The sequence below is a fragment of the Dermacentor albipictus genome, unplaced genomic scaffold, assembly GCF_038994185.2.
Source record: "Dermacentor albipictus isolate Rhodes 1998 colony unplaced genomic scaffold, USDA_Dalb.pri_finalv2 scaffold_15, whole genome shotgun sequence".
Lineage (NCBI taxonomy): Eukaryota > Metazoa > Arthropoda > Arachnida > Ixodida > Ixodidae > Dermacentor > Dermacentor albipictus.
The window spans coordinates 12,538,263-12,667,372 of NW_027225569.1; the positions used below are offsets into that span (position 1 = coordinate 12,538,263).

Genomic DNA, 129,110 nt, shown 5'->3' on the forward strand with positions numbered 1-129,110 from the left:
ATCATGCCAACAGGAAATCTGTGGCTGAATAATGCACCTTCTACCACTTGGCAGACAGTGCATTTTCGCAAGGCCCTAACTACGGCAGATCATTGTTAAGGAGTTCCTGAATGCACAACTCTATGCCATTTTCCCGCTGACTCTAGGGAAGCACCTCTGCACAGTTGCAAGAAAAAGAGCTAGATGCCCCAAGAGAAATGAGCCCACTCAAGCCATGGAAGTTATGTTTACCTTGTCTTCCTACAACTACTCTAAACCTAGGACTGCTGTTTTGCACAAGGGAACAAACGTCAACATTGGTGCCTCGCCCAACACAAGTGGTCTGCGCCGTAGAAGGTGCCATCAGTCAGCCCACAGATGAGGCCCACACCAGTGCTGTCAGTGTGCTGTACAAATTGCAGAAGCACAGCCTACAAGCTTGTCTGCCTTAGTGTGGTCGCAATAATGAACGAAAACCAACGAATCAAGTTTGTTTCGTGCTGAGAACAGTTGCCTCATGCTGGATTTTCCTACAATTCTTTCTAAGCACAGATAATGCTTCGTTTGTTGTGTAGGCATGTAAATAATGAAAAGGCCTGCATCACTATCTCTGAAAAAAATAATGTAAGAAAGCACGTACAGTACACAGGTGCAGTGTCTATCACATACTATTTCGTGCAGTAGAGGCTACATCGGATAAACCGGCAAATGTATAAATGACTGGCAGCGTGACCAAGAAAACTTGATGTGTGGGTCAGTTAGCAGTGGAAGTGCACTACTCTCGGTGCACATGCACCTATGTTTAAAAGCTGCTTGATCGTGAAAAATAAAAAGACAAAAGCGCTGGAGAGATATCTGAAACTTTTCTTATATGTATGACGAAGAACCTAGCACTAGCTCCCCATGCAGAGAATTACTAGACAGTGAGACTGCTTCTTATCATTGTAAAACAAATGTCACACTCACCATGTGATGCATCCTTTTCGTTTCTGTGCGAACAATATGTATTCAGATCTATTCTCCCCCTTTCACCTTTTGCACAATATTACTGTGCAAGCTATAATACTGAACTGTTAGTAGCACTCTGTCCTGTTGCCTCCTTTCTTTCCTTGTGAATTGTGTGCTAAATACGGCTTTTTTTGGTGAAAGAGTGCTAGTTTAACGCATAAACTAGCGCCGTGGCACTTTGCAATAAAGGACTGTTATAATTCTCTAAAAATATGTCCATGCAGAACAGTGTCAAAAGAACACCTTAAAGAAAGAACATGAGTGTATCTATCATAAAGACCAATCCTTGTCTTTTTCCTTAACATAATTTTCAATACCGATATTGAAGTACAAGCTCACCATATTATATCACCTTGTCAATGAAGCAAGGCACAATGGCGCCCAACTGTCACGGGACCAACTTGGATGTGGAGATCAGCGCAGATCAGCAACATAGCATGGTCTGCTTACACTTCTTCTCCAGGTCCAGCCACACCTATAGCAGCTATAAAACAAGTGAGCTTAGAATAACAAGCGAAACAATATAAAAAGTGGCAGTGAACAAAGCAACTTTCGGTAGGCATAAATAGGATCGCATTGCTGACATTATGCACATAAGTAACTTCATTTTGAGCAACAAAGCATCCAATTTAAGAAACATTATATGTATGAGCTATCTATGTGAGAAAGATTAATCGAACTCCCTCTATTTGCTACACCCCTCCCCTTATGCATGGATGTCTCCCTGACTGAGTGAGCTGATCCCAGGTATACTGTAAGTAAAGGGTGTCACTTGGTGGGCCAATCTCGATACCATTGCATGACTTGTACAATAATTTTAATGTGTATTGTAATGCTGGCCATCCTGCAGGCACTGCAACATTATAGCACCCATAAGGCTAATGGTATTACCTGATAAGGTTAACTAATAAGTGTCCCCAGAAGCATAACTTGGCATGTATACTCGGAGGCCATTATTATAAGAGAAGCAATAGCAGAGGCGAAGCTCTATCCTGTGCCATATGCAAAATGGCCGAGCACGCCCAGCTTTTGGTTACATTCTCACTTGTGACCACTGCAACAGGCTGACTGACATGCGTAACCAGCAGTTTGTAGGACCATATTTTCATAACCTGCATTTTTTTTTATATCTGAAGAGATCAGCCTCAAGCTCCATGCTGCGCTGCACTCGAGAAGCATTATAAACTGGCAACATTTAAATGCTATGCTGCATGGTTTGTTGCATGCTTTAGGAATTTACTTACTTATTGTACACATAGCTCATAGTCTCCAGTTGGAGTATTGCATGAGGTGGCAAGAAAACAAATTCTGAACTAACAAGGAGAACATTAAACAAAACAAGTCAGACCAAAGAAAAAAAATAACATACTCTCATAATGGGACTATGTATCTGGCAGCTAGCTTATAAAAAAGACAATTAGGAATGTTTTACTACTGGTAGCGCTTTAGGGGATGGAATGTAGAATTCCAAGCATCATACACTTTTAAGCCACCTTTCGTGGTTTTTTGTTTTGAAGTCCTATTCTCTGTACTATTATAGAAATGAATAGCCCCTCCAAAATAAAACAAAGAAAACATGTAATGCACAGTAATGTAACACAATAATGTAATGCACAACAGTGAATACTTAGAAAAATGTAATTAAGAACATGGAGTCTATGTGGGCACAGATGTTAGGTGTCTACATGAAAGCATAATAATAAAGGTGGGCAGAGCATTTATGCTATTGTCGGGCAACCTGCTGCAAGACATACAGGTAAAAGGATATGCATGCCTCACAACACAGTCCCTAAAAATATATGTCACAATACAGTGAGTAGGTATATCATGCTTATCTACAATAGCTCCTAATTATATTTATTTCAGAGGGGGCTACCTATGAACCTTGATCAAACTGAAGGTGGGCCAAATTCTAAATATACGATTCAAGTAGACAGAAAAGGGACGTTATGAATATGACATCTACAGCTAAAGTGTTGTACATTATTGTTGCACATTATGTCATACCTGCCAACCTGTGAACATAATATTTTGTAAAAATGCTGCAGACACTAAATTCTTTGTTGGGGACATAGCACACATTATTTTAAAGCTTGCTCTCAGCACCCCCATTGTTGCATACACACACATATTATTAATAAAGGGAAAATCGCACATCCACCCACTCGTAGCAATTGCTACAAAAGAAACCTGTACGGATTCCTCGAAAGGAAAGCCTCATAGTTGAAAAAAAGAAACCGTCCAGGTCCGGGACTCAAACCCGGGACCTACGTCTTTCCGGGACAGCCGCTTTACAATCTAAGATAACCAGGCGGCTAGCAGATGGCCGGGCGAATTCGAATTTGTCGACAACATGAAGCAAAGGCAAGGGTGTGACGTAATAGTTCTGCGGAAACGTGCAAGGTGTAGAGAGGTAATTAATAAAGGGGAAAAAAATATTACGTCAAACCCTTGCCTTTGCTTCGTGTTGTCAACTAATTCGACTTCGCCCTGCCATGTGCTAGCCACCTGGTTATCTCAGATGGTACAGTGGCTGCCTCGGAAAGGTGGTAGTCCCGGGTTCGAGTCCCGGACCAGGACGAATTTTTCTTCAACTGTGCAGCTTTCCTTTTGAGGAACACATACGGGTTTCCTTTGTAGCAAATGCTACGATGTCTGATTTTCACTTTAATAAAAACTTCTCTCCACCTCGTGTGTTTGCGCAGAACTATTACGTCACACACACATTATCAACCATTATTTACCTTGTCGTGCAGCACAAAAAGCAGCAGTGAACTTGAAACCAGTAACTGACAACTTTGTTTTTTCTTTAGATTACAGAGCTTTTACAGCGTGTATGCTGCTGCCGCTTTACGCTGCTTCATGAATTTATCTGACCAAACTTCCCTAAAGCAAGTGCCCCTCTGATGTTCTCGTTAGAGATATTGCATCGCTAATAATAAACCATTACAAGTACCATTACAATTAATTTTTACGTGCATTTTAACAATGTCATGCCCTTAATCTCTCAACAGCTTTAAAATATCTTAACCAACACAACTTCATTGTCTTTCTAAAGTGACATCCATAAAATTGTAAAATGAGCCCACATTTGTAAACCCACGGAAAATTCAGGAGAGTTTCCAAACATGGATGATACCAACAAAATCTGCAGTTCGTGTACGTGGCAGCAACTGCTTTGCACACACCTTGTCACAGTATGCACATCAGGTACTTTGCCGTGCTGTTGAGGCTGCAGAAGTGCCGCATGTGCATATCTGGAGGTGCCTCTGGTTCACAAAATCTTGCCATCCCTAAACAATAATAAATGCTTAATTTATTGTAATCTCTGCTGAAACTGCAAACTTGTGATATAAAAAGATCACGTCATATTTTGAAAAAAGTCTCATACAACCAGTTACATGAAGCTGCAACTGGTTGTGCAAATATCTGACCGTAACATCACAGGCGGTTAAATAACACGTAAATCGAACTGTAGCAAACATGAATCTACTATGAAAAGGTTCACACAAACGTACAGCTGTATAACGTGAAATGTGAATTGTACTATCAAAAAATTCCTTAGGACATGAAAAGCGTTCCAAAACCTAATTTGTTTATGCGGCGCAACAAAGCACTGCTCCCAAAGGACGATGCGCTCAAAATTTCAACAGACCACCTCTTTTTCTGGAGAGACAATACAGAAAAGAGAGATTTTTCGATTAAAAAGAAACATTGCTTTTGTAATTTCGGCTTCTCTGCAAGATCGGAACCCTTTACAAGTACACGAAAACACACAGGACACTAATACACGTCATCTGACGACACTCTATAAACAGACGAATTTCCATACAAGCTGAAAATCTGGCCATGCGTCGACGAAGAAATCGGGTGCTATCTCGCGCAGCTGTTAGCTGTGAAGACGACACATCGACGTACTACTTCTGGAAATGCCTATACCATTTCTCAATGAAAAATGGCTGTGGCTTAGGTAAGGTTAAGCCCAGGATGCGAAGCATACTAGCCTTTATTTTAGTTGTTGAACCACTGTTTAGCCTGGTGAACTGCTGTTGCTTGGCTATATTTGGTTCGGCTAGACGAAGAAACAACTCATGCATTACTTCTTCGCCTTCAAGAGTGGAACGCGACAGCGTTCCCGTCGACCCGCCAAGGGGTGTAAGACAATGGGCTACAGGGCAGCGACTACGCGTCCCGCATTGGACGCGGTGAGCGTCGAGCAAAGCAGCGTTCGGCGCGGCAACGAAATGTGCGCCTGAGCAAGAGACGCACGCCTTAGAAACAGCGCGTTTCTAAGGCAACACCGCATTCACTAGAGGCGCTTTTGTACCGCTTTGAAGCGTGGCTCAGTGGTAGCGTCTCCGTCCCACACTCCGGAGACCCTGGTTCGATTCCCACCCAGCCCGTCTTGCAAGAGTTGAGCCAAAGCCACTTCTCCTCTGTCGTGACGTCACGGTGTCACGTGATTTCATGGTCACCGCCGCGCCTGAGGAGCTGGGTTGAGCCCTCGTAATATGCTTCGCATAAAAATTATGTACACAAGCAGTAACTTTCTTTGCTTGAATTTTTGTGCCCATTTAGATCAAAGAACCACCCGCGCTAGCGTGCTTCATAGGTGAAAGTAAATAAACCACAGATAGAGCTGTTGGTAACATGAATACGTTTTAGGGCAATTTCCATGGAACTTTTTGCTAAATGTGCACTGCGACATGAAGAACAACCATTTGAAAAGCACATTTATAATTCTTGCTGCTTTACTCATTCGGATTCGGTTGTTGTACGGATCTTGCGATACGTACAAGAACGCACACTTCACGAACCATAGACAAGAAGAATGCGCGCAAGCGCCGGACTTACCTTTCTAGGCGTACTCGGAAAACGCTCCTTGTAGCGTCACAGGTGCCGCGGCATCGACTGCACCAACGGTCCTTCCGGCGCACACACTGTTGAATTGCGGATCAACTACAGGACGTAAGAGCACAATTTTCACCAAATTCTTCCGTACAGTGTGACACGATGCGAGAGTGCCAGAGGAGGAGATCCTTTTCGTGAGCCCGGAACAAAGAAAGTGGCGAAGGCTCATACCTTCGACATCGGCGCACCACACGAAGGATACTGCGGGCTACATTACGCGGTCCCAGGGGTTTTGTGATTCTCAATGAATACAAAATGCACCACAATTACTCTCGGCACAGCGTACATACGATTAAACAGCTGCATCGGACGGCGTCAATGCAGCGCGCACTCACATGTAGCTAAGGCAGAAGACGGCAAAATAATATCACCTGTAACTTTACCGGCGCTACCTGTGCTGCCATCTGTAGGGCGCCACCGAAAGCGACCGTGCTTTCGGTGATCTCATGGATGGTGACGGCGTTGTATTTCGATGTTATGCGAGTCGTACAGCGTCTTGTACGACGTGTTTCAGCAACGTTGCTTTTAATGAAGAGGACGGCAATGTGCGCATACGCCTTATAGACGTCTCACCCACTTGAATAACACAACAGGAAATTTTCAGTCTGTCGTATTTTGGGACGTTGTGACTGTCGTTCTGTTCTCTGTTGTGTGACGTCTTGTAGTCGAAAATTCTGTAGCTTCTGATGAATATATTTGATTAAAAATTGACAGACACCTCTTTAAGGATAAGAAAAATTATTAATACAAAAAAAATGAAAGTAGAAAAAAACAAAGCTTTCGCACGGGATTTGAACTGCGGACCTGACGATTCCGAGACAAGCATCTTACCACCGCACCACGCCGAACACGCCCGCACCTCGACTAGGCCAGCAATATAAATCTTTTTCTGAGTTGCTGTTTACATTTACATTTTAAAAGCCAAGATGCGCTTTCACTTCACCGCGTCAACTGCCGCATCTCTATATGCGCAAAAGTGTTGTTACCATCGACAGGTACATCGTGGAATGCTGGAACATCAATTTTGCTGTACCGATATCCATATTTAATAAGAAATTCAGAAATAGACAACGGTCACCGGGGACACTGCAGGTTGTTACTGCTAATTTCGACAGTTGCCTCTTGCTCTTTACAGTTTTGAGCTCGCATATAATTCGTGCGTTCAATGCAAAATAGCTACATAAACACTCGTGGGTGAGTCTTGATGCGGACAGTATACTGGCTTCTCACGGCAGCGCTGTACCAGATTAATGAGACCCGAGCGAGAAAGCTTTTCACGCAACTTTGTGGAACAATCCAAAACTTCTTTTCCGCTTCGCATAAGCTTGTGCAATATTTCTGGGAAATTAACTAATGTGTCAGTGTAACCGCAAATGTAAGTCCACAGGACTGTGTGCCCCATCTTACCAAATAAAACAAAGCGGATACGCAGCCATTCCCGCAGATGGTATGATTTTGATCAGCGGCCGATTTTGAGGAGGCCGGTAGCGCGTTGCTGGTGCCGCGTCGTCACGGCACAATTATAACAATTGGCCACGTCGACTTTAATACCGGTGTCGGTGCTATCAGTATTGCCGGCTTCAGAGAAGCACGATTGAATACCGCGCAAGAGAAAAGTACAGTGTATACCACCGATGCGAAGCTGACATTTTAAAGGGCCGCGACGGAAAGTGCTTCTGTTGCGACTTCAGAACTCTTGGCCGTCGCGACCGAATGTTTCTGTTGCGACGTCAGAATTGCTGTCGTAACGTCAGAAATGTCTGTCGCAGCTACAGAAACGTTAGGAACTTCTGTCGTACAACAGAAATTTCTGTATTTGCAGCAGGAATTCCTGTTGTCTTTTTCAACTGGGCAGGACCGGGAATCGGTTTGAAATTCGCAGCTAGCATATCGCAGTTTGGTCTGTGAATGTTCCGAGGTGTTCACGCAATTTCTGCAGAGCTTGATAATGGCCCAATTTAGCACTAGGGGTTAAATTGTCAGGATGTCGAACAATAAAAAAGCTCCTCCCCAGTTATATTCAAGCATTAAACTGGTATGCATGATGCCATCCAGTATAGTTGCCAGAAACCTTCAGATTAAACCAGCTTTTGTGACAAACAGGCGACCCTATATGGTGCCACTGCGTCCAGTATAAGCTAGTTTAGTTGCAAACAGGGCCCCTGTTAAGACCCATTTCTGCGTGAACTGGTCATGCCTATACCTGCTTGCATGCCAAACGGGACCCCGTTCAGACCTGTTCGTGTGTGAACTGGTCCTGTTTATACCTCTTTGCGTGCCAAACGGGACCCCGTTCAGACCTGTTCGTGTGTAAACTGGTCCAGTTTATACCTGTTTGCATGCCAAACGGGACCCCGTTCAAACCTGTTCATGTGTAAACTGGTCCAGTTTATACCTGTTTGCATGCCAAACGGGACCCCGTTCAAACCTGTTCATGTGTAAACTGGTCCTGTTTATACCTGTTTGTTGCTGAACAGGTCCCTGTTAGAACCAGTTTAAACCTGTATAACCCAGTTTGAATTTAAATAGGATTTTCCAATAGGGTACTACGTTGACGTCTCTGTGCAAACATAGAGTATCATAGTAAACAATAAAAGTGGCCATTCGAGCCGTTTCGCGGCCGAGCGCGAGGGTGCCCAATTTCGGCAAGAAGCCCTATGTGTTTCCCGATGAGGTAGCTGCGGCCATAGCTAACAGCTCGACAGGCGGCACGACCCAGCACGTGCGAAGCCCAGTCAGACGCCGTTCCCGGGCTCACTACGTCGTTACTTTGTAAAATGCGTCTGAGGATCGTTGTTGGGTTCTTATGGCAGCGTCCGTCACTCTGCTGTGGTGTCGGCGTTGCCGCCTGGATATCAACGCCGAGAGAGAGGAAGGACGGCGCACCAGGACACGTATTCCTATTTACTCCAAGCCCAGTGCTCGACCGCTGAGCCACGATGCGCCGCTCGCGTGTACCACGTTTCCAGGTGCTTCTTCCCCGAAGCGCCACGGCGAGCGCTCTAGATCCTTGCAGGTACTTGGTGGGACTAGGGACATGTCATGCCTGGACACAATCTGCTCACCCAGCTGTCGCTAAGAGAAAATAGGTTTTTCAAAAACACGCCGCGTGGGCTATATCGAAATAAGAGTAGCGTGCGGAGGATGATGATGATGATGAAAAACGTTTATTTGCTCTATTTTGCAGTGATTTTTGCGGCTTCAGATGGAGTCCTCCATCTTCTCTCCAGGGTCGGTTCCCATAGTCCAGGGCTCCGCTGAGGGTAGCTGCCCTGCGTGCACGCCTTACTAGTCCTTGGACTTTCAGGATTTCGCTGGATAGCATCCTCTCCCACTGTTCCGCACTCGGGTTTTTTATTATGGCTAGCCCATCTGTTTTCTGGCAAGCCCATGTGGTATGGTATAGGGTTGGTTTGTCTCCACACCATGGGCACTTGCTCTCGTACTGCGTGGGGTAGATCTTCCTTAGCATGTTTAGGCACGGGAATGCTCCCGCTTGTAGCTGTCGCCATGCTACGGTGTCTTCTCTCTTTAGTTGTTTGTGAGGGGGCGGGTATTTTCGTCTGATGCCTCTGTAGTAGTTAAGTATCTCTGAATAGCTTTGGGCTACCGGCTCGGGTTCCTCAGCGGGGTCGCGATTGTTGGATGCTCGGTTTGTTGGATGCCCTCAAGCTATCCTATCGGCCTCCTGATTTCCAGTAATGTCGGTATGTCCCGGCACCCAAACTATCGTGTGTTTGGCCTGGTTGTTGACGGTTTTGCCACTTGAGCGGAGGATGCGGAGCGCGCTGTGGTTGATTCTGCCGTTTAGGTAGTTGCGGTATGCTGCTGGTGAGTCTGTGAGTATGGTTAGGGACCTGTTGGATGGGTAGCCCTCCGCTTCCGCTAGAGCCATGGCTGCCTCTTCGGCCTCAACTACCGCACAGTTCCGAATTGATGTGCTGGTGATTTCTTTTAGGTCCTAGTTGATCACCGTTGCGACTTTGCTTTTCTTGTGGTTTCTGTCCTGAGTGTAGGTAGTGTGCGGAAAATGAAGTAACACTGGACGAAGTTTTTTCACCCTTGATAAGAGGATAATGGGATGTGATAAGAAGTTGGTCGTTGTGTGCGAGGCGCTTCGACCTATAAAAGCTGGGATAATCGTGGGACATGGAGGGTTTCTCGCACCACGAGCCACATCTTCGCTGCGCTCATGCGTTCTCTTCTTGTTGACATCACTATCTCTCTTACAGCTGACATAGCAAGGAGCTGCCGCCACACACGACGCATATTAAACAAACTATCGCGCGACGTCCAGAAACAAATAAATAAATAAATTTCCACGCAGAAACTCCTATGGCAGGTAGACAAAGTATGCATGCGTAAATATTGTGGCACTTGCCCATCTCCACGCAGCCCGGTGTCATTACTAATGTTATGACACTTGATTATATAGGCACGTACAAACGATAGCTCAGTGGTGACACGCACTGGTGCCGACGGCGGCGCAAGGAGCATTGAGACGACGCAAGCAAAGTACTCCAGTAGACGCGCCTGGTGCGCTGATGACGTTCCCATAATTATAAGCCGTTATCGCTCTTTAGCGCCTAACCATCCGCGTCGAACAATTATTGAACCGTGAACGTACTATGCGGCAGCATTTTATGGCACTGCGCATGGGTCGCAGCTTGAAAGTGATCTGCGATGTCCACAAAGAGTGCCCACTGCTGATAGCTTCGCGCGCTCTGTTCTCGCCGCTTACGTGTTGAAGAGGCGCGCGTGCCCGTAACTTGAAAGCGATTTGCGAAAGTGACAGAGGGGGGGGCATTTGCCGAGAGCGCCTTCAGCACTGTGTTTTCGTCACTTCGTTGGCGTTGAAGCGGGAGGCAGCACTAAGGCAAATTCGCTCGCTGCTGCGGGCGCTATCTCGAAAGCAGTCGTCTTATTACGGGACCGATGAAGGGGCGGTTTTCTCGTTGGGTAAGCGTACGAATGCTAAAGCATTTAAAATTGAAACTTACCTACACCGCCTAAACTCTGCTTATGCGGGCTGGCCCCAGCAGACTGCGCGCCCAGGCACAATCAGGGACGCGAAAATAAATACCTAGCAGGATCTAGGACGCATGCCGTGGCACTATGGCGAAAAATAACCTAGAAATGTGGTACGTGTGGGCAGCGCATGGCAGCGCAGCGGTCGAGCACTGGTCTTGGGCGTAAATACAAACACGCCACCGGGACGGCGGCCGTAACGAAGCGACTGAGACACAGCTGGTTACTAAAGTGGAGTGCGTCTCTGCGTGCGCTCGACATCATGACAGCATTCTGGTGGCGAGTTCTTGCTTGCCTGTGCGCGAGCGACACCACGCTCATTAAAGTAATTGATAAACCTATATATCATCGTCATCATCATCAGCCTGGCTACGCCCACTGCAGGGCAAAGGCCTCTCCCATTCTTCTCTGACTACCCCGGTCATGTGCTAATTGTGGCCACGTTGTCCCTGCAAACTTCTTAATCTCATCCACCCACTTAACTTTCTGCAGCCCCCTGTTACGCTGCCCTTCTCTTGGACTTCAGTCCGTAAACCTTAATGACCATTGGTTATCATCCCTCCTGATTACATGCTCATGCCCATTTCTCTTTCGTGATTTCAACTAAGATGTCATTAGCACACGTTTGTTCCCTCGCCCAATCTGCTCTCCTCTTATCCCTTACTGTTACACCAATCATTCTTAATTCCATGGCTCGTTGCGTCGTCCTCAACTTAAGAGGAAGCTTTAGCTCGGGCCCAACTCCGACGCGGCCTATTGAAATACATGTAAAAACGCAAAAACGTTTTTCTGAGATAACCTCTGGACCGATTTTAATTAAATTTGTTGCATTTGAGAGATAAAGTCAAATCCTAGTGACTGTTGGAAGCGGAATTTTGATTTAGGGCTTGAATTCTGTTAAAGAGATTTTCAAAAATTCAGAAATTTGAAAAAAGTAGAAGCACAAATTTTACAAACGAATGGCTCAGCATCAAGAACAGATATCACGGTTCTGTGAACGGCATCCATTAGGTCATTCAAAGCGGGCAAATTTCATATGTCATTTTACATTTTACGTGAATTTGTTACGTTGTTTACAAGGGTTCTGCAAAAGTTGTAATTACATATTAATACAAATTTTTTAGATTCATGTGTAAGATGTCAAATTTGTCCGCTTTAGATGTGCTATTAGGTACAATTCACAGAATCGCGATATCATTTTTCCTTGCTGAGTTACGGAGTTGTAAAGTTGATAGTTTCGTGTTCTGAAAATTTGCGATTTTTGCCAATCTTTAATAAAAATTGAAGCCTTAAATCGAAAATTCGAAACAAACAGACACTAGATTTTAAGTTTTTCTTTTAAATGCAACAAACCTCGTCAAATTTGGTGCAGTAGTTGCCGAGAGAAACGAATTCTCCTTTTACATGTATTTAGATAGGAGCATCGGAGCTAAAGCTTCCTCTTAAGTAGAACCCTTTTCGTAAGTATCCAGGTTTCTGCCCCGTAGGTGGGTACTGGTACGACACAGTTGTTTTATACCTTTATCTTAAGGGATAATGGCAACCTGCTGTTCATGATCTGAGAATGCCTGCCAAACGCATCCCAGCCCATTTTTATTCGTCTGATTATTTCAGCCTCATGATCCCGATCCGCGGTCACTATGTACCATAAGTAGATGTATACTCTTACCACTTCCAGTGCCTCGCTACCTATCGTAAACGGGTAAGCGTAAACAGCTGTTCTCTTCCGAGACAGTTAAACATCACTTTCGTTTTCCGAAGATTAATTTTAGACCGACCGCTCTTCTTTGCCTGTCCAGGTCAGCGAGCATGCATTGGAATTGGTCCCCTGAGCCACTAAGCAAAGCAATATCATCAGCGAGTCGCAAGATATTAAGGTATTCTCCATTAACTCTTATCCTCAATTCTCCGAAATCCAGGTGTCTCAATAGTTCCTGTAAACACGCTGTGAATAGCAATGGAGAGATCGTATCTACCTGCCTGACGCCCTTATTTTTTTGGATTTTGTTGCTTCTTTCTGGAGGACTATGGCGACTTTCGGGCCGCTATATATATATATATCTTTCAGTATTTTTGCATACGGCTCGTCTACACCCTGATTCCGTAATGCCTGCATGACTGCTGAGGTTTCGACTGAATCAAACGCTTTCTCGTATTCAATGAAAGTTATATATAAGGGTTTGTCATATTCCGCACATTTCTCTATCACCTAATTGATAGTGTGAATATGGTCTGTTGTTGAGTAGCCTTTACGGAATCCTGCCTAGTCCTTTGTTTGACAGAAGTCTAAGGTGTTCCTGATTCTATTTTCGATTACCTTAGTAAATACTTTGTATGCAACCGACAGTAAGGTGATTGGTCTAAAATTTTAAAGTCATTCGCGACCCCTTTCTTATGGATTAAGTATATGTTACCGTTCTTCCAAGATTCCGGCACGCTCGAGGTTATGAGGCATAGTGTATATAGGCTTGCCAGTCTTTCTAGAACAATGTTCCCACCATCTTTCAACAAATCTGCTGTTACCCGATCCTCCCCAGCTACCTTCCTCCTTTGCATAGCTCTCAAGGCTTTCTTTACTTCTCCCGGCGTTACTTGTGGGATGTTAAATTCGCCTAGACTGTTCACTCTTCCATTATCATCGTGGGTGCCACTGCTACTCTACAAATCTGTATAGAACTCCTCAGCTACTTGGACTACCTTATCCATATTAGTAATGATATTGCCGGCTTTGTCTCTTAGCGCATACATCGGATTCTTGTCTATTCCTAGTTTATTCTTCACTGCTTTTAGGCTTTCCCCGTTCCTGAGAGCATGCTCAATTCTTTCCATATTATACTTCCTTATGTCAGCTATCTTACGCTTGTTGATTAACTTGGAAAGTTCTGCCAGTTCTATTCTGGTTGTAGGGTTAGAGGCTTTCATACATTCGCGTTTCTTAATCAGATACTTCGTCTCCTGCGAAAGCTTACCGGTATCCTGTGTAACGAAATTACCACCAACTTCTGTTGCGCACTCCTTAATGACGCCCTGAAGAGTGTCGTTCATTGCTTCAACAATAAAGTCTTCTTCCTGAGTTAAAAGCCGTATACCTGTTCTGTAGCTTGATCCAGAATTCCTCTACTTTCCCTCTTACCGCTAGCTCAAAGATCGGCTTCTTACGTGCCAGTTTCTTCCGTTCCCTCCCCAAATCTAGGCTAATTCGAGGTCTTACCATCCTATGGTCACTGCAGCGACCCTTGCCGAGCATGTCCATATCTTGCATGATTCCAGGGTTAGCGCAGAGTATGAGGCCTATTTCGTTTCTAGTCTCGCCATCCGGGCTCCTCCGCGTCCACTTTCGGTTATCCCGCTTGCGGAAAAAGGTGTTTATTATCCGCAAGTTATTCCGTTCTGCAACCTCTACTAGTATCTCTCCCCTGCTATTCCTATAACCTATAGCATATTGCCCCACTGATTCGTCTCCAGCCTGCTTCTTGCCTGCCCTGACATTGAGGTCGTCCATCAGTATAGTATATTTTGTTTTGGCCTTAACCGTCGCCGATTCCACGCCTTCATAGAAGCTTTCGACTTGCTGGTCATCATGACTGGATGTAGGCACGTAGACCTGTACGACCTTCAATTTGTACCTCTTATTAAGGTGAAACAAGATGGTGGCGATGTATTCTGAGCGTAGCCATTAGATAGAAGTGCTTTAAGCGCAACATAAGACACTACTAAGAATAGATATTAACAAGCGCACAATCGCAACTGATTTTCAGGACGAAAGCCTTTCTAGGGTCATGGTGAAGTTGTGTCAGCAGAGCCGACCGCTGGAGTGTCCGCCGAAGCGTCATCACGCCATATGAAGACAGATTAAAGACAGATTAAAGAATGAAAAATTACTGATCGTCACAGTTAGTGAATGATAACGTTACAATAGGGATTGGTAGAGATTAATAATGGTAGTAATGATAAATAACTACTAATGACGTGTAATGATTACTAACGACTTCGAAATGACCAATATGTCTAACGACGGCTTGAAATGACCACAACTGATTAGGAATGTCTAGCAATGAGTAGTAATTACTAAAATGACTACTAATGACTTGCAACGACTACTAATGACTACGAATGAAGTAAAATGTATAACGACGTCTTGTAGTGACCACAATCGATTACCAATGACCAGAAATGATTACTTGTGAGCAGTAATGAGTAGTAATGACTGAAATGACTTGTAATTACTAGTAATGACTAATAATGACTGAAATGACTTGTAATTACTAATGACTACGCAGTCACTAATATGTCTAACAACCAATTGTAACGGCTATAATTGATTAGAATTGGCTAAAAATGCGCGGTAATGACCTGTAATAAATATTAATGACTGAAATGACTTGTAATCACTAAAGTATGAACAACATATCTAACGAGAGCTTGTAATGACCACAATTGATTATAAATGGCGAGAAATGCTTAGTAGTGAGCAGTAATCACTAATAACGACTGAAATGACTTGTAATGAACAGTGATGCTTACGAAATGACCAATATGTCGAACGACAACTTGTAACGACTGCAATTAATTGGCAATGACTAAATATGCTTAGTAATGACCAGTAATGACTAACGATGACTGAAATGACTCGTAATGACTACTAATGACTATGATATGACCAACATGGCTAACGACGGCTTGTAATGACCCCAATTGGTTACAAATGACTAAAAACGCTTAGTAGTGAGCAGTAATGACTACAAGAAAGCAGAGAATGTGAAGAGGCAAAGAGAAAGAGGCGAAATTTAAGATGAGGAGGAGTAGGCTTTCGAAGTTCACCTCTTAAGAGAGATCTTAAGAGACCCTGAAATTTTTATTTTCTGCGAAGTGTCACTACATCTCAGCCGAAAACATGTGCATAAGTGCACAACAAATGACTTAACAGCCGGTGGAGATTCAGGTGGAAAGCTTTTTAACACTTTTGGAATTTCATCTAAGGGGCAACCTTTGTTGCCTTTGTGAATGAGCTTGTAGAGCGCGAAAGGAATAACCAGCGACACGTAAGCTGCCGGCCGCAGGCGACACTGAAGCCTACGCCCCACTACCGCCATCATTTTCTTTGTCGTTCTTGCTGTGAGCGTCTCTTGGCATCGTAGCAGATGCGGGAGCTACAGGGCCCCCCGGCTAGACCGCAAGCGTGAAACGGACGCGACGCTCACGTTCTTGAGGTGGTAAGGGAAGGTAAGTGCAGCGGTGGCGTAGAGGTACAACACCCGCCTCGCGTGCAAGAGGTCCGTGGTTCGAATCCCGGTGCCGGCAATTTTCCACCGGATTAAAAAAAAAGAAAAATCCGCGTGTAAGGTCGCTCTGATTGTTCGTGTTCTTAAGTGTCACGAATCGGCCACGTGCTGTGTGTATAGAGAGGGGGTTCACTTCCCCCCCTCCATGTCAGCGGGGCAACCATTTCTGTGTTATGTGGGGTCACGGACCGCGCGGTGTTGGGTGACGCGTCGCGGCAGGTGCCAGGCGGGGAGTGCCGATTCCGGGAAATCGGTATTGTGCGCATGGTGTTGGCAGTCCGCCGACGGTCACACAGACCAGCCTTGAAACGGACCGCTGTACAAGGTATTGTGGGTCTGGCGCCCGAGTGCCTGACTAATTGGAGGCGCCGCCGAGGTTAAGAAGGACTTAGGCCCAAACAATGAAACGTTCCTTTCCTTCGAGCGCTTCCTAACCTTACGTGAGGCCTCCTTACAGCGAAGGACCGATGGAGGAAGCAAGCGTACTCTGAAAGCTCCCTTCACCCGTCCTCACGTAAGGAGCGGTTGCCGCCATGCCTGGGTTCGAGATTATCTCTTAAAAGCTTTAGGCGAACACCAGAACACCCCTATTCAATAAAAAAGGTTGTATCGTCGCACAATCTCTATGTTGATGAGCTAATATAGAGAAGCGTGGACGCTATTTTTTAGTTTTGTTTACTAAATCTAAAGAAGCAGTGCATTACAGTGCGAAACTTGATGTGCTCCAGCAACGCTGGCACGCCGGCGTCGTGCAACGCCTAGCAACGCTTCCATGCCGCACGCTTGACTGAAACGAACGTGCCTGGCAAAACGTACCGCGCTCGCGCTTCTCCGAAGGTGGGCGACAGCACGCACGCGCAAGCAAACGTCACGTGGTTAAGCAGTGAGGCGAAGTGCTCGTTCAGGGCCAGGAGCGGCGTAAGGACGCATGAAGGTAGCTTGGCCCAAACAATAAAACGTTCCTTTTAGGGGTGTGCGAATATTGAAATTTTTGATTACGAATCGAATACGAATAAGGCGAAGAACTCTCTTCGAATATCGAATCGAATATCGAATACATGTGTAGTATTAAAAAATTGCAAGAGAGGTAACAATAGCTTTATTACCCTTTTAAAAATAACATTGCATTTTACAAGGTTGCTTGAAATTAAAGAGGTACTCAATTATAGATAATGGACTCAGGTAATGCCCTCAGTCAGGTAAAACGCTTGTTACAGATTGTCGTGAAGGAAAATTAACTGCTCAATATGGCCAGAAAGTGAACGCTCTCTATGCACTGTCACATTTCTACCGGTAGAAAAGACTCTTTCACTAGGAACTGAAGTGGCAGGGATCGCCAAGTACTTCCGGGCGAGTGCACTTAAAAGCGGGTACCTGAAGCGGCCAATGGACTGCCACCACTCACAAGGATTCATGCCCCTTTCCAGAAGAGGCTTTTGCGCGTAGTCTGTAACTTCCCTCTCAGGGGCAGATGCCAAATGTGTCTTCTCTTTGTTCATCACTAGATCGTCAAAAGCATTCCATACACTCGATGCCACCAGTGGACACGAAGTCGACGCTGGCACGGCGGTGTTCCGACGGTGTTCCACGACGGCTTCCTGGAGCTCCCTTGTCACAAGGTTTTTCAGCCAGATCATCTGAACAGATGCCTGATGAACTGTGGCCATAAAGCGCGGATCAAGAAACATGCCTAGGCTGGCCACTTCATCAAATTTCCACTCCGCACAAAGAGCCTTGATACATTTTGAATCAATGTTAGCAAACCCTGAGTTGCCTTTGCAACCTTCAAGGCAATGGGGCATTCCAAAAATAATTGGAATTATAAAGCTTGGTGAAAAAGAAACCGAAACTGATCATGTCTCAAATGCCTGAAGCAGGTAGACTGAAACAGAGCATACAGATAATGAGCGGATCATGCGAAGTTCTCAGTTAATAAACATGTTCTTAGGAGAATGCGGAGCAAGCATACAAGTGGTTAATTGCTCAATTATTCGCAGTCTATCTGAATATTCGCCGTTTCCACCGTTATTCAGCCGTCCTCGGATATTCGTGAATTTCCGAACATGCATTTCTCGAATCGAATACACTTCGAATATGGAAAATATTCGATTCGTATTCGAAATTCCGAATATTCGCACACCCCTAGTTCCTTTCCTTCGAGCGCTTCCTAACCTTACGTGAGGCCTCCTTACAGCGAAGGACCGATGGAGGAAGCAAGTGTACTCTGAAAGCTCCCTTCACCCGTCCTCACCTAAGGAGCGATTGCCGCGTGCCTGGGTTCGAGATTATCTCTTCAAATCTTTCCGCGAACACCATTATTCTATTAAAAAATGTTGTATCGTCGCACAATCTTTAAATTGAATAGCTAATATAGAGAAGCGTGGACGCTTTCTTCTAGTTTCGTTTACTAAAGTTTAAAAAAAGTTGCGCATTACAGTGCAAAACTTGATGTGCTCCAGCAACGCTGGCACGCCGGCGTCTTGCAACGCCTAGCAACGCCTAGCAATGCTTGCATGCCGCACGCGTGACTGAAACGAACATGCCTGGCAAGACGTACCGTGCTCGCGCTTCTCCGCAGGTGGGCGACAGTGCGCATGCGCAAGCGAATGCCACGTGGTTAAGCAGTGAGGTGAAGCGCTCGTTCAGGGCCAGGAGCGGCGTAAGGACGCATGAAGGTAGCTTTGGAGCTACCTTATGCTGAGGAAGCACCAAGGAAGCCTTCACCGAGGGCCCCTCAGTAAGGAAGCTTTCAGAGTGACATAAGGTAGCCTCACCCCAATGAAGGCTTCCTTAGTGAGGTAAGGAAGATTTCATTGTTTGGCTTCTTATGCTGAGGAAGTACCAAGGAAGCACCAAGGAAGCCTTCACCGAGGGCGCCTCAGTAAGGAACCTTTCAGAGTGACATAAGGTAGCCTCACTGCAATGAAGGCTTCCTTACTGAGGTAAGGAAGATTTCATTGTCTGGCCCTTAGCAACTCTGACCCCGTGCCGCATGCAGTGAGCATAGACCTAATCCTCTACGCGTCCGGAACGCAATCGCCAGCCTTGTTGTTGGGTGCGACTGCCTGTGTGGTGTCGAAGGCTGTAGGAATGCGGTGCACACGTAAAAAGTCCATTCGGATGACGGCGTCTTGGAAACACGCTCTCGGAGAACTTTGTCTGATAGACAATAAGTTTGAAGGACAAGGAGGGCCATCCGTCTCCCACACGGCCAAACTTTGAGTACAGCGGCACTTTGTGGTGTCGATGCCCCTGCTTCCGAGACCTTTGCGGCCTAGACGCCGTTGGGATTTGAAACGGTTTAGCGATAACTTGTTCGGGCCTGGCGTGTTTTGCTGAGCCCGTTACTAACTACGGAGAAATGAGAGGGCAACGGAGTTTTGGCGAAGAAGGAAAAGAGCTTTGTTTTCCAATATGTTTGTTTTCAAGAGTAAGCCCATCCCTGTGGGTTGTGGCTTAACAAACGGTTGACTCTGATTGGCAACTGAACCTGTGGGACGGGCCAACAGCCCTACCGCCCTTTTTTCTTTGTATATTTGGGCTATAAAAATTGGGACGACATGCTGTCCCTCAGACTTGGCTGAAATCAGGATTGCTGATAGATCAGTGAGCCTCCGTACTATGTACGTTAAAACGAGTCTGGGCTCTAACAGTCATTGAGACAGTCGAAGAGTGAGACTTTGTTTCTCAATTGTTCAAGTTGGTAATGTATTTGTTTTACCTGCTATGTATATAGAAAAGTTTACCTATAAATATTTCTTGTACATCTGACCTCATCGTTTCCTGCCTGCGTTTGATCAACAACTGCCGATCATCGTCCGAGAAGCTTCAAGTTCCAACGGTGAAGCGAGGACGGAGAACGAACGAAACTTTACTCCGCGTGTTGATAAAATTGCACAAACAGGCCTGGAGTGTGGCCAGATCCCGGTGACCATAACCGGTAACGCACTCCCTCACCAGAGCAGGATTGGCCACCCTTGTGCAGTACTTGGCCACAACCTCCTATATGAACATAACAATCAAACCCCGGCCCTCAGTCCACAGCAGCTGCGCAGCAACTGACCACGGCGGTGGTCAGACCTGCGACGCAGCAGAGGGTGCTAAAAATCACTGGCTCTGGACAGGCCGCCATTGGAATATGAACCTGGCAACGTTTAACGCTAGAACGTTATCTAGTGAAGCGAGTCTGGCAGTGCTATTGGAGGAATTAGAGGGCAGTAAATGGGATATAATAGGGCTCAGTGAAGTTAGGAGGCCAAAAGAAGCATATACAGTGCTAAATAGTGGGCACGTCCTGTGCTACCGGGGCTTACCGGAGAAAAGAGAACTAGGAGTCGGATTCCTGATTAATAAGAATATAGCTGGTAACATACAGGAATTCTATAGCATTACCGAGAGGGTGGCAGGTCTTGTTGTGAAACTTAATAAGAGGTACAAATTGAAGGTGGTACAAGTCTATGCCCCTACATGCAGTCATGATGACCAGGAAGTCGAAAGCTTCTATGAAGAAGTGGAATCGGCGATGGGTAGAGTGAAAACAAAATACACTATACTAATGGGCGACTTTAATGCCAAGGTAAGCAAGAAGCAGGTTGGAGACAAAGCAGTGGGGGAATACGGCATAGGCACTAGGAATGGCAGGGGAGAGTTATTAGTAGAGTTTGCGGAACAGAATAATATGAGGATAATGAATACCTTCTTCTGCAAGCGGGATAGCCCAAAGTGGACATGGAGGAGCCCGAACGGCGAGACTAGAAATAAAATAGACCTCATACTCTGCGCTAACCCTGGCATCATACAAGATGTGGACGTGCTCGGCAAGGTGCGCTGCAGTGACCACAGGATGGTAAGAACTCGAATTAGCCTAGACCTGAGAAGGGAACGGAAGAAACTGGTACATAAGAAGCCGATCAATGAGTTAGCGGTAAGAGGGAAAATAGAGGAATTCCAGATCAAGCTACAGAACAGGTACTCGGCTTTAACTCAGGAAGAGGACCTTAGTGTTGAAGCAATGAACGACAATTTTGTGGGCATCATTAAGGAGTGTGCAATGGAAATCGGTGGCAACTCCGTTAGGCAGGATACCAGTAAACTACCACAGGAGACGAAAGATCTGATTAAGAAACGCCAATGTATGATAGCCTCTAACCCTACAGCTAGAATGGAACTGGCAGAACTTTCGAAGTTAATCAACAAGCGTAAGACAGCTGACATCAGGAAGTATAATATGGATACAATTGAACATACTCTCAGGAATGGAGGAAGCCTAAAAACAGTGAAGAAAAAACTAGGAATTGGCAAGAATCAGATGCATGCGTTAAGAGACAAAGCCGGCAATATCATAACTAATATGGATGAGATAGTTCAAGTGGCTGATGAGTTCTATAGAGATTTATTGAGTACCAGTGGCACGCAGGACGATAATGGAAGAGAAAATAGTCTAGAGGAATCCGAAATCCCAAACGTAACGCCGGAAGAAGTAAAGAAAGCCTTAGGAGATATGCAAAAGGGGAAGGCAGCTGGGGAGGATCAGGTAACAGCAGATTTGTTGAAGGATGGTGGGCAGATTGTTCTAGAGAAACTGGCCACCCTGTATACGCAACGCCTCATGACCTCGAGCGTACCGGAATCATGGAAGAACGCTAACATAATCCTAATCCATAAGAAAGGGGACGCGAAAGACTTGAAAAATTATAGACCGATCAGCTTACTGTCCGTTTCCTACAAACTATTCACTAAGGTAATCGCAAATAGAATCAGGAACACCTTAGACTTCTGTCAAGCAAAGTACCAGGCAGGATTCCGTAAAGGCTACTCAACAATAGATCATATTCACACTATCAATCAGGTGATAGAGAAATGTGCGGAATATAACCAACCCTTATATATAGCTTTCATTCATTACGAGGAAGCGTTTGATTCTGTCGAAACCTCAGCAGTCATGGAGGCATTACGGAATCAGGGTTTAGTCGAGCCGTATGTAAATATACTGAAAGATATCGGCTCCACAGCCACCGTAGTCCTCCATAAAGAAAGCAACAAAATCCCAATAAAGAAAGGCGTCAGACAGGGAAATACGATCTCTCCAATGCTATTCACAGCGTGCTTACAGGAAGTGTTCAGAGACCTGGATTGGGAAGAATTGGGGATAATAGTTAATGGAGAATACCTTAGTAACTTGCGATTCGCTTATGATATTGCCTTGCTTAGTAACTCAGGGGACCAATTGCAATGCATGCTCACTGACCTGGAGAGGCAAAGCAGAAGAGAGGGTTTAAAAATTAATCTGCAGTCAACTAAAGTAATGTTTAACAGTCTCGGAAGAGAAGAGCAATTTACAATAGGCAGCGAGGCACTGGAAGTAGTAAGGGAATACATCTACTTAAGGCAGGTAGTGACGGCAGATCCGGATCATGAGACAGAAATAATCAGAAGAATAAGAATGGGCTGGGGTGCGTTTGGCAGGCATTCTCAGATCATGAACAGCAGGTTGTCATTATCCCTCAAGAGGAAAGTGTATAAAAGCTGCGTCTTACCAGTACTCACCTACGGTGCAGAAACCTGGAGGCTTACGAAAAGGGTTCTACTCAAATTGAGGACGACGCAACGAGCTATGGAAATAAGAATGATAGGTGTAACGTTAAGCGATAAGAAAAGAGCAGATTGGGTGAGGGAACAAACGCGAGTTAATGACATCTTAGTTGAAATCAAGAAAAAGAAATTGGCATGGGCAGGACAAGTAATGAGGAGGGAGGATAACCGATGGTCATTAAAGGTTATGCACTGGACCCCAAGTGAAGGGAAGCGTAGCAGGGGGCGGCAGAAAGTTAGGTGGGCGGATGTGATTAAGAAGTTTGCTGGGACGGCATGGCCACAATTAGTACATGACCGGGGTTGTGGAGAAGTATGGGAGAGGCCTTTGCCCTGCAGTGGGCGTAACCAGGCTGATGATGAAGGGAAGGTAAAGCTCTGAGGAATGCGTGTTCTGGAGTTGTAGATGGGCGATTGGTATATCCTCGCAGGCCTGCTTGACGCAGTCCACAGACAGTGTCTCCTCATGTCCCTGTAGCGCAATGACAAAAGTGTTGGTGGAACAGCGCAGAACCGGAAAGGGCCCGTCGTAGGCCGGCGGTATAGGTGCCTGGATACCATTTCGCCTAAGAAAAACATCTGTGGTGGTCGCGAGGTCCGGGTGCTCGAATACGTGTTGCCTGGATTACCTAGGCTGGACGGGCTGGAGGTTGCGGAAGTAGTCGCGGATGCGTTGAAAATAAGGTTCGTGTTGAGGAGTTGTCTTCTCTGTGATGAAGCGAGGAAGGAAATCAACTTTATTCAAGGTCCTGCAGGCCACGAGAGCTTTGGCCTCTCATGGAGTGGGCGTCTCCCACGACGGAACCGGAAGGTTGAGTTTCCTGGCGGCGTCGTGGACGTGCTGGATGGCCCAGAGTTGGGGAGCGAGTTCTTCGCTCCAGATTTCTTTTCAAAGCTTGCGCTTGTCCGGTTCGGAGTTTATCTGAGCTTGCGAGCACGGCCAGAGTAAATGGTAGACGTTAAGGTATGTATTGCAATTTGTGCAATAAGACTTGTAGAGCTGAGACATGTAATCGTGTAGTCTGTTTTGCGTGGGGTGTGTCTGTTTGCAGCATTCTGAGTGTAACCGCTTGAGCTCGAGTGAGCGTGCGGTGTGGCGTGCTATACTCTCTGCGTTGTAGGTAGTGATGGAGAGGTCGCGGCGATGACGTAGAGGGGCGCCATAAACCAGTTCTGTCTTAGAGCACCAAATGTCGTTGTGGAGGACAGCCCGAAGTCCAAGCATTAAGAACGAAAAGTGGTCGGTCCAGTGCTCACGATGCCGGCATGCTGCAAGGGCCATCTTGAGCTGCCGATGAAGACCGTCGAGCATGCCGTTGGCGGACGGATTTTAAGCAACAGTGTGGCAATGCTTCACATCCGGAATGCGGTCAAGTGCAGCAAATAGTGAAGAATAAAACTGCCCTCCCCAGTCTGTCGTTACAATGGCTGGGCATCCGAAACGTGAAATCAATAGAAAAAGAAATCGCGTGCCACTGTCTCTGCGGTGATGACAACGATGGGGACCACCTCGGGGCACCGTGTCAAACAGTCCGCTATAGCCAAAATCTATGAGTAGCCGCGAGGATGAGGAAACGGACCAACTATGTCTATATGGTCCAAGCGCTGGTCGGAAGGTAGGAACGTGGTGTGGCGAAATAGTGTGACGGGTCACCTTGCTTGTTTGACACTCAATACAGGAACATGACCACGCAGGAATATCTGCATTGACACGAGGTCACGCATAGCGCTGCGTGATGGGATGTTGAGTGGAAGACGGTGCCCCAGTAGCTCAATTAGCACAGCATCGCACGCGTAATGCGAAGACGTGGGATTGTTCCCCACCTGCGGCAAGTTGTCTTTTGCATAAACCTTGAATTCCATTAAGTTAAAATTTCCTCATTTCAATTGGTAAGTACGAGTGATTCCCCTTGTGTTGTCCTTGGTGTCTTTGTTTGTTGGCTTCTTATGATATGATTAAAAAAGTCGGGCCCCTTGGCTAACGCTCTTCTCGCTCATTACATAACGAGGGCCTCGAATCCGGCAACACTGATGCCTTCAGGTAGTACGTGTAGGTTTATTCATCAGCTGCCTTCACCCAAGAAGGTCACGTACTCGTGACGCCTGCGGCGGAAAAGGATGTTCCACATCCGCCGTTATGGTTTGTGAGTGGTGGCACTGGCTAACACTCCCAGAGTTAGCTCTTGTAGTAACACATAAATATCCCAGAAAGTGGATGGGAAGACGGCGCCGGCGGTAGATAAATTGGTAGGGCATCGCACGCGTAATGCAAAGACGTCGGATCGTTCCCCACCTTCGGCAAGTTTTTTGATCCACTTTGAATTGAATTATTTACAATTTCTTTAATTCAATTAGTAAGTACAAATAATTTCTCGGGTTGTCCTTTGTGTCTGTCTGTTGGTTTCTTATGATATGCGCATATCTGCAGCTCATATGAACTGAAGCGTCGGTTAACTAAATCAGTTACGATCACAACTACGCTTAGTGTCTTATTTTCCGCCTCAAACCCAGCCTAGTCTAGCCCGACAGCGAGCGGTAGCCTTAAGTGCGTCCAGCTCTACGCTCTTCCTACTTCGGGACACGTCCTCCTTCTCCACTGCCTTTACGTGCCTTCGCCTATATACCGGATACTTTCGATTATTACTCCCTACGCCGATGACCCTTCAATTATCCATATGAGTACAGTCTTTGCATTCCCTCGCGCCACTTATCCTCAACCAAGATGGCCGACCTGCGGCCTTTAATTCTATCGAAATCGAGATACGTGCTCGGAAAATTTGGATCATTCGACGAACGGAGAGCGGCAGGGGTAGTGGCACCAGTCTGCGTCTTGTCGCCTCTTTAGTTCGAGGTCCGGCGTCATGATTGGGTCGAACGAGATCCGTGGAAGCGCACACTTACGGAATTTCTCGCTTCTTTTGTGCCTTGTTTTTTTATTATTAAATAAAACAAAGTGGGGGTTATCCCTTAAGGGCCGCCATCCCGAAAAGCTCGAGTTCACTTCAATATAAAGCTTGTGACGGCATTATTACAAATACAAAGTAGTCAACACCCTAGTTTTAGAGCCGCCACAATTCATTTGTACTCGATACTACTGCCTGCCAAAGTTGTGCGACAGTCTGGCGGCGTTTCGAGAACTTGCCGCAGACAATTTATGTGTGCCATTGTCACTTGTGTAGAGACCTTGGCTGTGCATTCCCTTGTAACGTTAAAACATGCGGTCGCTGGCAGCGAGTGTTCGACCCGCACACACAAGAAGCCCTTCAGACAAGACACTCGCACCCCGCTTCCCCTGGGGACAACGCAAGCTAGAACATTTTATTAGGTGAAATGACCCTGCCACCACTTTGTGCGGCCTGAAATGCGTATTATTTTTTTCATTTCGAGAACGTTCCTTGAGGTGTTAAAGGCATAAAATGCTCTTCTGCAGGGAAAGCATCTGGGGCATAACGCGTGCGCATGACATTCCAGCTCCAAGTCCAAGTCCCGGTCATGTACTTCCATGCCTCACCGTCACGTAGGATAAGTTCTGCAAGTCCCTTCGCCGACAAAAAAAAATTGAAGCGCACGTATTGTCATCATGAAATATATATGCGCGCGCTAAAGATCCAGTTCTCACCGCACTCTGTACTTTAACGTGGACTGTGCCGTAATACACAGTTTACCCCAGCTGCAATCCCACACATCGGTAGTCCATGCTAGTCGCATAGGTGTCTCGCGTAGCAATATATAGCTACCATGCTGCGGTGACGAGGCCTCTTGCACCTGGTAACATTGTCTTCACCGCTGCTGCATCGCAGGAAGTCGCATGATTCGCTTCGTTAAAGCGATAGAGCAAGTTGGCTTGCAACATCCGACTCCCTCGTTGAGCAGACTCGCAGCAAGGTGGTCCGGGTCGACAGTCCCGGTGCGCAGGGTGTGGTGATGCGCGGAGTACTCATGATGAGCGGATGGCTATATTCACTATGTGCAGTAACAAAGAATAAATAATAAACGAGGTCCAGAAAACATCGATTCTCATTAAAAAGATACCAAAGGTCCAACTGAACCAAAATAAAGAAAGAAAGAAAGAAGAAAAGGAGAGAATGCCAAGGAGACAGAAACACACTGGTTAACAGCACTGGGTGAAAGACTAACATAAAACGCATATAAACGAGCATATTGAGGAGGGGTGTGGGCGCTTATGCATTATCAGCGAGTGTCCCAAAAAGGCTAGTTGCGAAGTTGCCACAGTAACAAAGAAAACAAAGTTAAAGTTGTGTACAGTTCACGCGCTAAAATCTGCGTTCCTCAATACGATGTAGCAAATGGCAGTTGAGTGCGAAAACGAAATATATGACTCCGTAAAAGGTAGGGGCTCATTCCGCAGTCGTTTGGGCGCTGAGAATGCCGCACTTGTCCGCCACGTTGACCATCACGATGACCATGCTCAGGACGATGGTCTTCGCGAGCAAGCCCAACAGAAGCTGAAAAAGAAAAGGAGGAGGAGGATTGATCAGTATATATATATATATATATGTATATATATATATATATATATGTATATATATTGTAGCGGGTAATATGCATGTGGCACTGTGCGGACTGCCACCGCTGCGGCGCGAGACACGAGCGCGGGTTGTTGGTGCGAAGCGCTAGGACTCGTATCTAGAGCTACCTGCGATCCCTCGAACGAGCTACATAAACCCCACTTCATTTGGTGGAGGTGCGGGGTAACCTCAAAAACTGGAACTCCGAAGCAGGACGCTACCGACTGCTGCGACCATGCCTGACGAAACCACCCAGGAAGATGCACCCCAGCCTCCGACGGTCATCGTTTCCGGTGCATTGCGCCAGCGTGATCCTGCCATCTTTAGCGGCACCGATGATCATGACGTGGAGGATTGGTTGTCATCTTACGAAAGGGTGAGCCAGCATAACAAGTGGGACGACGTCACAAAGTTGCACAATGTGCTGTTTTACTTAACCGGCGTCGCGAACCTCTGGTTCCGAAACCACGAACACGATTTCACAACGTGGAGCAGATTCAAGACAAGTTTCACAGAAGTGTTCGGGCGCCCCGCTGTGCGCAAGCTTCGCGCAGAACAACGCTTACGGGGGCGCGCGCAACATCACGGTGAAACGTTCACAAGTTACATCGAAGATGTCATTGACCTGTGTAAGCGCGTGAATCCGTCAATGGCGGAACAGGACAAGATAAAACACATTATGAAAGGCATTGATGAGGACGCATTTCAAATGTTGCTAGCGAAGGATCCGCGTACGGTGGCCGAAGTTATCAACTTGTGCCAAAGTTTTGACGAGCTACGGAAACAACGCATCTTAGCTCGGCGCCCACCGCCTACGGAAGATTCGTTAGCAGCATTGGTTATTGGCGACAACCACGCAACTTTGCTGACGCAAATAAAAGAATTTGTGCGCGAGGAGGTCGCGCGACAGCTCTCGATTTTGCCGACCACGGAGAAGCCTTCTCAATATTTGGCTCCAGCGATCCGACAGGTAATTCAAGAGCAAGTGACCGAAGCTCTTCCACCTCCGTGTCAGCCGGCTCCCGTGGCCGCGCCTCTGACGTATGCTGAAGCCGCTGCACGGGCGCCTCGTCTGCCGGGATTCTCTCCTCCGCCTGCAGCGCCTCTCCAGCCGGTGTTCTCTCATCCGCCCTCGCCTCGCCAACAGGTCGCTCCCTTTTTCAGCGCACAGCAGCAGGGCACAAATCCTTGGCGTACTCCTGACAACCGCCCAATATGCTATGCCTGCGGTACACCGGGGCATGTAGCGCGCTTCTGCCGCCGGCGCTTGCCGGCCTTCGTGGGCACCGCGCGACCACCCAGCTCCGGATTCCGACCATACCGTATGCCTCAGCGACCACCATCGGAAGTCTACGCTGCTGATGACATACCAGCACCGCAGTCACAGCTCTACAATACTCGTCGCTCGCCTTCCCCACGTCGGCGCTCACTCTCACCCATGCGTCGTAGGCCCAGTGCCAGTACTACTGAGGCGGAAAACTGATTTCCGCAGTTCCTGAGGCACGAACTGCGTCATCGTCGGAACATCAAAGTCCTCGTTTTTCCCCCGCTAACGTTATTGAAGTGTCTGTTGATAGCATCAAATGTCTTGCCCTCGTCGATACAGGTGCTGCTGTATCTGTGATTAGTGAGAAACTTTGCCGTAAATTACGGAAAGTGACCATGATGCCTTCGGTATTATTGCTTAGAACAGCCAGTGCACAGCAAGTTCAGCCAGTCGCTATGTGCACTGCCAGGGTGTTGATTCGAGACATTTTGTATCCGATTGATTTCTTTGTGCTAACTTGTTGCTCCCACGATGTGATTCTCGGTTGGGATTTTCTGTCGCGCCATCACGCCGTCATTGACTGTGCACGTGCTGAGGTTCAGTTCTCCGTTCTGTGCGATATGCCATCTCACGACGTTAAAGTTCATGATGTTACCAGGATCTGTGTAGCTTCCGATACTGACCTTCCCCCTCACAGCACGGTATTTGTCCCTCTTTCATGCGCATCGCTTGCCGAAGCGACGGTCATGTTTTCACCCGCTGCCGTCTTCATTCGCCGCCAGCCTATATTGTTGCCTTTCGCTCTCCTCACGGTGCACCATGGGGCTGCAGAAATACTGATTTCTAACCCAAATTCGTACACTTTGGCTTTGCACTGTGGCGAGACTATTGGTACCATCCAGACTGTGGACGCTGACGTTATTGTGCATTTCCCTGTTCCCGACGACGTGGATACTGCCACCGTAACAGCACTGGCACCCCATGTGCCATCTAACCGAGTACCACCGGATGTTTTTTGTCGCTCTATTGCCGCTGACCTCGAGCCGACACAACGTGAGCGGCTTATTACTCTTTTAAATGATTTTCACGCCTCTTTTGACTGCAACCAAGCATCATTAGGCCGCACAAGTACCGTCTCTCACCACATTGATACGGGACATCACGCACCATTACGCCAGCGTCCGTACCGCGTGTCATCCACCGAACGTCGTGTCATCGCCGAGCAAGTTGAAGACGTGCTTGAACGTGGTGTTATCAAGCCATCCTGCAGCCCTTGGTCATCTCCTGTAGTACTCATTAAGAAAAAAGATGGCTCGATTCGTTTCTGTGTGGACTATCGTCGCCTCAACAAGATTACACGAAAAGATGTCTATCCTCTACCGCGCATAGATGACGCCTTAGATTGTCTTCATGGTGCCGAATTCTTTTCTTCTTTGGACTTGCGATCGGGCTATTGGCAAGTGCCAGTGGATGAATCCGACCGCTCCAAGACAGCTTTTATTACGCCTGATGGCCTGTATGAGTTTACCGTAATGCCATTCGGCCTCTGCAATGCACCCGCGACATTCGAAAGGATGATGGACAATCTTCTACGAGGCCTCAAATGGAAGACATGCTTATGTTATTTAGACGACGTGGTAGTTTTCTCCCCTGATTTCACCACTCACCTCTCTCGTCTACGCGAAGTCCTTACTTGCCTTACCACCGCCGGCCTTCAACTTACCTTGAAAAAGTGCCGCTTCGGAGCCCGCCAGCTGACCATACTTGGCCATGTCGTGTCCAAAGACGGCGTCCTTCCCGACCCTGACAAACTTCGTGCTGTCGCAGAATTTCCGCGGCCGAATACAGTGAAAGAGCTCCGCAGTTTCGTCGGTCTTTGCTCTTATTTTCGCCGCTTTGTGCGCAATTTTGCCTGCATCATCGCTCCCCTGATGAAGCTCCTGGCTGGCTCTGGTGACCTTCGCGACTGGACTCCGGCGTGTGACCAAGCCTTCACCACTTTGCGTCGTCGGCTTACCTCACCGCCTGTTCTACGCCACTACGACCCGAGTGCACCGACTGAAGTTCATACCGACGCCAGCGGCGTTGGTCTTGGGGCCGTCCTTGCACAACGGAAGCCTGGCTTTGCAGAATATGTGGTTGCATATGCGAGTCGTGCTCTCACGAAGGCAGAATCCAATTATTCTGTCACGGAAAAAGAATGTTTAGCTATTGTTTGGGCCTTAAACAAATTTCGCCCTTACTTGTATGGCCGTCCGTTCGACGTTGTGACAGACCACCACGCGCTCTGCTGGCTTGCGTCACTGAAAGACCCGTCGGGGCGTCTTGGACGTTGGGCTCTTCGGATCCAAGAATTTGACATTCGCGTCATTTATCGATCCGGGCGCCAACATTCTGATGCAGATGCGCTCTCCCGTGCGCCCATGCGATCCGACGAAAGGCCACCTTCATCCACAGAGTGCCCGGTTGCTACGCTTGCTGTTACTGACATGCCGTCTGAACAGAGAAAAGATCCGTGGATTGTTTCTCTTATTGACATTCTTAGCAGTTCTTCAACGTCTACATGCCCTCGAGCCATTCGTCGCCAAGCCACCCACTTCGTGCTACGGGACGCCATCTTGTACCGCCGAAACTATCAGCCCGACGGTCGCAAATGGCTACTAGTCATCCCTCGCCATTTGCGTTCCGACGTATGCACGTATTTCCATGCAGACCCACAACAAGCTCATGCTGGCGTCCTGAAAACCTACGAGCGGCTCCGCCAGCGGTACTACTGGCGCGGCATGTATTCTTATGTCCGCAAATACATTCGGTCATGTGCAGCCTGTCAGCGACGCAAGACATCTTCTCATACGACAGGCCCTCTGCAACCTTTACCGTGTCCTGCACGTCCTTTTGATCGGGTTGGCATCGACCTTTATGGGCCTCTTCCATGCAGCGCTACCGGAAATCGTTGGATAATTGTCGCAGTAGACCACCTGACAAGATATGCTGAGACTGCTGCACTTGCTTCGGCTGCTGCTCGCGACGTCGCCGCATTCATTTTACGGCATTTCGTCTTACGGCACGGCGCACCGCGAGAACTGCTCAGTGACCGAGGCCGTGTCTTCTTGTCCGAAGTTATTAATGAGCTACTCGCCGCGTGCGGCACTATTCACCGCACCACTACGGCGTATCACCCACAAACTAACGGTCTAACGGAACGATTCAACCGCACCCTTGGGGACATGCTCACCATGTATGTTGCGTCGGATCATTCCAATTGGGACGATGTCCTCCCTTTTGTGACGTACGCATACAATACCGCCGTTCAGGCTACCACAGGCTTCTCACCATTTTTCCTTCTTTATGGGCGTGAACCATCCACTACCCTCGACACCGTACTACCATATCACCCGGATGCCTCTGAATTCACCCCTCTTTCCGAAGTTGCTCGCCATGCTGAAGAGTGCCGCCAACTGGCTCGCTCGTTCACGTCGGATACCCAAGGAATCCGCAAAGATCGCCACGACAACGATCAGCCCACACAGTCCTTCGCCGTGGACTCTCACGTCTGGCTTCGGCTGCCCTTCCAAGCTCCAGGCCTTAGCCCAAAGCTTGCCCCGAAATATCAAGGTCCGTACCGGATCGTCGCGTGTACTTCGCCTGTGAATTATGTGGTCGAACCGGTGACGCCATCTTCGGACAAACGCCGCCGTGGCCGCGAGACTGTTCACGTCAGCCGCCTGAAGCCGTACCACGACCCCCTTATCGTATCATCGCCTTAGGTCGCCAGGATGGCTCCTCTTCGCCCCGGGGGAAGTTGTAGCGGGTAATATGCATGTGGCACTGTAGTTGTAGTGGGTAATATGCATGTGGCACTGTGCGGACTGCCACCGCTGCGGCGCGAGACACGAGCGCGGGTTGTTGGTGCGAAGCGCTAGGACTCGTATCTAGAGCTACCTGCGATCCCTCGAACGAGCTACATAAACCCCACTTCAATATATATATATATATACGACCAGTTAGGAGGAAGAATTACCCGGCGCTAACTCCCGATTTTCCTATTCAAATGCATGTGGCAGGCAAACATGCTCTCCACGGTCGAAAGACGCACGGTTTGAACGTGAATGAAATTTGCTGCACTATGGCGAAAGCTGGTTTTTACCGACTCTAGGCAGCATAATTTCGATTTAGGGTGTCATATAGTTTTAAAAGCGAAGCTTTTATTTGCAAACCTCGCCGGGTTTTTGCGACCCTGGGGGCTGCGGCGTGGCTGTTAACTGGCCGAATAGGCAAGACCGATCACAGCGGTGGACGCGCACGACATCACCGCCTCTGGATCCCTTTCACCACCACCAGATGGCGCTCGCCTCCGCACATCCGTGACAGTGGCGGCGCCGGCCATGCTGATAAATATGAGGAACCAGAAATCTTGCCTGCGCGCGCCCGCGGCACCGGTGGAGGGATCATCCCATTAGCCTCTACAGAGTGCCTGAGTAAACCTTTCCTTGTCACCTTGTGGGGACAACAGACTCTATTTCGAACCTTTATGCTCTAAAACAAAGCTTCGCTGTATAGAGATTCTAACTCGTTGGATATGCTGCCTTTTCGTTACTATGACTGCCGAATATCGTTAACTTAAAAATACTCAGTGCCCTTCCACTCTGTGAAGTAGGATGGCCAGCGAAGACGTGTATGTGGACCCCTTAATGGCGAACTGCACCTCCGCCGTGGGTCGGCCCCGTATTGCGCTCTCTTGGTTTTTTTTTTTCTACACGCGGACATGACAGTGGGGATAGTAGCCATTAACAGTTTCACTGTTAAAAAAATTGGGGCGGGAACTCTACGCTGCGGGATTCTGACATAGTGCGTAACATTCCTTGTAATAATGAATTATGAAGCCTTTACTGTATCCTTGAAACCAAGGCTGCCGCACTTTAAGGGATAAGCAACTGCAAAGTATACGACGCACACAGCGACGATCTACCCAGGAAATTTTTGTTTACGGCCGTTCTTGTGTTTCTTAGCCCACTGGGGAATAGTCATATAGTGCACAGTGTCGTAGAGATGATGATCTCTGTGACCATTACCGATGGAGATTATACTGTACCTTTGAAACCAACACAGGCGTAATTTAAAAGATAAGCAACTGCAAAAGAATACCTCGCCTACTGTGAGGATCTCCCCAGTACACTCATTTACTGGGAGATCGCGCCGCAATTTGCACGCAGTTTGATCGAAATTTGAAAAATGACGCAGTTAATCGTTGCACTCTCAATAGTGTAATTTACCGGATGTACACGGCTATCCATGCCAAGAAGATACGAAAACAAAACACATTTTTTTTTTGGTAACGCCCAGTACCTGTTAAAGCTAATTGCGGTGAACCATGTGGAAAGTGCAACACGTACCAGCTTCCAGAACGACACCCGCGCCAATTCGTGCAGCAGGGCGAGCGGGGCCGACGCCGGCATAATAACGTTGGACGAGGCGCCCACGATCACCGGAATCGCGTAATACGTAGGGTGCACACGCTGTACCTCTGCCTGCGGAGAGGCCGAGAAAAGAGTCTGCGTCAATGACAGGATCACACAGAGGCACACACATTCTTGATCGGAAAACATTAAGCGTCCACCTGCTTTCTTTTTACCTCTCTATACATGTGTTTGCTTTTGCTTTTGTTGATGTGAACAGCCAATGAACGAACGGCACAAAAAAGTGGACGCCATCAGTCAAACCGCCGTCGTTGTCAATGCGTCGTCGTTTGCTATTACACCGAGTTTCTAACCATCTTTTATTTTTTTGTCTCTTTATTTTTCGCACTGATGCATTGCCGCGTCGCCTTTCGGAGCCGCTAGTATGATCCCGTCAACATGTTTATCGTTTGCTTATTTTATTTTCCATAAACATATAAAAAAATGCGGGTTATCAAGAAAGATGTGTGGCCGACCTGAGCTAATTCCGTCGAGAACGGCATGTTCGCACGTCCTCCGTCAATTGGCTCGATCCTTTTACAATTGGTATTACATCCACTCGAGGAACAAAAGCTCCACCGACATGGCTGACGAATTTCCGAGATATGGTTGTGCCTGAGCAAGACGAAGGCAAGGACATGGATAGAAAGGATGCGAAAGGAGGCTAGAGGACGAGGAGATACGGTCCGTCTAGTTATGCCATGAGGTGCCTCCTTCGTCCGAATTACTCAACATTGCGGCTTTTTTGGTGCGCTTGTTGGGTGACTGCACGGCTCGCGATCTTGCTGATCACCTGGCGCAGTGCTTTCTCATACCGATGGTCTCTTCGTAAATAAATTATTTCACGAAGAGCAGTGGGAGGCATGGTGGGCTATCACTGTCTCTCTCTCGCCCCCTCCTTCTTGTTTTGTTTTTGCGAGGAGCACGCTTTCCTCAACGCGTGCCGCAAATCTCGGAGACCATGGTCTAACTAACACGTGGTCTAACTCACAGCGTGTATTACTCAAATTACTAGGGAAAAGACGGGGAATGCGGGAGATGGAAATTCAAGACGATGAGCAAAAATTGGAAGACGCTTAAGCTTCGCCTTCAAGAGTGGAACGCGACAGCGTTCCCGTCGACCCGCCAAGGGGTGTAAGACAATGGGCTACGGCGCAGCGACTATGCGGCCCGCATCGGACGCGGTGAGCGTCGAGCAACGCAGCGTTCGGCGCGGCAACGGAATGTGCGCCTGAGCAAGCGACGCACGCCTGAGCCTTAGAAACAGCTCGTTTCTAAGGCAACACCTCATTCACTAGAGGCGCTTTTGTACCGCTTTGAAGCATCGTACTCGTGGCTCAGTAGCCGAAGCGAACGGTTGTGCGATGACGAGCTCCGTAGGGGTGGCTACAGCGGCTACTGCCAGCCACCGCAACAGGAACTTTTCATCTGAATAAGGCTACGAGTTGATTTTGCCGAATTTGCCAACAGGCCGTTCTGTTGTTAATACGGTTTTTCTTCACGGAGATGTTCAAGCGCGGCCTTACCGAGTAGAAGATTTTCGCGACGCGTTGTCTGGTTTGTCGCTGCTTCCTAAAGTGATCGCCTTAGGGGCGTATCGGATGAGCCACGTGTGGGCCGTAACTTTCAGTAATGCCGAAGCCGTGAAGAAGTTACTCGCCGCGAGAGAATTGAAGGTCAAGGGCCGGCGCTGCGTCGTCATTGATCCTGGAAACCAAGATGTAAGGATGAAAGTGCACTGGCTGTTGCACAACGTTCCAGATGATGACGTGCGGGTGGCCTTCCTTCCTTATGGAAAAGTGACAGAAATTAGCAGAGAGCGGTGGCGAGTACACGGAATCACTGGCGTCTCAAGGCAGGCGTTAAGCTGGAAGATCTACCACACCAGCTGAACGTCGCAGGTGAACAAGCTTTGGTGGTCGTATCAGGCCGTCCGCCGATGTGCCTGCGCTGTCATGCAACGGGGCACATTCGCTGCGACTGCCGGGTTCCAAAATGCAGTGCCTGCCGTAGATTCGGACATGAAGAAGGTCAATGCCCTAAGACGTACGCCAGCGTCGCTGGGCCTACGAGCGGCGAGGATTCATCCGAACTTCTCATGGATGAAAACGACGCTGAAGAAGCTTCGAAGCCGTCAAAGGACACCACAGTCCGCAAAATGGTAACGCTGGCAGCCAACAAACACTTTTTGGAGGAAAGGCGTCAACCAGCAGAGCGTGAACGGGATACCAAAGACCAGGCCGTGGAAAAAGCCACCACATCGAAGGACGCCTGTCAACCTATCAGCGAGCTTACAAAAGTGGAAGAAACCCAAGAGACCTCCATGGACGTCGTCGAAAGCCTCAGTGGACAGCCCACCAAGCGGCCATTGGAGGAGGGCGTCGAGGAAGCAGACATAGGAGTTGAAGAGACAGAACCACCGCCGAAGGCACTCGGCATAAGACGGTCTTTATTGAAGCAGAGGCCGAATTTTTCCGCTGAGCGGTGGCCGGCGGGAAAAGCTCCGTCTTGACACCGACTCTCCGCGCAGCGCAACCTTTTGGGGTCTTCGGGAAGACGTGGGGACTCTGAGCGAACTCATTTGCAAGTGTCGTGAAGCCTTCCGGTTAGAAGATGCCTATAGCGCACATTGTGCTGCATACGTGATGTGTCTACTAGGTTCATCTTCGCTGTAAGTGTTATACTATGCTCACTAATTTTTCAGATTGTAAAGGGTTACTGTAATGCGATCATTTTGCAGAATATATAAAAAGAAATGGCGTTAAAATCAGGCACAGCACTACGCATACCGACGATATATGTCAGAGGTCTGGCGTCTAGGAGACGTCAGTACCAGCTTAGTCACCTGCTGTTAGAAAATGAGCTGGATATCGTAGCAGTTCAAGAGACAAACGTAGAAATGCAGGAACAAAGTGATCGCATGGTATCACCTTTTATAAATCAGTACAATGTTGCCATAAGTCATGCAGTAGGTTTGTCAGCAGGTTGTGCTCTAGCTCTTCGAAATTCTATTGAGATTGTTGAGGAATCTTTGAGTGTCAGTCAATGTGGTCGTTATATTGTTTGTGATTTCACCTTCGCAATGAAAAATTGGAGGGTGATTAACGTGTACGCACCAAACAAGGAACATGACCGGCGAGTGTTCTTTGAGGAAATGGAAAAACACCTGCTATGGGATAAGCTGGTCATATTACTGGGTGATATCAACTGTGTTTGTGAACCAGAAGATAGAGTGAACAAACGACCTATTCGAGATAAAAGTGCAATATTTTTAAGCGCAATAGTGGATGAACACAATTTAGATGACGTGGGGTCTTTGTTTTCATGTAACTTTCCCCAGTTCACTCATTTTCAAGGAAATAGCCACGCTAGAGTAGATAGAGCTTATATGTCGACAGCTCTTGTACCTTTGTGCAGTAATTACACAGTCAATCATGTTTCTTTCAATGACCACAGCTTAGTGTCTTTCTCGCTTGGAGCAGAAAAAAGAAACAGTACGTTTATTTGGCGGCTCTGGAAACTTAATGACAATCTGTTGGATGACAAACCGTTCGTAGATTACGCAATGGAAAACCTTAACGATTTACTTGAAGATCACCAGAACATAATTGGCAGATGGGAGCGTTTCAAAGAAAACAAACATTAAGGCGATAGAACGGGCTTCTGCACTTAAGCACAGTAAAATAAATCACGAAAAATAACTGCAAGCCCAGTTAGACTTCTTGATCAGCGAAGAAAGTGTTACCCCCGGCCTGCGCAGTAAAGAAATTCCAGACGTCAAGCTACTACTTGAGCTTATCGATGTCGAAAATTATAGAGGAGCAGTGATACGGGCTCGTGCAGAGTATTTGTGGATGGGAGAAACGCCCACCAAACGCGCCCTTAGTGACGAAAAAAGATACGCGACCAAAAAAGAAATAAAAGAAATAAGGTACGAAGGTGCAGTCACAGATAAGAAAAGTGATATAGAAGATGTTTTCGTAGAGCACTTTCGGATATTGTTTGGTGAAAGGAAAGAAGTAAACAACGGATTTGTAAACGCTTTTCTTCCACTTATGCCGCAACTAGATGAAAATGCAAAATCAGTCCTAGAAGCCTCAATTACATTAAAGGAAATTGAAAAATTAATCGATGATTTGAACTCGGGAAAGTCGCCCGGTCCCGATGGGCTGGGTTCAGCGTTTTATAAGAAATTTAAAACTCCTATAGCTAAGGCATTGCATGCGGTAATACAAGAGGCATATGACGTAGAAAAGCTTCCCCTTTCCTTCCATCAATCACATATCATTCTTATTCCTAAAACGGAAGAACGACTTAAGCAATTATTGGTAGGTTCTTACCAGCCAATTACCCTCTCTAACGTAGATTACAAGATATTCATGAAGGTCTTGGCAAGAAGATTACAAGGTTTTATTAAAGATATAGTCGGACCACACCAGACGTACGCAATTCAAGGTAGGAGCATAACGACGAACATTCATATAGCAAGAAATATCACGTGGCAATGTTCCAGATAGATCTGGAAAACGCTTTTGACCTTGTTACGGACGAAATATTGTTTGGCATTATGGAATATGTAAATGAAGGGAAAATAATACTGGAAGGTGTAAAAATGTGGTACACTGGATGCTCTGCCTCAATTATAATTAACAAACTAGTCAGCAAAAGCATCCATGTCGTCTCTTCAGTGAAACAAGGGTGTCTTCTGTCGTCGCTACTTTTTAGCATTTATTTAGAGCCATTTTGTTTAAAGATTATTCAACGTGAGGAAATAAGAGGCTTTCATATTATGGCTTGTGAAGTCAAAATATTATCTTACGCCGACGACATAGCTGTTTTCTGTACCGATAGAGAAAGTGTAACAAACGCGATAAAAGATGCACAGCTTTCTGTCAATACACAGGGAGCAGAATAAACTGAAATAAATGTCAGGGTTTCTGGCATGATGAATGAGATAGTGTGCCAGTCACGTACGCCAACATTCAGTGGACGACTACTCCAAGTAAATACCTTGGCGTACCACTACAATATTACAAGGATACACAAGAATACTGGAAAGAACAGACAGACCAGGCTCGAGAGCAAACACAAAAATGGGGAGGACGAGACCTATCAATTTTTCTCGTGCCACAGTTTGTGACATTTTTATTATTGCTCGAGTATGGTATGTGTTGCAAGCGCTGCACATGTCGCGCATGAGTATTCAACGACTGCATAGAGTGTTGGCTGTTTTTGTATGGAACTCATCATGGGAAAGGGTGAGCCGCACAAATTTGTTCCTTCCAGTGCGATCGGGAGGACTGGGTTTGATTCATTTGTTCGTGAGACAAATTGTCTCTAGGTTCGTATATTATCGCAATCAAAGAAATCCTTTTTTAAGAAGTGTTATGCAAGTGAGATTGGCGAACGCATTGCGAATGTCACTGTGTCATCATGCGCTCATATGCAACGCAATGTCCGCGGATACATGCATGAAATTGTTGCGGCTGTCTAGTTTCTAAAAGTAAGATTTTCAATGGAATATCTCAGCAAGGTCAAGAGAAAACGCCTCTACAAAGACCTACTTGATGTGATGATGCCTGTTCCCTTGTATCGAAGGATGTACAATCCTGGGCCAGGCAGCAATGTGTTAAAAAGGGTTAAAAGTATGACTATCCGATCGTCAGTCAAAACTTTCTTTTTCATGCTCCATAGTGGCACACTTACTACAATACCGTGGCTACAGGAAAAAGGGTTGTTGGTACCATGGTCGGTAGACTGTGTAATATGCAAAAGGCCTGAAATAATCGAGCACGTGTTTCTCGATTGTTGCGATGCCGTATTCTTATGGGACATCTTACAAAGAACCCTGAAATAGGAACTGCCGCTTACACCCTACGGCATTCTATTTCTTCCCGTCGAAAGCGACGGTGTGCCGTACGATATGCTAATGATTCTAGTAATGCACAGTGTTTGGAAAACCAGAATGTCAGTGCGTAATGCGGACGTCGACGCGAGGTCAGCCCGGGACAACTTCAACGAAAGCATCGCATATTTACGAGATGTGTACAAACAGAAGGAAGAGAAGCCAGATTGGTGTGTTTATCTGGACGAACTCCTGATCGTAAAGCGTTTTTTACCCACTTATGCTAGCCAGACACAAGCTAGCATTTTTAATGTGATGTTATGATGTTGTTTTTCACTGTATTGTGCCAAGTTGGCAATAAAGAAAAAAAAAACTCGTGGCACAGTGGTAGCGTCTCCGTCTCACACTCCGGAGACCCTGGTTCGATTCCCACCCAGTCCATCTTGCAAGTTGTTTTTTATTCATGAAGTGCCTGCTGGGATTTATCGCTTACGGCCAATGCCGCCGACACCGACGCTGACGACATCGGCTTTTCTGGGACACGAGCTCCTTAACGCTGTCACGTTAAAACATGAACAAGGTGAATGCAGGAGCCAACGCCTCGAGAAGTGGACTTGTCTTCTTCAAGGCGACATATGCTTTCCTCGCCACAGTATATATAGGTGGGGTTCTTCTTAAGGGGAGAGGGTGTGAGGTGGGAGGACGCGGAAACGAGGGAAATTCTGTTAGCCTGTCGAATTGAGAGCAAAGGAACGCTGTGTGCAAGGTCAAAGCCAGGGCACACCCTCCCCCCCCCCCTCCCGGTCTGTCAACACACGCGCGTTAGCCAGCGTGTCAAGGGCGTCTGACAGGCCGTATTACTAAAAAACCAAAGCAAAAGGGAAAAAAAGGGGGGGGAGGATACGCCAAGAAATCAAACTAAGTGTTGTTGCCTATAGCTTGAAGTTTAGCATAGCGAATAGATTCGAAAGCTCCCTTTGAAACGTTTATGCCTATTGGTTGCAATGTCTTAAACTTATGGATAAGGTATGATTCTCTGTATTTTCTTTCTCGTTCAGAACGGAAATTTGACTGTAAGATATGGAGTTTAAGTTTAGGATGTAGAGTGTAAGATGCAGAGCTTATGATTGGAGAGGCAGTCGGAATAGGCGAAGAGACAGCCCACATTAGAATCTGACAGACCGCAGGCTTTTTATTCCAACCCAGGCCAATCTATTCGCTATGCTAAACTGAAAGCTATAGGCAACAACACTTAGTTTGGTTTCTTGGCGTATCCTCCCCCCTTTCTTTCCCTTTGCTTTCTTTTTTTTCTTTTTAGTAATCCGGCGTGTCAGATGCCCTTGACACGCCGGCTCACGCTCGTGTGTTGAGAGACTGGGGGGTGTGGGGGTGCCCTGGCTTTGACCTTGTACACAGCGTTGCTTTACTCTCAATTCGACACGCTAACAGATTTTCCCTCGTTTCCGCGTCCTCCCGCCTCAAACCCTCTCCCCTTTAGAGAGAGAGTAAAACATCTTTATTAATAATAATTGAATGGCGAGAGCATTGTGGGAGGAGCCCTCAGTCCAGGGTCCCTAAGATGATTCCGGCGATGTTTCGAGCCCATTGTACCACAGCTCAGAGGACCTCGGGAGGTCCGTTGAGGAGGGCATCGTCCCACAGCTCTTTGTTGCGTAGGGGCTAAAGGAGAGTTGGCAAGGGAGGAAAGAGGTTTGCAGTGCACTCAATTGTGACGTGGAAGATTGTGGGCGAGCTACCACAGCCAGGGCAACGATCTGCAGAACAGTGTGGGTAGAATTTATTGAGAGAGACAAGATTTGGAAAAGTCGCCGTTTGTAACTGGCGTAATGCCACTGCTTCCTCCCGCGAGATGGACGGCGGTGGTGCGGTGTGGGTGCGACGAATGCGTATATAATGACGGAGTATTTGTAATAGAGCAAGGGATCCCCCCACTCTGTACTAGTCGCCTCACTACGCCGAGTCGCCCGGAGGGAAATTTTTCGGGCAACCGCATGTGCGCGTTCGTTACCTTGCAGCGAGGTATGACCAGGAGTCCAGAGTAAGTGGATGCGGGGAGGTGTGGTTGGTGTATTTTGCGGGATCTGTTTGAGAATTTGGTGCGCCACTCTCGGGAAGCCATGTCCTGATAGGAAAGTCTGGCGTGCCTGTTGCGAGTCCGTCAATATATACACTTCCTCAGGAACACGGATGGCGTATCGAATTGCAAGAGCAACACCGAGAATTTCTCCGTAAGCGGCATTTGTTCTGCGCATTGCAGCAGAGTCTCTCAGGGATTCGGTGCCACCCAAAACTACCGAGGTATAGCCCTCCTGAGTGTGTGGTGTGTCCGTGCATAAAGTATGTGTTTCCAGGATGTTTGCAAGCATGCGGCCAATGTATCGTACACGGGCTTTGCGCCGCCCTTTGTCATGCTCTGGGTGCATATTTTGTGGCAATGGATGAATACTCAGTGCTTGGTGTGTCGCTGACGACAAGATCGTTGGACGGGTTTCAGACTGAAGGGGTGGGACAGAGTATCCTATTCGTATGAGAAGATGGCGGCCAGTAGGGGTGAATAGGAGGTGCTGGCGAGGGCTGACCCAATGTGCCTCTAGCAGCTCGCCTAGTGTGTTATGTGTCCCTAAGTTAAGGAGACGGTGGGTGGAAGTATAGTTCGGGAGGCCATGGGCCACCTTCGTCGCTTAGCGAATCATTGCGTCTATGCGAAGTTGTTGCGCTTGGGTCAACCGCTGAAATGGGAGATGGTATGTAAGGCGGCTGATCACGCATGCCTCCACCAAGCGCAGCAGGTCCTCTTCTCGAAGGCCCGAGCGCCTGTTGGAGACCCTGCGGATCATGACCAGAATTTGCTCAATCTGTCTGGATAGAAGGGAAACAGTATAGCTTGACCTGCCATCCGCTTGGACGTGTAGGCCGAGGACACGAGCACGATTAACCTGTGGTATCGGTGTGCCTTGCACGTGCACAGTGATAGGGGGTGTAGAGGAACGGCTCCGGGGCGAATGATTATGAGCTCCGACTTTTCCGGAGCACGTCTTAAGCCGCATTTTCTCGCGTACTCGGAAACTGTATCGACTGTTTGCTGCAGTCGGTCCTGGATGGCTCCGTCGGAACCCCGTGTCGACCAGATAGTAATGTCGCCCGCATAAATAGCGTAGGCGACATCAGGGATCTGGTCGAGTAGCCGTGGGAACCCTGCGAGTGCGATATTTACAAGGCGAATCGTACCATAACGATGCGGTCCGATTCCTACGGTGGCTGTGCGATCTCGAAGAAATGCGCGGAAATAGTTGTACATACGAATTCCACAGTGTGAATGCGCAACATTGCGAAGGATGAGGTCATGTTCAACATTATCGAATGCCCCTTTTAGGTCTAAGGCGATGAGTTCTCTCGTTTGGACGGACGGCGGAGGTCCTATGACTTCCTCCCGCAATTGTAAAAACACATCTTTGGCAGTCCGATGAGCCCGATATCCGAATTGAGAGTTAGAAAAGAATGATTTTTCTTCGAGGAAGGGCTGCAGACGCCGCAAGAGTACATGCTCCATGGGCTTACCAATGCAGGATGTTAGGGAGATGGGTCGTAAGTTTTCAACCTTAGCAGGCTTGCCCGGTTTGGGGATCAGTGTGATGTCGGCTTGTCGCCATGCTTGGGGAAGCATGCCGTTGCGCCAGCAATCATTGAAGATATGCGTGAGGTGGTTAATATCCGCGTCACTGAGGTTACGAAGGGTGGCGAATCGGATGGGGTTGGCTCCCGGTGCTTTGTTGCGGCGTAGGTCTTGTAGGACCACCCGCACCTCGTCAGATGTGATGTCTGCATCGAGCAATTTGTTCGCCTCACCTACATAAGGATAGTCAGGGTACTTCGGCGGCGGGCTTGTGGGTATGAAATGCTTCTCTAGCTCTCTGAGGAGTGTCGAGACGTCGTCCCTGTACTCGTGCATTAGGATCTGCAGCTGTTTAAATGTTTTTCCTTTTGTTGTGATGGGATCTGTGAGTCAGCGAAGAATCGAGCACGTTTTTGCTGTGCTCAATGTGCCTCAAAGGCGATTGCAAAATCCTCGCCAGTTATTCCTCGTAAGGATCTCTGCATACTCCTGAGATTCCTGTGTAATTTGATCTATACGCTTCCTAAGTTTGCGGTTGAGGGGTCGTTGTTTCCATCGTCGTGTAAACCCTCTGTGGGCGTTCCAAAGATGAAGTAGATGCGGATCTATGTCTGGTGTTTCGTCTGTGGTGCGCAGTGTGCTCGTGGTGGCCTCTAGATCTGGTACGAGAGAGTCAAGCCAGCGTTCGTACCCTTGGCGCTCAGGTGAGTCCTGGTGACGTTCCCTGAATTTCGCCCAATCCGTTATACGCACATTTCGCTCGGGCCTGCACGCACCCCGTAATGACAAGGTGGTCGCTACAATGTAGTGGTCACTACCAAGGTGCTCCTCTAAAGGCCCGTGAGCAACGACTGGGCCAGTATTGCGCACGAAGGTAAGGTCAGGGCTGGTGTCACGAGATACGCTGTTGCCCATCCGAGTAGGGTGCTCTGGGTCGGTAAGCAGTGTGTATCTCATGTTACAGATGGCATTCCATAAGCGGGTCCCTTTAGCCTGCTCTTTAACGTAACCCCATACAGTATGCGGAGCGTTAAAGTCGCCGGCCACCACACAAGCCCGTCCAAACCTACCAGATTCTGTTAGTAGGTGCTGAAAACAGTGCGTTTGCGAACGGGGGGAACTGTATGCATTGAGTATAAACAGACTCTCGCTGCGTTTACCTTGCGTAACTATTTCCAGTATTTGGTGCGGAATGTCAATGTTAGTGGTATGCAAGCGACGTGTAACATGCTTTGAAACTAAGGCTCCCACAAGAGGAGGGACACCCGAGAGCGTGCTGTAGCCGGATAAAGAAGGGGTGCAATTGACTTCCTGTAAGAGGATGATATCGGGAGGGTTCGTGGATGTGCCGATATACTGCTTTAGGGAACCTCGTTTTCGGCGGAATCCCCAGCAATTCCACTGCCACACCACTCGTTGCTCCGCGTTACGCGGCGCCATCATCATCGCGAGAGGAAGCAGGTGGTCGTGCATAGGGATGCGGGCGCCGGGTGCCCACATTTGAAGGTTGCGGCCGAGAGCCTTGGTCGGAAAGCGCGCTTTCGTTGTTACCGCTAAGCTCAGGAACTTGCAAGTGTGCGAAAGTGCACTCTATACATGATTTCACTTGCTCCGTGATCCCTATTTGAAGGGCCTCCATTTGGCGTTCTATCCTGTCCAGAGCCGCTTGCATACTAGTGCTCATGTCTGCCACCAGCGCATCCATTTGTTTTTGCAGGCGCTCACAGCGCGCCTCCATCAGCGCGCCTCCTGTCACGACGTAGGGGGGCTATTTCAATTACAGGATCTGGAGTTGGTAACGAATTGGTAATATGGGAAGGGGTAGGGAGGGATTTACGGGACGGAGCAAGCTGTGGGGGACCCTCCGCGCGACCTACCTCCCGAGGCGCCTCCATTGCTGTTTTCTTCTCCGGGGTCCACTGCACCCCTGAAGGGACCAGGGTCACCTTGGCTGGGGCGTTGGTCCGCAGGGTCTTCTTGTAGGGTTCTTGGGAAGATGGGGAACGCGGGCACTTCTCTGGGAGGCGCACCGATGCCTCGTGGGATCGGGACCGAGACTTGAACTTGCGACGGGATCTCGAACGGGTCTCCGACCGGACTTTTCTGGTCTCCTTCGTTGGGACGCGCGACCTTAGGGTCTCCGCCGTGTCTGTGGTAGTGGTCGGGTCACTGGAGGGTTGGAGTTCACGCTGCTCTTTCTCGAGAGCTTTCCGCACACAAGCCTTGTTCAATGTCTGCCCAGCACGCTGCGGGCAGTTTAGATCCGCTGTAGGGTGGGTCCCGTCACGGGATCTGCAGTGTGGGGTGCAGGGATGTGACGGGGTGTGGTTGTCAGTTCCGCACGTCGCGCAAATGACCACGTGCGGCGTAGGACAGTAATAAGCCCAATGGCCGAGCTTGTGACATATCTTGCAAACCAGTTGGCGGGGTCGATGGGGGTAGCAGCGGAGTTCTGCACCATAGAAACGCACGTAGCGAGGCACATTAAGTCCTTCAAATGTTACCAACGCAACGTTGGTTTGACCTATCATTCGTGCTTGAAGTATTTGAGTTCCAGGAGCCACAAGCTCATCCACTAGCTTGGAAGGTGGTGTACCGGGCAAAAGGCCCGGACAAATCCCTTGCATGAGTTGTCTGGGGCCGCAAAATATGTCGTAATGGGATAGACCCGCTGGCCAAGGTTCAGCTCCCTCACCTTGTACAATGCGTCGGCTACGTGTGACGGGGGTGTGCTGATGATTGCCAAGTTCTGCTGAGGTCGCAGTCGGAATATGATGTCCTGACGATCCCCGGCAGTCAAGCCGGCAGCACTCCACAGAGCACTGGCGAGTTCTGGGCGCGTCCGCTTATTGAGACAAAGTCCTCAGTGAGGCCGCAGAATTATCTTTTCATCGTGCAAAGGAAGTTGATGCAGGTTCCGATTCCGAATGCGCCTGCGTACAGTAGGCTGCGAGGTGTCCGGAATGCCCAAGATCTTCTTGGAGGGTTGCGTCTTAGCGCGTGTTTGACGGATGCGTCGCTTATGTATGACTGTCTTCCAACAGCCACCTGTGTCATCGTCAGTTTTGTCGTCGTATATGTTCGGGGCAGCATCTTCCTCCATCCTTCCCCGGTCGGAGTGTCCACCTCTCGCTGTTGGGAGGGAAAATTGGCGACGATGGGATCGGCGGCCACTCCCGCGGTATCCACCTCGGGCGTCTTCGTTGTTGTTGAGGAACGCGCGGCGGCGTTCTCCGTCACCGATTGCGTCTTCTGCTCGCCGGAAAATGACGTTGCGGTAGGTAAATGATCGATCGAAACAGAGCGGTGAATTGGCCGAAGGCCCTTTGCATGCCCGTTTAGAACATGGGCCTCGGAAGAGCTGGTCGCTTGGCGCTCTTGGTTCATGGTGTAGAAAACACGCCAAGGCAGCTATCTCCCCTTTAGAAGAACCCCACCTATATATACTGTTGCGAGGAAAGCATATGTCACCTTGAAGAAGACAAGTCCACTTGTCGAAATGTTGCCTCCTGCATTCCCCTTGTTCACGTTTTGCTCATTGTCTAAAATTACTAGAGGTAACTTTAGAGCTGAGATCATTCAGCTTGTATGGAAATGATAGATACTAGACGAAAATTTGTCTGCTTTTCATGCTTATGCCTTCAGACTTTTTTGTGGCTTTGTTCACGTTACACTTCATTTTTCTCGATTGGCCTAAATTTTGAAGCAATGCTATTTTTGTCAACGCACAAATAATGCGAACAGTACCAGTACCGACTGCAAATCATGTCATTTTTAAGGCAAAATTTAATTTAGATAATCATTTTGCAAAGTCAGAAACCCTTTTGACGCCAGAAAGAACAAGTCTAGACGACTCCATCAGCTAGCCTCCATATTCGAACAATATACTCCTATAGTTGCCCTTCGGTCCGCTGGGACTGCTACTACACCGGCATCCCTTGCGGCTGCGGTGGCGTAGGGAAATCTGTGGCTAGATCAATCTATATCAGGTTTAACGATGCATGCAGCTATAATTCAGCCCTGATTTCACAAATCGTGCGCTGCCGCATGACCCCTGAGGCAGACTCCGCTTAACCCGTGCTCGTCGCCGGGTGTGCCCAGACGTGTAGATGATGGTCTCGTGATCGCTGCATTCTACTCACGATGTTCACCACGACTGGCGCCATGACTTGGACGAGCGCCCGCTTGCCCGCGGTTTCGGCCATCACCGAGCTGGCGATGGCCAGCATGATTTGCGCCTCGACCGCGGTGCACTCCTCCCAAAAGGAAGTGGACACCAGCTTGAAGACCTCGTGTGGGATATCGTAGACCTGAAGAGGTTGAAATTCCTTACGTTGAAATTCTCTACACCATTGAAATTGGAATTCCATTGAAATTCCTTACACATCCGACAATCAGAGATGAGAATGAGCCTCCATTAGTTTGACCATTAGCTCAAAGGCTTTCTTCTTTTTCGCATGCTCCCCAAAAGGAAATAAAAGGCCATCTTATTTATATCTTCCAGGCCTCGCGCAGCATGCAGGAAGTGGGCTGCCTGCTACGAGTGCAATGTATTATTATTTTGTATTACAGTTATTATTTCTGAAGATTGCGGACGAGCATGTGAGTGATAGACTAAAGCCGACAGTAAACTTAAGAGATGTTCTACAGGTTAACTTCCCCACCTAGACAAGGTGCAAAATGGTGCAGCGCCATACAACCAAGCTGCCACGGCGAGGTTAGCATGCAGCTTACAATGTTGGCATTACCACTTAAAAGCTGTTAAAAAATGCAGCAAATGCAACGAGTTGGCACCTATATACAGCACAGCTTAGTGTGCGTGCATAAAGAGCCGAAACACGAGTTTGTGTTTATGGAATGTCCGTAAAAATTGACACGTAAGGCTTTATTCAAGCTGCAGCGGACGTACGAAGGCAAGCCTTCCGGTTCTTTTTTTTGTGCTCCGCACGGTCTGCGCCACCGACTGGTGCAGTGGCGCGCTTCCTGCTCTGTGATTGGTTGGCCTACCCGTCTAGAGGACAGCTACGCAGCAGCACTCTTGGTCACAAAAACCAGGAAAGGCTTGCAAAGAAAAATCTTCGCCTTTAAAAGCAGAGCACAAGATCGGTGGAGAGGCTCGGGAGCTTAACTGGCATAGACTTACGAATCCTTGCGTAAACTTCGTCCGTTCTTTACGCCCTTGATTGTGATCACGCTATGCAGCAATCATATGCCCCTTAACAATTAGCACGGTTATCTACTTGTAAGGAGTACTCTTTAATTCACACCTTGCGGGCGTCGGAGTTGTAACCGGGAGACTGCTCGAGCTATAAATTGTGAGAAAAAGCGTCAAAAAGACCAGAAAGAGCCACAAAGCGACGACACGGCGGCGCTTCTACCAGATAGAAGAATGCGTCGTAATGGGTCGCCGACACTGGCGTAGTGGCCGCCGCCGCTTGTGGCTCGGTGGCGCAATTACGGGACAAATAGTGCAAGTGGTGGGCACCTTACGGCCGAGATTGTGGCATCCTGCATTGTTTGTAGTACTTCTCCCTGTGTGTTGCTAGCGCTATGCCAGCGGTTAACTATCAGCAATACAGTTTCAAGAGATCAGCAGCCAGCTATACACGAAGGAAACGTTGGTTTCAACAAACCACATTAATGAACAAGAAATACTTAAGGGGAATGCGTGGCATCTGTCTGTCTGTCTGTGCGCGCGCGCGCATGTGTGTGTGCGTGTGTGTGTTGTGCGTGCGTGTGTGTGTGTGCGCGTGTGTGTGTGTGTGCGTGTGTGCGTGCGTGCGTGCGTGGGCGCGTGCGTGCGTATACCTGCAGTAGCTTCGACGAGACTTGGGTGGCCCCGATGAACAAGAGGATGCTCCACGGCACCACTTGCCAGATCTGCCGCACGAAGTCGAATGCAGCTTCCAGGCATGACGTAACCAAGCTCGTGGCGAGCATCATCGACGTCAGCGCACTTAGTAGAGCCACCCTGCACGTGGTCCATGCATTTGAGCACCTATTATTGCGTTTGCTGTTTACAGTTAGTGTTACTGAGCGGGGAAAATGCCAGTGCGTTACAGCACAAATACTATGGAGACGTGGAAGCGCGAGCGGCTCATGGCAACCGCGAGTCAAGCGCTACGCCAAGCAACTGACCTTTCGATGTCTCATCTTAAACATACTCCTTGGGCTGCCCATGTTCATCTGTGCACTACGCACTGCCTAGTACCAAGTGGTCGCGGCCCTTTGTCTGTCTGTCTGTCTCTTTGTATCTTCCCCTACATCACATCGATTCCAAACCGACTCACTTGACAAAACACTCGGGCAATCGTCGACGACGCATCTGCCCACGGTTCACCTTTCTCAACATCATCAACTCTCCCCCGCTTCATCTGTTCCCGCCAACATCCGCCTTTTAAGCGGATGCTTCGGCACTGCATATCAGCTGCCTCCTGGACATTATTGCGTGGAATGGACTCGAGCTGACGCAGATGGGGTTTGGCGTTGCGTGAAATTCCGCGTGCGAACACTTGCTTGCTAGATCTCTCCCCGTGCGCATGGCTCTATCGCTGCGGCGTCGTATGTGATGGGGAAAACTGCACGCGTGTGTTGCTAAGCGTCACGGGCTCACTTACTCAAGGAAACTGCTCTCGGCTTTCCTGTATTATAGATCCTTGCCGCCAATACATTGAAATTGGTTACGGATGAATCGCAGAGAATGCGTTTCCTTCGATCGATCGAAAATTGGATTATACCAATAAAGAAACCAATCCCATAATAAAAATCTCGCCGACGATTACATGCTCCTTACTGCGAAATTTGAGCGCAGCTCTATGCGTGAGCCCGTGTCGTGCGGCACAATGCAAACGAGGCGAAGTGTAGCGCGACTGCCCCGCTAATAGCGGGAGATCGCGAGAGGCAGAGCGTGGGTGACGCGTGGGCGCGATTTACAGCAGCCGCCGCAGACAGACTTTCGCTCATGCAGTGCTTTGTTTCCACATATGGTATCGGTGGACGCGCTCGCCGCATGACATCGGTGAACAGACGTCGGCACGCTACTCTGGCACGATCTCCTAGCGGTAGTCGTCGCAGAGCCCCCTTTGCGTGGATCTACACATTCCGCCTCATGACACCGCTGCACCCTCCTCCTGCGCTTTCCTCCTCGCGTTCTTTTCGCTATCACCGTCTTTCATTCCGCGCTGCGCTCAGCGTTCGCTTCGTCATCCTTCGCTATGCTCGTTCACTCGGTTGCGCCGACGCTCAACGCAGGAACGGGCGCCTAAAAGCTGCAGCATAGAGAATGGATTTCAACAAGAGGGGACACTCGGCGAAAACTGGCAACCGGAAGTACGTCACGCTAGTAATAATGACAGCCGTTTCTTGCAGCGAGAGTCGAAAAGAAGTTATTTGAAGTGAAGTTAACAGATTTCTATTCTTTTCCGGCAAAACTAAAAATATGTGCGTATAAGTTAAGTCATACTTTACAACTTACTTTTCTTGCCATACCTAGAGGCAGGCCAATGACGCACCAGATGCAAGCGTCATGCGTCAGACACGCCGCCGAAGCGAGCGAGGCCGGCTGCTCATGTGAGCGTTCGCGACCCGTCTTCCTGTTTCTCTTTTTTTTTGGATTTAGCCTGGTTTCGTAGGCTCCCGGCATATTCCTGCGTTCCTTCTGCACTTGTGACACAGTTAGCGAAAAACAGCTCAACCGTCCTGGCGCAGTTGATTTGAGTTAATGTCTCGGTACTGGGAGATGTTTGCGACGCTTTCTGTGAATCCCACATTGTTGTTACTAATTTCCGTAGTTTTTGCTTGCGGTCGCTGCGCCTGGTGTTGCGATGCAGAGGAAAATAGCCCGGCTACGTGAGGCTGTTTTTTTCGCGTGTATTGAATCTTACTTTGACAAGTTCATGACGCTTTCTTTGACCCTCAACGTAATTGCAATTAATTTCTTTATCATTTGGAATAATTTTGAGGCACACTCGCAGCGCCTGTCGTGAGGCAACAATAACCAGCTCAGCCGTGGTTATGAAATTAGTTTGGCATGTACCGAGTCTCAATGGGACAAGTTTGCGACACTTCATTATGGCCCCGCCACAAAATATGCGTTCTTTCGGTACTCACGCTTGTCGAAAATGCGATGAACGATTGCCAAGAGTGACAACACGGGGGTGTGTTGCTTGCGCTGCCAGAACGTGCAAAAGATAACCCCACAGAGCTCAAACGCCAGGGATTTGTAACACAAAAATTCTGTCTTCCGAGCGACTGAAAACAGGCTTTTCACCAAAGAATCTGTCTTGACTGCGAGTAGAAGGAATTTTGCGAGCGTCCAACATCGCCTGTTTGAGAGCCTGGGTTGTGGATTTCTCTGTGTATACGTAGCGTACTATCGTGTGGGTTGAAGCCATGTTCTTTTTGAAACGCGCAGTCGCCCATTTCATTGTGTTCTTAAAGTGCAGCATACAAGGCCCGTGAATGGGGGAATGCTTGCAGATCGCATGTTTTCGTGGTATGTACGGCACTGTTTGAAATGAGTCGGATATTTTCTATGCCATGTGTGTAAAAGCAAATTGCTCTTGTTTGTAATGCCGCCCATTCACCACTTTCGCGCGTTTCGCCTTTGCACACATTATTCCTAAAAGGTGGTAAAACCAAAATGGCATATGCTTGTAATTTAACTTTTTTTTTCAGCTGACGTCGCCCGGTGGAGCTTCGTACGCGAACTGCTTCTGCTTACGTCGTTCCACAACGTTGGATGAATGAACAAAAAGCCCGGAACGAGCATTTATATAGGGTAAAATAAACATTTCTTCATTTCACAAGGCGTTATGCGTCTTCGTGAAATTGCACGAGGCACATATTCAAAGGAGGTTTGTAGAGATCGTTGCAATCATTTCTACTTGACAGTGCAACTATTGCGCACTAAGACCGCGCGCGGGTGAGCATTAGAAGCATCAACAACAACAACAACAACAACAAAGAAATGCAGCGCTTATCAGCGCAGCCGGTTCAACGGGTTCCCGCTAGCGTTGAAAACGCGCTCAACCAGAACCGAAATCGAAGGTTGGTTCAGGTAATAATGTCGGCGGCTTGGTGCGCTGCAGTCAATTCGGCCGCTAGGCTCTATGGCAGTGTCCGCTCTTGTTAAATCCTTTCTCTATGGCAGCGCTGTAAAATTCCCTTGGAGTGTCATTATGTTTCTTATCGCACTGAAGCACGTTGATTTATTTTACGCTGAACAGTTCAGATAACACATTGCGGTCGTGTGCATTGTGCTTGGAGCCAACCATGACGGCAGGGTCACGACATACCACTTTATTTAACCCACATAATTTCTCAAGTTATCTAGGTAGACTATTTTGCACTGTTTATGAAAATAATGATAACTAAAGAAAATACTTCAGCAGTGCAACGCAATTGTACACCTAGCATGAACTTCTTAACTAATGAATGCTTGAAAGCACATGCACTGTCTATCGTGCATAAATTGAAAAAAAAATTGCGGAAACTGCTCTGGAGTTGTCTAAGTATGCATCAGCTTATCTGCAAATTTCAGTTGGCCGACCGCCAAATTTCAGGTTGGTCACCACCAAATTTCAAGTAGCAAACCACCCATATTTAGGTTGACCCAACTCGAAATTCCAGTTGGGCCACCACTTAATTTCGAGTTGGCCGAAACCAAAATTTGAATTTAGCCCAACCCCAAATTTCAGTTGGCGCACCCGAAAATCTTAAGTTGGCCCACCTTCAAACTTACCTTGGCCCCTCCTCCAAATTTAAGTTTGCACACCCTCAAATTTCTAGTTGGCCCGCCCTGAAATGTAAGTTGGCCCACCGTGAAATATAAGTTGGCTCACTCCCGAATTTACGTTGGCCCACCCACACATTTCAAGTTGATCCACCCCAAATATTATTTTGACCCACCCCCACATTTCAGGTTGACCCACCTCCAAGTTTAGGTTGGTCTACCCAAAGTTTCACTTATTCCACTGCAAATTTCAAGTTGGCCCATCTCCAAATTTAAGAAGGCCCTCCTCAAAATTTCAAGTTGGCCCCCCTCCAAATTTCAAGTTTTCCGGCCCGGAAACTACAGTTTGCCCACCCCTACCAAAAGCACCACTATGTATTTTCTGTGGAGCCCTATGTAACCCTATGGGTCTTCTTTCAGATGAATTTCTTTGCTTTGAATTGTCCCTGATCGCTTATCAAGCTACCAATAATCTACGTTTACACTATTATAACTACTGAACGCCTTAGATTCGCAAATTGCGCATTTTTGTGCAGACGCAAGCCATTACACTTTTCGCGTGACGGGCCCTGGGGTGTTTGCAAAAGAATGCTGAGGCATAAAACGGGGCCAATGTAATACTGGAGAGCTTTTTTCTTGTTTCTTCTCACTTGCCTTCGTGTTCCATTCGTGCTCGGTTTCTTAGACATGAACATGCACAAACAACTCGCCCATCTACTAGGAAATTTGATTATTGATTGACAGGTTTCGAAAGTTTCGCGTCAGAATTAACATATATTAGCCTTATTGATATCTCGGGTTAAGCGAGGCGAAATTCGTCGCTTGCTATAGTACGAACTATATTGACAAGCTGGTTAACGGTTGTGCATGAAAAATAAGAAAAAGAAAGAAATGTGTTGTTGCAATTTTCACGAAGAAAATAGTTAAAAATCCCCAAATATGAAATTTATGCAGAGTCATGACGGTATCGTGCGTCTGGTCCATGATTGCACATCCTCCGCATGCACCTTTAGGCCTACTTGCACGGCTTGTTTCGAACGCACCCGCCCAACGCGTGTTCAGCCAGGTTTCGTTGACAAAGAATGATTTGAGAAACGATATGTCGAATGAGACACTGCAAGCTCTCCTCCACCTGAAGCTTGGTCTGGTAGAGGGTGGGGAGTGCTGCAAAGATTTTCAGCCAGATGAATATATCTGTCGTGTTTCAACTCGGCATATCAATAGAGTCCATGTGACAATGGAACTTAATTCGAATCAGGCCATATTGCATATTTGATCCATATGCGTAAATCCCCAGTGTGAGAAAAATCAACCGGTACTCTACACAATGTCTTTTTTCCCCGTTCTTTGTTTTAGTCAAGCAGCTACATATTACGAGACAGTTGCGATTCTTCATGGTACTTCTTGAACTTTGCATATTATTGCAATGATACGCTCTATAAGTATATGAAAAACGATGTTCGTCCATAGTGAAGATGCCCAGGCAATTTCTCACCAAAGGTCGGCCTGTGATTGCCTGGCCAGCGTCAGGATGATAACTCGTCGGTTTTCATACCATGCTCCTGCCACAACTTTCTTCCCTATAAACTTTGTGCGCACGAGTAATTGCAATTATGGCTTACTTTTTATATGAGCGCACTTTATTATCATTGTAATTTCTATTTTGTTGTCTTACAAGTCATTAAATTGTACATTGTTCATGCGTATTTTCCAGCTCTGATGAGGAAAAAAATCGCGTCTGATACATAATAAATGCTTGCGGAACTGTTACTTTCGTATATTATTATTTTTGCACCCATCGCAGTGGTGGTTGGGCAAAGAGTTCTTGTCAGTTTGCAAAGGTACATATATAGTTCTGCTGACTTCTTATTTTGATGTATAGTGCTTCAATTTCTTAGACGAAGATAGGTCCACCTATCGAAACGTTGGCCAGCCTGTCTGAGGTACTTCAACCCTGTTTTAAAAAAGTTTATACCACAGTGTGCCATTCCATCTGCCAGCCCCTTTCTTGTTTTTGGACTTAGATAAAGGGCTGTAATTCGTACTTGATGAATGTGGTGTTTTGTGGCGCAAGGGCCAAATGTGGCCAAAGAGCGCCAGGCCGGTGGTAATGCGTTCGCAGTGGAGGTATGAATAACGAAGGGCATATCTTACGGTGGCTGTAAAGGGGCCTAAAAACAGTCGGTCTAAAATGCATAAAACCTATACAAGATAAAATTATGCCGATGGTTAATGGGCTGTACAATGAACACGAAATACACATTGTGAAGTAATGATGATTTAGTGATATATCTCACAGATATGCTTTTTCCAATGAGCACTACTGCCTTACAGAGTCCTTGGGATGCAAGGGCCTGTAGGCATATGCTATGCTAGACTACCATCACAGCGGCATCCTCTAGAAAGAGGATGTGCTATGAATATCTGGGGCTAAAAACCGGCAAGTTGAGATCGTACAAGACATTAAAACTGATTTGGTGTCAAAGAACGGTTCTTCACCAAGAAACATTGCTGGATGAAGAGGGGTGTGCTGACGATATACAAGGGGAAAATGACTCTTTCTCTCAGCTTTGGCTTCCCGACACTCCACGAGGACGTGGAGAACGGTCAGCCTCTCACCACATCTACCATACGTTGGAGGTTCATTTCCATTCAGTAAAAGATTGTGGGTGTCATAGGTGTGTCCTATCCTGAGTCGACAGAAGAGGGCATCAGTTCGTCGTGATTTCGTTTTCGGGGGCCAGAAACCTAACTTTGGCTTAATCAAGTGAAGCTTATTCGTAGCTTCCATGTCCCACAAGCGTTGCAGATTCGTCCGTAAGAAAGGCTTCAGATCTGTGACAGGGACAGCAGCCGTAGGAACAATAGCTTGCGAGGTGACTGATGTAGCCATTTCGTCAGCTAGTACATTCCCCTCGATGCCTCTATGGCCAGGTACCCAGCACATAATGACATGCTGGTTAGACATATACGTTCTACAGAGACTGGAACAGAGCTCAGTAAGTACAGGGTTTTTGTGTTTACAGAGTGACTTCAAGGCTTTTACGATGCTTAAGGAGTCTGTAAATATAATTTATTTTTGAAGATTTGATTTTCTGATATGTTTCACAGCCGACAACAGTGCATGGACCTCAGCCATAAATATACTTCTTTCAGGGTGCAGCACACCGGATTCCGAGAAGGATGGACCTAGGGCTGCGCAGGACACCCCGGCATGCGCCTTAGAAGCGTCTGTGTAGAACTCTGTACACGAGTACTTTTACTGGAGCTCCAAGAAATGCATTTTGATATGTGTATCTGGCGCATGTTTAGTGACCTCTACAAAGGATGTGTCACACTCTATCAGCTGCCACTGCCATGGCGCTAACAGTTTCGCTGGAGCCATAAGACAATGTTCAAGCACCTGGAACACCCATTTCCTCACTGAGGTTCCTTGCGCGCAAAGACAACGGTTTTCTCACTGCAGGTCGGGTATTGAAGAATATCGTTTATGCATGAATAAGAGGGGTGTTCGCGGTTAGAATTTACTTTGAGGAAACATGTAAAAGTGCTATATGCTCTCAGAAAATGGAGTGGCCATACATTTGCTTCTTCATAAAGGCTTTGTACGGGGCTTGTCCTGAAGGCTCCAGTCGCGAGGCGGATTCCTAAATGATGGACAGGATCCAAGATCTTTAAAGCACTTGGTGTAGCGGACTGATATATTACAGTGCCATAGTCAAGACGTGAGCCGATAAGACACCTATACAAGTTCAATAGATTTAGCTTTCAAGTATTTAATATGCGGGATAAATGTCAGTTTCGAATCCAGTATGATGCTGAGAAACTTGTGCTCGGCGCTTACAAGTAATCTGTTACCAGAGAGCTCAATAGCAGGAGGTGGTACTATTCCTCTCTTTCTCGTGAAAACAACGCAGGTACTTTTCTGTGGGGTCAACCGGAAACCATTTTCGTCAGCCCATTTTGCCACTTTATTTAAGGCATGCTGGACATGTCGTTCGCAGATAGTTAAGTTGCATGATTTAAAACCAAGCTGAACGTCATCTACATATACAGAGTGTGAGATCGCTCGTGGGACTGCCATGCCCAAAGAATTCATTTTCACAATAAAGAGTGTGCAGCTTAGCACACCACCTTGTGGAACACCAGTTTCCTGAGTGAAAGACCTTGACAAGGCATGGTCCACCCTAACACGAAATGTGCGGTTAGAAAGGTCACTTTCAATGATACTTAGCATACTCCCGCGGATACCCATAGCGGAAAGGTCTCGAATAATACCGAAGTGCCATGTGGTGTCGTAAGCTTTCTCCAAATCAAGAAATACGCAGAGAAAAAACTGTTTGTGTATGAAGGCATCCCTTATATTTGACTCAATGCGGACAAGGTGGTCTGCGGTCGACCTGCCTTCTCTGTAACCACATTGGTAAGGATCTAGTAGTCTATTGCTCTCAAGGATATAGATTAGGCGCCGGTTTATCATGTTTTCAAAAAGCTTGCAGAAACAGCTTGTCAAAGCGATAGGCCTGTAACTATTAGGTAAGGACGGGTCCTTACCCTGTTTGAGTATGGGTATTATTACAGCTTCTTTCCAAGAAGACGGAATATACCCAGCGGCCCACATGACATTAAAAAGTGAGAGGAGTGTTTTCTGTGTTTCAGGATGCAGGTATTTATCATTTCATAAATGATACGGTCACCACCTGGTGCTGAGCTGTCGCAACTAGCAAGAGAAGTTTTGAGCTCAGCTGAACTGAACGGGCTGTTGTAATCCTCACTTTGGGCACATTACCGATCAAGGCGCTGTCACTCTGCGCGTTCTTTGAATTTCAGGAATGACTGCTAGCAATGCGATGCACTGGAGATATACTCAAAGTGTTGCCCCAGACAGTCTGCCTGGTCTTCCAGGCCATCTCCATGGGTACGAACTAAGGGCAGGGGGTTCGTCTCTCGGCCTTTTGGTTTATTCACCCTATTCCACACTTTTGCCTCATCTTTGTAAGTATTTATTCTAGATAATTACCGCTCCCAGCTCTCTCTCTTCACACGTCGACGTATTCTCCTGCATTGAGATTTGACTTGCTTGAAATTAATAAGGTTTTCAGCTGTTGGAGAATTACGAAGCAATCCCCAAGCTTTGTTTTGATTTTTGCGTGCATTTCGACATTCGTGATTCCACCATGGGATGCGACGGTTCTTTGTCAGTCCGTTAAATTGTTTAATGCATTTTGTTGCAGCGTCAATAATAAAACCAGTTAGGTATGCCACAGCATCGTCTATATTAAAATCAGAAATGTCGTCCCATCCTAAACACGTGACTTCTCGAAACAGTTCCCAGTTTGCTGATTCGAGGTTCCATCGAGGGAAATTCGGCGAGCATGCATCTGGTTTGGTTAGGTTTAATGTAATTGGGAAGTGGTCACTCCCATAGGGGTTCTTGAGAACAGACCACCCCAGGTAAGGAAATAGTGAACTCGAAACGATGCAAGTCTATGTCCGAGTATGTGTTATGTGTAACATTGTAATACGTTGGTTCATTTTTGTTATATAAACATGCACCTGAAGAAAAAAACATTTCTATGAGGCGCCCACGCGCATCGGAACGCGAGTCGCCCCACAGGTGGCTATGTGCGCTTAAATCACCAACGACTATGTATGGTGGAGGAAGTTCATCGATAAGGCTTTGAAACTCTGCTTTAGAAAATTGACAGGAGGGGGAGAGGTATATCAAACAAACTGTGATTAACTTACCAAACAGCACAGCTCGGACTGCAACTACCTCAAGGAGAGTTCGGAGTTTGATTTGCTGACATGCAACGCCCTTATCGACTATTACGGCTTCCCCCTCCCCCCCCCCCCCTGAGGAGACGAGTGCATCTTTGCGGTCTTTGCGGAAAGTAGCATATTGCCTTAGAAAGTTGGTCTGTGTTACTTTTAGGTGTGTTTCTTGGACACACAGCCCCTTTGGAGTGAATTTGCGAAGGAGTTCTTTAACATCATCAAAATTGTGAAGAAGTCCTCTCACGTTCCACTGTATTATTTTGGTATCCATAACGGGAACGAGGTTAGTGCTGTGTCTAGAAAGAGAATTTAGGGTACAGGACTCTTTTCCGGTCCTGTAATGCGATGTTTTTCTTTTTTGGAATGGTCGAGTGATTCTTGCCGCTACTTAGGTGCTAGTGGCGCCCTTTCACTTGGTGTCGTGTCCATCGCCTCCTGCGAAGCGCTGGACACCCGCTCTTGTGAGCGATTTGTTTGTTGAGAAAGCCTCTTCTCAAAGGATGAGGCCCTTGAGGCCACCAGCCCGGAGGTCGACGGCCCCTTCTCGGTTAACGGAGCAGCGCTAGCCGCAACCACCGAGGGGGCAGGTGACGTCACTGCCGGCTCACTAGGTGTGGGCCGGACAGCCGCCGGAGGCCGTTGTGACGCTGCCCCCTGACGCGCCACTTCGGCAAAAGCTATTCTTCGGTAAGAAGAATACGCGCCTGCGTGCGTCCTTAAACGAAATGTTCTCTTTGGTTTTGGGTGCCACTATTCCATTTTCTACCCGCCGTGGTTGCTCAGCGGCTATGGTGTTGAGCTGCTGAGCACGAGGTCGCGGGATCGAATCCCGGCCACGGCGGCCGCATTTCGATGGGGGCGAAATGCGAAAACACCCGTGTACTTAGATTTAGGTGCACGTTAAAGAACCCCAGGTGGTCGAAATTTCGGGAGTCCTCCACTACGGCGTGCCTCATAATCAGAAAGTGGTTTTGGCACGTAAAACCCCAGAATTTTTTAATTTAATTTTCTTTTTTCCAATGTGGGCAGGACCACGAGTACGCGGGGTGCTCCCCTTCACAATTTACAGTGTGGAGTGTTCTGGCATGACTCGGACGGATGTTCATGGTCGCTACATTTGGCACAGGTTAGTCGGCCACGGCAGTTCTGGGAACTGTGGCCAAACTTTTGACACTTAATACATCGGAGGGGATTTGGGATATACGGCCTCACCCTGATCTTCACATAGCCCGCCTCGATTGTTTCGGGCAGGGCACTTGAACCAAATGTTAGAATGAGATGCTTAGTCTGAATTTATTTACCATCGCGCCTCATTTTGATTCGTTTTACACTGATCACATTCTGGACACGCCAGCCTTCAAGTAGTTCAGCCTCTGTCAGTTCAATCAGGTCACTATCTGATACAACACCACGGCTGGTGTTCATGGTACGATGCGGTGTCACATCCACTGGAACGTCCCCAAAAGAGTTAAGATTCGGCAGCTTTTCAAACTGATCTTTATCTCGGAGTTCCAGAAGGAGGTTTCCTTTTGCAAGTTTGGTTACTTTAAAGCCTTGGCCAAGAATATCGGTTATTGATTTAGACACTAGAAAAGGAGATATCATTCTCGCTGACATTGCGGTTTTGTCCGAGTGGATGACATCAAATTTGGGAAAGTTTTCATTATGATGACCATAGGACTTAAATACTTCTTCGGTGCGCCCTCGTTTAGGAGAGCGATCAGGAAGGGGTGGAAAAGAACTTGCCATAGATATATGCGGAAATTCGGCAGCACCGCCAGCCACCCACCATGGAGCCCAACAAGGGGACGCTGCAGGACCGTGAAAAGACATGGCCTGCACGCGCCAGCTGTACGACACTATGTAACCAAATCTGTTATAACCAAGGTTGGCTGTACCACACAAGATTAACCCTTGCTGCCTGGGAAAAGTGGAAATAAAAAGGAAGCTAGGAGGAGAGAGGAAAGACCGAAAGCAAGAGAAAGACGAAGATTAGAGAGGAGGATAGCAAAAGGCAGCTACCGATTTCCCCCGGGTGGGTCAGTCCGGGGGTGCCGTCTACGTGAAGCAGAGGCCAAAGAGGTGTGTTGCCTCCGCCGGGGGGCCTTAAAGGTCGGAACACCCGGCATCGGCTCGACCTCCAGGATCCCCCTTTCCCCGGACACGGCTAAGCCGCGCACGGCTACACGCGGGAGGTTCCGACCCTCGCGTGCTCGGGTACGTGGTGTCGCAACACACCAAACGCCTGCTGACGCAGACGCCCCTGCGGGGAATTCGTACTTCATGACAGCAATGCGCGACCCATATAAATCGATTTTGTGTGTTCCCTAGCGGAATTACATTTCTTTATCTCATTTTTAAGTCAGACAGAAAGTAAGGTGCGTTAAACTCTTTTCGATACGAATATTACCTGGATAATTTCCTGCGCCGTAAGTTAGGTGACAATTAAAACTATAAACTTTAATTCACCTCTAATGTTATGAGTCGTTATGTTTGTTCCCATTCAAAGGCTATTTCACCCACAACTGCCGCTTCTTCGCACGAGTTTTCTGCAGAGTCGATTGTGCTTCTAAGCCGCAGCATTTTCTAACTCAGCGCCGCGCTGCTTTCGAGTAAACTGAAGAAGAGAGAGTGGGAGATAAATGTTTATTTTATGACTCAAGTTTCGGGAATACATCCCTCTTAATTCCTTGAGCTCGGGCTGCCTCTTGGGGACGCGATCGGGAACATCCAGACTGATCCTCGAGGTTGGAGCTGGCAATTGTTTGCTTGACTCGTATAAAAAAATGCCTCGGGTACAGCGAGGCATGAAATAAAGGTAACTATGATCGTGGTAAATACAAATAACGTCATGAGCAAATCGAAAAGGAAAGAGTTGCGCTCTTTGTAACAATGAGTGGTGTACAAATCCACGTCTGAGTGGCAGCGCTCAAGAGAATTCTTTTCGTAGATCTCGGGCCAGTGCTTTGCTGGTTGCATGCGGCAGAAATAATTTTGGCGCCGAAAATGCGCGGCGAGATTTCTACGCCAGTTACACCACATATAAGACACCTGTAGAACATCATCAAATGTCTAGGCTACGTATTTGGCTACTCTTCACTTTTGAAAAATTTGAGTTTGGTTATTCTTGGCCTACATTTCGAGATCGTTTGGCTGTTATACTGGGGGGCCATCTGGCAACCCTGCTCGCAGATCAAGGAAGAGCCATCTCGACGTCGCGCACGTCGGAGCGTGTTGGCGCGTCTGGATATTTTGGCTTTGCCAGTGCGTCGAACTATAGACGCTATTGTACGCGCCAACGTGACGTAGCGTGAGCACGTGCGCGCACTCACGCTACGTCGGGCTAAACACGCGCCTTGTGTCTCACCGGTGGTCCATGTTGAGGAGATATGAAGGCACGTACGTCACCACAAATACTGCCACGTAAGCAGCGCAGGCAAATTGCACGCCTCTGCGAACATCAAAAAAGTGTAATGTGCAGTCATTATGTGAACCTTCACTCAGACAATTGGCGCCGATGAAGAATAACTGTGGTGTTAGCCAAGTTGCGCCAGCGTTATTGTGATAACGTTTGACAAGGACTGAAATTGCTGTACATTTAACTAGGCGTTTACAAATTTCACGACTGTGGCCTACTGCTTCTAATGTGCGTAACCGCTTGTTTGATAAACCATAAACTCATTAAATGATAAGGTGCCACGGCACAATGAAAATCGCTGTTAAACCTCGAGTTCGGGTAGTTCTTGCTGCTCCTTATAAATAATTTAGTTGGTTATGCCGTAGAGTTATTCAAGAACAAAGCATAACACAGCCCTGCTCTAAGAGGCATGCTCGTCGATAAGGGTGCGGTACGCGGGTTGTATATGAAATGCCCCCTTTCGTGCATCTACTGTTAAATAGGACAAACGCGAAGGTGTACCAGCTACCACCCACGTGACCATGCGGTTTCGCCTAATGACTCTCCGCGGAGTCATCTTGCTACCCGTTGTCAGAGCTCGGATTGCATCCGGATCTTTGAAAAGCGCGAGGTAGTTATAATGTATAGCGCGAATAACGGGCATGCGAGATTTTGGAGACCTCTAGCATTTCGGACATGCGGGAGGTGTGGATCAACTCTCTGTCCCTTTTCGTACAGTGACAAATGAAATAGAAGATATGTCCTGCTGGTTTCTGTCCCTCCGTGACGTGTTACCTTCCTCGAGCATTTACACGCCACTTCACTAAATAAAGCATTTATTTGTTGGTCTACGCCTCTATTATTTGGTAGTAAGCCTTTGGTCCTATATGCCTCTCTTATCTGTCCGGTGTCACGCTGTTTAAAATTCTGTTGTTTGACAATGTGGACCTTTGGGCACGCTAACTCAAGGGTGAGTAGCGCTATTGATGCCCCACTTTGCATAATGGCGTGGGCTATATTGTAATAATGAAGGCCGCCGCGCTTGGAGGGCGAAAAATGCCACTGCCCTGGTTAACGGCTGTAAATACTGAAATCAGTCGAACCCCATCATACGTATGATCTGAAGGTCCTAATATACGTAACTGCTTTCTTACAAACAAGCATTGGAAAGCCAATTTATCAAGTTTAGTTAAACTTAGCGAACGGGCAGGGACCGTTTATTGCTTATCTAATTATTAATATACATGGTGTCCCAAGTATCATGCACCACGATTTAAATATTTGCAAATACCGGGTTGCTGGACAGAACCAAGACAATGTTGTTTGCCGTCGATTGGAGATATTTAGATGAGTATTTGCATTCAGCCTAATTACATAATTAGTGTTAATTATTTATTGAATTTCTCATATATTATATCATTAGATGAAAAGTGTCAATGAGAAAAATGTATAGCCACACGAAAAACTCGGCATGTTATGTCAGTCGCGTTATCAATTCACATAATCTGAGGCTCACCTCTGCTGCCGCTGCCGGTATGCGCGCTTCTCGCGAGCAGCTCTCTTGACGGCCAGGTTCTCCGACGAGTACGGCTCCGGATCACTGGGCCACGGGAGACGGCGGCACATTGCTGGCGCCCGACTCTTACGAGCATTGTGGACATTCCATAAAATTCACGTTAACTATCTCTAACCTTTTATAAAAACCTCTCTAGAAAACCCGTTGAACTTCGCTGTCAACTTTTCCGAGGTACTTATATGGCTTCCGTTTCCCGATACTCTAGTGTAACTTTAGGGCTTCGCCGATTTCTTTGTTTCTTTTTATTCAAGCACATGTGTAATGGACATGTTTCATGGTTTGCCAAACGTTCAGATGAGTGAGCAATTTCTTTGAATAAAACTAGAAATCTCGGAAACTCCACCTAAGCACCTACACACGGTCAAATGATTCATGTTTATGAACTTCATTTTGTTTTACCGCAACGTTCTCACTATAATCCCATGAAAATTACGTATTGATTGATGGTTTAGCAACGATCCTAATTTGAGAGTGAGAGATTTTTAACTGCTAGTCGTAACCGGAATTTTTTTGCGAATCGCTTTTCAGTTACCTGTGCGGTTGTGCAATCTAATACTGCATATGCTGCTGTACTGAGTTCAGGCTACGTTTCTATGAAAATTATTCACTGAAAATTTAGCCATAGTGGCTCATAAGCTGAGATTGAATCGGGCTATGACTGCCAATTGTAACACCAATCGCAAGACAATTCCTGTTACTAACATCTATAACTGATGCAGCTGTGTCAGTACGATGCACAGCAATGTTGGTCACTGTAAAAAGAAACAAATCGCAGATATATGCAAGTGCAAGCCATTGACATATCAATGGGAGCGAAGCTGTGTAAAGAAGCTCTCGTGCCCTTTGGAAGTTTTCCTATCCAAGCTTGCACTTGCCCAAAACATTGCAAACGTCTCACATCATTCGGCAGAATTTCCTTCGTTATAACCTAATGCTTTAGGCGGGCGCTTCACAGTATCAGAGCTTAGTACTTTACTGTAAGCTACATCCGACGTGTGTTCTCGTAGTGTGCGCTGCTGGCTGTTCTACGTCGACATTCTATGGCGACCGCATCACGACATGCCGCCGCAGCTCGTTGCGGAACTCCGCTCATGAGGCCAACAGCGACGAAATTTTGGGTCGTGTAAGAAAGCCTAGGTTCAGATAATGTAGATTCAGAACAGTCTAGGGTCTAGGTGCAAAATTACACAAATGAAGAATGAGTGAATGCGCCGCGAAAGGCTCGGAAAACTCGGCGTTCATGACAGCAGAACCGGAAAAAAAATGTCCGCCATTATAAGCTCGCCAGAGGTGACGCGCAACCCGCATTGCGCGACTCCTCGGCGTGACCTCCGAGATTGGCCACCGCCTCCGGCCATCCGCGGGGCGCGTAAGAATCTCAGAGGCGCCGTGAGACTAGCATTATAGCCGCTAACCACTAGGGGCACGCGTAGTCGGCTTGGCAGGTCCTAAAGGCCGGCTAATAATAATAGTAGTAACAAGAATAAAAGCCAGGCAATTATCAGCCCTGCAACATTGGCAAGATTGTTGCAATAGTGTTTACTGCTGAGGCATCAGCGTTTCAGCCAAAGTTAAATCTGTTTCCCTTCGGTCTTTGAACAGCTTCGCCGCAACACTTGCAGAAATCTGCGAGAGCCCGTTTACGAAATGCCGCGTGCAATGACTGCCTCACTGTGGCCTGACGTAGACCAACCAGATGACCGCGCTGCAGGTGACCAGCGCCAGCAGCACCCCGGGCAGCGTCAGGATCGCCCACGTGACGCCGGAGACGGAGCGCTGTGCCACGCGCGACCTGCGACGCGAGTTCCTTCGTCACTGCAACGCTTGGTCGGTCACGTGCTGTTTCACGGAAGTCCCAACTCATTAGTCGCAGGCTTAGCGAAAGTTTCCATATCATATTATTCGTATTAGAATAAATAGCATCGCAATCGCATTTTATATGCGCTCTCTCTCTCTCTCTCTATATATATATATATATATATATATATATATATATATATATATATATATATATATATATATATATATCTTTTTAGGAGTATTATACACCGCATTAGATTAGTACAATTACTAAGTGATTTCTTGTCTGCCCATTAGACCTTCGCACCGGGTGAATATAATTCTGTACGTAATTTCTATTTGCGCATATAGAATGCAATAGTGCTTGCAAATTGGCAAATAAAAGTACGTATAAAGTGCACTGCCAGTTCGGATTATTACAAAGATTTCATTTTAATCTTGGAAACCAAAGTCGTAGACGAAGATTGTGCTTATTTATGTCGGAATTTGTATTGTAATTTTAACTAAGGCCAACTTATTTTGATCGGGCTTGATATGGATATGTCACTTAATTACAACAGGAAGCCACTGCATGAGTAATGCCGTGCGTTAGCAAAGTAGTATTAGTGTAGTGGTAGTAGTAGTACTCGTCTTTTGTAAATAATAATAATAATAATAATAATAATAATAATAATAATAATAATAATAATAATTCACGCAATAAATACATCGTTGTGTTTTGGCACGATCAGTGGAAAGGAGAATTAAAAGTTTTCTGTGGGATATTCGTCATAATAGTGAACAATTTGTCGAGACCCACCAGCACCACTTCGTGAGCCAAATCGTGCTTGAATATACGTAACATGTGAGAGACTGCAGGTAGTGAAATTGTGGGTGAGCACTTGAAATGACCGTGTGTACGTGCATGCGTATACGCAAGCTTCTCAAATTGGTTCTCAAACATTCGTTGGGCTAATAGCTGCCAGTTGTGCTAAATTGTGTTGAGGAAGCCGAGTGGTCTCCAAATGAAAATCACAGTCTCTTATTTGACTGCACTGTTGATTGTCAACAAACCAATCGGCTATTGGTTTTCACTGTAAGTACTTGCTCGATAGCCATATGCAACTATGTAATTCTTCCATAAACATGTTCATTAAAGTTTCAAATGTCAGACATGTAGGAAAGGCTTCTTGGGCAAAAGACGTGCTCTGTCTTATTACCATCGCTCCCCCTTAACATGATGTCATGCTGTGGTTGCCATGCGCAGTGAAGTCCACATAAGAATGTGCACCTAAATAAAGAAGTTGAAAGTTATCTTCTGACATTGTGGTTCTAAATTATGTCCTTTTTTAACGGTGCTGTTTCCCAGTATGACAGAACAATTATCCCCAAATTACTGCTTTGGTCAATTCCGTTAACTCGAGCGGTACCTTCTGCGGCGAATACGGCAAGTCTCTCGCCAAACGTGGACACCTGAACTATTACTCGCAGAAAGGAACCCTCGAGTGATCTGCACTTGGTGTTACGAAGAATTTCCTTCCAAACAAAGATTTAGCCAGCACACGCATCTACAACATGAAATGCTGGGTGGGCAAAGAGTGAAGACGGCGACACGGATACGTCCCCTAGCTGTGCACTACCCGAACAGCAGTCTAGCACGGCCATGGGGAATGCAGCCATAGCGGGACATTCTCACTCACGAGAGGGAGACGCCTCTCAGCGCCTGCTTGTTGCCGCCCGTATGGAAGCTGCAGATGTTTCCCAGCACACTCATCAGCGACGGACCCAGAACGAAGGCATTGTGCACGTCCATGCGACTACTGCAAAACCAGGGCCCCGCACCACGTTATTACGAACAGAATGATGACCATAGTGTGGTCACCTACAAGTGAGAAAAGAATCTCTTCGTTGGCTAGCTAGTCTGTAGATGGGGTTACATGGTACTTTTAAACGTTCCTTGGTTCCGCACTACTACGAAGAAGGAGACAAAATTCCGGAGTAGATTTTCTTTGGCGCCCCGTACGGCCCACAGCGTTGTCCACTGTTAACTTGAACGTTGAGCAATTGGATCACGTGTTGACTTTTCCCCTTTGGCAAGCGTGGAATAGCCCGGCTTCGGGGCAGATTACTTGTAGCGGGTGGCCCTGGCAACTTTTTACACACATTTTCATTGCATTAGCCCGCCTTCATGCCAGCACTTGCAGCTCGAGCGCAAGCAAACTGACAACCGCTCATTGGACCGTCCTTATTAACAACGGTGTGCACTGTACTTCTAATTCTGCGTTATACTCTGCCACAACGGTAACGCGCTTAAGTGTGTGCAGTTGCCGCGACAACGCTGTGTCGGCGTTAATGAGGCCCTGTATATGCAGTCCGCTGCGCCGGCGTAACCAACGGGAACAGGAGCGTTGGACGTCCTCGGATGCACGCGATGCGGAGATAGAGCTCGATTGCCAGAAATAAGAATCTCAAACTTGTATTTTCTTGAACCTCAAGACGAATTAAACCTCCAATGAGCCACTGCACCTGTTCGGCGCCACGGATTTCAAAGCAATTTCTCGTCTTTGGTCTGCAGCTGCTGCGCTGTGGAAGCTGTCCGGAGCACTCTTAAGTACCCACTACTTGGCTAACTTGCGATGTGATGTAGTCCGTCTTTAACGATTAAAAACATAACAAGGGCCGCGAAGATGACGCCAAATTTCACGACTTCAAGGTAACATGGTGCAGCAACTTCAAGGCGGCGTCCCCACGTGTCCTTCGTGTATGCGTCTTTTCTGGCTTGCCTATCGCCTCCATCTCTCAGGGTAGGAGGGGAATATTTTTTTATACATTGCAATAGCGTAATATTAGCTGCATTGTGAATCACCTCAACCTAATTTTCTCATTAATGTATCTTTAGTTAGCAGTTGACTTTCTAGCCTGCAGGTTTGCTACTCAACCTGTTCGACGTGTCAGTCACATTATAAGTTAGAAAGAAAAAAAAAACAGCGCCGCCTGCACAGGGCATGCACTGTACTCGCCTTCTGGTCTTCTTCTTGGTTGCGGTTCCAAACTGGCTCCCTGTGTGGCTTGCTGCAAGGGAGAGGGAAGGCATGCTGAGATATCTTCGTGTCCGTGCTATAAAGTTGGGGTACAAATCTGGATACACGTCAAAAACCGCCTCATTGGCAAAATTCCTCATCGCTTCCGCTCCGATTGGGTCACCCGGCTGGGACGGCCTCTCTGATTGGCCCAAAACAACGACGTTGCGGATTTTCCCCCGATTACGTGGGGACTTGTTAGCGCACACAGCTTCTACTTGACGCAATGAAAAAGCGGAAAATCCTAAACGGAATGTCAGTACTGCTTTAAAATAAATGAGTAATATTTAACAGAGGAGGCACGGCGCCCTGACCGGTCATGGACTGTCGGGAACTGACGCCGCTTCGCATGTAGAGCGTGTCGTCGAACCAGTGGCTTCGGGAGCCCATCGCGCGGCGCGGCGCGGTGGGTCGGCGGCCCCGGTGCCAGCCGCTGCTCTCGCCGCACGACGACATGCTTGCCACGGAGAGCTTGGACGGCCCGCTGGGCCCCCGGCTGCCAGTCGTCTTGTGCAAGGGGCTGCGAACGCAATCACACATTATACCAGCTGCGTTTAATGCGAATGCGACATTTTTTTCTTCCATTTGCTATATAATGTTTTGTAACACTGATCATTATTATTTTCTTGTTTAAATATTTTGTTGTTCTCGTGCATTACTGATGATCTAATATGTATAAAGTGTAACAATTTTACTACTTTGTATACTTGATTGCTTGCCGCATTCATTTAGTTCCTTTTCTTGTGTCAAATTCATCATCATCATCATCAGCCTGGTTACGCCCACTGCAAGGCAAAGGCCTCTCCCATACTTCTCCAACTACCACGGTCATGTACTAATTGCGGCCATGTTGTCCCTGCAAACTTCTTAATCTCATCCGCGCACCTAACTTTCTGCCGCCCTCTGCTACGCTTCCCTTCCCTTGGAATCCATTCCGTAACTCCTAATGACCATCGGTTATCTTCCCTCCTCATTACGTGTTCTGCCCATTCCCATTTCTTTTTCTTGATTTCAACTAACATATCATTAACTCGAGTTTGTTCCCTCACCCAATCTGCTCTTTTCTTATCCCTTAACATTACACCTATCATTCCTCATTCCATAGCTCGTTGCGTCGTCCTCAATTTAAGTAGAACCCTTTTCGTAAGCCTCCAGGTTTCTGCCCCGTACGTGAGTACTGGTAAGACACAGCTGTTGTAAACTTTTCTCATGAGGGATAATGGCAATCTGCAGTTCATGATCTGAGAATGCCTGCCAAACGCACCCCAGCCCATTCTTATTTTTCTGATTATTTCATGCTCATGATCCGGATCTGCAGTCACTACCTGCCCTAAGTATATGTATTCCCTTACCACTTCCAGTGCCTCACTACCTATCGTAACCTGCTGTTCTCTTCCGAGACTGTTAAACATGACTTTAGTTTTCTGCAGATTAATTTTTAGACTCACCCTTCGGCTTTGCCTATCGAGGTCAGTGAGCATGCATTGCGGTTCGTCACCTGAGTTACTAAGCAAGCCTATATCATCAGCGAATCGCAAGTTACTAAGTTATTCTCCATTAACTCTTATCCCCAATTCGTCCCAATCCAGGTCTCTGAATACCTCCTGTAAGCACGCTGTGAATAGCATTGCGTGTTTCACTGCCTTGTCGCATTGCCTACAATGTAGCATTAACTACATTGTTGCACTGTATTTTCATGGTGTTTGTAGGTTCTAGAGGTCTCACACGAGTACCAACCACCGCGGGTTCAAGCTTAGCGAGCCACAGGGCTGCGTGAGCCGTCAGCTCCAGCACCACTGCTTGCTAGCTCAGGCCACAAGGGGCTACCGAGCGACGCATGCAAGAAGACACTCCTGAGTTGACGGAAACCGTTTATTATATCCGACGGCACCCGATACTGCGCAAACGCCCGGTCCCGGGGCGCCGGGAAACCACAGGGGTCCCGCATCAAGGGCGGAAAATACAGTCAGGGGGCGCCTGTAGCACGTCGCAGCGAGAGCTCAGGCTCAACCTGGGACACGCCGCTAGGAAAAGTGCCGGTGGCTGTGCTACTTGCTTTCGCGATGTGTATATATATATATATATATATATATATATATATATATATATATATATATATATATATATATATATATATATATATATATATATATATATATATGGGCATCTTGCCCGAAGCACCTCATTTTGACAAGTCGTACGATTCGCGACAACCATCTAATTGGCATCTTGACAAATACAAAAAAAATTAAAAGTAAGATAATTATATAAAATGAACTAATTGAAGATAGCCGATTAAAAACTGCGGGCGATTTTTCTACCCGACTCTAAGCAACGTTTGTTTGGTCTTTTTCGGGTACAACATTACGGTTTTTCAAAGGCTCCGCGTGCGATAGCTGGGCCATCCTACCTTGTGTACACGTTTGGCAGTCATGGGGGTACATTTCAGGGGCTTAATGGGCCGCGAACGATCGAATTCTAAACAAACTAACGTCGCTATACGTGACAGTCATTTACAGGAAACCCTGCACCTATGCCTCATTGGCCGCAACGATAAACCATTTCGCGCAGAACTCGTCGCATTCAGGTTTTCTCAGGAATACGCTTAAACTACCCACGGAATTCCCGACAGTCATCGAATTGATATTTGGGATTAATATATTAGGTAGTCGCTTCTCAGGCAATCTTCAAAAATATTCGAGGCGATTGTGTACAGGTAATAACGAACAAGGATTTAGCACGAGGATGCAAGACGCCTGGCGAGGCGTGCTCACCTGATGAGGGTGTATTTTCCGGGACCGAAGTCGACCGAGGAGGCCCGCCGGGCGAGGCGTGTCGGTGTGGCCGATGTCTTGAGAATCGTCGATAAGCTCCTCCTCCCGTGCGCGAGTCTCGGGCCCAGTTCTTCCAAGTGGGCCAAGGCCGTGGACTGCGACGCAATCGAACGCGTTAAACATCGCGGACAGCTCGAACGACATCGCCATTGGGACAAGATACACAGCCGCGGCATAAATCCTGATCGCATTAGAAAAAAAAAGAGAGAAAAAAAGACACAGTATACCGGCTCTTTGTGTCCTCGGTACTGTTCACTGAACACTGTCATTCGTTCGATTATATTTGCAATGACTATGCTCAACCTATCGGTGCAACCGCGTCTGCAGCAACAATAATGGGCGCACAGTTCTGTAAAAAAACCACTAATCGATCACTAATCCGTTGAATCCACCCGCTTCCCTTAAATTCATATGGTAAATATCAAGGGTTGATCGTATGCGAGGAGATAAACAGTTCAAGCACGAAAGTGCACGGTAGATGTTTTTTTACAGCGATACTATTAACTTGGACTATAATCGATGGAAAGCGATTATATGCATACATATTAAATGTATCCTGAGAGAACTAAATAATTCCCAAAGTTAATATTTGGAGGCAATAGGTGGGAGGGGGGCAGGGGGGAGTATTCTGGGGATGACGTGCTAAAGACTAATTGCTAATCAATCGTGATTTATTTATTTATTTATTCACCTATCTATTTATTAATTGCCTGATTTGAGGCACTCTACAAGGCACTTACAAGCGTTCTCCGCTGCGCTGAGAAAATAAACAAAAAAGTGGCCAAACTTTAAATTTGCCAGAAATTAATGTCATGCCATTGGTGACATGTAATTGAAGTTTTGCAGAAAATTACTAGGATGGATAAAATATACAGGAGATTATCATTTCATACTTTTCTTATTTGCAGGAAGCAACAAGCTAAGTACGGGTATCTTATTTTTCTATATATTCTCCTAATTTATGAACGCCTTTCCATCTGGGAATTTTTAGTTTTTTTTATCCCGTCATCACAAAAACAATTGGGTTGTGTCAGCAGCCAGTTGCGCACATATTCATCCCCTGCGTCGTCATCATCGTCGAGGCGTTGGTCTCCCAAAGCTGCATGAAAGTCGTAGGGCAGTAATTCAGGGCCGTAAGTAGTGTGTTGTCGCGATGTACGAGCTATTTCGCATAATTCTGCACGTGTTACAGCTGCAGTGTGCCGTCGGGTGGGGTCATGGAGAATAATCACTTCACGTATTGGTTGGTCGTGCCGTTTACGGTGAAAAGCAAGTCAACCTCACTGACGAGGCTAGCTTCAAACTCGTGCAAGAACTTACGATCGACCAAGAAATCTATCTGCAAAATGCTGTCAGGGAACAAAAATAAATAAAAAGTTGGACGCACGCTCGGCTGCATGCTTATCAGCTTGCAGCCGAGCCCTACACGCCCGTGGTGGACGATCGTGATTATCGTTTTAACGCGATAGCGTTAAGGAGCTCGTGTCGCAGAAAAGCCGGTGTCGTCGGCGTCGGGTGTCGGCGTCGGCGTCCGAGGCGTTGACCGTGAGCGATAAATAACGGCAGGCACTTCATAAATAAAAAGGAACTTCCAAGATGGGCTGGGTGGGATTCGAACCAGGGTCTCCGGAATGTGAGACGGAGACGCTACCACTCGGCCACGAGTTTGATGCTTCCAAGCGGTACAAACGCGCCTCTAGTGAATGCGGTGTGGCCTTCGAAACGAGCCGTGGAAAGTTATACTGCAGTGTATACAGGTAATTATGAACATGTAACTTACAGAAGTCGCAATTACACGATTAGCGAAGTGCGTTTCCGCTGCATTTCTTCTGTGCTTTCCGCACACGCAGAGCCATCTTGCGGCAAACACAGAAGACCCCCTCCTCTCCATGTAGGGCGCCGCCTCGACAGATGGCGCGCCACGCGCGCATTGGAGCTGTGGAAGGACCGGTGCGAGGGGGGTCGTTGCCTGGACTCTCTCTCCCCTCACAACGCTTCGCCTTGCTCCGCGTCCTTCCTTTTCAACCTCTTCACGGTCTTTCGCAAGTTTCTGATGGCAGGGAAACACACGCGGCCTTTACAAGGTTTGATCCCCGAGCAGTGCCGTCAATTTGTGCATTATTTCAATCGGTTTTACGGCCGGACGAGTCAAAGACTTTACGACCGGTGCATCCTTTTCATGGACATCGGATGACAGATTACAGAAGCAAAGCGGTGAGATCGGGCGGCTGCTGACGGGACTACTGACTCATGCACCTAACACACCCTCAGTGGACGGCGCGAACCAACCCATAAAACGAACTCAACAAAAAATAATGTTTTCGTTTACATTTGACCCAACCTCATGCTTGAAAAAGCGTCCCGCAGTTTTACAGGTGTACTTTAGGAGCCGCACAGCTCAATGTCGTGAAAGAACTCAACAGGCTACAAAATGACCTATTGATGTATTGAGGACATATCACATAGGGGACATCATATGAGTAATGCGTGGGCAAAATTTCAGGAGCATCAGTTAACGCGAAAATTGGGCTCTTATCAACTGCCACTATCAACTATGCTTCCCAGTACCCTCAGATAATTCTGCATGACCCATCAAGCTCATATGTCGTGAAAGTGGGGGGAATATGAAGTGAAATGTGTGGCGATACTTCGTGGCTTAAATATAGGCCTCAAAAAAATTAATCACCTTTCATTATCTAGATATCTTCATTCTTTAAACGAAGCACGTAGTTTCTGCAGTCTCCTGGTTGCACTAAACAAGCACTTGGTTTGTGCTTGCTGACAATACCGGGCATGTTATGTGTAATGCGTAGGCAAAGTTCAAACTGTGAGGGGCAATTACAATCTTTGCAGTGAAATACGTGTGTAAGCGCTCCAGAACATCGTAACTGTGTTTCGCGAACGGCGAATAATTCAGCCCACTCTGCTATCTTCAAGCTCATGATGTCCAAAGAGAACTACTGTACGACACCGGCTCGATATTTGGTAGAGTGAGCAATGCTAAGGGTGATGTTCGGAGACACTTTAGCGTTAATAACTTACGACTGTTGCGCATATTTACTCAACTCGCCACTTCTTTTTTACATTCATGGTTTATGCTAGGCGTCAGCGGTATCCCCAGTGCACAAAACGGCTCATTTTGTTATAATGATTTCATGCAAATGAGGAGCAGTTTATGTGTCGTGTGTAGACAAAGTGAAATGTGTATTGCTTAACTAAGGCTTTCGTCCTAAGTTGCTTATGCAAGTGCTTCAGAGCGTTATCAGTGCATTTTAAGAAAGGTGTACAATTACTCACCTAAGAATTACCTATAACATCCACCATGATCGAATTTGCTGAATATAGGACTAACATTATGGTTGCGTGCATGCCAAGTTAAATGCATCTGGCTGAAGTGAAGCCTTCGCTGAATATTCCTTGACCACGAAAGCGCGTTATGCGGGTAATGTTTCAAATGGGTGTGCGATATATGCGGGCAACGGTTTAAAATGCCGCGTCTATTTACAGGTAAGTGAAGTTCTTAATGTAACTGCTCGAAAGTGAAACACTTTGCTGGGGATTAGGCTGTGATTTTGCAAGATCGTACAAGTCTGCCGTCTTCCCTTCCCCCCTGCCCCCTCCCCTCCCACATTTGCGAGTTCAGTAATGCGGGGCAAGAACATTTCTAATGCACTGCAGTTAAAGAAGCTTTCAGAACCAAGGCGCTACCAAGGCTGCTGCTTCCATGAACTACTGCGCAGGTTTTCGTTTCTAAAACTCTGATGTAGGCTGCCTATCTTTGGTTGCTATACGAAGACGTCGGCATTCTGAAAACTGCAATATTATCCTACGGAAAGGCTAAAACTGACACTGGTTATTACGAAGACGCGTAGGCAGTTGCATACGAAGATGCTCAACTCTGTGCTACGAAGGCTCACCTCTCGTTTCACGAAGGGCACCTTGTCGTTCGTTTGCGGTTCCTTGACACCGGCTTCAAAGGACACGACGGATATCTTTCGCTTCACCCCCAATTTAAACCTGTCGTGAGACTTGCCGGAAATGAAGCGCGGCGTCGGGGCACGAATGTCACTCGCAGTGGACGCCTTCGTTTGCTCCACCGGTGTAACTACGTCTTCCGTCGGCACCTCGGAAGCGAACCCGGGCGCTGCTAGGAGCCCCGTCTGTGTCGCAGGGGCGATTGATGTCACAGACGTCTTGAGAGCATCTACGGGGTTCGGGGCAAGTTGCACGTCTTTTCCGTTCGCCACACTCTCCAGACAAACCACCTGGCCGGACCCGAGCTCCGTGGCCGTCTTGGTTTCCCTGTCTGCGCGGTCCTTGCCTGCCTTACTACGGTCGGAGCTGCGGCGAGCGCGTTTAGTGGATGGCTTCGACGTACGGGATTTCTTGGAGGGCTCCTTCACATTCGCGCCGTCGTCTTGTTCGCGCTCGCGCTCGGATTCCGACGCCGCTACCGTCGCATTCACCTCCGGCTCGCTTGATAGCGGTTGCCCAGACGATGACGTTGTCCTCGCATGCTCGTCGTCCGCAGGAGTACGACGCGTATCGTGGGCTCCTTTCGCGCCAGTCAGTTGCCCCGCATTAAGAGGCACAGCCGGGTGGCTCATTGCAGCGCTGCTCTCTAGGCCTTCTTTTAGGAACCGAATAGCTTCGAACGCTATGGTCTCCTGATGTCGAACTCCTTCTAACGCGGAACGGCAAGTCGCGTTCAAGTCTTCTGTCACGTGCAATAACTCGGTCTTCTCGTTTGGAGAGCCCTTGGCTGCTTCTGACGGCTGATCGCTGACAGGCGTGCCACCTTTAGAACGCGTCGTTTCGCCGCAGGACGACTTCGAGCTAGTGCTATCCGCTCTCCTCTTAGCAGACCGCTTTCCTTTTTTCGTGCCTGTGATCTTGTCCTTCACCGAGTGCGTCTTTTGACGCCCTTTCTTGCTACGTTTGGCATCTTTACCTGCCTTCTTAGACGTTGAAACCTCGCTATGCCCCGGAGTAGGCCTTAAGCAATTGCCTTCGACAATCCTCTGACCAAAATTATTGCAGACTTGACCGTGAGCGTCCTTCCCGACGTAACTGTGTGGTTTTTCGTCGACGGCGGTCACCTGATCCGAAGTTGGTCCTTCGGCGTTGCGTTCAAGGTTCGGACCGCCGACGCGGTCAGGCTCGGGCGGAACCGGCTTGCTGTCGGACGTGCGAGTGTCGGTGATTGCTGGGGTCAGGTAAGCAGCAGCAGAAGAAGCCGGCTTTGCTTGCATTCCAGGCCGAAAATCCTCTATAGATGGAGTAACGAGCGCCTCAGTGTGCGTAACAGCGGCAGGGGTGTGGGTCTGACATGAGAGTTCGGGCTCGCGAGGACTCGCAGTGCAAACCCTAGTCGACGTGACCTTCACAAGCTTGGTCGTAACGGGTCTTTGATCTGAACAGCGACTGGCGAAAGTCATCGTGCTCGAGCTAGAAACGTGTCCTTTTTTCGCTGGAGCAACCTCGAGTTCAGACGACTCCACTACCGGAACCAGTGGAGTGGGCGTCTCGGTCGATGTGGCCGACGTACTGCTCTGAAACGACAGGTCGGACGGCGACGCTGCATCCACAGTGGCAGTGGCGACAGTCGCGGCATTGTTTTTAGCGGCTGGAGGTAGCGGCGGTGTCGAGTGACCAAAGAAATCGCTTTCCGAATTCCCGAAGTTGTCGCAGCGGTGACCCCGTGGTAGCCTGCTGGGCGACTCTGAAACCGTGCCCCCGGCGAGCCCGTTGCCGGTCGCTTCCGTCTGTTCCTCGGCACTCGCGACAGGTCCCGTGCCGTGATGCGGGGGCGCGTCCATCGCGTTTTGGGCGAACTTGGACGGCGCTAAAGAGGAGCGCCTACCGATGAGCTTGCCGGCGAAGACGCTCATCCTTCGGTACCAAGCGGGACGCGCCTTGCCCTCCGTGGGTGAAGTACTCGTGCCTTCGGTTTCCTTGGTGTTCGGGGTGTTATGAGGATGCTGGTTTTCGCGCCAGAAGAAGACGCTGAAGGCGCGGTTTTTCTTTCGCGACGCTTGCCTTATCGCGCTTGTGTCCATGACGGAGTGCCCGGGCCCGCCCGCTTTGCTGCTACCTGGCGCGAATGGCTGGCAGAGGCCGAACTGAGACACGGCCGATGCCTCGGGACTCCGCTGCAGCAGGTCATGCCCCTTTTCCTCGCGTTCGGGTTCCTGCATCCGTAGCACCTTTCTCAATATGCGGTTCAAGGTGCCTGCGTGGAATGAATCGAGGAATTGCACTACGTTGTGCTTATTCATCTTGTAATGCACCGAGTACAACTAGGTGAAGCTTATAACCACATTAGGTCACGCCGGAAAAGAACGACCTACTCTTTATCGTCTGTGTCTGGTGTGTCCTATCGTGGTTATTAGTTTTAAACATGAAAGGAGTGAGTGAGCAAACGGCGCTCGCAACAAGTCAAAGACTGAAACGTAAGTTATTTAGCGATATTGAGGTCGCAGACGAATAAGTTATTTAGGCGGCAGTAGTGACGATACCGGCAAACCACTGCGGCATGGAAAGTCAAACACTGCTTGAGTCAATCCACTAATCCGACATGCGTAAACTTACATTCCAGCGAAGTTGGTTCTGATTAAATGTGAGCATGAAGGTTTGATAATATACTGTTTTCACAGCAAGTACAATCTTATCTGAAAAGAAAAGTACGTACGTCACGTGATCGAGGTGCTTTCGACCGATTAAGTTTATCTTTCACGTTCTTCGTTCACTACTACTTTGCAGACGTCCGTCACGTCCACTTGAAAGCATGTTTTATGCTTAAACTTTACTTACAGCTGAAATGCCACCTCCTGCAAACGGCTAGGGATGCGGGGAGAGGGGTTGAGAGAACGAAATAGTGCTTGAGGTAGTTGATGGTCTTCTTGAATTTGTTGGGGTTGGCTTTGTCTACATGACGACGATAAGCAGTATGTGCCACTTTTTTTATTCTTTATTTTACGCAAACACGATCAAGGAACTTAAAGAGGCGCAAGTTGAAACCGGTCGTTTACAGATTTACGATCACTGGAATGGCAGTTTTCGCAATCGAAGCTCCTCGAATTTTTCGAAAATATTTACTTCGATGCCACACACCGAAACATTGCGGCGGAAACATGCACTCAAGCTACGCGAAGGCAACCTGTCGCGTTACTTTCGGCGCCACCCAGCACGAGTCGAATGAACTTCGAGTCCCGAGGAGGCGCTTGAGGTGCCTCACCGTCGGACTGGGGTGGCAACGACCGAGCTAGCGTCGGCCTCGCCTCGCACGTATCGTCCTGCTGATTGGTTGGCTTGTCCATGTCCTCGCTTACGGGAATGTGAGGTGTCACTTCTTGCAAGTTTTCCTACGGCAAGCGAGAATCAAACAACACATTTACAATTTTCCCCCCTGTAGCTTTCTTTCGCCCCGACTGCCGTTGTTAAGAGGAAGCTTTAGCTCGAGGGCTCCTATATAGATACATGTAAACTGAGAATACGCTTTTCTCCTCAATCACAGAACCAAAGTTGACGGGGTATCTTTCATTTAAAAGAAATTTATAAAATGTAGTGACTGTTGCTTATGAATTTTTTTAATTTCAGTTGTCAATTTTTCATTAAAAATTGCCAAAAACAGAAAATTTTGTGAACACAGAACTATCAAGTTCACAACCCATTAACTTAGAAATGAAAAACGGTACCATAATTCTGTGAATCGCATGAGATAGTACATCTAAGCTGGACAAAATTGATATGTTAAACCTGAATCTCAAAAAATTGAGCAACATGGAAATACAACTTTTGCACAATTCTTGTAGACGACGTAACATTTTCACGCAAGACATAAACTGGCGCATCAAATTTGTCCGCTTTCAATGATCCAATGGATACCATATACAAAACCGCGATATCGGTTTTTGGCGAAGCGCTAATAATTTGTAAACTTCGTGCTTTTACTTTTTTCAAGCTTTCGAATTGTAGAAAGGTTTTCTAACAAAATTCTAGCCTAAATCGCAATTCCGCTTCCAATAGTCACTAGAATTTAACTTTCTCTCTCAAATGCAACAAATTTCAGGATAATCGGTCCAGGGATTATCTCAGAAAATTGTTTTCCTTTTTACATGTATTTGAATAGGCCGCGTCGGAGTTGGGTCGGAGCTAAGGCTTCCTGTTAAGTCATAAGGTTCTGTCTTGGGGCACTTTGGCCATACCTGGCCCTTGCTCCACTAAACAACACACATTCATTCATTCAGGTCATAAGGTTGTGCTCGAGTACAAGATTTCGTGAGAATGTAGCGTTGGTCGCCTCGGGGTGCCTTGGCTAGGAGCGTTGGACTCTGCGCGAAGGAGCAGACGAACTCGGGACGAAAGAAAGAAAGAAAAGAAAAGCAAGATGTGCCGGGTGGGATGAGGGCTTGACCCATCCATGTTTATTATTTACCTTTTCGTTTCCTCTTTTTAATGTAAAATGTGCTGTGTGTCCAACGTGCTCTTGGGACAAAGGAACGGCAACAACACCGTAGTGCAAACAACCAAAAGCAGTCTGCAGAAGCAAAATAAATATGAAAGAATACTCCTGGCATAAACAATCATGGTAGGCAAGTATAAGGCAGTAGTTTTATATTTCATTTCGCTGTTTACAAACACCCAGATTGTCTGTATGTAGGCGTGATGGTGAGGATAGGCGTGCGAATCATTGAAGGAAATACGACAAGAGAAGTGTGATTTTTAAAGGGGAGTGCCGAAATGTCCTGCCACTGAACAGTGTTACAGCACGCACAAAGTGCAAGGAAAACAAGAACGGACGAATCCGAATTCTTGGGTTTTCGTGGGCCACGAGTGCGCAGTCACACTGCTACAAAGAATGCATCCCGAAGCAGCCGGCAAGCGAACATTACTGTCCGGAAGGAGTACTTGAATCGGCGATAGACGCTTGAGCCCTCTCGCAACAACGGCAGTCGGTTGCAGTGCGTCTTTCAAACCGGCTTTCCCTCCCGTGAACTGCTTCGAGCCATTTGTTACCCTAACGGGCACCACGGATTGGCCAGATGACGTTGCGGCTGTTTGAGCTTCCTACAAGTGCTGCCGACGCCAGGTGCGATATGAGAACAGCACGTGAACAGTAAATCATGCGCGACTGCTTGGCATGCTTGAACTTGATAGGCGTAGCTTGGCCCTACCACCAGCGACGTTAGAACTGCGGCTGCTTTGTCACCAAATCTATATATAGTCACGCACGGCACACTCTAAGAACAGTTTACACCCTTTGGCTTGCCCCTTCTGCCACACAAAAATAATCGTCATCTGCCCTCATGCGTTTCCTTTCTTTATCGCTGCGAGTCCGGAACTTTCCAGTAACGAACGGCACGCGCGTTATCAGCATAGAACAGTTTACACACTTTGTATTGCCCCTTCTGATAACGCGCGTGCCGTTCGTCACTGGAAAGTTCCGGGCTTTCAGCGATAAAGAAAGGAAACGCATCAAGACAGATGACGATTATTTTTGTGTGGCAGAAGGGGCAAGCCAAAGGGTGTAAACTGTTCTTAGAGTGCATGCACGGTTGCGAAAGCAGAAAGCACGCTAGCAGAAAGTGGCGATTTTTGCCTTGGGATACACGGTGGCTCTAGGGGGAACAGCAAATTCGCACGTGTAAGTTTCCAAGTAACGTCCCTTACGAGATATGCTTTCTCCGCTCGCCAGGTTATCTACACTCTTAAAATTTTCACACCCTTATGGGTGTAATGCGGGTGTATTCATCTTTTCACCCCTTGTAAACACCCTTGAAACACCCCTTTTCAGCGCAAAAGGGCGTTCAACAAGAAAACACCCTTGGAACACCCCCAGTCTTTCTAATTTACACCCTAATTATAAGGGAGTAAGTGAACAAGCTTACAGTATATGATAAATGAACATTGCCAGTTAAGGCGTTGATATTGGCTGTACATGAAACGCGCCCTACCTGCGCTTGATTCAGGTAGCTGGAATGATTAGATCGGGGCACCTAGGCAGCAGCGCACCGGCTCCGAACAGTGGTCAAAAACGAAGTTTCCCACGAATGTTGATATCGAACGGATGACACTAACGCGCAGACTTTGCATAGCCAGATATCTGCAAAAGGCTTCATATGATCAATAGCAAAATATTTACAATGCTATCACTCAATGCTTAAAGGTGTGCAACCAGTTAGACTGGGAATGGTTAGGAGTGAGGGCTAACGGTAAATAGCTCACCAACTTACGGTTTGTAGATGACATTGGCATACTCAGCAACGCTGCAGACTATTTGCAACAAACGTTTGAGGAACTTGCCGAAGAAAGTAAGTCTGATTGAGAGTTAGTATGCAGAAGAGAAAAGTAATGTTCCGCAGCCTGGCAAGAGAACGAATGTCATGGTCGGCAGTCAGCCTCTAGGACCTGCGCAGAAATACGTTTATTGAGGTTAATTACTCGCAGGGGCCTCTGATCAAGGAAATTAACAAAAAATGGCTGTGGCTTAGCTAAGGTTAAGCCCAGGATGCGAAGCATACTAGCCTTTATTTTAGTTGTTGAACCACTGTTTAGCCTGGTGAACTGCTGTTGCTTGGCTATATTTGGTTCGGCTAGACGAAGAAACAACTCATGCGTTATTCTCCTTCGCCTTCAAGAGTGGAACGCGACAGCGTTCCCGTCGACCCGCCAAGGGGTGTAAGACGACAATGGGCTACGGCGCAGCGACTACGCGCCCCGCATTGGACGCGGTGAGCGTCGAGCAACGCAGCGTTCGGCGCGGCAACGAAATGTGCGCCTGAGCAAGCGACGCACGCCTGAGCCTTAGAAACAGCTCGTTTCTAAGGCAACACCGCATTCACTAGAGGCGCTTTTGTACCGCTTTGAAGCGTCGTACTCGTGGCTCAGTGGTAGCGTCGCCGTCTCACACTCCGAAGACCCTGGTTCGATTCCCACCCAGCCCATCTTGCAAGAGTTGAGCCAAAGCCACCTAGAAAATCAGTCTCTGTAGTACGCCGCAACCTTCGCTTCTCATTCCAACGAGCAGCTCTGTCTCCAGGAGGCATCTCACCTCGTGAGAGTCTAGCAGAGGCAAGCGCAGCTGCTTATATACCGCCGCGACGCCGCGAGCGACGGCGCGAGTTGGAGCACCGTTTCTCCTCTGTCGTGACGTCACGGTGTCACGTGGTATTGAAGGCGACACCGCCGCGCCTGAGGAGCTGGGTTGAGCTCTCGTAATATGCTTCGCATAAAATAAAATATTAGCTGGAGAGCTTACGGCAGGCATTACTAAGTCATGACCAGGGAGCTTACTGCTAACCATTGCTTTCTACCGTTAGTAACGTATGGGGCCGAAACTTGGAAGTTACCAAAGAAGCTTTGGAAGACGTTGAGGGCCGCGCAACGAGCGATGCAATGAAAATTATTAGGCATGATGATAATAGACTGGAAGACAGCGATGTGGATTAGAGAGCGAACGGGGATAGATGATATTCTGGTTGACATTATGAGGAAGAAGTCGTGCTGGGCAGACATTGCAATGCGTAAGGGAGAGAACTGCTGGTCTATTGGAGTTGCAGAATGGGTGCTAAGGGAAGGGAAGCACAGTCGAGGACGGCAGAGAATAATGTGGCCGTGATGGAATTGGGAAACTTGAAGACACGTGGAACCAGTTAGCACAAGACAGGCGTATTGGAAATCGCTGGAGAAGCTTTCGTCCTGCGATGGACGTCAGAATAAGCTGATGATGATGATGACGTGACGACATCCATGCTATCTTCGCGGCATGTCATTCATGTTATGTCATGCATGCGTGTCATGCACGTTCTGATAGCTCGATTTGCGTCGATTGCGCGGGGGGGAGGGAGGGGGGCTAGTAGCGGCGTAGCCAAGTGGGGCACGCCGGGCACTTGTAACGCTCACTAACAGTAAAATTTTTGCTGCTATGGCAATGGCCCCGCTCCTTCCCCCTCCACGGCCAATTGGGACCCCCCCCCCCTCACACGAAAAAATTTTCTGGTTACGCCACTGTCGGGAGAGGGTGTAAGATTGCTCTAGACCCCTCCCTGTAACTTGTCAACGGAAACGGGGGACGGGAGGGCAGCTGCCGCCGGGCCGCAATCCTTAGGCAGCCCAATTACCGGCTGCATTTCCCTTTGCACGTGAATACTGCTCTAATGCCATTACACTGTAGGATCTGTGGCGGTTCGAGGGCATGCGACAATAAAAAAAAACCCATACAGCCATCAGCAAGTCTTAGCTTGAGCAGATCTTTGGGAGCTGGGCAAGACTCTCACAAAAAAAAAAGCTTGGCACCCCTCTTACAGGCATTGTCAACTCTGGGTCCCACCGCTGACTGTACATTTCCGGTAAAAAAAAAAATCACACCGGAACTCCTCTCGGATTTGTCTAAGTGTGCGTAAGCATTGTGACTCTTCCTCATCTACACGCAGTCCATGTCGTTATCAATGTTATGAGACTTGATCCGACAAGTATAAGCGACAGTGCTGCGGCGACACGAGCTGCTCTGGTCGGCGGCGCAAGCAAAGTACTGCAGGTGGCGGGGCCAGGCGCGCTGGTGACGTTCCGTTAGTTTTGAGCTGTTATCGCTCTTTAGCCCTCCTCATCCGCGTCGAACCATTATCAACCGTTCTCCGGCGGCGGCTGCTTGTGGCACGGCCGCGCGAACCGTATCTTGAAAGCGAACTGCATTGTGGACAGAGTGTGCCCACTGCTGAAACCTTCCCGCGCTGTGTTCGCACCGTTTACTTCGCTTTGAAAACAGACGCGCGTACACCTATCTTGAAAGTTTTCTGCGAAAAGCGCATAGTGCGGCATGAGCTGAGAGCTTCGTGAGCGCAGTGTTCTCGCCGCTTCGGTCGCGTTGAAGCGAGAGCTAGCACGAAGGTGAATTCACTCGCTGTTGCGGGTTCTATTTTGAAACGTATCGTGTGGTACGGACTGACGGACGGATGTTTTTTCTTGTTGGAGAAGTATAGAAATGCTTACGTTATAAAAAAAATCGCAGGGTTCGCGAATTTCGCGATAAGAACCAACACCAACCCACTCCTCGGCGCCCCGCGGAGCGATGCCGTCTTGATCGCCCCCTCCCAACCCCGGGAAAAGGGACACTACCTATCTCAGTTGAAGAAACGATGATGAAACGTTAACGACAAGAACGGCATCTCCTAACGAGTTGTCTTATGGCCTCTGAGATTTGCGCGCGCAGCTGGCGCGCGCGAACCTGGGAGGCCCTAATTGGCCGCTTAATAGCATAAAAAGACAAAGATAATGCCAAATGACACAGTTAAAAATTCAAACAAATAACTGATCTTAATTATACTGTTTGGGAAAAAGAAATAAAAAATTAGACAGCCGCAACACACGCCACTAAAGCCACCACCGCCGGCATAACGCGGAACCAACAGTTGGCAACATTCATTCGCGCGTCATTGCTTCGTTCGCTTCGTCTTCGCAACGAGAGCCGCCATCTTCTCGCGCCTAACGTTTTGTATGGCTTTGTTCTCTGCAATCCGCGCACGCAGCTCATCGGTGGATGCAGGTCTGCTCGGCGTCGCAATGCGGCCTGTGTCATTTTTTGGTGTTCGCGCAATTGGTGTGAAGCATGTCGCATGTGAAATGTTTGGTAGAAGTGCCTCACGTCCAAGTCAAGCCGCCGTACGGGTGTATGGCTGTGCGCCCTGTTCTCGGAAGCGTCAACGGGTTTCCGGCATGCGGATTTCAGGTACATGCAAATGCGTTTCGCCCTCCTATTGAGCTCCGGCGCAAAGCGTGCAATATTTAATGTGAAAGATGCAGTGCCCGTCATCATGGTGTGAATTTCGAGCGGCAAACGAGAACTTTGGCATTTAGAGCACACCGCGGCTGCTAAGTTAGCGTGGAAATTCTTTTACGTTACCGTAATATGTTGCTGTCAGTCTAATCTGCGGCTTGTGGACAGCTAGCCCATTGACTTTTGCTTGTGGCAGCGATAAGTATATAAATGGAAGCGGTAATAATTTTCGAGAGCAGAGAGTTGTTTCGCTCGATGTTTGGTCGTGTTCATGGCGTTATGAAAGCTAGAAAACTAACTGGCTTTATCGTGCTTAGTTCCAACTCCAAGGGGCGTAACGTTGGCGCTGTATATGCTTGTTTTCGGTGTCACGAGTACCACTTCCGTGCTTTTGTTGCATGAGAGGTAGCTGCTGCATGCCGTCTGGGCAGAATACAACAAAAGCAATTTCCTCACTTTCATACGTATGCAATGTGACGTAACAAAATTTCCAGCGTTTTATTCGGAGCGTAAATATCCAGTATAGTTTAGTAAGAAACTCGAATTCTGTCTTAGCTTAGTAGGCGTGAAACAAGTGAAACTCTTTCCTTTTTGAATTCGCCCGCAGATGCGTCATCGGGTAATTGACAGTAGCTTCGCTACGTGAGTTGTTTTATGCGCCAATATTGCCTGGTTAAGTATCCTGTTAATTTATGCCGACGCTCGTTCATCTTGATTTTAAGCGGTTATTATCCCCGAGTACCGGACGATGCCAAACTTGTGAGGTGTAGCAAACGCGGGAAATTCAATGTGGCGTGGCTGCAAGTTCCTGTTTTTACGTTTCTTGCATTCAAAGCCAACAGAGTATCACTGATTTATTTTCCATTTCTGCTGTACTTGATCAATCTAATGTGACAACTGCATTTGCTCTTTAATGTTCTCCATTTACTGTGTATTCAGCTTGGCTGCCGTCCTCTCTTCAGAGGATGCTGCTGTGATAGCTCTTTCGTATAGCACATGCCTCTAGGCCCTTGTGTTTCAAGGGCTCTGGCGAGGCAGCAGTGCTCCAAGTAATTTTACCATCCTATATATTTTCTATTTTGCATCATTCTTCCACGATGGATTTTAATGTTCATACTATTTGTCATTAGTCATCGCCATAATTTTATAGCACGTAGATTTTACGCACTTTACAGCGACAATTTTTAGGCCAGTTTACAGCCAAGTTACATCTTCCATAATACATCGTGAACATTACCACTTGTCATGGCCCTCTTTGGCCAAACGTGGCCCTTGCGCCATAAAACACCACACATCATCATCATCAGCTTGGCTGCCAGAAAATGCTTGAATTTCTTTCAGTATCCAAGTGACGAAATATTCCACTGACGGCCGTGTGTGAAACACGCAAGATGACAAAACTGATAGCAAAATGATGAGATATTTCTTTTATAGCGTTTGGACTCGACTTTTGGTGAGGCTGTCGATCGACCTTGGGCCTGGTGACAGCACACCCGACATCGCCAAAGTGCAGCCTATCAGTTGAGTGCCCCCGAATGGACCATCAACATCGGAAACTGAAGCAGAGCCATGTAGGGCCAATTTTTACTTTGGAACAGAATACTGACAGCTGCCTCTTTTTTTAAGAACTAAATAACATATTTACAAACCAATCCTTTCTCTTTGTGCAGCCTACATAGAATTGTTTTTTGTTCTTATACAGACCTTCAGAAAGCAGTTCTTCTGAACCCTTTTTGCATGCACAAATAAATAAAGAGGAGTTCACTTTCTGAAGAAATTGATGCACTGAAATGTGCGTTCGACACACAATGAGATGCAAGGTAACCAACAACTTTAAAGCGGTAAAAAAACAAGTTTTAAACAAGTTCTAACATCATAACCCGCCTTGGCATACGGATCTAAATATAACAGCAACAGAGGTGCATGCAGAAAAGTGTTTGTAAATGTTTGCAAGATATGTACATTGTCTATGAAATTGTTTTATTTACTTAGAGCTTCTTGGTGCCATGGCAGTGCAGTAAAAGCTCAAAATGATGCCCCTGCTCCTAATAAAGCACCTTTAGATATTAAAATTAAATTATGGGCTTTTACATACCAAAGTCACAGCCTGAAGTTTTGGGAACCTGGCCTTCTTTAATGTACACCTGAATATAAGTGCATAAGCGTTATTGCATTTTACCCTCATTGGAGGGCAGCTGTCATGGCCTAGATTGAAGCTGGGACCAGCATGACTGAGCACCATGGCATCATAGTAAGTGGGCTATAACACTAGGTCAAAATGAGAAATACTGCTTAGAACTACCAACTTCTTGGCTCACAAGCACTTTGCACTAAGTTAAAGGAGTATGGAGTACTCACAGCGACTGTTTATGTACCAATTTCTTTTTAACCTGACTCCATTATTAAAGTGCGAAGCTTCAATTAGTCAAAACCAGCCTAAATTACAGAACCAGCTCAAAACACGCACCATGTATAGCTGGATTTGGACATGAAAATGGAGTCAATTCATGTCGCCGAAAATGGAGGTGGCAGTCACACTATTTCATGCATTTTGCCTAAAACATAGTAAATAATTAATCAATTTCTAAAATATTCTTTTCAAAAAGTTTTTTTTTCAAGCATGAAAGGAGGAGCCAAATGGTGTTCAGGTGCACGAGCGGTTAGTTGCACGGCACTTGCATGTGTTCACTGGCTTCTTTCAAGCTTGAAAGAAACATTTGTTACACCTATTGAGCAGTAGAAAGCTGGATTGGGAATTTTTCAGGGTGCTCTACTATTTTCGCACTGACACTTTTGCTTTGAATATAATATTGGGCAGTTAAGTAATCGTTGTTAACTAATTACCTAATTACGAAAAATGCAAGAATTGGTTTCACTTCCTCAAAACGATGGCAAACGACATTACCTTGGTGCTGTCCAGCTACGTTGCAGTTGTACATATTTAGAGCTTGCATGTGTTATACAGACCACCTGGTAATTACAAGGCATATATAGAAGTGGCTAAGTTGTGTAATCCAGCCATGTGTAGCGAATCATGAGAAACAGCCATGTTTCTTTGACTTAAGGGCATGATAAGATTGACATGCTCGACACCTTGTATCAGTGTGTTCTAGGCCTGTTCGTAGTTTAGCTACTACATAAACAATATTTCTCCATGTGTAAGCTGATATGCATCTTTCAAGTATATTGCCTCGTGTGTCCAAAATAAACCATCCTTGCGCTTCCTTCATTATGTCTTTATCTGTTGCTGTGCTAAATTTTTCACATGCAACTGCACACATTTTCATCTAGTTTTCATGTTTCCTCGTTGTTTGGTGGCTTTATTTCTGAACAAGTTGTTTTCGTTAAACCCTGTTGCACACAGCAGTACACAGCATTTCTGCCTAGAGTGGAAATGTTTTTTTTTCAGATTGACATAAATACACCTTGCCTGGGCAATGTAAGGCATTCTACATAACACTGCCATGCAATAATGTTTATATTGTATTCCAGCATCATGCAGAACTGTTTACTTACCAGATTAGAATATGTATAAGTGTTGGAAGTAACAGAACTGGAAGAAGCCAGCAGATAATGAGGCCAAGGAAAGCATACAGGAACATGTTTCAAGTTTTTTTATATGAAGTATAGAAATGATAAATTCTGGGTAAGTGAAAGTGGATTAAAAGATATCCACCTGTGGGTGGAGAACGGACCCATAACCTTCACATTACACATGTGATATACTAACCACTGTGGTACTACTGCCGTGTTCGAGCGTCGACAATCTTAGGGGCCATTGTGGACGGTTGAATGCTGCCTCGGTGGCACAGTGGTTAGTGCATCGCATGCCTAATGCAAAGGCTGTAGGTTCGTTCTCCCCCCATGCCTGGTTGTTTTTTTACCATTTTCATTTCCCTTTATCATTTCTACATTTAAATAGAAAATTACAAATAAGTTTCCACGTGCCTTCCCTGGCATCTTCCAGCTGTGATTCAGAAAAATTTTGACCCTCAGTATCCTTTCTTCTCCTTTGGAAGAACAGGAGCTTCATTTTAAATATAATCAATTCACCTTGTTCAGTATCTCAATGTGGTCTCAAATCTTATCATAGCATGTGTATTACTAAGTGAAGTTTTTGTTAAGATGATATAGCATGGGACCTAATTAGTAGCCTTTGTGTACAGATATATGACTAGTCTAATAAATAGGAGGATTTTAAGAAGCACTTCTAACATGGTCTGAGCATGTGTTTAAAAAAACTAATCTAGCATGATTTCAGGCATAACTGTTGCCCCTGAAAAATATTTGGATAATATGCAGTGGCATTGTTTTTAGAGAGCACCAATACTGCTTTCATAGAGGTAGCCTCGTGGAACATGAAGCATTGCTTCTTGCTGAGTCAAGGAAATATTTGCATATCTGAGGCGCATGTGTCATAAGCTCGAATGCTGTTTAGAGGCTCCTAATAAGAAAATTACTTGACTTGCCTTCCAGAGATTGCTTCAGTAGTCTATGCTACTCCATCATAAACAATTTACCAGGGTGAACATTCACCACAGTTGGCTTTGCAATGTTTATGCAAAATACCACAATTGGTTACTAGACATGTGACTGCACTAAAACTTGGAATTAATGACCAGTAAGATTTATGGGACCAGCAAAACTTAGTTTATTACTCCAGAACAAAATGCGAGGCACTTCGGTTATTTCTGCCATAGAGTTTCTTACAGTAATTACTAGAGGGAACTCTGGCACTGCAGTCGTACCACCATGGGAATGATGGGAAGCACATGGATTTGTCGGATAATCGTGCTTGTGAATTCAGACGTTCTTGTGGCTTCGTATATTATACGCTATATAAATCTCATTGTCGTAAATTTCAGCGCAGTCTATACTCTTCGAAGTGCAGAAGACGGCGTCAACACGCACAATTGCTATTAATTGCAACGATTGAGCTTGTCCAGGTAGCCAAATCGAAGGGCGCCAAGCGTCTCAAGGCACTGGTATGCCCGCGATAAATTCATCAGGGCGTTGCACTCGCTTGTCGTTACATGCCTCCGTGGCTTAATGGTTTCAATATCAGACTTCTGTTCTAGAGTTCCTGTGTCTGAATCCTGTCGTCGGACGATTTTCATGTTTGTTTATTTATTACACAGTATATTGTTGAGAATTACTAGTTTACAAAGTCACAAAGCCGTTTGAAGCCAAACAGATGAAGTTTAGGCAAATCCATGTACTTCTCATAATTGCCATGCTGCTACAGCCGTTCTTGTTTGATCTCCTGTGGACACTAACGTCAGAGTTCCCTCTAGTAATTATTGTATGAAACTGATTTCTGCGCCTCACTCGTGCAGAAGCGGCACCACACCTGCTGCGTAAACATGCACTACCTTTCGGCCAAGTGCAGGGAATGCTGTGAACTCGCCCTGTACAAAGCCTGCACTAAGTAAAACGAATCACAACGTGCAGGTGCTGCCACGTTGAACTGGTGGAATGAGGAGTGAAATTCAGCACCTCCTGAACTAGTTCAGAAAGTGCAGGTTAATCTAGTGGAGATTATATAGTAACAGAAGTTGAGTGATTCTGCGTTACATTCACGAAATATACTTCATGATACTTTTCCATTTATTTCATCAGTTATTAAGAATCCCTTTTGCATTGTTGGACAAAACTACAGAATGCCAACATATTTTCTAGCATTCACTGGTAACAAACATGTCAAAACTTGTTCTAGTGTCTGGATTGCCGCTTTAGCCGTTAACCCCCAAGTTAATTCCGGAAAAATGCACCAAATTTTTTGCGTACTCAATTTTTCGGCGTCATTCTCATTCTAAAAATATATTACTTCATTGGTCTCTGGTTAGAAATAACACAAAAATAAGAGCTGCTCTTGAGGGCAGCTTTCCCTCAATGCCGACTGTAACTCATCTTTGACAATACGAGCAGCATAACATCGGGCAGAAAGAGTGCAACTCGTCATTGGCGATATTGGTACTACCTCCAGTCACTAGTACAGCTTGGGATCAATGGTTAAATGTTGCGACTTTGTTGATGCCCAATTTTAATTCTGCAGCTGTTACACTTGGGTGTAGCATGTGTATGTACGTGTGCATGCATTAAAATGACTTCACGCTAGAGCAAAGCAACTGTAGTGCAGAGAGGCATTAGTCATCTTTATATATTTGCTTTGTAAAGATGCACTAAGTTTATTTTTTGCAGTATAGGCTTGGCGCTAATTGGCCAAAGATGCCCTTGTGCTACTAAAACCTATCAATTAATTCGCTTTTTGCAGTAGCAGGTGCTTATTCCTTTTTCAGGATCGGTCTGTGAGTTTTAATTTGTTTTTCTTGAACTCTGCAATTTCCACTGACAGGACTGCATGTCATGTGAAGTGTTCCTTTTTCAATCAAGAATGTTGAGGTTGTGTTTGTGAAACTCGATTTCTTGCCTCAAACGAGCTTGTACAAACTGACCAAGCTGATAATTCTACCTGCTTATATATTAAATGTGTTGCGGTTATGAACCCTCATAATGAATGACACATAGTATAAAAATTTTATCTAATAAAACGATTTAATGAAATTTTTCATGTTTTTCGCGTTCGTGTTCACTTCTCTACTGTCGTGTCCTGTCTGCATGTCTCACCTCTTTTTTTTTGCATATTAAATATCGTATAAACTTAACCATGCTTTTTTACCACAATGCAGGGGGAAAAAGTTCCGGTAACACCATGCATTCAGTATGGTGGCCCAGACGTGTATGCAAGCAACCTCCTTCATGTGGACCAAGAACTACTCTGCAGTGTCTCACAGACTTCCATGCGAAGCCCTCAACATTCTCGTCTCAGTGGAATGGCTGCCCATCTATCTGCGTGTCCATCACCAAGACGGCTAGTTGTAAAGCTCCTGTACCCGTTTAAGAAAGCTTAATGATTTTTTTATTTCGTTTTCACGGTTGGCCGTAGAATCTTAACATTTTTGATGTTTCTAACGTTTTTACCTGGCACGAAGTGGCGCAATAACTTTAAACCAGTGTAATGTATTTAAGTGATGCTCACTCTAATGCCTATCTGGTTTTGTTTGTGTTTAAGAAATTTGAATGTCTGATGAGGTAACAGCATTTAAATTTGTCATCGTGGCTTGTTTCAATGAGCTGCTAGGAAATAAGATGCAAAACTTATCACACGCCAGTTGTAGCATTTTTGTATTCATGACTAAAGTATACACGTTTCAAAAGATGGAAAGTGGGGAAAAAAGCCTCAAGAACATAATCATCCTAGGATTGTCATGTCCTTACAACTCTGCAATGACTAATGCCTCATGCATCTTGGGAGCACAATGGTCGCAATGCCTACAGGTATACTTGATAAGAGACTAGCTTGCAAAAATTTAGTTGAGAGTTAGCGCTCATCCTGTCTGCTTCTAGTCTGTGTCCATGCCACTTCGCGCTACAATCCAAGATCATGTTACTGTACCAACTCGCCCAACTTTTTATCCTTGTGTTAAAGACACACTCAGACTTGTTCTTACTTATGTGACCGGTTATTTTTGTGCTTTATAATAAGATGCAGTGCTTTTCGAATGAAAACGTGATATTTAGTAGTGAGGTTATTGAAAAAAACTGTTCTGCTTAACATTTAATTGAGCAAGCCTGTGCCATTATTCGGTGCTTATGTCTTTGTATTGGTATGGTTTTACTCATCTTCCTTTTTACTTTTAAAATGTGCAAACATTATTATGTAACCATTTCTCTTGAATGAAATAAATACTTCTGACATTTCGTCACAAATTTTACAATGATGTTGTTCAATTAGGTAACCTAAGACTAGCTGATTGTTGTTCTGGTAGCTTAACTTACAATGCCTTTGCAATATTCAATGCGAGCACATGGTGAAAAATAAACTAAGTTATTGGGTATAAGCAGGTATCTTTCAGTAAATGGAGCATACATACATTTCAGGAAATAGTGCATGCTTATATATTGAACAGCAAGGACAGCTACACATGCTGTTTTGTTCGTAAATGCTGAAACATGATTCGACGTGGAAGCACTTTGTTCTTTGGCTTTGAGTGCTACCTTTAAGTCATGTGTCAACGTAGTAGTAGAAGCATCCCGTGGCGATAAATGACAACTTTGATGAATAGAGGTGTAAAATGTGTGCTTAAAACGGCAAAAAACTGTTTGACAGGCAAACATATGTTTCTGTAGTACTGTACTTGTTACCGTCGCCAATCCATGCATTGCTTGTGCTCTATTGCATTCAATATGAGCTACAACAACGAGCTGTGGTGTCTTTCCCTCCTGGTCGAGCTGGTGTTGCGAAAATGTTTGACCAAGAAAAGTGGAGGTTTTTAATTATTTCTGAAATGCATGTAACTATGCTTTTGGCTGTGTGCTATTTCCACGGGGTTATAAGTACTGGTGCACCAAGGTGCGGGAGATCCTGTGTCCTTAGTGCAGCGCGCATTGTTATTGCGCTCTGCATCCGACCGGCAGTGTACTATCACTGCAGAGGAAGATTACGAAAAGCATGGCCTGTGTGCCTTGCTGCAATGGTGAAACCTTCAATTGTTTGCCTGAAAGGGTCGCACGTTATGCTACCACATGACGGACCAGAAGCGCAATATGACGACGCCTCACAGATTCTGGCTCATACTGAACAAGGTAGTACCATAGCTAAGGCTAGGCAGCATTCACAACAGCTAGTCTGCCCATTAACTACATGGCTGTAGTGAACGCTAAAATACTTGCAGGGATAACACCCTTTTGGAAGCGTGTTGTCCATGCTACACCCATATTGAAAGGGTGGTGTCTCTGTTACACCCCATATAGAAAGGGTGTTGTTAGCTTTACACCCATAGGTGAGGTGACGTCATATTAACACCCCTTCTCTTGTAGGGTGTTAATTTGCACCCTTTGCTTGAGGTGTAGCAATACACCCAAAAAGGGTGTCACCCATGGGACAAGTCATTTACACCCTTAAGGGTGTTAAAATTTTTAGAGTGTATAGTCATGCGCTGACGTCCGGACACAGAAAGCTTGAGTCCCTACACAAAGAAAGCGCGGTTCTCTGTCGATCACGTGCGGGAGGAAATTTCAACTCTACGTGACGCGACGTCGAGCGTGGCGTATCGTTGGAGCGACGCGGCCATCCTGCCCGAGGGTTTATCCAAGGAATGCGTTCGGAAAATGACGTCCTCGAAAGCGATCTACCCGGCGGCCGCTCCGCAGCAGCTGGACTCATGATGATTGCTCACCTGCGCGTCGGTGGCGTCCTGCTTCTTGAACCACTTCAGGCGCCACGAGAAGAAACGGCCGACCTTGCTGTCCTCCGTTCGGTCGTCCTTGTCTGGCGAGCCACCGTCCGCGCACTCCGGCCCTGCGGGCTCGGCGGGAATGATGCTTCCGGACGCCTGCACCACGGCGACAGCGATATATTGACGGCTTCGAGCGCTTTACAACACCTCCCAGCCATACAAGCAGCATAATTTAGCAGCCGGGACTGCATGCTTTTTGTTCACAAGTGATAACCAAAGTTGAATGAGCGCGTTTCGCGTCTAATCTGGGGTGTCATATGACTCCTCCTCGTAAACGAAACCTTAACTGACTCGTATAGAAATGTTGTTAAATTAAATTAGAACTAGCGCGCTCTGAGGAGCACGTCGCATGACGTAGTACCCGATTAACTAGAGAACCCGGCGAGTTGAAAGATTAGAAGAAGTCGTATAATAGGGGGACAACACCTTGTCAATCATATAGTATCAACTTTCCGAAGTCTGTTAAACAAACAAGATCATCTGCAAGGCTTTATTGAATGCTGTTCCGCGGACATAGTCCTTGGCACCGAAACTTGGATGTGCTCTGATGTAGCTGACAGTGAACTATGGCTTTCAAATAGTGTTTCCTTGTTTAGAAAAGACAGAAGCACATCCCGAGGTGGTGGCGTCATAATTGCTGTAAATAAGAAGTTGAGTGCGCATCTTGTTGACACTTTTCCCATCTTGGAAATATTGTGGATCGCACTCCGTTTATCGCCGTCTGTAACTTGCGTTATCGGGGTTTGCTATCGCCCACCCAGTTCTTCAGCCGACTTTGTTGAATGCCTTCATGATTCTTTAAGCATTATTCAAAGCAAGTATCCGTCATCGGAAATGATACTTGCAGGCGACTTTAACTATCCCGGAATTGACTGGCCGACATGCAAACCCCTCGAAGGTGCAAGAAGGCATGTTTGTAGGCAGTTTCTGGATGTTCTTTCTTTGTTTAGTTTCAGCAAAATGGTATCATGTCCCACACGTGGTGATTCATTCCAGATCTTGTACTGACTACAGATACACAAAGTATGTATGTACGCGTCCTTGACTGCATGAGTGACTACAATGTTATCCACTGCGAGTACGCCATAAAATATTAAAAACCTCATAATGCAAAGAGAACCATATACGATTACAACAGAGGGGATGTACGCGGACTAAATATTGACCTACTAACATTTCCTGCGCAGTTTTTATTGACCTTTTCCGAGCGTGATATAAACGAAAATTGGCAGATCTTTCAAAAGACGCTCAATGAACTTATTAAGGAGAGATATGTTACAAGAGTTACTATCACATCTTCAAATAAAAACACGTGGTTTACAACACATGCTGAGCGGTGCTTTAATAAGAAGAAAAGAATGTATTCAAAGGCAAAGCATTCGACCTCTGCCGACGACTGGGAATGCTTTCTCGAACAGGCAAGGCTTTGCAAAGCAGAAATTGAAGCATCGAAGGAAAAGTTTTACAACTACGACTTATCACAAATCTTAAAAAACAACTGTGAAAGATTTTGGGAACTAGTAAATCCGAAACCATCGTCATCATCCCTTGTGTCGATAACGAAAGATGATGAGCCTCTTCTGCAGTCCAATGTTGCGGAAGAATTAAACACATTTATCTGTTCGGTTTCCACATCAGAAGAACCCCGTGCCACGAGATCTGAGCTTTATCAGCTTAAATATTTCAATGAATGATCTTATAGTCACTCGCGAAGGTGTAGAAGCCGCTATAGGTCGTCTGCCTGTCAATTCGGCACCCGGACCAGATGACATTTGCGCAAAATTGCTAAAACTTACAAAACCAGCTATATCACGTATCTTGGTTGCTATTTTTCAAGTCAGTTGATACAGAGATGCGTGCCTAACGCCTGGAGGTGCGCACGCGTGATTCCCATATTTAAATCTGGTGATCCCTCCTTAGTCTCAAGCTACAGCCTCACCTCATTAACAAGCGTGTGTTGTAAATTACTAGAGCACGTCGTATCATCCACCGTCATGAAATTTCTATCAGATCACAATTTCTCCTCTAGCAATCAGCATCGTTTCCTTCGTGGTCGCTCATGTGATACCCAACTATTCGAATTGGTAACTGACCTCCGCGAAGCCGTTCATGGTGGACAAAAATAGATGCTATATTTATTGATTTTGCAAAAGCATTTGACAAAGTTCCGCACATCCGCTTATTCATGAAGCTAACGAATCTTAACATAAACAGTAGGATTACAAATTGGATAGCTAATTTTTTAACCAACCGAAGTCAATCAGACTACGTGAATGGGTACTCATCTTCACTTTCGCATGTAAAATCTGGTGTACCGCAGGGTTCGCTCCTGGGTCTAATATTATTTCTGATCTATATTAACGACTTAGGAAACACTTTTTCTTCTACCATAAGGTTATTCGCAGACGACTGTATCATCTACAGACGAATTAGTAACGCCGAAGACAAGAACTCATTACAGGTAGACCTCGAGAGAGAGCGTAAACGTTTATTTTCAAATCAACAAGATTTGAGTCCGGCGTCTTTTTAGTGGGTCTGGGCACCCGCCGCGGACGCGGTTCCGAGACCTTGTCTCGAAGCAGCTTCCTTGACTCGCTGGACGGTCCAGAGTTGTGTTCTCAGTTTAGAGCTGAGCAGTGCGGTCATCTAGCTTGACCGAAGGCTGGCGGTGGAAGAGACGGAAGGGTCGGCACTGCCCGGCTTGTTTGTTAAGTCCCGACACTCCCATAACATGTGATTCAGTGTGGCAGCCTCGCCGCATCATGTGGATCTGTTTGCAGTGTGCATGTCTGGATACATGGCGTGCCTGAGTCTGGGGTTTCTGGAAGAGTCAGTTTGTAATTGTCTGAAGTGTACTGCTTGCGTCCTGTCTAACTTAGCGTGAGGAAATGGGTATATGCGTCTTTGTAATTGTTAGTGCGCCGTGATGTCGTGAAAACTGGCTATACGCTCCTCCCATGCCCAGACGTTTGCAGTAGCCCGCGGGGGCTCTTCCTCCGATGCTGCTCGGTGAGTCAGGCCTCGAGCAACGCCGAGAGCCACTTCGTTAGGGGTGCTCATTCCAGTGTGTGCCGAGATCCATAGCAAATGCCTTCGGTTATCAACGTCGGCCTCTCCCTGGTCTATGGGATGTCGCTGGAGTATCTGATACGCCTCTTGCGAGATGCGCCATTGGCAAAATGTCGAATTGCCGTTTGCGAGTCGCAGATCAGGTATGTAGCTTTGGTTTGTGTAAGGGACAGTGTTATGGCCGCTGCCTCTGCCGTTTCGGCATGTGCCGTGTTCATGGTGACGCCCGTGAAGTGGTTGCCTCGGTGCCGCCGAAACTGCCGCCACGAAACTCTTTCTGTCTCGATAGCGGGCTGCGTCGGTGAAGACCGCCTCCTTGTTAGAGTAACTGTTGTTCATGTGTTTTGCTCTGGCTTTACGCCTCCCCGTGTGGTGTTGGGGGTGCATGATGCGAGGCAATGGGGGTACGTATAGTTGCTCGCGTATGGTTCTTGGAATTTCTACTTTTACGCATCCTCGACAAACTCGCATTTTGGTGTTGCCAGTGGCAAATGGAAATTAACATTTCTAAAACTAAGGCCATGACGTTCACCAGAACACCTAATCCGGAATTGAACTACTATACGATCCAGGGAATCCCTGTTGAGAAAGTATCCACATTTAAGTGTCTCGGAGTTCATTTATCCTCTGATTTATCTTGGAACGAGCACTATAATACCATAACCAGTAAGGCATCCAAAGCACTCGGCTTCATTAAATGTAACTAATACTTGACGAACTCTGCTACTAAGTTATTAGCATACACTACGCTTGTTAGTTCAAAGGTGGAGTACGCATCCATTATTTGGAATCCGCATCAAACCTATCTGATCGATCAGCTCGATGCAATACAAAAAAAAGCAGGAAGATATATCACAAAAGAAAACTCGCGAAACAACAGTGCTACGGTTACCAAGGAATCACTTTCATTGCACTGTCTTCAAAACCGCCAACTAATAACATTGGTATCACATTTTCACGCGCTTTATCATAATAGAACCCTGTTCCGCGAATATTAGCTCAATGCAGTTCATAGTATATTTCAGCGTTTTGATCACCCATTTAAAGTGCCACCCCTTTTTGCTCCCACTAATCTGTACCGTCATTCACCATTACTTTTGCAATATATATTCGGAATAAACTACCGAGGGACATTATATCTGCCATTAACCATGACGTTTTTGTTAACAAGTTGAAGATTTTCCTAAATGTGTGATTATTTCTGTGTTGAGTGCTTACTTGCTTATGTTATTCTTTGTGTATATAATTATGTCAGTTTATCTTACCGATGTTCTTTTTTATGAAGTTCAGAGTATGACGGAAGCCCGTGTGGTCGGGATGATGCATAGTTAAAAGGAAGAGGTCTGGACACCGACCAAAAATGGTTTAAAAGAGTTATTTACGTTTCGGCTCCCCCACGGGAGCCTTGTTCACAATGAAAGAAGCGGCAGAGCTGGCGCCCCTTTTTATGTGCGTCTCAAAACATGGTTAAGGCACCTGGCATACATGGGCGACAGATTGCCTTTGTTGCGATTAAGAGTGTGCGCCGTGGTTTGGATGATTAGGGACTCAAGATAAAGACGCGAAGAATGATTTCGCTCCTTCGCAATCACACGAGATTTCTCCCAGTTAATCTTATGTGATGTGGCTGCGCAGTGTTCGGCCAAGGCATTTGATGCAACGTGTCGTTTCTGGACGTCATTCATGTGTTGCTTAAATCTTGTTTTGAAGTTGCCGGTTTGACCGACGTAGATATATCGACAGTCCGCACACGGAATGACATACACCACGCCTGGGAACTTGTCCTTTTCCAATGGGTCTTTCACATGCACGAGCTCGTGTCTAAGTTGCACGTACGATGCACGTACGGCCGGGAATGTAGGCAGAAAGGATGCAAAAAGAAAAGTGGTGAGGTCGCTTTGAAGTTCCCCATACACCCGACAGCCCTGATGTCATGAATGTTGATGTCACCTGCATGAGGCTACAGTGTCGACAACTAAGGGGAAAATAAATGAACTTAGGAGCTCCGATTATTTCTTATTGCGCCACTACCAGCCCAAAAACTCGAAAATACTCTCAAATCCAAGATGCATGTTGCAATAGCGTATACTGGCGCTAGAATTCCAACACGAATGAGAAAAAAAATGTTCTAGTATTCTAGTGTTCTAGAAATACTTTCTAGTAAACTGGCAACTTAGTGCGCCTTTCCGAAAGAATACTTGATCCCTTTAAATTGGTTTAGTGTTGATCTTCACGGTCCTATCGTGCACAGCTGGAGATGGTGTGGAAGCTAGCCAAGTAGTCCGATCGTAGAAGTCTCACTTGTTTCTCCGTACTGAGCGTACATACATACATACATACATACATACATACATACATACATACATACATACATACATACATACATACATACATACATACATACATACATACATCATCAGCCTGGTTACACCCACTGCTGAGCAAAGGCCTCTCCTATACTTTTCCAAGAGCCCCAGTCATGTACTAATGGTGGTCCTGTTGTCCCTGCAAATTTCTTAATCTCATGCGCCAACGTAACTTTCTGCCGCCCGCTGCTAGGCTTCCCTTCTCTTGGAATCCAGTCCGTAACCCTTAATGGCCATTGGTTATCTTCCCTCCTCATCACATGTCCAACCCGTGCCCATTTCTTTTTCTTGATTTCAACTAAGATGTCATTACCTCGCGTTTTTCCGTCACCAAATCTGCTCTTTTCTTATCACTTAACGTTACACCCATCATTCTTCTTTCCATAGCTCCTTGCGTCGTCCGCAATTTAAATAGAACCCTTTTCGTAAGCCTCCAGGTTTCTGCCCCGTACGTGAGATCTGGTAAGACACAGCTGTTATACACTTTTCTCTTGAGGGATAATGACAACGTGCTGTTCATGATCTGAGAATACCTTCCAAACAAACCCCAGCCCATTCTTATTCTTCCGATTATTTCAGTCTCATGATCCGGATCCGCGGTCCCTACCTGCCCTATGTAGATGTATTATCTTACCACTTCCAGTGCCTCACTACCTATCGTAAACTGCTGTTCTCTTCCGAGACTGTTTAACATTACTTTAGTTGTCTGCAGATTAATTTTTCAACCCTCTCTTCTGCTCTGCCTCTCCAGGTCAGTGAGCATGCATTGCAATTGGTCCCCTGAGTTACTAAGCAAGGCAATATCATCAGCGAAGCGCTAGTTAATAAGGTATTCTCCATTAACTTTTATCCCCAATTCTTCCCAATCCAGGTCTCTGAACACCTCCTGTAAACACGCTGTGAATAGCATTGGAGAGATCGTATCTCCCTGTCTGACGGCTTTCTTTATTGGGATTTTGTTGCTTTCCTTATGGAGGACTACGGTGGCTGTGGAGCCGCTATAGATATCTTTCAGTATTTATACATACGGCTCGTCCACACCCTTATTCCATAATGCCTCTAGGACTGCTGAGGTTTCGACTGAATCAAATGCCTTCTCGCAGTCAATGGAAGCTATATATAAGGGTTGGTTATATTCGGCACATTTCTCTATCACCTGATTGATAGTGTGAATATGGTCTATTGTTGAGTACCCTTTACGGAATCCTGCCTGGTCCTTTGGTTGGCAGAAGTCTAAGGTGTTCCTCATTCTGTTAAGCTTTCCTTAGCAAATACTTTGTAGGCAACGGACAGTAAGCTGATCGGTCACTAATTTTAACGCGATAGCGTTAAGGAGCTCGTGTCGCAGAAAAGCCGGTGTCGTCGGCGTCGGGTGTCGGCGTCGGCGGCGTTGACCGTGAGCGATAAATCACGGCAGGCGCTTCATAAATAAAAAGCAACTTCCAAGATTGGCCCGGTGGGAATCGAACCCAGGTCTCCGGAGTGTGAGACGGAGACGCTACCACTCAGCCACGAGTTCGATGCTTCCAAGCGGTGCAAACGCGCCTCTAGTGAATGCGGTGTTGCCTTCGAAACGAGCCGTGGAAAGTTATACTGCGGTGTATATCGGTAATTATGAACATGTAACGTACAGAAGTCACAATTACACGAGTTGCGAAGTGCGTTTCCGCTGCATTTCTTCTGCGCTTTCCGCACACGCAGAGCCATCTTGCGGCAAACACAGAAGACCCCCTCCTCTCAATGTACGGCGCTGCCCCGACAGGAGGCGCGCCGCGCGCGCATTGGGACCGCTGCCAGGCGCGTCGCGGGACTCCCTCTCCCCTGACGACGCTTCGCCGTGCTTCCGGTTTAGATTACTATCTATCTCTCTGCCCGTGCCGATCACGACGTTTGGCTGGCGTAGATCGTTTCCCCTCCGAGACACCGAGTTCTTTGGTTCGTTTCGTTCGCTCAGGCGCACGTTTCGTTGCCGCGCCCAACGCTGCGTTGCTCGACGCTCACCGCGTGATAGGTGGGCGCTAAGTCCGATGCGGGGCGCATCGTAAGTGATTGCTGTGCCGTAGCGCATTGTCTTATACCCCATGGCGGGTCGACGGGAACGCTGTCGCGTCCCACTCTTGAAGGCGAAGCTTAAGCGTCCTCCAATTTTTTCAAGTCCTTGACGCCCCCTTTCTTATGGATTAGGATTATGTTAGCGTTCTTCCAAGATTTCGGTAATCTCGAAGTCATGAGGAATTGCGCATACAGGGTGGCCAGTATTTCTAGAACAATATGCCCACCATGCTTCAATAAATCTGCTGTGGCCTGATCCTCTCCAGCTGCTTTCTCCCTTCGCATAGCTCCCCAAGGCCTTCTTTAATTCTTCCGCCGTTACTTGTGGGATTTGAAATTACTCTAGACTATTTTCTCTTCCATTAACGTCGTGGGTGCCACTTGTACTGTATAAATCGCTATAGAAGTCCTCAGCTACTTGAACTACCTCATTCATATTAGTAATAATATTGTCGGCTTTGTCTCTTAAAGCATACATCTGATTTTGCCTATTCCTAGTATCTTCTTCACTGCTTTTTGGCTTCCTCCGTTCCTGAGAGCATGTTCAATTCTATCCATATTATATTTCCTTTATGTCAGTTATATTACACTTGTTGATTAACTTGGAAAGTTCTGTCAGTTATATTCTAGCTGTAGGGTTAGAGGCTGTCATACATTGGCGTTTCTTGATCAGATCTTTCTTCTCCTGCGATAGCTTACTGATATCCTGTCCGATGGAGTTACCACCGACTTCTATTGCACACTCCTCAATGATGCCTATTCGATTGTCGTTTATTGCTTCAACACTAAGGTCATCTTACTGAGTTAAAGCCGAATACCTGTTCTGTAGCTTGATCCGGAATTCCTCAATTATCCCTCTTACCGCTAACTCATTGATCGGCTTCTTATGTACCAGTTTCATCCGTTCCCTCAAGTCTACGATAATTTGAATTCGGACCATCCTATGGTCACTGCAGCGCACCTTGCCGAGCACGTCCAAATATGGTATGATGCGAGGGTTAGCGCAGAGTATAAGGTCTATTTTATTTCTAGTCTCGCCATTCGGGTTCCTCGACGTCTAATTTAGTCTATCCCGCTTGCGGAAGAAGGTATTGATTATCTGCATATTATTCTGTTCTGCACACCCTTCAGGTTCCAATGGCGGCCTGTCCGGACCCAGGGATTCTTACCACCCTCTGCTGCGTCACAGGTCTGAGCGCCGCCGTGGTCAGTTGCTTCACAGCTGCTGCAGACTGGGGACTGCTGGACATACATACATACATACATGCATACATACTTAGACACACGCACATACATGCGGACGTTTTTACATGTCCACATACATACATACATACATACATACATACATACATACATACATACATACATACATACATACATACATACATACATACATACATACATACATACATACATACATGCATGCATGCATACATACATACATGTCCACGGAATAATTACTGCATATATCGAATCTACATGTTGTGGACGTAAGTTTACGCCGAATCACGTACTATATATTGATCACGAGCATGAGCAGTGCGCTGTGGCCGCTGGTCGCAGAAACATATCCCTCCGCTGGTTGGTCGGTAAACAAGTGCAGAGCTCGGACGCCTCCCATGTAATCATAACGTGAGACCTTGTGGCATAAAAAAAACCATGGCCCCAAATCGTATGCTGTACTGCGTGACGCACATTTATATATTTTTATTTCATAAAGGACGCCCTATTTTTTATCGCGATGGCAAGCAGTGTGAAAGAACTCTCTCTCGTATTCGTACTGTTGTCTGCTACGTATGAAATGGTACAGTATCCAGTTGAACTCATACTCGCTCGGTCGCTCGCTCACTCACTCACTCACTCACTCACTCACTCACTCACTCACTCACTCACTCACTCACTCACTCACTCACTCACTCACTCACTCACTCACTAAATAAATAAATAAATAAATAAATAAATAAATAAGTGAGAACCTGTGGAGCGGCCAGGGTTGCAGGGGTCACGGGAATGCTCTTCGCTGCGCCGAGCTTCCTCACACGCGCCTTCCGGCGCTCGGGCTTCTTCATGGTGAGCACGACTTGCGCGAGCCGGTCGAAGAGTGCCTTGTCCTCCCCCACGGGTGCCGACCGCAAGGAACCGCTCGAATCCTGCCGGAGCACGCGACGAGAACGAAGAAGAGGGTTCCAATTCTCGGACAGGCTCTAGAATTGCTAGGGAAGCGCTACAGAGAGCGCAAAAAGACGCACAAGTGGCTGACCAAATGACTTTCGCGGAAATCGTCGACGTATTACATAAATAAAAAGTTAGATTGCCGACTAAAAGTTGGAGTGTCAAGTCTATTTTTTTAGCAATGCAATAATATCCCCGAAGCATTCATTTTATTCAGCATCGCCGTCTGAGATCACAGCTGCATCCTCTAGTCGCTCCTTCTCTCTCCATGTCCCTTAATTTCTTCTGCTACAATATGCGAGGAATGAACTAACTAGCCAAGTTAGACACGCGTTTTCGCTGTCTGAGAGTAGCGTAGCATTCGCAACATACCCTAATATGCACGAAGGGCGAATCTGTCGAGGAAGATACTTAGGCGCGCATAGAGCGCGTTCATCTTATGCAGCTCTTAATGAACGCGCTGACAGAAATACGTTTCGTGGGGGTTTGTGCTTAAAATAAGGGCTGGTAGCTTGCGACATAAACCGTTCTACTCAGGAGCAAATAATGATATCTATCTATCTATCTATCTATCTATCTATCTATCTATCTATCTATCTATCTATCTATCTATCTATCTATCTATCTATCTATCTATCTATCTATCTATCCATCCATCTATCTATCTATCTATCTATCTATCTATCTATCTATCTATCTATCTATCTATCTATCTATCTATCTATCTATCTATCTATCTATCTATCTATCTATCTATCTATCTAATCTTCGACCTGCTGCGAGGTGAACTGGTGGATGGCGGTCAGTAAGCCGTCCGATGGCTGGTCCATCTTCTCCTTGCGAATGGCGTACAGCACGCGGTCCACGAAGTACAGCACGATCACCGAGGCCACGGCGCCCGAGAAGAGCCACGCGATCACGAACGAGCAGGCGCACGCGGCGGCGAACAGCGGACCACGGCGGAGGCCCCAGCGCGCGCACAGCAGCTGGGCCGTGTTGCGCACCAGCTCGCTCCACGCGTCCAGCACCGCGACCACGAACAGCAGCACAGCCACGGTCAGGACCTCCAGCTGAAGAGCGCGATGGCCGCGTCAGTTTTCAAGCGAAGCTGTAGACCCCTACAGTCTAAGGGAATTTTCGTGTCGTAAGCATAGAACACACCATGCGTTGGCCGATCCCGAAGATATGGCAATCGCGGGCCGACCCGCGGCGGAGGTGCAGTTCGCCATCAAGGGACCCACATACACAGCTTCACTAATCATCCTTCTTCACAGAGTGGCAGGGCACTGAATTTTTTGCGGCGTCGCTTTTCGGAGCTTACGTGATCAAAGCGAGTTTTAGCACCTCGTTCCCCATTCCCATACGAATGATGGTTTCTATGGGCGTCCTTTTCGAAACAGGGCGCTGACAAATAGTCACCTAGCCTTCTTGAGCTGCACTCCATTTAAGAGATCAGGTGCAACGCTGTGGAAGCTGCGCAAGAAGTTCGGCCAGGAAAATGTGTCACTCCGCACTTTCCGTCAACGTTTCGCTGTGGACCAAAACGGCCTATGTTCGCGCGAGCATGCTCGTGACGCTGCCGCGGCGGGCTTCAAATAAAAAGCCCGAAAAGAAAACCAATGCAAACCAAACTTATCTAAAACAACGCATTAGCAGTCGTATACAACAGTTCCTCTGTTTCTAAGGAGTGCAACATTTTTCGCTCAATACTGAGCCTCTTTATAAAGATGTTCGCAGAATTGCGGTCTGAATATACGGAGTTACATACAAGCGCGAACGCAGCAACTACAAAACATATCTCTAGTTTTCACAGCGTTGCATGTGATGTCTGAAATGGAGTACATTCATGTTTCAACAAATATATTGTGGTGTAGCATTTTGCCCATCTACTTTCTACTCTATCTGTTAATTAAAACATCTATCTCTATATTGTACTGTTAGCAATACATTAAACAGCGACTGTGGCCCATCTCTTCCCTGCGTTATTTCACCAATATACTCCAAGAGCATCTTATTTACATCGCGCTTAACGTCCCCGTTAGCTTCGAACCCAGCACTTGTGCCAAATGTGGAAGTTCCCTATGTTCCTGGTTGGCTGCGTAGCTTGTAGTTTCATTAATATGTGTCGAGTCGTCTTCGGACTTTTGATGCAGCATATTAGCGGCAAATACCGTCTTCATTATCTATGTATTTGCTCTCAGGTAGTGGTCTAGCTCGAGCCTCAGATATCGATATATTACCTTTGTGCTATCGTTCGAATATCCTGTCGTGGATTCTTGCTTTTCCTTTTTATAATCCTTCATGGTTGTGGTTGTTGTTGTTCCTTCATGCAGTTCCACTTCATAAGGTCCTGTACTTGTTTGCCAACTCTGACCGCTTTCTTTAACTCTTTCTCTTTCTCGCCACTCTTCACACGGGCTGCTATGGGTTGCTACAAATGAGGCGCGACGGCAAATTGCTATAATACCCCCTGTAGGACCACTCCTTATGCTGTGTCAAAGGTGTGTTTGTGCATAATGGGTCCTATTTCGTGAATCTGGCTGAACGTATCATCTGGGATACCCGAAGAAGCTGTCTCCTTATCTGCGTGGCGTTAACATAGCCGACACTGCTTCAGCAGGTAACGTTATTGTGACAAACCGCATGCATTTTCTACAAAGAATGGATTGGGTCTCCAATGAAAGAAAAAAAAATAAAGCGAGCAATAATGTTCAATGGTCTTTGGCCCACCAGCGCGGGCGTATCGACGATGTTCACAGGCACTCCCTCCACGGCAGGCAAGGTTAGCTTCACTATAAATGAACCTAACGTGGCGAGTTGAGACCCGGTTTGATATTGCTGGCAACTGATGCCTGTGATCGCGTCGCTCTGAGATAAGGGAGCAGATAGATAACGATCACCTCTGGGCGGACCTCGGCGACAGGATGTACGCAGTGATTTTACGGAAACAAAATTTGCTGCAGGAGAAACAAAGAACAGCACTGAGTGTTCGGCAGCGCTGACAACGCGCTTTTTTTTACACGGTAATAGTGATGATAGTGATCTCAAGAAAGGAAAGGCGCTTGACTCTGCAGTCGCGAGGGAGTATGGCGAAGCGTTGTCAGGGGAGAGGGAGTGGGAAGTGAAAGATGATAGAGAAATGAGGGAGGATGTGGCCTAATAGACTCCACTATAGGCGACAGGTGGCAGTTCTCAGTAAAGTAGTCAGCATTGTAAGCGGGTGCTCACAGGCTGGCGATATACACGTTTCCTGCGTTTAGCGCCGAACAAATCAGGTGTCCTCGGCAAGGTGCGCAAGATAGCAAGAGTTTGAGGAGGTGGTGCTTTCATGTAAAGGGTACACACGGGGCGCTTGGGCGCGCCCGTGTTCGCGTGATCGCGTTCCTGATTGGTCGAAACCACATGTAGCTTTTATTCGTGTACCATGTCGTCATGGCAAATTGTACATCCGCATTTGGTAGAGATTCAGGATTCCAACACCTCTGCCACCCCGCACATACACTTGCTAGCTGGCATACCGACGCAAACACGCGCGCTCGCGTGCTTGAACATAGAGCATGTAAGTATATACGCACGCCTAGGTACTGGCCGGCGATGAGCTCCGGTTCCAGCAGTCCCAGAAGCGGTACGGTGACCAGGTGTACGAGCGCGGTAGCTGGCTTGGGCACCACGCTGAAGGCGCACAGAATCAGCGGGAGCAGCAGGCAGTACAGGCAGCCACCGTACTGCAAGTTTTCGAAGATTTTCGACTGCCTTACCCCATCACAGGACAACTAGCCGTTGCAGGATACCGGATAATCTCAATATCGTTTCCTCTCGCTTATTTTCCTTCATTTGGTGTGCGGTATCGAGGATGTAGAGGGTACTAATTTTATTGGAGTTTACAAAAAAAAGAACAAAACTTGTTTTTAATAGTCCGAGAAACAGGACCCGAAATCGCACACGTTATTGTCTCCAAGTGTAATTTGAAATTGGTTGGCTGCCTTCGTTAATAATACGTATACACCATTACGACAGGGTGGTAGATCTGCTGTTGGCAAATGTTCTACCGTAAATACTCTTCGTGAAGATGGGCGCTGCGTTTGTATTCACAGAGGAGATCATATAACTCAAGCATCGTTCATGAACAGGTTCTGTCTAATCATAATAGCGAATATATTACTATAGAAAACAGCAGGTCAATCTTATCTTCATCTTCACGAAAGAAAAGCCCGTCTGGATGCGGCCCAGTACAGTGCACTCGTATACGTCCCTCTGCTTCGATGTCCTGCTGCCGATTTGACGTCAAATACACATTCAGCTGCCTAGCACGACGCGCGCAAGGAAACCCGAGCGGGGCAAACGCTCTCGAACCAGCGGCTTGGTGACGCACTTTGGCCCCAAAGAAGAACAGCGGCAGCAGGAAGAGCGGCATGAAGACGCCAAGAGGCCACAGTCGTCGACAGCGCAGGCGCTCTCCACCCGCCGCCACGGATGGTGCCTGCAGCGAGTACGTGGATTGATGACGAAGCACTTCCGACTCCGGGCCACGGGGATAGCCTGCGCGTACAGCCAGCGAAGTAGTTGGCATTAAACGGAGTTGTCAACAGAACATTCATCCCTGACTTAGGTAATTCTTAACGCGAAATTTGAGTGCAGGTGAGACAAAATTTCCATTGCTGCGGCGTCCTTGGAGGCAGCCGTTACGGCAGGTCTACAATATAGGATTTTTTATAACCTAAACAGTTTCTCTAGGCTCTTACGCTGATTGTTTTAAAATATCAGCTGTATCTTAATTTTTCTTTAGAAAGGGCATATGTGGCGCGATGCACTTGTATACCTTGCATAAACTGTTTCTCTAACTTCCGCGTGAGAAAAAAAAAGAAACGAAAAAAATAGACATCTAGCGTATATCGCTAAAAGAAAATAAAATAAAGGCCAGCCAGTCGCTACCAGCATCCGCCGCCGATCCGTAACGATTTCATTTTTGCATTAGACTCGTATGAAGTGCTTATTTGATTCTTTTATTAATTTGCCCACATTTTAGGTATTCATCGGATGACATATTCATAGATGATTACGGTACTCCCTTATGCGAAATTGCAGCGCAGCTAAAGACGTGTCTTCATTTCGCGATATATTTGCCGGCGCGGAGAATCTGGTGCGGCGCGTTATAAACCGAGTGAAGTATGGCCCGACAGCCTCGGTTATTGGGAGATCGCGCGAGGCAGTGCGCCGGTGACGGATGGGCTAAAGTCCCTTGATAATTTGAAAGTACCGCCACTCTATGAATTCTGCAACCGCCGCGCAACCTCCTCGGTTTCTCCACGCCCCTTAGGAAGTGAGGGCCGTGGAGAAAGAAGTATTAGGGTGGATTAAGGTGGATTAGGGGCGTTTAGGGTGGTCTAAGAGAATTAATGATGATTACGGTGTATAAGGCAGCTTTAAGGTGGCATGAACAAGGAAAAAGGCGCATTAAGGAGGATTAGGGAGGATTAATGCGGTGAAGGAGGATTAAGATCGATTAGTGTGAATTAAGGTGAATTCGGATTGACGAAGGAGGATTAAAGTGGATTAATGTGGATTAAGATGGATTAGAGAATATTTAGCTGAATTAGAGTTGATGGAGGTGACTTAAGGTGAATTACAGTACGCTTTACTAGGCTTTCGCATTGGCGTCTGTTAGGCGATAACTTATTTTACTTATCTGGTTTTCTCACGGTTACAAGCAATGTGCACACGGTGTTCACATGATCGAGCACGCTTGCTGTTGATAGTGACATCTAGGTGGAGGGAAGGAATGTTCGCTTTATTAGCGAATGTTTTAAAACAACTTTCTGCTGTTTTTTTTCGGTCGGGAAACTTTTGCCATTGGTTTAACACGAGCCGAAATCAATGCATCAATGCGCTTTGATTACGCATGTTCAGCAATCAATAATGATTGTGGTCATTATGTAGTAATGCCGATAATATTATACAGGCAAGAAACCTGAGCATTGTGACGTATTTCAACTTAATCCACCTTCATCCCCCTTTATCTACATTGACCCTCCTTATGCAAGCACCTTAATCCACCTTCATACACAATAATCCTCCCTAATACATGTTACTCTATCTTAATACAATCACTAATCGATCATTATTACCTTTGCTACTGAGTAATCATCTGATATATACTGCTGGACACTCTGGTTTCTCTTCCGGCCTTTCTTTTGTGACGTGGTATTTTCTATACCTCACAAGACGACCTTGAAACAGATATAAGGCTTTCGCTTAATAAGCCACAACCAGAGGGATGTCTCACAAGCAATGCTAGATCAGACGAACAAAGTAAATCATCTCAACATGTGGCAGAAAAAAACTCTGGAGTATAGAACTCACAAACCTCCTTTTACATCAGCATGCCCCGTTCATACGCCTTTACGAAAAAACCAATCTCCTAATAAACGTTGCCTTCAGCATTATCCATACTGTTATCAGCATATCTCCAAATTTTCAGCACCAGTGGGGCGCGCAACTGGCCCAAAATAACACGCCTCCATAGAATGCTGCGGTCCGTCCGCAGGAGCTCAGGAGAAAAAACGTGCCGTGTGCAGCGCGCGAGACTGGCGGGCGAGGAGAATAACGGAGGAAAGTGCCGTGGGGAGGAGGGTGCCACTACTTTCGAATCATCAGGGAGCTATAAGTATAAACCCGATGCAAGCGATTTTTTGCGCGACAGTGACAAGCGACGCGATGGAGATGGCTGTCGCGTTCGCTCGTCGCCCAGAAGTCAAGCTCCAAGGAAGCCACCGCTTCGCGCGATGGCTCTCCAGTGTTACCGGTATGAGGGGATTGAGTTAGCGCCAAACCTGGCGTTGCACTCGTTACATTAATCTAGGTTGATTTGTTTGGCTGCACAAAGCAACATAAAGTATTTCTTACGGTCCAGCAGTAGGTTCCTTTTTCGTTTACATATAAAAATTCGGTAGTTCGCTTGTTCTGCTCATTCCGTTTGTATGCTGTGAAGCGCGTACGCGCGCAAACCAGTAGTACGTCACTGATATACATCCCGTTCCGGTGGCCTGCTATTGACTAGTCGCTAATAGCACCGGGCGGCGAGCGACGAATACTAGGTTTGCAGAACCGAGCGATCGCGCGACAAGACCTAGCGATCTGTTCAAGCGACGGCCTGATTCGTCGCTCGAAGCCATCGCTCGTCGCTGTCGCGCGCAGAATGGCGCTCGTGGGGTTTAGCCTTTAGCGTGGGCGCGATACACGGCAACCACCGAAGGCAGACCTCCGCTCGAGCAGCGCTTTGTTTCCATACAGACGAAGCGCGCTACCCTGGCGCCATCTCGTAGCTTTCGTCTCCGCAAAATCCGCCTTGCGCAGCACTATCCTTTTCTTCTCACGCTTTCACCATACCCGCCTCCTCCGATTTCCGGCTCGCGCTCTCCTCGCTATCGGCGTCTTTCATCTGCCGCTGCGCTCCGCGTTCGCTTTCACTCTTCGCTGCGCTCGTTCACTCCGTTACGAGGGACAACGCCGGCGCTCGCCGCAGGAACGGGCGCCTAAGAGCTGCGCTCTAAAGAAACACTAGAAGGAAATCTAGCGATATGGTGTGTAGGAGAGCTGCAAGCAAGGAGGCTGAGATAGCACGAGATTCATCGGCGTGCATTTCCCTATCGACTTTATGTGGCTTCGAACGGCGTTGTTAGTTCGCATAGTGATCATTTGGAACAAAATTTTCCCTTTCAAATGCCATAATCACCTGTGATTATGCATGTGGCATATGCGTTTCGAAAAACAATGGGTTGCTTCATCATTTGTGCCAGTATATGATACGGCAGATCACGCATAACAAACAAAGGCACAAGAGCTTCTGAAGTCCGAAGCACGAATATTGGACAAGTATATATGCACTAAACGTCATTTATATTGCTGACTGACTGAATGCTGAGCCAGAGGTCCCACTATAGCAATTTGTGTAGAAAACCGGCTATAATCCGCATGCCTCTTAGTCGGAGGCGGAAACAGCTGCTACCGGCCGGTGGATGTCAGAACGGCTCACCGTGAGGCAAAACTTACGGCAGCGAGACGCGTCATTAAAGAGACACGGACTCACGAAGTGCGGATAATCTTGAACCGCGAGTGCGTTAGACCTAGCTATATTCTGTTTTGTCTTTTGGTCGGTGGTGGTAACACGAGCCGGCGGTTAATTAGAACCACATGATGTAACGGTTCACCGTGAGGAAACAAGGCGACGCCCATTTTCGACAGCACGCCGCATCGCTCAAAGCGATACCAATGGACGTGTCCCGCAAGGCTACAGCAGCCAATAACAAAACCCCCGTCACGCGCACACATTTAAATATCGTTCAAACCGAAAGCGAGTGAAGTTTGTGAGCCCCGTAAGCTCCCTTGTGCGAGCTTCAGGAAAGGATTAAGTTGCGGTCAGAAGTTTCATCCTCGTTGGCCTCGATCGCGATCAAAAGTGCCATCGTCGACATCGACAGGGGCAACGAGGGCCTAAACGTCGCATGCCAGAAGCAGCGTCATCATATATGGTGCGGAGAAAACACTTATCAGTCGCACATTCTACGATTTCGCGTAAGAAAATTCACCGCTCCTCTTAAGGTGCATGCCTCCTGCTACAAGCCTATCAAGACACCAGGCGTACTATGATGGAGTGCATGGTCAATTCACAACGTGCATGGCCATTGACAGAAAGCGTTACCCTACAGCACAATTGGTTTCGAGCAGAACGTTGTGACCAGCGTGTGTCGGCGTGTGTCGTCGTCTCTTCCTCTCCGTGTCAGAACGTTCTGCTGGAAACCAATTGTGCTATGTGAAACCAACGAGCTCAGGTAAACACTATTCGGAAGTTATCCTACTGCTTTGACGTCACTTGGGAGAGCCTGCATTGCCTTAAAAGCATATTATTTAAGTGAGGCACATTCATCGACAGTCGATCGTGAAATTCGTGTCTGAAGGCGTTCTACCAAACGCCTTGCACAGTGAGTTGCTTACCTTCCTCCCTGCGTGGTCGATTTTCTTCGTCCATGAAGACACGTTGTCGTGGTCCACGACTAAACGCGAGAGAAAGACTACGGAGTCCGCAGAACGAGGCGCTGAAGGTAGATGTAGAAGGTCACGCACGACCCCGCGAGTGCACGGGATGACGATGACGACGATTAAGAGGATGATGATGATCCTCTGTACGAATGGCACATACCTACATTGGGGAATCGGAAGATTAACTTAGAGAATGTAAGAAAAAAATGAAGAAATGCAAAAAATGAAGGAATTGTGTCTAATCTCCTACTTCTTTTTCACAGGGTATATATACTTCTGTGCACAGTACATTAATAAATTTTTAGATTCACAGATGTCGCTGTTTGGCACTCTTTTCCTCATGTCTCTTTGTAACCAATTCGATACAACCATCTTTTGCTGGTTTGTAGGCGCTTCTCGTCCTTGAGAGGGAGTGCATTGGAAATTACTCTGCGCCACTTTGGACTGTCCTTAAATATTATAGCAACGTCACCGTTTGGAAGATTCGACTATCGAGCAGGAATGTATGCGGTTCTATAGAAAAGCTCATTTGTAATTTTCACCGACTAAACTGTTACTATATTGTTCTCCCACTTGGTTGTTACCCTGTCTCGGTTTAGTAGATTCATTTCTGTTTGCGTTTTTCAGTTTCTCTTAATTGGAGAATGGAGATCATATCATCTGCATGTGATTGTTCGATAACACTCCTTACTTTATCCTTTTCGTTTAATTTCAGGAATAAGTGTTGATCAGTGGTGTACCGACAAAGAAGTTCGACGCACTTCTAAAGCTTCCGTGCGTCTTGTGTCACAGTGGTACGCACCCATTCTACGCAATCGGCTAAGAATTGGCACATTTCCAGTGATACATGCCCATTTTCTCAAGCCGTAGCATTGGACACCTACCCAGTGGTTATGCCCCAAGCTGTCAACCGTACGCAAACCCAGTGACCCTTGTTTACTCAGAAAGACAGCAGCTAGATTTCCGTGCCTCCACATACCACGTGACACACTGCCAGTTGTCCAGGTTGTCTACTTGGCAGAACAGCAGCACCAGCAAAGCGAGGGGAAGGCGCAATGAAAAGTTCTCTTTTGAAGATACCGCCACAAAACCTATTCGACGTACCGAAGAAACAGGGAAACGTACTCGCTGAGTCTTTCTTTTCCTAAGGATTCTTTTATCACTGCAAAAATACAAACGCGCTTTTCGTCTCTCCTGGTGTCAGGTTGCTGTCTTCGCAGTACTCGTGTCCCATCTTTTCAGCGCTATGAAAATACTTGAAGTGCGATATAATCCGTGCTAGTAGCGCACGCAGTTCCTGCTGTTGTACATTTCTTGGCTCCTACTTGTCCCACCACAGTTCACCCTGCGTAGATTGCACAGGTCAGTTGTGGGCCCACCTAGGCCTTCCCGCCTTTTCTATATCTCTCTCTCTCCGAAATGTGCCCTGATAGAAGTAAGAAGTGTAAGCTGACTAGTTGCATGCACTGTCGAAACGATTCACGACGTCGACTGGCTAGAAACAATCTACTACGAGGGCGGAATTATATACGCATTGCCATTGCTTCGTAGGTCAATGTGTCCTCGACTTGTGAAACGGAATTCTTCTTTTGTTGCGCAGTTTGTACCCCGTACTAATTTTTTTCCAGCGTGTATTTTGATTATATCTCATGGAGACATATTGTTTATTTCTTTCGGCATTCGCCTATTGTACAACGTATTGTAGTATCTTGCTTTGTATAATCAGAAACCAGATATTGACTTTGGTGTAGGAAATAAATATTCAATTATTTGTATTCATCACCTATGTAAGCGCTAATGTATTTATTTTTCTTCTTTGGTGCACAGGCCAACCATTCTTCAATGATATATTTCTTATATCACGTCATGTACATATTGTGTGCGTGTGATGTCAAATAAACTTTGAATAACTTCGGCGAAGGATACAGCCCATTACGCCCGTGGACAACGTACTTACCCCCCGGCCTCTCCCTCTTCACGCCTTGGGGCAACAAATAAAGGCAGAGGGGAACAGTGCATGATACGCACGCGCGGAACGCATGTGTGCTCTGTCCAGACTCCGTTCTGTGTGTTGAGCCAATCAGTGAAGGCGTGACCTTCCAATGGAGCAGTTACAGCAGGGTAACCATGCAATAGGGCTTAATTTTGCACACCTGGTTATGTTTGCAGGCTACCTTTTGTATTCTGTAATGAAATATTCGCATAGCAATGTGGAGGTAATGTCAGAACGTGGCGGGGCTCAGGTCTCCAGTTTCGATTCAAATTTAAATGGCCTACATGACTGTATATAATTTCATTGCGGAGTTAAGGGGCGTGGCATCTCAAATGAATAAAAATAAGTAAGATTCGAATTGGCCTTTGCTATGCGCCGTTCGTCACGACAGCATTAATTAAAGCGTAAAACCAGATTAGCAAAGCTAATTTTACTCAGTAGCAACGCTTTACAGTTCAGTTATTACTAAGATTAACCATCTGTTTTGATGCTGCACCTATACTGCACTTTTTCTGCGGAAGTGGTTCGATTTTCATCCACCCGATGGCCGCCACGGCTTCTAGCTTTTATTCAGCACAAAGTGCAGCAAGCGGCTTTTTAAGGTCGATGTTGGCTGCCCGAGCACAAAAAAATGGCTGTGGCTTAGCTAAGGTTAAGCCCAGGATGCGAAGCATACTAGCCTTTCTTTATTTTAGTTGTTGAACCACTGTTTAGCCTGGTGAACTGCTGTTGCTTGGCTATATTTGGTTCGGCTAGACGAAGAAACAACTCATGCGTTACTCTGCTTCGCCTTCAGGAGTGGAACGCGACAGCGTTCCCGTCGACCCGCCAAGGGGTGTAAGACAATGGGCTACGGCTCAGCGACTACGCGCCCCGCATTGGACGCGGTGAGCGTCGAGCAACGCAGCGTTCGTCGCGGCAACGAAATGTGCGCCAGAGCAAGCGACGCACGCCTGAGCCTTAGAAACAGCTCGTTTCTAAGGCAACACCGCATTCACTAGAGGCGCTTTTGTACCGCTTTGAAGCATCGTACTCGTGGCTCAGTGGTAGCGTCTCCGTCTCACACTCCGGAGACCCTGGTTCGATTCCCACCCAGCCCATCTTGCAAGACTTGAGCCAAAGCCACCTAGAAACAAGCGCAGCTGCTTATATACCGCCGCGAGCGACGGCGCGAGTTGGAGCCCCGTTTCTCCTCTGTCGTGACGTCACGGTGTCACGTGGTATGGCATGGGGTCAAAGGTCATTGAAGGCGACACCGCCGCGCCTGAGGAGCTGGGTTGAGCTCTCGTAATATGCTTCGCATAAAAAAACATACGGGAGTCATTATTCTCTACAGTGGGAGGGATGTGCCTGGTGCAGACAAAATCCACATATGGCTCAGCACATTACAATGAAATACCAAGGGATTCATCCACTCAGCCAAAACCGCACGCAACGTCCGCCTTCCAAAAGCGCTGGCATCCGAAACAGATGGCAGGGTTATCTACTCAGCGGTCAACATAAGCCAGATAAGTTTAGAGTCTTGATGAAAAAAAAAAGCTAGGAGGCGATAGCAGAGGAACCGTTGCAGGCATGGGTAACTTTACAAATTAGAGCAGGCGCCGCGCCTGGTGTTGTGACGCAGTTAGCGAAAAGTAGTTCGGCCGTGTAACGCAGTTGCAAGTTGCACGTGTACAGAACCTTACTGGGACAAATTCCTGATATTTTCTTTGACCCCGAGCATTATTGTAAATAATTTCATTAATTTAATCATTCAATTGCGTTAAAGAACTCAAAACCAAGAACATGAAAATTCTGTCTTCTGAATGAGTGAAAACAGGCTTTCCAAGCAAGCATTTGACTTGAGTCCCGGTAGAAGGCATTCTGCGAGAGTCTAGCAAGATTTGGTTGAGGGCCTATGTTGTGGCCACCTCTGTGCATACGTAGCTTACTATCGCGTCGGTAGAAACCCAGTTCTTTTGCAAACATGTAGTCACCCGTGTACCTGTGCTCTTAAATTGCAAGAAATAAGGCCTAAAAATGGGGTATTGCTTGGAAATCACATGTTTTCGTGGTATGTATGGTATGTAGAGTATTGTTTTAGATGAGTCGGGTAGTTTCCACGCTATGTCTGGAAAAGCGAATTGCTTTTGTTTGTAATGCCGCCGATTCAGCACTCGCGCACGTTTTGACTCTACACGCATTATTCCTAAAACGTGTTAATACCAAAATGACACATGCTTGTAATTAACTTTTTGGAGCTGACCTCTTCCGATGGAGCTTCGTACGGGAACTACTGCTGCTTGCCTGGTAAAGATTGGATGAATGCACAAAAAGGGGTAAAATAAAGATGTACTCATTTCACACGACGTCTTGCGTCTTCCTTGTGAGATTGCACGAGGCACATATTCAATCGAGGCTTGTAAAAATCTTTTGCAATCATTTTAATTTAGCAATAAAACGATTCCGCACAATGACCACATGCGGTTAAGCATTAGAAGCAGAAAAAAAATGCAGCGCTGATCAGCGCAGCCGGTGCAATGCGTTCCAGCTAGCGTTCAAAACGCGCGCACCCAAAACCGAAATAGGAAGTGTGGTTCAGGCATTAATGTCGGCGGCTTGGTGCGCTGTAGTTAATTCGGCAGCTAGGCTCTATGCGAGTGTCCCCTCTTGTGGAATTCTTTCTGTATGGCTCAGCTCTAAAACTCACTTGGAGAGTTCATATATTTATTCTAAACTCAACTGTTCAGGCGAGGTCTAGGTTTGGGCTTGTACCATAGAGAAAGAAATTCTTGTACTTTGAGCCAACCGTTACGGCAGGGCCATGAGATACCACTTTGTGTAACCTACATAGTTTCTCAAGCTACCTAAGTAGATTATGTCGAATATATTTTTAGTTGTTATTATTTTGTAAAAAGTGCTTCAGCAGTGCAATGAAAGTGTGGATCTAGCAGGAACTTCTTATCGAATGTATGCTTGAAAACAGATGTACTCTCTATCGCTAACACAAAAAAACAAAAAATTGCAGAAACTTCCAGGGAGATCGAAAGAACGATAATTCTCAGCCTGTTCTTATCGCATGCTTGCCGCCAGCGCTCACTCTCCGTGGCTTTGTCGTCCGCTGCTCAATCAACACATCGGCATCTCAGCGTGGGGTGCACCGTGCAGCTGGCCTCTGGGTGTCGTTGGCGACTCAACGTAGAGCCTATGATACAATGGGAATTACGAGGTTAACCCTGTAATGGTTGACCTGGGGGTTAACATGGTGGCTGCAGGATTAGGTGTGTTTGCTCTGAACGGCTCTACGAGAGTAACATGTATTGGTCCATGCGGTATGTATGAAGGATGGTATAATGAGATGTTGCTGCCATAAAGTATCATAGAAAAATTTCTAGACGGAATTCTGTCACTGCAACCATTCAGCCTGCATGATGTTTGATGGTTATTACAAGGACTTGCCTGATTATCGTACTTTGGGCTTCAAACGTGGCTGGGCCTTTAATTTACTGTACTTTGTTCCATGATCTCTTCCATTATCGTCGTGGCCACTACGACGATAATGGAAGAGAGAATAGTATAGAGGAATTTGAAATCCCACAACTAACGCCGGAAGAAGTAAAGAAAGCCTTGGGAGCTATGCAAAGGGGGAAGGCAGCTGGGGAGGATCAGGTAATAGCAGATTTGTTGAAGGATGGTGGGCAGTTTGTTCTAGAAAAACTGGCCAGCCTGTATACACAATGCCTCATGACTTCGAGCGTACCGGAGTCCTTGAAGAACGCTAACATAATCCTAATCCATATAAAGGGGACTTCAAAGACGTGAAAAGGTATAGACCGATCAGCTTACTGTCTGTTGCCTGCAAAGTATTTACTAAGGTAATTGCAAATAGAATCAGAACACCTTAGACTTCCGTCAACCAAAGGGCCAGGCAGGATTCCGTAAAGGCTACTCAACAATAGACTATCTTCGCTCTATCAATCAGGTGATACAGGAATGCGCGGAATATAACCAACCCTTATATATGGCTTTCCTTGAATACGAGAAAGCGTTTGCTTCAGTCGAAACCTCAGCAGTCATGGAGGGATTACGGAATCAGGGTGTAGAAGAGCCGTATGCAAAAATACTGAAAGGTATGCATAACTGCTCTACAGCCACCGTAGTTCTCCATAAAGAAAGCAACAAAATCCCATTATAGAATGGCGCCAGGCAGGGAGATACGATCTCTCCAATGCTATTCACAACGTGTTTACAGGAGGTATTCAGAGACCTGGATTGGGAAGAATTGGGGATCAGAGTTAACGGAGCATAGCTTAGTAACTTGCGATTTGCTAATGATATTGCCTTGCTTAGTAACTCAGGGGACCAACTGCACTGCAAGCTCACTGACCTGGAGAGGCAAAGCAGAAGGGTGGGTCTAAAAATTATTCTGCAGAAAACTAAAGTAACGTTAAACAGTCTCGAAAGAGAACAGCACTTTACGATAGGTAGCTGGAAATGGTAAGGGAATACACCTGCATAGCGCAGGTAGTGACCGCGGATCCGGATCATGAGACTGAAATAATCAGAAGAATAAGAATGGGCTGGGGTGCGTTTGGCAGGCATTCTCAGATCATGAACAGCAGGTTGCCATAATCCCTCAAGATAAAAGTATATAATAGCTGTGTCTTACCAGTACTCACCTACGGGACAGAAACCTGGAGGCTTAAGAAAAGGGTTCTACTTAAATTGAGGACGACGCAACGAGCTATGGAAAGAAGAATGATAGGTGTAACGTTAAGGGATAAGAAAAGAGCAGATTGGGTGAGGGAACAAACGGGAGTTAATGACATCTTAATTGAAATCAAGAAAAAGAAATGGGCATGGGCAGGACATGTAATGAGGAGGGAAGATGACCGATGGTCATTAAGGGTTACGGACTGGATCCCAAGGGAAGGGAAGCGTAGCAGGGGGCGGCAGAAAGTTAGGTGGGCGGATGAGATTAAGAAGTTTGCAGGGACGGCGTGGCCACAATTAGTACATGACCGGGGTTGTTGGAGAAGTATGGGAGAGGCCTTTGCCCTGCAGTGGGCGTCACTAAGCTGATGATGATGATGATGACTTTGTCAAGAATGAACGATTTGCAAAGTCATAAAATCTTTTAAAGCCAGAAAAACGAAGTTTAGGCAAATGCATCTACTAACCATCTTTCCTATACTGGCTGAACCCAGGTGCTCGTAGCTTCCGTAGACTCTACAGCCAGATTTATCTCTATCAGATTTTAATCGGAAATCTCTAGTACTCCCGTTAACCAAGGCAAAGCGTCACAGACAGGCTGCCTGATTTTTCGAAAGGTCGAAGTATCAATTTGTCAACTGCATACTTGTCCTTATTGTTGTTGATTACCAAGACGTCGCGTCACAGGATATTAGGACGCACGATGTTAATACTAAGACAAAAGAAAGCCCGCTTATTCTTTGTATATAAGTGCTATACAAGGAGGTCCGAAGGTGAAAACTATCAGGGGGATCTTCTATGTGTGTAACATTGGTTGGTATTAGGACGGGTAACTCCAAAGCAGCTGACGTAGAAATTATAAAAAGAAAAACCATGGACACAAGCAAAACGAAAAAAAAATATCGTACATTAAGCACAGGTATAGATATGTCAGCAAGAAGTAAACATATGCATCTCGAAAAACAAGAAGAAAGAAAAAATTAGAAAAACTGAACTGTGCATACTTTCGCACATTGACACATTTCTGGTAACCTCGGAAGAAAAAAACAAAAAGGTGCGGAAAATGTCGCATTGACCACCTCTTTTACTAAACATACGTTAATCTTTATCTTGTGTTATAATTTATCTTGCGTTTTGCTTGCTTGCAAACAACGACGCCTTATGGAGTGATAGTACCGAACTGGACGAATTTTGTCCTTTTGCGTGAAATACGAGTCTGTAAACAAAAAATTGGAGGACGCTTAAGCTTCGCCTTCAAGAGTGGAACGCGATAGCGTTCCCGTCGACCCGCCAATGGGTGTAAGACAATGGGCTACAGGGCAGCCATCACTTACGAGGCGCCCCGCATCAGATGCGGTGAGCGTCGAGCCATATGGTCGAGCAACGCGGCGTTCGGCGCAGCAACGAAACGTGCGCCTGAGCAAGCGGAGCGAACCAAAGAACTCGGTATCCCGGAGGGGGAAATGATGCACGCCAGCCAAACGCCGTGATCGGCACGGGCAGAGAGATAGAGAGATAGTGATCTAAAGAAAGGAAGGACGCTTGATTCTACAGAGGGAGCGAGCCGCGACAGCTCCAATGCGCGCGTGGCGTGCCATCTGTCGGGGCAGCGCCGTACATGGAGAGGAGGGGGTCTTCTGTGTTTGCCGCAAGATGGCTCTCCGTGTGCGGAAAGCGCAGAAGAAATGCAGCGAAACGCGCTTCGCTACTCGTGTATTTGCGACTTCTGTAAGTTACATGTTCATAATTACCGATATACACCACAGTATAACTTTCCACGGCTCGTTTCGAAGGCAACACCGCATTCACTAGAGGCGCGTTTGTACCTTTTGGAAGCATCGAAATCGTGGCTGAGTGGTAGCGTCTCCGTCTCACACTCTGGAGACCCTGGTTCGATTCCCACCCAGCCCATCTTGGAAGTTGATTTTTATTTATGGAGTGCATGCCGTGATTTATCGCTCACGGTCAACGCCGCAAAACGCTGACGCCGACACCGACGCCGATGCCGACGACACCGGCTTTTCTGCGACACGAGCTCCTTAACGCTATCGCGTTAAAATACACCGTGGTAAAGGACCAAATGAGAACACGCGTACGCAACTAAACAGGTAACATATGTGTCGCAAACACGGTGTAAGAATAATTTAGGTGCTGACACTCGCCGCTCCCCGTAGAGAGAACGCGCGGGCAGATTGTGTTCGCAGATGACCTTGAATCGGCGGTAGTTTTCGCCGCAAGGGTACAGATGGCGCTGTAGTATGGGAGCCCAGGGGCCCGCGCTGCCCGCTCGGGTGCGTTCAGAAATTTTCACGCCACGCGCGGGGTGAATACACGTGGTATAGGTGCAGAAGTGTACTTGCTGAAACTCGTGTGTGTGTGTGTGTGTGAAGGCTTCTCCGGATTCTCGAAAAGTGTTTGGTTGTCCCTGTCAGTCCTGTGAGTGCATTGTTCGGCTGATTGGTATTCTGCTGGGATTCACTCAACGTATACCACGCCGCGTCATGTGACGCCGAGTGCAATTAGTTGCGCTCAGGCTTGCTGCGCTTCAAAATGGGCAAGAAGTGCTTTGTACCGAATTGCAAGTCGGGGTATCGGACATGCACGGAGCGTGTGTCGCTTTTCAAGGCTCCGCGTGAACCCGAACGTTTAGAAAAGTGGCGACGGGCGATTCCGAGAGCAGACAGAGTTTTGCAGCCTACCGACCACGTGTGCGCGAAGCACTTCCCGAATGAAGTGATCTCTGCAACATATCACGCGGAATACAAGGGGAACGTCCTTCTGCACGCACAAAAAAAGCCGGTGCTCTCACCCGACGCTGTGCCTAGCATTTTCCCGAATTGCCCAGGATACTTGACTGTGCAGCAAAAAACGAGAAAACCTCCGCGGAAACGGCAGGCTCTGCCGCCGACTTCTCAGAAGCCTAAGAAGCAAGGACAGCCAGAAGCGTCGAATGCTTCTGAAGAGCTACACCTGGCCGTTGAAAATACACCAAGTTTATTGCTGGTTGACACAACGAGTTCAAAATATTCTGATGCCGAATCAACAGACGCGCCTTGTAAGAGGCCACGCTTGGATTTCAGCAGCGTCGCGCCCCCTCCACGTGAAGAAAAGGATCCTTTTCAACACGATACTGACACATTGAGTGGCACATGCACTGCCGACGCACCTAGTCACACAGCTGAAAAGGTAATTTCCTGTTTTAAATTCAGGTGGCATTCCTCCAGCCGCTTCACCTAAGCTCACTAGGCGCAACAAATCATGATATTGTTCTACAATACCTACTGAGCGGAAATTATCGTAAATACGATACGGTTGCTGCAGCCGTGTTTTCTTCCCTTCAGTATATTTATTTGATTATAATTAATTAGCCAGGATCTCATCGGACATCTAAGAGCACAGTGTGCTAGTAATCGCATAAGCTTTGCTCACTATTAGGTGCCATCCGGAAAGTGCACATTCATTTATTTAATTTCAGCGCCGTTCAGGCGTTAAAGAAGAGGTTGGTAACAGGAAAATTTTAGATTAATAAGAAATAATAAAATAGTAAGAAACATATAACACCGACTTGTTAAGAGAAGTAATGACATAATATAGATGACGTAAACGAAACTTTGGCTTAGTTCGGACGGCAGAAACATTCCTAATTCTATCATTTCTTTTCATTCAGCAACAAGTTTCTTCCTCATCTCAAAAAACTACGGAGCAAGAGAGAAGTCATGGACCAACGCAAGAGCAGCGACCCACCGAGTCCCTGTTCCTCCAGGACGGAGGACAGCAAATGACAATTTCCGCTCTGTCAGGCTGTGCTTCCAGCCTTAAACTCCCAAGTGAAGCCTGGGCAGTCCAAGTTTCCGACAGATTTGGGGTTAAATCTGTTGTTTTCAGTGAGCTAGAATTGCCGAAAGAGAGTAACCAGGCGCCTTTTCATAGAAAAGTACTAGAAGTAACCACATCACATAATGACTCCTTGTCAGTGAAATGTTTTGTTTATGGCCGTTTTGTTAACGTACAGACCATAAGTTCTGGTTTGCCCATGAATTCCCTAGCTGATATAGAGTGTGCAGTACGGGTCTTTCATGAAATGCATGTGTGTGCAGGTGGTCCCAGTGGTGAAATGTACAATAATATACGCCCCGAGTGCGCATATATTGACAAATGTGGAACCTGGCGGCACAACCGTTGCCTACTAGTGACAGAGAGTACAAGTTGCAATGCATGTGCTAAGTTAAAAGATGTACTTCGTATTCATGCTGCACGAAAGAAAAAGAATTCTCAACTGAAACACATTCGCATTCCGGCCAGTCCATCGAAAAAAACACGCATTGAAATGTTGCGGCGCGCCAGGATTGCCTGCTACAAGTCAAAAGTGCGGCTTCAAAAACAAAAACATAATCTTGAACAAGAATTGGCTAACTGCAAATCAAAACTACTAGAAATCAGTAATGAAACACTCGAACGCCTTTCCAGAGAAGCAAACCTTCCTGAAGCGCAAAAGCTGGTGTTGAAAGAGTGTGTAGCTGCAGGCAAAGCTCGCTCAAAAAACGGTAGAAGATACTCAGATGACTGGATCTTGCTCTGCCTTCTCCTCCATATTAGGTCACCTGGAGGATACAGATTCTTGATGGAGAGTGAAATTCTCGCCTTGCCTTCAGTACGAACAATACACCGCTACATCTCATTGGTGGGCTTTAAAACAGGCTTTGATAGTAAGTTCTTCATAGCCTTAAAAAAGAAACTTGAAAAGAAAGATGACTTCAAGCGGCACGGTATTATCATCTTTGATGAGATGCAAGTCCGTAAAAGTAAGGCTGTCAACTCAAAGACAATGACCTACGTCGGTCTCGCATCAGAGACGGAAAACAGTACCGAGCTTGCAGACCATGCTCTTGTTTTTATGTTCTGCCCTTTTGGTGAAAGTTATGCTCAGCCAATAGGTGTTTTTGCAGCAAAAGGTGCCACGAGGGGTACTATTCTTGCACAGTTGCTCCTTCAGGCAATTTTACTTATGGAGGAAGCTGGAGCAAAAATTCATGGGTTTGTTTGTGATGGAGCTTCGACAAACAGGACTATGTGGCGAACACTGGGTATAAGTGGGTCACTAGAAGCCTGCCGGAACTCCTTCACTCATCCAAGCGACCCCACACGAAAAGTTTTTGCATTTTCTGATGCTCCACACCTCTTTAAATGCATCAGGAACCGTCTTTTGCAACAAAGGTACCTGAAAAAGGAGGGACGTTGGATTAGGTGGGAGGACTATGCAGCAGTTTATAAAGAAGACCAAGCGAATGTTGGAGCTTTGAAGGTGTGTCCAAAAATAACACATTCCCACATTTATCCAAGCAACTGTGAAAAGATGCGGGTAAAGCTTGCCACGCAAGTGTTCAGTCGCTCGATGGCAGCAGGTATTGAATTTTACAGAAACCGTAGTGTGCGCAGTCTGGGAGACACTGAAGCCACGCAAGAATTCACATTGTTTCTTAATAATCTTTTCGATGCCTTGAACCGGCGGTTTCCTCATGAAGGTGTCACAAAGCAGGGCTCTGACCTAGGCATTCTGTCACGTGGGGTAGAATGGTTGGATAACTGGGAAAAAGAGCTGCAGAGTGGAAATATCACGAAAGATATGTTCCTGACAAAAAGCACTTCTGAAGGGCTCCGAGTTACCTTGAGATCAACTAAAGAGCTTTGTGAGGTTCTTTTGCATCAGTACGAGTTCAGATACGTTCTTACAAATAAAATGAATCAAGATCCGATCGAAAGATTCTTTGGCAAGATAAGACTTGCTGGAAGCCAGAATTACCATCCTTCAATGCCAACATTTATGCAACTGTACAATACAATGTCCATTTACAATGTCCTCCCAAGTTTGGCAATTGCTGCGTGGTCGATGAGAAGCCATTACTAGACGCATCAGACTTCAGAGCCCTGATCGAACTAGGCAGTGCAAGCAACTCTTCGCCTGGCTTCATTGATCAGCTAAAAGAAAAGCTTGATAAACTGATTCTTGTTGAGGACTGGGAATGTGAGGATGTTATCACAGTAAACGGAAAGGATACAGCGCAAGTCGTTGACTGCATACTTTACTATGTGGTTGGATTCTTAAGCCGAAAGTTGATGAAAGCCACCACGTGCGATTGTTGCCGGTCTGCTTTTACCCTTCCGCAAAACAGCTCTGCTGAAGCATCCCTGACCAACACAAAGAGCAGGGGTGGACTGTTGCACCCCAACGCGAATCTCTTTGAGCTGTTGAGAGTAGCTGAGGAGCACTTTGCAAAAAATGCCGACAGTCAGTCTGTATACTGGGAAACGGTGGAGCATGTGCTTGACACAAAGACCTTGACTTTTCCATGTGCTCAGCACAAAGAAGAGGTCATTGCACAAATTCTGCACTATTTCTTAACCATGAGAATGAGGCAGCACTGCAAAGCTGCAACCATGAACTTGAAAAAACAAGCTCAAGAGAAAAAAAAGCTTGCGAAACTTTGTTCATCCTGAATCGTGTTGCCAAGTTTACAGAATGTACTAATTTTGTTAGATTTTTTGTGAATGTATGTATTAAACAGTTTGTGCCATGCAATGTATAGTTTTGTAACAGAATAAATTATATGTTCAGCCCCCCTTTCAGCATGCCATTCCTAATATTCTACACAAATGTAAGAGCACTGTACACACCACCAGACCTACTTCAGGTCGGACATTTTTTTTTCTAATATAAGAGCGCGCATTGTTCTCTTGAAATGACAGAGTAGAATAGAAAAATTATGCCCATTCATGGGCAACTAGCGCAAGATATACTGCTTTGAGAGTTGCGATGGATTTAGCCGTGTGACATGCCCTTCATCAAGCTGTACTGCACACGGCTTGCAGTACTGGCGCAAAGTATAACCGCCATCGCCTTAACACTGAGCAGAAGCCTGCGTAGGGGTCGCGTGTCGAGCGAAGTTTGTAACCAAGTACATGTGTAAGCTAGAGGTGCAATGGTTCAAGGTGCTTTGAGGACGTTTATTTTGTAAAGAGGAAGATGAGCAGCGGCGGCAGCCGCACCGCCAGCGCACAGCGCGAGATTGCTGGGTTGACGACCGAAGCTCGGAACGGCATTTTGGCTAGCTGTCCTTACGCTATTTCCCCGAAAATCCGGCTACAATTTATTTATTTTTGCTTTAATTAGCTAACATTGGCGGGCGCAACTAGAAAATACGATTGATACACTGGCTTCAACGTATGCTAGATACCAGATCTATAATAAAAACGTCGTCGAGAAATCAGTTGCACATTCATTTAGATAATCAGTCTTGTTACTGCAGAATCCCGGTGTATTCATGCCTGTGCATATTTTTCTATATACCCCGATATCGAGCTCGACAAACGAGCAACGCTTAGCATCGATAACCTACGCAGCGCAAATCCGAGAGCCTCCACCTACTAGCGCCACCTGTCGCCGGGAAACGGAAACAGCGCCGGCGGCGAACACAACCAGGACGGTGCGCCGGCCGCAGTGTCAACACCTAAATTATTCTTACACCGTGGTCGCAAACAAACAGAACCACTCGTTCAACTTGCCGTTCACCCGAAGTTTCCCAGCGTACAATGAGCCAGATATTTGGCGACCTCCCGGAAACACGTGTGTACATTGACGATGTGCTAGTGTGGGGTTCTACGCGAAAGGAGCACGATGAACGCCTGTACAAAGCGCTAGAAAGGGCACAGGCAGATGGCCTAACTTTGAATGCAGAAAAGCGCATTTTTGGACGCACTGAAATCAGCTTCTTGGGTGATAAGATCAGTTCCAAAGGTATTGAGCCAAATCCCGACCTGATAAAGTGCCTTTTAAACGACCCTCCGCCAACGACCATGAAAGACGTTCAACGCTTGCTTGGCACCGTGAACTATTTCGGTAAATACTTGCCACTGTTGTCAGCCAACGCCTCCTATAATATACTATGCCTGGAACGTGAGCCGCAAACGCGCTGCCCTTCCCTCGCCTGTACTCTCCTCCTTTTGGTACGGTGGCGAGCGCCTCTTGCGGCCAGCCCTTGTGAACACGCCGGTGGCACGGCTACCAGGAGCGACGTCGGCAGCCAAGTGGCTGGCGCGTCGTGAGCTTTCGGCGGCGGCGGCAGTGGTTGCCACGGGGACCGGTACGGTGGCGCGCGCCGTCATGCGGCGCATGGTCGCAACACTCGGCAGAGAGCTCCGAATGAAAAGAGAGCGACGTTCCAGGCATATAGTTATAGGAGGCGTTGTGTCAGCCCACACTGAGGCCCTGCGCAGCCTGATAGAAACGACACACTTTTCGAGTGGACGCATGTTCATGAGCGTGAGTGGGTGCTGCTCAAAAAGATGCTGTCGGAAGCACCCATCCTGGCTATCTTTAATCCCGAGCTTTCCACGAAACTGTCGACGGATGCGTCAGCATTTGCACTCGGAGCAGTGCTTTTCCAACAACATGGAAAAGACTGGCGCCCGGTAGGCGAGCACTCACAGAAACTGAGCGAAGGTACGCCCAAATAGAAAAAGAGGGCCTGGGCATGACATTCGGCTGTGAAAAGTTTAATGCTTATGTTATTGGAAGACATGTCGTTATCGAAACCGACCGCAACCCATTATTGGCTGTTTCAAAGAAAGTAATAGGCGACATGCCACCCCGTCTGCAACGACTATTTCTTCGACTGCTGTAGTACGAGTTTGAGTTGCAGTATGTTTCAGGCAGCAAATTGGTTGTTGCCGACACCCTATCACGAATCCCATCGCAGAAACAACCAGAAAAAGGCTCAACGGACGTTGAAGTTCACGCCGTGGGCGTTCTGACCGCCGTTGTTGGACCAGACACCCTATCTCGTCTGCAGGCAGCAACGGCCAGTGATGCAACGGCGCAAGACGTCATTTCCAGCCTGCAGTGATCATACTTGTAGAAGGTGAGCTAAAGTCCTTCGCACAAGAACTTTCTGTA

General features: G+C 46.9%; 1 protein-coding gene and 2 long non-coding RNA genes across 6 annotated transcripts in view; 1 reads left to right on the top strand and 2 right to left on the bottom strand.

Annotated features, from left to right (window-relative positions):
* LOC135916414 (uncharacterized) overlaps positions 1–1,661 on the bottom strand; it is a 3,220-nt gene extending 1,559 nt beyond the window's left edge. Inside the window, exon 1 of the long non-coding RNA XR_010568930.2 lies at positions 1,327–1,661. This is a non-coding gene — a long non-coding RNA (uncharacterized lncRNA). The remainder of the gene's footprint in view (positions 1–1,326) is intronic.
* Positions 1,662–25,066: 23,405 nt separating this feature from the next.
* LOC135916415 (uncharacterized) lies at positions 25,067–113,568 on the bottom strand. Of its 4 annotated transcripts, XM_065449758.2 has the most exons (19): positions 113,431–113,568; positions 108,812–108,978; positions 108,015–108,164; positions 105,213–105,509; positions 104,244–104,417; positions 94,721–94,876; positions 78,945–79,071; positions 75,625–77,939; positions 71,648–71,802; positions 69,188–69,393; positions 68,814–68,865; positions 67,494–67,613; positions 65,687–65,806; positions 63,955–64,038; positions 62,409–62,492; positions 49,339–49,501; positions 47,673–47,840; positions 33,989–34,123; positions 25,068–27,265 (listed from the first exon to the last, which is right to left on the bottom strand). In XM_065449758.2, exons 1-19 carry the CDS (start codon positions 113,462–113,464, stop codon positions 27,158–27,160), a joined length of 4,815 nt encoding a protein of 1,604 aa, XP_065305830.1. In that variant the 5' UTR covers positions 113,465–113,568; the 3' UTR covers positions 25,068–27,157. The 4 variants fall into 4 exon arrangements, with proteins under 4 accessions (XP_070384942.1, XP_065305832.1, XP_065305830.1 ...); XM_070528841.1 differs by lacking the exon at positions 67,494–67,613 and having other exon boundaries at positions 25,067–27,265; XM_065449760.2 differs by lacking the exon at positions 62,409–62,492 and having other exon boundaries at positions 25,067–27,265.
* LOC135916396 (uncharacterized) lies at positions 84,545–93,259 on the top strand. Its single transcript, XR_010568918.2, has 3 exons — positions 84,545–85,433; positions 86,916–87,052; positions 92,171–93,259. It is a non-coding gene; the product is annotated as an uncharacterized lncRNA (long non-coding RNA).
* Positions 113,569–129,110: the final 15,542 nt, after the last annotated feature.

Excerpts from the sequence above, each read along its gene's own strand:
- LOC135916415 (XM_065449758.2), bottom strand. The coding sequence starts at position 113,464 with ATGGACGAAGAAAATCGACCACGCAGGGAGGAAG. Across the intron at positions 77,940-78,944 it reads GTTGCCACCCCAGTCCGACG|GCACCTTGAACCGCATATTG; the intron begins GTGAGGCACCTC and ends CATTCCACGCAG. Across the intron at positions 47,841-49,338 it reads TCTCGTCGAAGCTACTGCAG|GTCTACGATATCCCACACGA; the intron begins GTATACGCACGC and ends CAACCTCTTCAG.